Source organism: Phlebotomus papatasi, chromosome 2 (assembly GCF_024763615.1).
Source record: "Phlebotomus papatasi isolate M1 chromosome 2, Ppap_2.1, whole genome shotgun sequence".
In the NCBI taxonomy this organism is placed as follows: domain Eukaryota; kingdom Metazoa; phylum Arthropoda; class Insecta; order Diptera; family Psychodidae; genus Phlebotomus; species Phlebotomus papatasi.
Genome location: NC_077223.1, coordinates 27,091,485 through 27,204,289, shown reverse-complemented (window position 1 = coordinate 27,204,289; position 112,805 = coordinate 27,091,485). Strand labels below are relative to the sequence as shown.

At 33.5% G+C, this 112,805-nt stretch overlaps 4 protein-coding genes across 7 annotated transcripts; 2 read left to right on the top strand and 2 right to left on the bottom strand.

The window, feature by feature from the left end:
- Positions 1-1,272: 1,272 nt before the first annotated feature.
- On the top strand, positions 1,273-7,067 carry LOC129803299 (alpha-ketoglutarate-dependent dioxygenase alkB homolog 6). The gene is made up of 2 exons (XM_055849750.1): positions 1,273-1,332; positions 6,091-7,067. The coding sequence occupies exons 1-2, from the start codon at positions 1,303-1,305 to the stop codon at positions 6,721-6,723; spliced, it is 663 nt and encodes a 220-aa protein (XP_055705725.1). The 5' UTR covers positions 1,273-1,302; the 3' UTR covers positions 6,724-7,067.
- On the top strand, positions 1,273-60,831 carry LOC129803298 (somatostatin receptor type 2-like). Of its 4 annotated transcripts, none has more exons than XR_008751852.1 (6): positions 11,793-12,070; positions 35,450-36,089; positions 46,616-46,838; positions 54,670-55,059; positions 59,132-59,466; positions 59,841-60,344. XR_008751852.1 is itself a non-coding variant. In XM_055849749.1 (5 exons), exons 2-5 carry the CDS (start codon positions 35,520-35,522, stop codon positions 59,209-59,211), a joined length of 1,263 nt encoding a protein of 420 aa, XP_055705724.1. In that variant the 5' UTR covers positions 1,273-1,332; positions 35,450-35,519; the 3' UTR covers positions 59,212-60,344. The 4 variants fall into 4 exon arrangements, 2 of the variants coding, with proteins under 2 accessions (XP_055705724.1, XP_055705723.1); XR_008751851.1 differs by having other exon boundaries at positions 59,537-60,344; XM_055849749.1 differs by lacking the exon at positions 11,793-12,070 and adding an exon at positions 1,273-1,332 and having other exon boundaries at positions 59,132-60,344.
- On the bottom strand, positions 6,985-7,887 carry LOC129803300 (THO complex subunit 7 homolog). The gene is made up of 2 exons (XM_055849751.1): positions 7,759-7,887; positions 6,985-7,693 (listed from the first exon to the last, which is right to left on the bottom strand). Exons 1-2 carry the CDS (start codon positions 7,766-7,768, stop codon positions 7,047-7,049), a joined length of 657 nt encoding a protein of 218 aa, XP_055705726.1. The 5' UTR covers positions 7,769-7,887; the 3' UTR covers positions 6,985-7,046.
- A 14,774-nt stretch (positions 60,832-75,605) lies between the features above and the next one.
- LOC129803297 (ras-related protein Rap-1b) lies at positions 75,606-112,595 on the bottom strand. The gene is made up of 5 exons (XM_055849747.1): positions 111,299-112,595; positions 96,736-96,964; positions 93,456-93,653; positions 76,171-76,263; positions 75,606-76,061 (listed from the first exon to the last, which is right to left on the bottom strand). The coding sequence occupies exons 1-5, from the start codon at positions 111,385-111,387 to the stop codon at positions 75,816-75,818; spliced, it is 855 nt and encodes a 284-aa protein (XP_055705722.1). The 5' UTR covers positions 111,388-112,595; the 3' UTR covers positions 75,606-75,815.
- Positions 112,596-112,805: the final 210 nt, after the last annotated feature.

Below are 112,805 nucleotides of genomic sequence, written 5' to 3'. Positions count from 1 at the left end.
CAGAATCCTATCACAGAGAAATTATTGTTTACCACAGGTAATTCTCCACAGGTACCGTTCCTAAAGAATTTTAACAAAAGGTTCAGATTCAGAGTATAATGACTTAATTAAAACTTTTTTCTCTGAATTTATTAGTCAAAGTATTTAAGTAACGGTATCTTTTAGGATGCCGCGATCTTTAGAGATTTTAACTCTTTTTTTCAAGAAGAATATTACTACACAAGAGACATTTCCCTACATACAATCCTTTTTTATGAATTTTAAGGATGGTAAAAGGTTTATAAGGAAGATCTGGAAAATTGCAGGGAAAATGAAGAGATAAAGACATAGTTTGTACCACGAAAATTTTCCTTGAGTCCTTCTTTACAAATTGTTCTTAGAAACGATCAATGATTAACCGTTATTGTATAAAATGAGTTTTGCAAAAAAAAATCATTACAATTCTTATACATGTTTTATGCTCTAGTGCTTTTCCTACATAGTTTTGGGGTTGGTCCCGGAACAAAAGTTGTTACCTTTGCCAATATCTATTCGGTGGTATGGGTCTCATTTGTGGCGAGGTTGGACCGTTTTGCCCATTGTCCTTTGTATAAAATGAAATATACTCAAATTTGTAGACATTCCACCGTATCAAAACGATTCCAAAAGAAAACTCTAACAAAATTGTAACTGAATTTTCTAACGAAACTGTAAAGAAAACTTTTTGGAACAAACAAATATCTTCTCGAGGTACAAATTGATCCCAAAAAACTTTGTTCCAAAGATTTGTTCCAATATTTTGGTCAATGTCAAAAAGTTTTTACCGTTTATCTACTATCATACGTAGCTAATTCTGCCCCGGTCTCCCCTATAATCATTCGAGGTACTTTAATTACATAATGGGTTGCCCTTTCGTTAAAAATGAAACTTTTAACGATAAATTTATAAAAATTATAACATTTTGCATAATTTAGTCAAAAAATGTCGATCCTCTGGATAGAATTTGATATTTCTGTTTATAAAACAACATTTTTTAATAAAAGAACTTAACAAAATGGATGTAGAAATTATTTTTCACTTCTTTTTCAAGATTGGAAATTTTTCTGTTACAAAAATTCAAATTTTAAAAAGAATGTTTCAGTTGCATGCAGCATAAACTTCGTGTTTCATGTTTCACCATTGCTGGTTTCTCTGGGTTTTTGCAGCAGCACCAATGAAACATTTATTAGTAAACAAAACAAGCGCACAGAAAAAATGTTTTTCAGTGAATTTTGTTGATTTTTCGCAGTTCCCACCCAGAATTCCATTGAAAAGCCTGTGAAAATGGACTACAGCGAATTTATTGTGACGCAGGTGAGCAAATTACATAATTATCTATGCTTTTTACGCTGGGGAATTTGCTGAAGAAATTGTGTCACAAAGTGAGGTTATGCCTGAGATTAAAATTGAAATTCCCGGTGTTTTTTCTGTTCTCATCCTCAATCTTGATCTCCTGGAAAGATATTCCTAAGTGCTTGGGTGATTTCTGGGTCACTGTCACTGAGAATGTCTTTTTTGGAGCTTCTCCGTGGAGGGGATTTTGTGACTTCTGTTCCCTTTTTCTTTCCGGACTTCTCTGTCCTCACAGGGATTTGGGATGATTTCTCTGGTGCCTTGTTAACCTCTGGTTTCTCTAAAGTCACCTTGACCTCTGCAAAGTGTTCTTCTAGGAAAACTTCTCCCTCAAGTCCAGGCATTTCGCAAATTGGGTCTTTTTCGTCAATTTCCGGGTCAATTTTCCTTCCGGAAGATTGTTCTGTGATATTCTGGGTTTGCATGTTAACTGGTGGGATAAGGATCTTCTCAAAGTCCATTGATTTTGCGACTGTAGCTATTTCCGGACGGGATATCAGTATCTGGGTGATTTTGAGAATCTTTCCGGAGTGGACTTTCTCAGATCGATTTAAATATCTGGCCAGGAGAGCCAGAAACTGGCCAGTTCTTGTAAACAGATCCTCATTGAAGGCTTCTGGGTGATTGAGGAGTGACGATAGGAGTTCCAAAGCTTCTCGGATTTGATAATCACTCCCTGAATATTCAATCTCTTCGAGATACTCAATGATCCAGGCCAGAAAACTCCGGGAGAGCATTTCTCTGGCAATGTCTGGTCGTGAACTGAGACGTCTCATGGTAGCCAGAAGCTGTCCAGCTGTATGAGAGTCCACAAATTGTCTATTGAGAGAGATGAGTGCAAATTGTTCCCCGAAAGTCAGAGATTCCACAACAGATGCCTTTCCTAGGTACTCAATACCTTCCGGATAAATGGTCAGGGCATTTAAAAACCTGGCCGTTGAATTCTGAAGATGATGAGTCTCTTTCTTTCGCTCTGATGTCCACAATAAAGTCTCCAGAATCCTCCCTGTAAACTTCCTGACGCCCAGGAAGTCACTTTTGACCACTTCTCGAGCTGTTTTTGCTCCCAATACCTCATTCTCCGTCAAGCGCCATCGAATGGCCTGAAGGAGCTTCCCTCGATATGGAGAATTCTCATCCCTAAGATACTTTTCCATTAGGGTGTAGTTGAGAGCTGCTGGATCTCTTGAAGGGCGCCTTGGGGGCTTTCCAGGAACTTCCTGGACTTTCTGAAACGATACCCGGCGCTGTGTCGGTTCCTCGGCTTTTCTCTCAGTCTCCTTCTGAGTCTCCTCAGCTCCGGAACAGTGGCACTCCACGATGAGATGCAGAATCTCATTGCACTTGTGAAAGTAGCAGGAATGTGTGAACTTCCGAGTCTTTTTACCCTTCTTCTCGGCAGTTTTCATTCTCTGGTGCCACCTTCAACACTGAAGGTACCTTTTCTTCAGGGAAACCCATTACATTTCCACCTCCTTTATCGATCAAACACGGGCCAGACAAATGGTCATGAGTTTCGTGAAGGTGCAACAGGTGCGTAAAAAAAAGAAGATAAAATATTTCTGGGTCAACTTTCTTCGCGTCTACCAATTTTCCGCCTGTTTTTCTTTTCTTCTTTTCACACCAAGGCTACTTACCAATTTTTCACAATGGTTTCTTCATTAAAAGCACAATAATTGCGAATATTTTTTGCCCCAAATCATCCTTCCAGAGTTGATCAGAATCTGAGAATTTAGAATCAGGCTGAAGGAACGTCAGTGATAAAGTTTTCCTCTATCTGATTATTACAAAAGCGACTCTTTCTATCGTCTTCATAATTGAGGACGGAAGAGAATTATTATTTTAGGGGATTATTTCGTGAAAGAAAGAGTTTGGAAAAAGGCTAATGGGCTTCTTAAATCCCCCTGAAACACTTAAAGTATCGCAATAAAACTTTCTTACTTCAAAGATTACTTTCGACTCCTTCTACTTAAAACGAATTGGGAACAATGATAAATTTTAACTTGCGATTTTTAGTAGAGGTCGTTACCCCTATTGAAAAAAGAGGTACCCAAGTAGCACTCCATGACTAGAAGCACGTCATTGGGTCATGAAAGCGTTATTTGAAGGTCTTTACGTCTACTTCAACAGAATGACTAAAATTTCGCCTGGTTAAGACCAATTAAAATGGATGTAAGTTTCAGGACGAAATCCTGACGTCACGATGACCACTAATTATGACGTGCCTTATAATTACTAAAATGGAAAAAAATGGTTTTCTTTGTTTCTGTGAATTCAAGAAAAATCAACGATCTTTTTTATTACAAAAATATAAGGTAAATGTACCAGCGATCGTCACAGAACCAATTTTCTCGTTGAGTTTCAAACAAAATTTGTGTTATTTACCTAATTTATTGAATCATTCTATCAGTCTTAGTAAAAAATCCACCATACATCACTTTCTTAATATTTCACTCGAGGATTTGTCTGCAAGAATACAGTACTCCACAATACTTATAAACAGTTAAAAAATCAAAAATTTTCGATATCCCACGGACTTTGTTTGATATGATTTTTGGCAAAATTCACAAATGCGGTACGAAACACTCTCTTTATCTTCTGTTTTTCTCTGTGATACTCGGCAAATTTTGTTTAATTGAACTCGTCAGAAATTCTGTGAGAACTCCGCGAAAATTCCATGGAAAGCCCTCACGGTGAGATTTCAGTATTTTAATAATGGTTTGCACAAAGTTATAAAAGAAAAAAATCTTTTGGTAATTTGGTCTAATTTAAGGTTTCTCCCTAATGCTAGATGCTACTTAACTTTCAGTCATATGACTTACAAGAGTCGTACTAAATGTCATAAGTTATGTAGCGACATCTACACTACACACAAGGAGTATTTTTTTAAAATTTTTTTTGTAAGATAATTTCTCCTATCATTGTAATGTGTAGAAGACATAAGAAAAAAATGTGATAGAAAGAAAATGGGGTACCTCTGAATTGGGGCAACTTTAAAATAGAGCTTTTTCTCTTATTTTAAATTGAAACTAAGCCCTGCAGCGATATAATTTAACCCCATAATAAATTTGTGAAGATAAAATACATTATGAAAAGGCTCAATTTCATTTATAAATATGTGGAAAAAGCCCAATTTCAAATCTGCTCGATTTAAAAAATGCCTCACTTTTCCCAAATGTCAAGAAGAAAATAAAGTTTTTCGTAAGTAGGGTAGAGTCAGCCCTTTTGGCCATGTCAACTCTTGTGGCCACCTAAAGTCAAATCACATTGTAAGGCATTTATGAGTTTATTTAGAACAGGAAAATGGGTCTTATTTCGTGACCTCTAATCTAACGAATCAGAAAACCATATTTGATTTTGTATCGACTTGATTAATTCTATGTTATTGAAAGAAATTCTCGACAAGGTAAACAATCACTAAAAAAAACATGTGGTTCTTAAGAAACTTGTTAATGTTAAGAGAAATTGTTTTTCATTATTTCATATTTTTGATGAAAATATTTGATGTTATTCAATGAAAGTCCATTTCTTAATTAACTAAATTTTATTGTGATATCATCCTTAATAAGATTTTCTAACAAATTAAATGAAAATCGGATATGGCTAAAGAGCTTACTTTTTCGGCTGTGTAAGTACTTTTGGCCATTCATTTTCCCATACATTTTACACGTGGCGCACCTCGCGGATTTCAGTAAAAACAATCGTGACTTTTGACTGATTTTTACATCAAATAGAAAATGTGCAAAAAGTCGTTTAAAATACTCTAATAATCACATAAAATTGGTGTTAAATATGAATAGGACTTGTGCTATGTATTTGTGAAAGTTTTAGAAAGCTATTTTTTCTGTTATTTTATTAAAATTCTATTGAAAACAAGTGGCCAAAAGTGCTTACACACAATGGCCAAAAATGCTTACAAAGTGGCCAAAAGTACTGAAACATGCGTAGTTGCATTAAATGAATTTTTCACTAAAATATCCAAAAAAAAAATGTTGGGAGTTCTCTTGGAGTATTAGGAAGAAACGGCTTTAAGGTATCTTTGTACAAAATTTTATTTTATTTAAACAAAGATTATAAAAATTACAAGCACATGAAACCTTAAAGTGGCCAAAAGTACTTACTCCACCCTAAACTTACTAAAAACTTACTTAATATTCATTTAAGTGACGAAAATACGTACAGTAAGCTTTTTTCTGGTTAACTCCATTATTAGATACTTTCATTAACAACGTGGCGAATATCAGCGTTTTCCTCTAATTCTTTAACAAAATTAAATAGAAACAAATCATTACAATGAATAATATAAAATATAAAATGAGTGAAAATAAAGTAATTTCTTCAAGAAAAGATATACCTTAAATTCAATTTATTTAAAAATAACCACATCAATAAATCCAATAAATAGGTTTTTTTTACCCCTCTTCTATGACAAAATAAATTACTTACAGTATTGAGTCATTCTGACGTAAAAATTACTAAAATTACTAAGGATTACGTTTTCCTTACATTATGTTTTAAATTTGGTAAGGAAATGTTACTTGGGTCTTTTTTTAAATATTTAGCAAAATCCGAGAATCTCAATAATTCCGATAATTTCAAAAAGAGGCTTTTCTGAGCTTAAGAAGCTCCCAGGAAGTTCTTAAAAAGAAACCAGAGAAATTAGTGTCAGTAATGTAATGACATTTCCTCTGTCTTTGGATTTTTTTTTAAATGGAAAAGTGTCCAGAAACTGTGATTTACATTCCCAACTTCATCACATCGGACGAAGAAAAATTCATCCTGGCTTCAGTGGCTGCAGCCCCCAAGCCGAAGTGGACACAGTTGCTCAACAGGCGATTGATCAACTACGGTGGAGTACCTCATAAGAATGGCATGATAGCCGAGGAAATGCCACGATGGTTGCAGACTTTCGTGGAGAAGATTAATAATTTGGGTGTTTTGGGGGACAAGAAGGCTAATCATGTTCTTGTGAATGAGTATCTTCCTGGTCAGGGAATTATGCCCCATACAGATGGACCACTCTTTCATCCAGTTATCTCGACAATTTCCTGTGGTTCTCACACGATTCTTCGGCTGCAGAAGACAACAGTTGAAGTGCCGGAAGAGTCTGAGATGCAGGACATCCTCGTGGAACCACGGAGTTTGCTTCTGATCAAGGATGATGCCTACCATGATCATATGCATTCAATTGAGGAACGCCTGGAAGATGTGATTGATGATCGGGTGATGAATCTCAGTCTCTGCGAAAATACCCATGAGCCAGGGACTGTTCTCACGAGGAATCGCCGGATTTCTCTGACAATTCGACATGTGCCCAAAACAAGTAAAATGAAAATTAAGCTGGGATTCTAAATGATTTTTCAAAGTTTTATTCTTAAGAATTTAACAAGTTTTTATGTGATCTTTTTTGCATTTTGGCTTACGACATTTGTTGATGAAACCATCGAGGACTAATGCCTTGAAAAAAAAACAATAATTTCTAATTAGGGAAAAGATTTTATTGAGCTTAGAAGGAAGAAAGGCTTCATATAAAAGCAATTCAGTGCCAAATAGGTCTTCAGAATTTTAGTCAATTTCCCTGTTAAATTTGGGATTAGAAAAAAGAAAGAAAAATTGAAAATTTCGTAGAAAAGGAAAAGTTTTATTGTTTATGAAAAATTGCGTCACAATAAAAGTTAAATTGAGCTTCCAGAAAAGACTGGTGAGTATGGTTTGTACATAGGGCTGTTTGGGCTGTATTTTGGTGACATGTCAATGTCATTATCTTCATCGTCGGACGCGTCTTCATCTTCCAGAAGTGTTCCCTGAAGCTCCTTGATAGATCGCATGAGGACAAGGAATTCCTTTCGGCGATTGGCCAGTTTTCGCTGGAGATGTCCTCGGGTTTCCTGAAGTTGATTCAACTCTTCCTTGACAACATCCAATTGCTGCAGTGTCTTTCGTCTGTCCGGCTGCTGATTGATCACTTTTGACAGCACATCGTACTCCATTCGGTTCTTCCGGATCTTCTTGGCCAGCACGAGGTTCTCCTTGCTGTGCTCAATCTGTACCTTGGCCAATTCAATGCCCTTCTCAATGGTCTGTGAGATGGATTCGTAGTTCTTCAGCTCCTGCTGCATCATCCTCATGGCAAAGTCAGATTTGGTCACGGCGAATTCACATTGTGCCAGCTGAGCCTGCATCCTGTCGTAAGTGGCAGCTGTGTTCTCGGGAGTGTCTGTTGTGTTGCACCATTTGATAAAAGTCTTAAGAAGAACGTTGAGTCGACGATCATCTCCGGTTCCGTCTCCGTCAATCAAGAGACGCCTCTTGATGACTTCCTCTGCCAAGAAAAATTATATTCAAATGATCTAACAATTGGAATTTCTCTGGAGAATAATTCCTTACCGTCTGACATGGTCTTTGGGATAATTAGCGTCCTTTAATCCGTAGAAATCAATTAAATTCCTCTAACTCTCCCTTTGTTTACTGTGCCAACTTTCACTTTGTTAGGTTATGTTGCTTACCCGGCTGGAAATGCATACAGCTTGTTCTAATCAATACAGGGTGTTCTCGAATTTTAATATTTTTTGAGTGAGTAGGGGAAAGTCCCCATGCTTGATACTGTGTAAAATGATGTCCAAGGCTTGTGATTTTTTTCTGATTAACACACAAAGCGAAGTGATTCTTCCACTATGACAAAAAAAATGTATCACTTATTAGGTTCATAATACCACCTTAAATAGTTCCTGGAAATCCTTAGATTTTTCTCAAGAAGAAAATGGAAATTCAGTGGCGATTTTTATACAAGTTGGGTCCGGGGCCTTCCTGTATAATAATTGATTCGACAATTCAGAGGCCTATTTTCACTATAAAAATTTCACCGGATACAAAAAAATGCACATCAATATTTGTAGTCTGAAAGAAATAATTTGCAAAAGGGTGTAAAAGGGTGCAAAAATCGATTAATTTTGGAGATGAATTTCGAATTACAGTGCTGTCTCTCTATATGCACAGTTCGGGTACTTTTTTTGACAGTTCTCTCTCTGAATATGCACAACTTTTTTTTGAAATTCCCAACGTTTTTTTCTTTCTTTTAATAAATTATCATTTTTTTTTATCGTTCTAGAATTTCCCGTGTTATTTTAAATATAATATGAGACAGAAAAAATAAAATTAAGAAAATTAAAAACAAGAAAAATTAGTTACCAAGAAAATAATTTTCTTTATTACTTTGTCAAAATGTAAACAAATTGATTTTGAATGCAACCGACACAAAAGCTGTGCATATAGAGAGTGTGCATATAGAGAGACAGCACTGTAAACGAAACATTTGCAATTGGTTGCAAAAATTTGCAATTTAGCAAATATTTGCCAATTATTGCCTTCCTTTGTAAATTTTTGCAAATTTTTGCCTCCGAATGAGCACTATAGTAGCGCCATCTGTGGTGAAACATTACAAGTAGAATTTGGCATTCTTGTCTGCCGCATTAACACAAAATCGACGTACACATACTTTCAATGAAAATGTTAGTTGCACTTTTCAATTTTTACTTCACTACCACCGTAGACACTTTTTTTCAAAAACTAAATACTTTATCTATTATTTACTTAATTTCCTAGCAAATTTTGCCCATTTTTGCGCATTTAAACACTCACATTTGCAAGAATTTTTGTCGTCGGACTATTACTGAATGAACCATCAAACATGTCAAAAATTTTTGCATTGGGATGCAACCTCGCGAACAAACATCTTCCAAACATCTCACTATTTAGGTTTTTTCGTCACAAAATATTTGTCAAACAACACTCTAAAGACCTGAGCAAACTTCTGAACCACAAAATTTCATTTTCCCAAAAAAATGTTTGTCAATTTTCCTGCAAAAAGACTGCTCAATTTTCATCTTATTTCTGTCGGCACCGTGTTTTTGTGTATCACAACACAAATCTCTACCGTAGGAGCTTTTCCTCTCATTTTCCACTATTATAGTTATTGAGAAAACACGCGAAAATTATCACCACTTTGCGAATTAACTGCACTGTGAATTATTATTTTGTCTGCCATTTGACAATTCTGAGCGACACTGGAACTGGAAGCCACCGGAAATTGCTTATTTTGCTGCGTGCAAAGTGGCAAACTTTTGCATCCTTTTGCAAAACAAATTGAATTCGAATTGACCAAACCATCGATTGAAATTAATAGATTTTTGCAAAAAAGTCGATTGGAGCCAGGGTTACTACCCTTTTTGGTTAATTACATGGAGTGGGTGTTCTCCTTTTGCATCCTTTTGCAAAAATTTTTTTTCAGAGTACTGAACTCTAATCTATCTGCTTAAATCGTTTGTACGACTGGGTGGAACTGATGTGGTCATCCTATTTAAATGTTTCTCCAGTCACACTTAAACACTTAATATAACTCGGGAAAATTTGGAGAAATCAGGAATTTTCACGAAATTATTCACCAGATGTTTTATAGTGCCCTAATGTCACAAAAACACGGCATAGAAAAATGACATAAAAGTGATTTTAAAACTAATAACTAGTCGTACGGTTTATATGGAAAATTAAAGCGGAACGTCTGCGGATTTCACTGGAATTTTTCATGGAATATTCGAAAAGTTTTCCTATGGATTTTCCATGGATTTTACCGCAACACGCCCCCTTTTTTGTAGGAAAATTCCCGCTTATTTATTTCCTGGGGAAAATCCAAGGAATAATTCCACGGAAAATTCCACTACCTTTCCATACAGTTTTTTAAGAAAATTTCACACGTTTGTTTTTCGTTTTACCGCTAGAAAATTTTTATGGCGCTACAAAATAGATGAATTATTTTGCTCGCACATTTTTATGCAAAGATCTTAGTGATTTCTGTGTTACATATAATATTAGATGAGCACATATATTCTGTCAGTAGAAGAGGTTGAAAGTTTGGAGTGGTATACCTCTGCTCCTGATGAATATAATTGGATGAGTGAACTATTGTTGGAAAGCTTGGTTCATTAGCAAAAAATGACAGAAATCCTTCTATCTCATTTTGTGGGCAAACTAAATAAGATATCGACTTGGAATGTTTTAAGTACTCCCCCATAAGTTGATCCAAGAAATCCAAATATCACATCAATTTCATTCCCACGTCTATACTTCCCCTTTCCCCTCCAGAAACCACTCTTTTAGGATTTCTGTAATTTTTTCCTTGCGTTTAACACTTCAAACACTTCATTTCAACACTTCATTTTATGACGTTCTGCAGATGTAATTTTCTTGATTGTTAGTGTGTAAAAGCCTTAAAAGAACAAATTGAAAGCGTTTCTGCAAATTATTGAGAAGAATTATGGGGGAAAGTGGCATGCCTTTGAATGCGGCAGCCTTTGAATGCTTCAATTTTTCTCTTATTTCCCAAAGCTAAAGATTCATTTTGTTAAGCGAAGTTAATAAAAAACAGGTAATAGTATTAATTATTGTTCATAAAGTAGAATTTTTGCTTTGAAAAATAAGAGAAAAATTGAAACATTCAAAGGCTGCCGCATTCAAAGGCAGGCCACTTTCCAGTTCTCCATGATTCTGATAAAGATGAAAACATCGAATGGTTTAAAAATCTTTCGATACAGTGACAAAGGAGATGAAATTTCTGATTCAGACACCAGAAAAGAACTGACTAAAGCTCCGAACAAGGCTCCGAATGTTTAAATATAAGTAAAAATACCAAAATATTATGTAAAATTCGATAAATAGCAGCGGCTGCCACTTGGTCCTTCCGTGACACTTTTAGTTAGGGTTCTACGAAGTGTTAACAAAATTGTATTTTTTCTAATATTATAAACTAGTACAAAATTTAACAGTCGCTATTTTTCATTCTAATAGGAAATTAGCATGTTTTGGACTGGTATCTGGCTAATATTAATGCCAAAATACCTAAACGCAAAATTTCTCTTAAGTTGCATTTTTCAACTTGCACTCTTCTCTCTGATAGTCGGTTCTTTGATAGCCGGATGACAGCTGTCAAATACTCGAAAATCAAACAAATTAACATTTTTTTGTGTTTTCTTGCTGGGTGAAATATATATTAAGGAAGAATTTAAAGTAAAACAGTCATCTTCATCTTTATTCTTGATGCTAGTAATTTTATACATTGTTCTTTTCAGCTTTTTCTTAAATTTAAAAACCTCATACCCCATAATGTATTTCATACTGTCCCATTCTCCCCTATTAAATTTCTCTACGTCGTTTGTACTTCTGATTCAGTATCTGTTAGTGGTTTAGTTTTGTCCACTGGGTTATTTTGCTCGCGGCGAAGGCCATCATTTTTATTTGGCGCCAAATTTTCGCTTCCCGCTCTCTATCCATTTGGCTCCGCGTGGCGAAAAATGAAAAATTGCGAGTGGCGAAAATTTTCCATGAGAAAATGCGAAGAAGCGAAGAAAAGTCAGAGTGATAGTGTTTGGCATCAGTTAAATGTCAATTTTCATCCCAAAAGGATGTCCCGGTCTCATTCATTCGTGTATCACATTCTTTGAAGCACCATCAATTTTCCACCCCATTTAGTCGATTTTTCTTTTGTTAACCACTTCCAAATTTACCCAAGGAGCACCAGGGGCACCTTTTTCCTCCATCAGTGTCAATCTTGGAGATTTCTATGAAGTGATTGGTCAGGCATTCGACTTTGGGGGATCAGCAGGAGTCTGGAAATCGCGTACGAATAACATCTTTTTGTGGATTTATGGTGAGATTTTTTACAATATTTCCTTGGGTATTTCAACCCTTTGCTAAATATCCTATAGATATGTAGTCGTCTCATATGCTATTCCATATCCCACCTTTTTTGTGCATTTTACCAGCTTTTCGCACTTCTTTGTCTCTCCTTTCTGTGCACATTTTTCCACTCAGCTGTGGCCTCTTTTGTTTGTTTTGTCGCGGCGGAAACTAACATGACAATTCTGGGTGTGGGTGGAAAATTATTAAAGGCACCCCCTGAAGGCAATGACAATATTTTATCGTGTGAAATTCAATCCACTTTCATCTTGCTTTCCTTTCAAAGCTCAAAATCACGCCACTTTGGAGTCTAAATTTCACTGAAATGTTTCCAGACGCTGGTAATTGCATGAGAAGTTTCATGCAACTAATTAGGGTTTCTTAGGAACTAGCGCCCCAAGTGGTCGTTAGACCAATGTTGCATGTTTAGCAAAGTTAATTTTTTTTTCTAAGGTGCTAAAAATAGTAATAAACATTTAAATATACTTAAAAATACATTCTTTTTTTTACATTTCTCTTTTTCCTATCTAAAACATGTGAGAAAGAGCGAAAAGAGAGTGATTTTCAATAAGTTAGGTAGAAACACCAGTATGAAGGGTATATTTTGGAAATTAGGCCTTAATTCCAAGACCAAGATTAAAATAAAGATCTAGAAAATTTCAAGATTTTGGTATTCAGAAATAGAGATGGTAAAATTTCAGAAATTTCACAGCAGCCGCCATCTACTTTAGGGGGAAATTCATGAAATTTCTTGAAATTTACCAACTCTATTCAGAAATAAAAAAAAATCAAAATCAAGATGTCAAATCTGTCAAATGTCTGGAAATTTTGAAATCCAAGACACAAACCATGTGGTTTTGAAAATTTTTAATTCTAGAACAAAAATTCAAAGATCTCAAGCTGTCAAATTTCTTTCTTATTTTAATAATTCCAAGACCGGAGGGGTCTCGGTACAGTAAACTCTCACTAATTCGGTTCTTTTAAAATGCGATTATGTTTTTTTTTTAGTTTAGACAGCAATTAAATTTTAAAAAAGTTAGTTAACATTTTTCAAGTTTGATTACGATTATCGAATGAGCAAATATGCTTAAATTTGCAATGGCGTTTTTTTTAGTCAGATGTTATTTGCATTATTGAGGGGATTGAGGAGTTTTGGTTTTGCTGAAATTCACTATAATAATGAGTATGGAAAAAGAAAGGAGATGGAACTCATAGGGGGAAGTGGGGCATATTTTAAATTGAGATTTTTCATCTATTTTTAAATAAGGTTAAGGAGGTTAAGCCTTATCGTGATATAATTTATCAGCACAAATAGATTGAGAAAATACACGATATGGCTCAGTTCCACTTAAACATAGGAGAAAAATCCTAATTTTAAAGGTGCCCCACTTTCCACTATGTGAATATGAGTGAGCGAAATGGCTATATGGGTCTAACTGAATCCGACAGCCAAGACGTAAAAAGTAAGAAGAAGAAGAAGACCCTCGCGCAGGTGCTTGGAATGTTCAAAATACTAATACCGTCTCACTAATTCGGCTCTTTTAAGATCCGGCTACTTTTTAATTCGGGCGGCAGTTAAATTTAACACTTTAAGGACGATTGGAACACCGGCCGGTGTCCCATAAAGAAAATAATTTTTCCTGACTATCCAAAGGTATTTTTTTTCTTATGGCTGTAAATAATTGTAAAGTAGAAGATTGAAGGAATCTAGAATATTTTTTGCAAGTCTCTAGTTAGTTGATATGTACTAAATATTTAAGCTCAAAAATAGCGAATTTTTAAATTCTCAAATTCATAATTGATTTTATTTATTTTTTATACTTCCAATTTTTTTAAGCAAAACCCTTTTGGCAATAAAAACTACAATACTCATACGTAATATTTTTCATTAAAGCAAAAAATATTATTCATTGGTATTGTCAGAAAAATTACTTAAATTTTTGGGCTATTTTTGTCCCTATCGTTCATAGAAGCACAAAATACACCGAATCAGACTCTGTTGGACTTTCCAAGGTTGTAAGACTTATCATTGATTATGTTTCTCAGTTTAATTTTTATTGTTGATTTTCAATCCGTAAAAAGTGTCTCGTCGGTAAAGGGTTAAACGAGTTTGTTGACATTTTTCAAGTTTGACTAGGATTATCAAATGAAGCAAATATGTCCAAATTTGCCATGCATTGCCTCAGTTGTGATGTGATTTTGCATTATTAAGGGATTTTCATGCAATTTACAATAAGTATGAGTATCTAAGCTCAATATAAGCACGCAGATGAACAAAAAATCGTTGCATTTCACCCGAATTTCTCTCTAGTTCGGGTAACATTTCGGTCCCAGATGCCCAAATTTGAGAGAGTCTCATGGAAATCGGTTTTGATAATGATTATTTCTAACTATAAGAGATGAGCCAAAAAGCAAATTACTATGAAAAATACTGTGTTTGATTTTGCAATTTAATCAAAATGGTACATATTTCTAGGTATACGTATCAAAGTATAACACTCAGGAGGGTACCTTTAAAAGAATCACATCTTGCAAGCATTTCAGGATTTATCGCAGACAAGGGGTAACTCATATTGAGAAACCCTCGTCAATTGCCCGAGAAATGCTCGCGAAACCCGAGAAACCCAAGAATTGCATCGCGAAATCCGAGAAACCCAATTTCTGCATCACGAAACCCGAGAAACCAGAAACCCTTGTCAGAAAATATGGGAATGAGTTACCCCTTGATCGCAAGTCACAAGTTTTTGTTTGAATTTCCTGTAATCACGTTATTAAACTCTCATATTATTTACTATGACCTATAAAATTAATTTTCGTAATTTAATGACAAATTTTTAACAAATTCAGCAAATTTTAATAAAAATATTTGTCAGAAGTAACGGTTAAGCCTGAAAAATCTTGAAATCTTTGAAATATTTGACAGATTGATCTTGATCTTGGTGTCAGAATTGAGGCCTTATAATATGTAATACTTTTAATACAAAATGATTTTTTTGGTTTACATCTTTTTGAGGAGTGTTGATTGAAATCTTGTAGATCGTTTATCGTCCTTGTTTTCTCTAAAATCATTCTTAATGCATTTTAAAATAAATAAAAATATAGACATACCTTTGGGTAATATTTCGACAAACTTGATTCTCACAGTTCCTTGCCCTTCCAGAATTCTTCCAAAGTCTTTTTTACACCATTTCGTTCGTCGAAGTGACAGTTTTTTTTTAAATTTTTGTTTTGCATTGTATAATTTCTAGGGTATGCAAAAATATGATGGAAATTTCAGGAATAAAAGAATTGGCCGAAATTTGGTACATTTGCCCTAATACCAGGTATTAAAATAAATTACTATACGTGAGATTCATTAAAGGCACGGGAAAAATATGAAATATTTGAAGTCAGAGTGTATGCGAAGTCTGAAAGATTTTCCTTATTTCGTATTTTCTTTTTTTTTTCTAATAAAAAGTAATTCACACATTTTATTTAAGTTTAATTTGTCCGCAAAATCGTCAGTTTTCTTTGCTCATGCACACAGATTGAGAATACTTATTTTATTTACAAATAAAATAACCAATTGTAATAAAATAACCAGCAGTTCTTGAAATATTTCAATGGTGATTGAAGCCTAAAGTGCCAGTTGTACCTTGAGCTTTTTGCATTTTCTTCTTTTTTGTAACATATACTTTATTTCACATACGATTTAGGGGGAATGTTTAGAAGTGATCATAAAAAAATAGAAGTCTGCCGTGAATGGTTGAATGTTTAGAGAACAAAATTTGCCCCAGATATTGCCTTATGCTTTCGTGAGAATGGTGAAGAAGAAATGATTTGCGGATGGTGGGACAAGAATGCAACTTATTTTGTGGCAACAAGGGGAAAATTGTATGTCCCACAAAAGATAAAATAAATTATTGAGGATGATACGTGGTGGAATCCTCTTTTCAATACTGGGATGTTTATACTCCTTCTTGACGGGAATTCGCCTTTGTGGATGAGAAATTCGCAAAGAATTATGTTTGAAAAATAATTTCACAAAGGAAAACCTCTTTAAGGAAAATCTATTAATATTTTATCTTTAAGATTTTCCTTCATTTCCCAGAAAGCCGATAAATAAAACCTACAAAGAGAAGCCTAAGAAATGAAATGTTTAAAGATTATTTGGCTTCTTATTTTAGGGGATCAATAGAAAATTCTACTGTGTTTCATGTTATAATAATTTTATTCACCCACGAAATTGGCAAATACTAATATAAAATTTTCCAATAAAAATTTATTCGTATTTGATTTCCCCGGAACATTTTGTTGGGTGCTTCCGCTCTTTTGCACTGGAACTCAACCAAATAACTTTTATGGGAAAAATTAGAGATAGAATCTGACTTTTATTGCATCAAATAGTGCAAATTCAACTCATTGAAATGTCCCTCGATGGGTAAGTCTCTGGGTAATGAAATATCATCGATTGAGATAAGAAAGAAAATGCCATTTAGATCATTTTACTTGTTAGAAGAAAATATCTTGCCAAGGGTGTGCATGGCTATTATTATCATATTTATTTGAAAGACACCACTTGAATGAAAATTTTACTTGAATCGAGAACATTATTTTCTCACGAAATCCTCGCCCAATATAAATATTATGCAGAACATCATCTGATTATTTGCATTTTATAACCCAATAGCGAGAATATTTCTGTAAAATAATCATTTGAAATATCATAGAGACGTGACATGGCTTTGTTTGCAATAATTTTCACATTAAAAGGCTTCTTCTCATTTCAAAATTATCATCTGTATCGTACTAAAGAGCCACATAATCAATTAAAACATATGTTTATGCAGGAAAACTATGTCACGTGGGAATATGGTTCGTAATTGACTACAACTATATTAATGTGTCACCTCACGTGTTTCAACATGGTGTTACTAAGAGAATTCCAAGTTGATTCATGAGGTGAATATTTAATAAGATTCTGGAGATGAGAGAACACAAAATTGCTGTGTATATATCATTGTCAATTAGGACACGGTAGTAGGTTAAGTCGTAGAGTTCTGATTCTACCTATGTAAGTGTTAAGAGTTCAAATCTTCTGCTTACTATTTTATTTCACTGTAATTCCCTAGACACACTTACGACTAAAGACGAAAGATGGCTTAACGTAATTCGTCTCTTGGCTTAAGCCTTAAAAACGGCTTAGTAAGTGGGAAACTAATAGGTATTTAGCCTAATCATTATTTTGATTATAGAGGTTTGTGCCTCTGTAATAGTAAAATAGAAAGTCTAGCAGGCTTTTTATTTTATTTCGAAACTTTTCGAACTTGGTTTCATTAGTAAAAGCCGTCTCTCGGCTTTGTCGTTAAGGTTGTCTAGGGCATAAAGGTGTTAGAATTCCTTTCAAGGAGTGTAAATGACACTCAAATGACAAATATTCGAGCATTACGCAGGTTTGCTTCCTCTTCGTCTTTTTGTGCATAAAAATAAATTTGACCAAATCAGTTGAGAGTTATAGGCCCTCCATATTGGTTGAACGTTGACTTTCAAAAAGGCTAAAATAAATTAAAAATCTTTAAGTAATAAACAAGAGTGAAACTTTTATAAAAATATGTTTCCAGATTACACTGCTAGCTAGTAAGATAAAAAAGTTTTGATTATAAATAGCTGATATAAAATACAAAGAGGAAAACTGAGACATCAAAAATATACTATCTTTATCAATTTTTAAAAAAGTGTTTATAGAATTTACACAATAAAACTGAGGTTATCAATTCTTTTAGTCAAAATATACATCTTAATGTTACCTACGATTAAGTAGTGGTTAAATCCCATTTATTTCAATAATTAATGGAAAAATCGCCTCGTCCCATACTATCCCTCTGTCCCATACCTCCCCGGTCTCCCCTATTTAGGTCATATGAATATAAGGACGAAATGTTCGCCTCTTCTCAAAACACATTAAAAAATAAAAGATATCGTTCGAACCGTTTTCAAAATAAACCGTAAAATTGGTTTAGTGGGGGGAGGAAAAATTCATCTGGTGATAATGTTTTTCTTGGAGGTCTGAAGACCGGAAATCACTATCTTTTACCATTTAACCCTTTAAGGACTAGTGATATATCGGTGTCCTGGAACAAAAATCACTATTTTATGATTATTTTGAAGACCAACTAACTTTCTATAGTGAAAAACAAAGGTTTTATTTTTGGGACACCGGTGTCCCACTCGCTCTCAATATCAACTCTTAAAGGACGAGTGGGATACGAGTGTCCCAAAAACAAAAACCTTTTTTTTTGACTATAGAAAGTTATTTAATCTTCTAAATAATCAGAAAGAGTTATTTTCGTTTTTGGGACACCGGTAACCCAATCACTTTTAGAGCAGAATCACATTGACAGTCAAATACTCACCGTCACCGTCAAAGCCTCACCGTATTTCGTTAATTTACGCATTTTCATTGCAATTCTTACGCAAATTCTCAATTACCGTGTTATCTTATCTCATAGTCGATGGCACTAGTTGAAAATAATATAAGAAAATTGAAGAAATAAAACAAAAATCCGATAAACGGTGAGCAAAAAAAAATAAGAGAAATTAATCGTACAGCTTTTTTTTGCTCACCGTTTATCGAATTTTCGTTTTATTTCTCTAATTTTCTTATATTATTTTCACCTTGTGCCACCGAGTATGAGATAAGGTAATACGGTAATTGAAAAGTTTTGTAAGAATTGCAATTAAAATGCGTAAATCAACTAAATACGGTGAGCATTTTACTATCAATGTGATTATGCCCTTAATTCTTTAAGACCGGTGATCAAAAAAAAATGTCCTACGCAATTTAAAGTTGTATTTCTCTAATCTAAAGAGTCAGAAAAAATATTTATTCTGACCCCCAATTTTTGACCATCTCGTCCTTAAAGGGTTGAAGGATTAAGCTACAGGCCGGTTATCAGTTGAAAAACGGATGTTTATAATGTTCTTTCTTTAAGTTCGAGCAGTAATAATAAGTAAAGATTCAGGAATAAATAGTCGAATCCCATGAAGAAAAGTCTTGTCAAAATAATAAGACAAGTTTGTCAAAAGGATGTTTTTCCATTTAAAATGTGAGAAACAGTTCTGTAAGATTTTAAATAATATCTTTTTGACAAAATACGAACAAACTCCATTTCTCGAATTTAAAAAAAAAACTTTTTTCAGAGTAGTAATAATTATTTTATTTAAGTCTGTTCTAAATTGTCTGCGGAGCTTTGAAGCAGTATTTATAAGGGAGACTTTTGATTCGAAACTACCCATTTTGAAATAAAAGCATCCCACTGAGCTTTCTCTCAATGTGAATTGCATTTGCCTAATTTCTGGTGTAAAAATAACTCTCTTTGCAAGTTCAATCAATAGAATTGGAATATTTCGAATATATACATTTCTAAAGAATCCCCTAGGCCCTATAACCTGAAGAAGAACGAATTTAATAAAGTGTATGAATTCCCCATCTCCTTCTTTCCCACTTATTTTTATTACTCATTTTTATTTACCTGATATCCATTAACCTTCCATTAAAAATTTTTCTATGCCACTTACCAAAAAACCGAGTTCGAAAATTTTCGATATAAAATAGAAAGTCTGCTAGTCTATCTATTTTAACCGAGCTACAAATGCGAGTGTCATGACAGCTAACTGAGAGATTTTATTCAGACACAAACCTCTAGAGGGTTTTCCAAGCCTAATTGGTGTATGGCCCTCCTTTTGAAGCAGGATAAAGTTTCGTTTAAACGGAGGAGCTTTAATTGGGAGTTTCTTTTTTCAAATAAACATTTCTCTCTGAGCTTCACTACGTCACTAGTGGAATTCTGTAGTTTTAGTGGAATTGTCACATGTGAGTTTGAAATTTGACAATGCCAATCGAGCTTTATTTCCCATATCACTTGAGTTCGAAAATTCGATAAATTTACTTTTTAATGATATCTCTTTACTAAGTAGGGGAGACTGGGGCAAAAAGTCACAAATCGAAAAATTCAAAATTCAATATCTTCCAAGGTAAAAAAGATAGCGGCTCAAAATTCTGTCTACAGATAGCCTTCATAGACATTCTTCAATGTCGTAAGTTTCTTAGAATTCGAACAAGGAATTAAGAAAATAAAAAATATCGAAATTTTTAGTCCTATTTTTGAAATATTTTGCTTGCAGTAGATATCAATTATTACCTACTTATTTTCCAAAATTAATGCACTGGTGAATATTTCCTAAAAAATTTGGATTCTTTGAATATGAATCCGCTATCTATTTTAGAATTTCACAAAGCTTCTTTTCTCCAGAAATCCTTTTATTAAAAATGGCCACATGGGGTAAAAAGTAACAAAAGGTATATACCAAAAAGTAACAAAAAAGCGAAGGAATTTCTGATGTTTCACGGCGAAAAGAAACGTCATTACCATGTGTCGCCGCTTGTTGTTTGCATTGGTAAAACGATTTGCAGTCTTTTGTGTGTTTTTTTCTAAAATAGCATTAAAAATGGTTTTCTCGTTCAGATAGAGAAAACGGTGTTTTACGAAGGTGTAGATGAATAAATTTTCTATGAAAATATGTATGTCCTCTAGGTATTTTTTTTCAAATTTACGGAAGCCTGTGATGAAGCGAATCAAAATGTGATAATACCCCATTACTGGTACTATTTACCCCAGAATTTTTGAGAATGGTCACAAAATCGCCTTTTAGAAAACGGCTCGGTAAATGTATTTCCTTACAAAATAGAAGAAAATTACTTTCACAAAGTTCTAGAGCGGTAAATTTTCTATAAAACTGTGCTATTTAGAAATTTTGGAGGTACTCGGGTAGCCTATAAAAAAATAAAATATCCGTTTTGTGAATTTTTGCCCCAGTCTCCCCTAATATTATGCAAACCCATTCCGTCTTGATTGTTTTTTTTTTTAATAAAATTCATTGTCATTGAGTTGCCAGAAGTCTAAAAAATATGATTTCTAGTAATGCGGCATGCCAATGTCACGGTTACAGACTCACTTTTTCGTCAAAGCTCTCTTGAGATTCCAACAAAATTTGTCAAACGGAATTGCCAGAGTGTTACAGAATTACCGTACAGAGAAGATTTTTAAGAACCGGTACACACTACAAATGAATTTTCATCTGGAATGCTTTTCCACTGTCTCTTAAGATTCATAGCACCTTGCAACAAATATTTAGATGTTTACTTTAGTGATAATTACGAAGATTGATAATGTTTCTTTTGCTAAGGTCATAAATTTTATTATGACAACCGTACCCGAAACCAAATGTTTAAACCAAATGCTTTCCCTATTTTATCTACTGATACTCCACTTGATTTTAGTGAAACAAAATTTAATATTTCTGATTTATTTTTGGCTTTGACACTTGTCAATTCTAGAGATTTTGGGGATATTTTATACGACAAATTTAAAAGGAAAAGCTTCTACACCGGAAATAATGATTCTCTCATAAAGTCTTTGACATGATTGCCATAAATCAAATATTTGACCCTTTTTTCTCAAATAAATCAGACAAGTTGACAGGAACATGGATTATTAATTTCGATATATTATCCATGTCCTAAAAAGCTTCTATGTGTCTTTCTCATATGTGAGAGCGATGATAGACAAAAATCGCTTTCACTTTTGCGATAAAGAAGCAAAAAGAAAGAAGCGCAGAAAAAGGAAATTTTCCCTTCTGAAAGGAAATTTATTGTACCCAGAGAATGTATGGGAGAAGAAGAAAAAAAAGGGAGGAAAGAGAGGCAAAAAGTTCTTTATTCTTTTGGTTAAGTGAGGTCTTACTTTTGGGTGAGGGAAAAAGGGATTCAGTTTGGGGCCAAGTAAAAATGAAGAAAACTAACCCTTTTCAAATATTTGGGGTTGATGCGCGGCATTTTTTGGTCATACTGGAGGAATAAAGCACACAAAAAGGCTAAATCTGAAGGGATGTTTGGGTGAATGATATGAACTTTTTTGCCTTTGGTGAACTCTTTTTGGCACCACCCAACAAATCTATTATTGATTCTAAATGGACTCTTCGTCGGCTATTCTCGATGGTGCAATTTATAAGAATAAATTTCACTTTCCACCCGCCAGTTAAAAAAAAAACAACTGCTATGGTGAAAGGAATGATAGCTAACTCTTTACAACTCACGTTCAAAATTCTTGAAAAGGATAACTCAAGAGTAAAATGATTGGGATGGAACATAAAAGGAAAACAGAAAGTCAGTGGATTTTATCCTCTAAACGCGTTGGTTTATGATATACCTCAAAGAGCTTTCGCGATGGCCATAAAAAGTTCATTCAATTAATTCATATTTTATTATATAAACGCAAACCACGTTTTGTTTGTCCTCCTTACATTCGAAGACAGCCTGAACGGAGAGAGAGAGAAGAGCGAAAGTTTCAGTGCATTGTGCGGCCGGGATAAAGTTTCGTTGAAAGCACACACATAAAACGTAGATGATGAGAAAGCTCTAACAGTTGCTATGGGAACTCTTAAGGTGCTTTTCACACATGTGAGATGAGAGTCGCAGTGGCAGAAAATTGCTCAATGTCCAGCGGCTAATACTTTCATATCTAGAAACACTCATTATAAATTTTCTAAAATACAGGCTATCTATCATAAAATGTAAGGCCTCAGCCCCTTTCATAATGGTGAATTTTGAAATTTTCGACTTGCTACATTTTGCCCCTTATGAAACTTTTTAAACGTACAAAGTTTTAACTGATTCAAGTCGAGAATATAGAAAATAAAAATCTTTCAAATTTTCCCACAAATTGAATCTGCAATGAAACAATCACACTTTTATAAGCTGATCTAGGCTTAACTGAGAAACCTCCACACAAAATTATAATAGCCGGATAGTAAAAAAAAAATCACACAGCAAACGGGATATTAGATCGATCAGTCAAAACTTGTAGAACATACAGTGAGTGTCAATAGTTTGTTGCCTAATGGATGTTTGAGAAATCAAGTGAAAAAAATGATAGAAAAAAATACTTTTCCAAATTTTTCTTTTTGCAGATGAGTTCCTTGTAATCCGTAGATATTATTTATAGTTTTCAAAAAAATAATTAATTTTATTTCATATCAAAAATAATTGTTTTCCAAAAGTTGGTTATTTTTGAAAAATCAAAAGTTTGTTGCCTCATTAAAAAAACTAATTCAAAATGGTGAAAACGTGCAACCAACTTTATGTAAACCGGTTACATTTTGAGCTTATGTCATTTGATAGGCAAATGATGGATTTGTACTTTTTTAAGGCTGTCAATGGTAAATATATAGGTGTAAAAGTGATGATAAATAACAAGAAATAATCAGTTTTTTGATAATTCATAATTTAGGTTATAATAGCAAATTACAAAAAGTTGAAAGGTGGGATATTGTCCAGAGATACTGCTGGAAGGAATCGGCGTCGCTTAATTGCCAAATTTTATGGAAATTCATGAAAAGTTATACATAAAATGGTCAAATATTATAGTTATGAGGCACGAGTACATCTGAAAAACGCTACTGGTAGACCCAGGGTTTCGACTCAGAAAGTCGATAACCGCATTCTAGGTATCTCTGATAGTAACCCCATGATGTTTGCTTCAAAAATTCAAAGTCGGCTGGTTACAGAAGGCATACAGGCTTCAAAACCAACCGCAATTTAATAAAAGTGGTAAGAATAATTACTTGGTTTGCAGGTTTCCATTGGTAAACAAAACCAATCTGGTTAAAAAGTTGTAAATTCACTTGGAGCATGCTAAAAACGTAAAAATACAACCTCTTACGCGGTTTGGTTTTGCTTACCAATGAAATCTTGCGAGCCAAGTACCTATTCTTATATTTTCTTTCATTTTGAGTTTGATTTTCGAAGCATTTGAAGCCTGTATGCCTTCTGTAACCAGCCGACTTTGAATTTTTGAAGCAAACATCATGGGGTTACTATCAGAGATACCTAGAATGTGGTTATCGACTTTCTGAGTCGAAACCCTGGGTCTACCAGTGGACAATATCCCACCTTTCAACTTTTTGTAATTTGCCATTATAACCTAAATTATGAATTATCAAAAAACTGATTATTTCTTGTTATTTATCATCACTCTTACACCTATATATTTAACATTTACAGCCTTAAAAATGTACAAATCCATCATTTGCCTATCAAATGACATAAGCTCAAAATGTAACCGGTTTACATAAAGTTGGTTGCACGTTTTCACCATTTTGAATTAGTTTTTTTAATGAGGCAACAAACTTTTGATTTTTCAAAAATAACCAACTTTTGGAAAACAATTATTTTTGATATGAAATAAAATTAATTATTTTTTTGAAAACTATAAATAATATCTACGGATTACAAGGAACTCATCTGCAAAAAGAAAAATTTGGAAAAGTATTTTTTTCTATCATTTTTTTCACTTGATTTCTCAAACATCCATTAGGCAACAAACTATTGACACTCACTGTACATGCTCGTCTTTGAAAATTCCTCCTACGGATAGTCAATTCTAATTCAACATAAAAGCTGAATAAATTTGGCTTCACCAAGACTTCACAAAGGTTTTCGTTACCCCTACTTTATAAGTCAATGACTTATCCCCAAAGGATTTAAAAACTATTACACTATTTTTAGACACTTTTGCTACTAAGAATGCCCTGCTTCTTTTTAAGGAGCCTTACGACCGAGATCAGATTAATTAGGAATTTTAAAAACTCAGGGAGATAATCTCCTTCCGGGTGCGTCAGTGGTGTTTCTCTTTTCAGGGACACGAAAAATACACAGGATTCTTTGGCAAAGCTTTCGGCGCTCTAATAAAAAAATTACCTCCTTTCTAGCCACTGAGGAAGGCGCACTGCAGCGCCGAAAATTTTGGCAAAGAAACCTGTGTGTTTTTCGTGTCCTTGAAAACAGAAACACCACTGACGCACCCGGAAGGAGGTTATCTCCCTGAGTTTTTAAAATTCTACATAACGTCAGTTAGGGTAAAATGATATAAATTGGAATTAGTGTTACAAGTTGGACAATTCGCCGGTACAAGTTGGATATGGCTTTTTTCTTGATAAATACAGTACAAAATTTGTTTTTAAGCACAAGAAACCAAATTATAAAACTAAAGCATTAAAAATATACAAATAAAAATGAAGTACTAAATTTATCAAGACAAAAAGCCCTGTCCTAATTGTACCATTGTCCAACTTGTACCACTGTCCAACTTGTACTACTTTACCCTACCACTCGAATTATTTAGGAATATTTTTTTTCTTAAGTAAATTTCTGTTGATGAATTTATTCTATAGCGGTTTAGACTAGAGGTATTTATTTGCCGGACTGCAAGATAAGGCAACTTATTTTCTGATCTTCTTTTAAAACTCTTTCGAGACTCTACTGGGTATAGCGTACACAAAGGAGCATTACTGCCTTACGCCCGGTATACTAGCCGTCACTAGAGGCCGTGAAAATAGCCGACAATTTATCCGAATATAGAGACCGATTTTCCAGGAATTTTCAGGAATATTCTTATCAGAGTAAGAAAGTAGTCTGATAGGATTCGTACTAGTTTCTTCGTCTTGTTTTCGCCTCTTCGGCTGAACGAATCCGTAACAGGACAGCTCTGGAGACTACAGCGGAGCCTGTAGTACATCTCAATTCAGCGTTTTGATATTGTCCTCCTAGACCATAAAAGTGGAATAGCACGAAGCGTCGCCGTGGCGCGATACAATTGTTGTTTCATTGACAGTTCCGTTTGATTTCATCAACCCATAATGCATGATTCCCCGTTGGTCCCACTAAACGATGGGCATTGTCTTCCTCCCTAAGAAATTAGGCAGTATTCTTTAAGTCGACTTTGATGCTTCTCCAAATGGAATTTAAGACGTTTTGTATTTGGGACACTTGAACCATATCCATTTCTTATCACCTGTGCCAATTCGATGCTGGAAACCGTGGAAGCCCTTGTCTTCATACCCCAAACGCAAAATTTCGGATGTGGATTTTTTAATTTTTCTCGTTCTTTCAGTAAACTCTTCCTTTCTGAGTCACATTTATTGCTTCCGAATGTTACTCTTATTGTCTTTATTCAATAATACATCCAGATCAGCACCATCAGTTGCTCTTGGTCTCTATATCCTCTACTTCGAAATCGCCAAATTCGAAGCATTTAAACCAATTTTCAAATATTAACGTGCATGGTGTAATTATAATCAATAGTGATGATCCAAGATAAGCTTATCGTGTAAATTCGATTGTGAGTTGAATTTTGGGGGTTGAAAAGAACAAACGATATCCGTGTACGAGCAACACTAGTAACAGGTGTAAATACACACTATTTCCTTCTTAAAGAAAAACAACAATTTTTGACGAAAATTAAATTTTTGATAAACTCCTTTGTGTACTTATGAGTCTATTTGCCTCGATAACTCATTTTGTTCTTAAATTTTCTGTCAGGAGCGTCTAGTGTTTGTTACGTTTTTCAATAACAGTTATTTCTTGCCTTGAACGATTTTTCGGAAACAAATGTGAAAAAATGTCCAAGCTGATACCGAGATCAGAAAAAATGTCTAAATGTCTTAGTAATTTTATCGATTAAGACAAGTATAGATTCATTAGAAAGGTCTTCGAATCCCAAACAAAGTTGAATCGGCAGCAAGTGATTTATTTTAGATATTAAATTCGTAAGTATTGATGCAGTTGACGAAACAATTGACGAAACTTTATAAGTAAAGAATCAGAACTCCGCTACATACTGCTAAAAATAACAGGATCAAATTGATCCAAATTTGATCCTTTTGCAAAGAATGGATCAAATTAACATGTTTTATTATTATAAATATGCATTCAGAGTTGGAAACTTAATCCATCCTTTGCATAAAGGCTCCGGCACACCTTTTAGATCGGGAAAATTTCATGAAATCAAAATTTGCATCCCTTTCTTTCTCACACGCTTTGCATATGATTATCTCATTCTTTCATACTTCAAATTTGATTGAGTTAAATTGAATTTCGAGTGATGTTTAAAGGAAGAAGAAGAGTGCAAAAGAATGAGATAGTCATATGCAAAACCTTTAAGAAGGAAAAAGATTCTAATCTGTTAAGCTCGGATTGGTTGCAACTCATGTCACAAAAAAAAACTTATTGTAAGTTAGCCTTATGCTTAGGAAACATTGTATCCTTTAGGCATGAAATAAACTTCAAATTGAATTAAATTTCGTTTTCAGGAAATTTTCCTGATCGAAAAGGTGTGCCGGAGCCATAAGGATCAAATTTGGATCAATTTGATCCTTTTATTTACACCAATGTATATTTGGAGCATGTTTATCACTAGCTTCTTACATCTCTTTAAGAGAAATGAATTTACTTGAGTTCGCTCGTGTTACTCTTGGAAAATTAGTCGCTCAATTAGATATTTTAAGAGCTCATGTTGCATTTTATATAGCTTCCTTTTTTGTGCACAAGGGTAAGTGCTACAATTTGCATTCCTTAAGATTTACAAGGTCAGATAAAACATTTTTTACAGGTTCCATTGTGAAGAGATTGTCCTACATATCTCTAAAAGTTATTGCGCCAAAAATTTTATAACATAACTCAATGAGGGAGAACTGCTAAAATCTTCTATTATCTTTTTGTCTGCTTTGCAAATTACTTATTAAAATCTGAAGTGCTTTATCTCAGGCCTTTTATGTGTTCGCCTCTTTTCTTCATTCTATTATTATTTGCTGGAATTATTAAAATCCACATCCCATAGATTTTTTAAGTCGTAAAAGAGAGGTAGAGCTTTTCAAGAAGATTTATGTAATATAAAATTTTAGTTACAACCAAGTTAGGCTTTGTTTGTTAGGGGTTCGGTGGTGGTGCCTCTATCGACTCACACCTCTGTCACTTTTTATGACTCTCACACAGCATTCCACATTTTAATACAGCTCCTTCGGTAGCTCCTTTTTCTTATGTGCTGATGCCGTTGCATCTTTCTCATACATAAAAATGTATATTCTGTACATTATCGTTGTGTTTCACATTTTATTGCTGTTTATATCATTTCACTGTGCATTATAATACATTAAATGTTTTCACACCCATTTCACCCCACACTTATCGTGTCCTCGTTCCCACGCTTTTCTAAAGTGGAAAATTGCCTTCCAAGTTTGGCGAAATATTATTATTTGCAGAGGCGAAACCCATTTCTTTGATGGCTCTAAAAGACCCATTCTTGGTCTGGAAAATGAGTGGGAAAGCAAGAAGCCACAGAGAATCCTTAATTATTTGCAACAAATTTAACCATTTAGCGCCTCTCACGTTGGGGGCTCATTATTTAGCCGCGTGCGCGAAAGCTCAGTGGTTTGAGCGTGATGGATCGTCAAGTGGGGTCGCCGGGTGGATCGTTGATAAATTCTCTCTGGGGTCCTTTTTGTACGTTTCCCTCTTCTTTCAATATTATCCACAATGATGTATACAAAAGTCATGGGAAATCTTTCCCTACATTCTCTTTCATTCTCTGTTCAACTGAAAAATCCCCATTTGGCAACTTTTATGGGACAAAGAATGGTTAAGATCCGCAAAAATGGGGAAGAAAAGACCGAAGAGACGCGCTTTTTATGGGATTTAATATAAAAATTGTCCTTTCTTTTTCCCACGACCACCCTTTCAATTGGGATAAACGATTGATGTGACACTCTTTATCTTTTTCTCCTGGAAGCACAGGACGTGAGGGTATATAAGAGAAAATGGAGGAGGATCGAAGGACCAAACAAAAGAAAAAAAGTATGAGAAATTGTTTATGGTTGAGAAATTATAATAATTCCGACAGAGGTCACTCCACCCTCAATTCACATCATGCTCTCTATTGGAAAAAACACTCAATTTATAGCCTCCCTCAAAAATTTGAATAATCCTCCAGAGATATGAAAGTTTTTTTTTTCTTATATGTGGCACAAGGGGAAAAGAAAAAGCTCCGGAAACAACTTGAAAAGCACAACACAAAAAAAAGAACGGAACATAAATTAAGATCTAAAAAAGAGATATCATATTTTTTGCCTGTCGTTTTTTTCTCCTTTGCTGACTTTAGTAACACAGAAAAAAAAATGGAAGGATACGAGATTATTTTCATTGGAATTTATGTTGTCTTAATCTCCTTCTAAAAATCTCTTTCAGTAGAACTATTGAAAAGAAAGTTTATTATCCACTGAAAGTGTTTTCTATCTCTTTACCAAACCAACCCCACAGGCATCAGCATTTAAATAGAAAAGATTCCTATACCCCTTTAATTAAATCAGAAAAGTTTCATTTCGCCGAGATCTGCAAAAGCTTTGAGAGCTTTTTTAATTGGTGTCATTTTGACACTTTTGAGAAGCCATACGCTTTGTCCCCTGTAACACTTTGAAATCGACAAGCAGAGTAAACAGAAGTGCTAATTTTGAAAAAGTGTCACTTATAAGAGAAGGAAAAGTTTTCACAGAAGATTTATGAATGTTGCTCAGAGGCAAAAGTTTTCCCTGTCAGACGACAAAATAATTACAGTCGATTCAGACGAAAATTGACTTTGGGAGAAATTGCGAACTTGATAGAGCAAAGTGTGTTACAAGAAAATCAGTTTTCGAGAAAACTATTTATCAAATTAATGATAAAAGTGCTAATGTCACTCTGCAACTATTTTCTTCCCAAGTGATATATTTCATGAAAGGAATACGTAAATATTTCGTAATTGAAATTACTTCTGGCGCAGGTAACCCTACTTACGTAAACCTTACATGATTATCACGGTATAATACCTTACGTCAGATTTTAATTGACTTAATTATGTTAGTTTTACAAAACCCATAATTTATTTTATAATACTATTTTTCAAATAATTCCTTGGAAAATTTTTATATATCATATTTTTATTATTTTCATAACAATAATCTAAGTTTTACTGCTTAAACTCCTCAGAGAGAGCAGTATATGTAATCCCTCTGACACGCTGTTTGTCTGTCCAGCCGTTACTACGCCTAGAGGCCAAACGGTTAGAGATATTGGGATCTTCGGAGAACTCCCCTCCATATATCGAATCTGGGACCATTAACATACCTCTTATTTTCCCCTCCAAAAGAACATTTTTCTAGGATTGCTCGAAAACGCGGAGTGCGATTTCTTTTCATTTTTGGATATATTTTAGAGGTTGTCCAGGCGAACATTTCGTCCATATAGGCGGTAATGTGACACCTTTGAATTGGGGTACCTTTATAATTGATGTTTTCCCCCATTTTTAAATGAAACTGGGCCTTATCATCACACAATTTATCTTCACAGTTGCTTTGTGGTGCTAAATTATCTGATAATAAGATCCAGTACTATTCAAAAATAGGAGAAACAAGCTCAATTTTAAAGGTACCCCATTTCAAAGGTGCCCCACTTCCCCCTAAGAAAAATACCCAAGCAGCACATCTTGGTTATTTAACTGTTGGATAACGTTTTTATAACTTGCTTGGTTGAAATAACCGTTTTTTAACGTTGGCATAATGATAATTTCTAGTTAAGTTACTTTTTTGCTGCTTGGGTACCGTGGAATCAGTTCTAATGTGGTTTTTCAAGGTCAAAGCTTAAAAATGCACTACAGAGCGTATTTCTCAACCTGGTATCAACCATGATATCATGTTTTTGATCGTTGGAAAGGTCTTGGAACTTGGAATTCCCAACAAGCCTGAACAGATTCTAATCGGTAATGAACCGGTTCATTTGGTTTTCGTTGGACTAGCTTTGATTAGCTACAACCCGTTTCGAGTTGTAGCTAATAAAATTCTCTATCGAACCCATGAAACAGATTTTTAAGAGCAAACTTGGGTCTCAATTCTGAGACCAAGATCAAGATCCAAATCAAGAAAAATTTCAACATTTTGGTATTTTGAAATAAGAAAATCAAAATCAAGATGTCAAGTCTGTAAAATGTCTTGGAATCTTGAAATCTAAGACACAAACCATGTGGATATTAAGATTTGCAATTCTGGAACCAATATTTCAAGATTTCAAAACGTAAAATTTCTTGTTTTCTTGAAGTAATTCCAAGAACCTCTCGGAGGTGCTTGGAATTTTCAAGATACTAAGAATTTGAAGAGTTTCAAACGGAAATGGCTATTGATGAGGAATATTTCTATAAGAGATGGTACAAAAAGAGAATTACTTTGTTTTCAAAGTAATTTAATCGCAATGGTACGTATTTCTAAACATATCGAAGTACACCACCCTGAGGATACCTGCAAAATAATCACATCTTGCATAAGCATTTCTTAGTTTATCACAGGTCACAAGTTTGGTTTACACTTCCTGTACTCCAGTTTATGGTCTTTCATTAATTCTTTAATACGTCCTATAATTAATTTTGCCAATTTATATAACTAAATTTCAACAAATTCAAGATATTTGTCAGATGTGACGTTCTGTTAACTGTGGAAAATCTTGAAATCTTGGTTCTTAGCTAAGACATTTTAAGTACAATAAATACTTCGCATCAGAATACGAAATCTTGATTTTGGAAATATTTGACAGCTTGAAATTTTGATCTTGATCTCGGTCTCAGAATTAAGGCCTTGGTTTTCAAGGAATTTTTGGTAAAAGTTGTTAAAAAATGCAAAATTTCTATGTATTTTGATGGTTCTGACACATATGAGGGTACAGCGCCTCTGGTGTTCATTTTACGAAATTCATCGGTTTTTGAGAATTGTCAAAGGTCTTCAACTTTCTCTAAGCAAAGAACGTAGTTGTTTCTGCAGAATCGGGGATATAGGCGCCAAAGAATCAAGCAATAGAAAACATAGCGTGAGAATATATCGACAAAAAATGTTCAAAATTATTGTTAAAGTATTTTGATCGATGTTTTGAGTGATTTATAAATCGGTTCAAATCGGTTTGTGAACCGGTAAACTTAAGAAGAAACTGCCCAGTCCAGTAGGAAAAACTCTGCGAAAACCTTTAACTCGTGAACACTTCTATTTTCCTCTTGAATACAACCAATATTGATATAGCATCTAATGGCCTCTACACACTAGAGAAATTTATCTCCATATTGAAGAGTTTCTCCTACACAGGCGTAGGAAATTTGCTTCAATATGGACATAAATTGCTCTCGTGTGTAGAGACCATAAGTCACGGGTTCGAGCACTTCGCAAAGCCTAGGACGCTTTGCCACCTCTTTTACTATAAATTAGATTGGGGTCCTTTAATATCTTCATTCATACAATATGACTTAGTTGGTGAAAATAAGAAGAAAACGTGAGGTGAGACACGTGAGAATTTTTTTGCTGACATAAATCTAAAGTAAAATTTTCGTAAAAAATCTTACCATGTGGTAAGGTTTGTTTTATAGGAAATCATACGCTATTACTGCAGCTACTCTATTGTGCAATTAATAACTTTATTATGAAATTATGTATGATAAGGTATATTAACTGCTGTTTAAATAACTTATATTTTGCATATTTTGTTGCTTGGGTTTGGATGAATATTGGGTATTGCATATCCAAAAAGCTTACATGCCTGAACGTTTATATTTTTGGCCTTGTTTTAGGAGCTGTGAAAAAACACAAAATCATGAATTTATTCCTATTTTATATTCTTTTTATCTACCTGTTTATTGTAATATAATGCAAAATCTTCTTCACGTTTTTGACTTGCAAGTAAATCCGATACTTGAGTTCATCCAACAATTTTTAGTATTAATTTAGAAATTGTTGCATTGCTAAAACCAGAGAAAGCTCACAAAATAAACAATGTAGTTCATTGGTTTGAAGATATATGCACTCTTCCACAGTAAATATACATTAGAGAAGTTCTTAAGGGAAGTATCTCTGTCTGTCTTCAGGCCACTTAATTTAATTTCCAGACAATGCCTGACAAAATGCTTCTGGCAAACGACAATGTAATCAGAAACCCCTCCATGAAACTTTTACAATAAATTTACTTTTATTAACTGTTTGATAATTTTATTACTTTTCTTATCTCTTTCGAACACATTTTATTTCTCTGTAAAATGGTGCAGTACGTAAATTTTGTCACTCTTTGTCTTTTTGATTTAATACATTTTAGGGGTGAGAAAAAGTATTGAAATTTCAATCATATTTTATGCATGGTTTGGTTGTCTTGCTGAAATGTTCACAAAGTTTCGATGATAAATGGCCTCAATTTGGCAATTTCTGTTTTTTTATAGCCATATTTGGTAATATTCATTGATGGTAATATAATATTGGTAATATTCATTGATCATATTGTTTACTCGATAGCTTTTAGAAAAATATATATTTTTTTAAATGGTTTGTCGGGAAAACTTACATTGTAGGGTAAGTGTGCCAAATTGCGGCCAGCTCGCAATTTCGACCACCTTTTTTGTTCCTCGAATTTCCATGAAATTTTAGATTTTACATACTCTAGAGATTATACAATGCAAAATAATAACAAAAAATGTAGCTTCGACAAACGAGATGACGTGAAAAAGTCATTGGAAAAATTCCCGAAGGGCAAGGAACTATGAGAATGAAGGTGGCCGAAATAGGGCACCAAAGCTATGTCTATATTTTTATTAATTTTAAAATGTATTAAGAATGATTTTAGAGTAAATAAAGACGATAAACTCTTTAGAAGGTTCCAAGCAACACTCTTTAAGAAGAAAGAATAAAAAAAATCAATTTGCATTTAAAATATTACATTTCAAACTTGAGACTTTGACGCTTGCATGCAACTATGTCGAAATTTGGCACACTTATCCTAGAAAGTTCTACAAGAAAGACAAATTAAAAATTACAATTCACGAAGTATTCGTTTGAATTTTATCCTTAAAAAAGTATAAAATAACATTAAAAAATTATGATATATTTCTACACCTAAAAAGTGTTAAAGTTATGAGGAAAAAATTTTATTGCAGCCTCTTTTTTCTCAGTGTGTGCATGTTTTTCTGACTGTATGTAAATATATTCCCTCTTTTAAAGAGGTCCTGGTCAACATCCCGAGTACCAAAATCGCGTATGACAAAATCCCGAAAGACAAAATCTTGAAAGTTAAAACTTCGAAGAGCCAAAATCCGGAGATCCAAAATCTCGAAAATGCCGAAAATCCCAAAAAGCTAAAATCCCAAAAAGCCAAAATTCCAAAAAGGCAAAATCCCCAAAAAACCAAAATCCCTAAAGGCAAAATCCCAAAAGACAGCTAAAATCCGGAAAAGCCAAAATCCCGAAAAGCTTAAATTTTCAACGTCAAAAATTGTTATAGCTACACTGAGTGAGAGAAATCCGAAAAAGTTAAAATAACATTTAGGTGTATTATGGGTTAAACTTACCCTTTTTCATGTTAATTTTACCCTTAAAAAGGTGTAAAATTAACATTAAAAAATGTTAATATATTTTTACACAAAAAAAAGTGTTAAGGTTATGAGGAAAAAAAGTTAATCGCACCCCCGTTTTTTTCTCAGTGTAGGTATTCCCACGATTGCACCTACGTTTATTCAAACCAAAATGAAAGTTCTGTTTTGGGAAATTATTCTACACATTATCCTCAGTGTAATTTCGTCCCTTTCAGGATTTTGCTCATTCGGGATTTAACCCATTCGGCATTTCATCCCAAATAAAATTATTATTAACTTCATAAAAAATAAGTATTTTATTAAGAAAAAGTAGTCTATTTCTTGTATTTCAAGAACTTGTGTTTTTGAGAAAAAGTAAATCTTTTAAAGTAAATGATGACACGTTGTTTGCGTGGGTATTTTATCCTGCTTAACTACTTTCTATGTTCCATCTGTGTCACTTTGATAAAATATCAGCCTTTCAGAAGAATCTGAAGTTGATGGAGCATTACATTTGACTTTCATTATTTACTAATTTCCTAGATAAGCCATTGTAACCATCAAGAGATGATTTTGAATGTCACCATGAAAGTCTTAATAATGAAGATGAATTCCCGACTTCCCATCCTTTGCTGCTCCTTCAAATGTCTTTTCGCTTGTGTTAATTTAACCCTTGTCTCAATTTTTCTTCCTGGTGCCTTGCGGTGTGGCCCACTTTTTCACTTGAACTTTTTCCGGCTTGGAGAATAGAACATCCCTCTCCATACCGACAATTTTTGTAATTAATTAAATTCCCTCACTTGTTCGCTATTGTGTGTCTGTTATCGCACCACAAGAGTGTTTATATTCCTTCTATATTGTGATATAAGAAGTTTTCCTCCCTATATTTTTTTCTCACTTCATTTTCCCATCATTAGTGTCAGTGGTGTGTTGTCCCGGAACCACCCCTGAATTTTTCCCATCCAATTGCTCCACATAGCATGAGGGTGTGTATGTGGCAGTCAATAACGAATTTGGCACCATTCCTTCCCTCACTTTTGCAATTATCTCTGGACAGTTGATGGATGTGGCACATTTTTCAGGTTGCCACGAGCAGTGCGTGAATCCTCATTGTAAATCTCCGTGGGCTGTGAAATTGACTCCGGGGGGCTCATGGGTGCCGAAGAGACTTGGTCCAATGGAACGGTCGGTGGTGGAATATCCTGGGTTAGTGATGGTGTCAATGATACCATCAGGGCCCACTTTTCTTGCCCATCGCTTCAGAATCCAGCGGGCAATTTTGTCTCGATGCTCCTCTACGCTGTGGTGTGCGTTGTTGGCCTCTGCGGTAATACCCTCGTCATCTACGTTGTCGTTCGTTTCACCAAGATGCAAACCGTCACCAATATGTACATCCTCAATTTGGCCATTGCGGATGAGTGCTTCCTCATCGGAATACCCTTTCTCATCACTACGATGTACGTGGGCGAGTGGAAATTCGGCAGTGCTGCCTGCAAGGGCTACATGATCAGCACATCCATCACCCAGTTCACATCTTCAATCTTCCTGTTTATCATGTCGGCCGATCGATATATCGCCGTGTGTCATCCTATATCGTCACCGCGGTATCGTACACCTTTTGTCTCCAAGATGGTCTCACTTGTGGCTTGGGCAACATCTGCCCTCACAATGGTGCCCATCATGCTCTACGCCAACACTGCCCAAACAAATCGGAATCGAACGGTAAGTTAAATGTTTTACTTGTTTTAAATTTTTAAATCTAGGTTTATTTTTATTCCATCGGTATATCGATCTTGAATTATATCCGGAACCGGAAATAGGGAATATTAAAAAAATCAAGAAAATAATTATTTTTTTAAAAAATTGTAAAGTTCTGGTGGTAATATGCAATATGTAGACTAAAAACGTTTTTCAAATTTGTAAAAGATAATAATTAATCTACTTGAAGAATACCCATACCAGGGAACGAAAGCTCTGGAGACAAACGAATTCTTTTCGAATTCGAAGGGCACTCAGTGGGTCAAGTGGTAGAGCACTCGCTCTATGATGCGTGTGTCCCGGGTTCGAATCCCCTTTAGGTCATCAGGAATTTTTCTGGCGTTAAAGGCATTCAGATTGTATTCAGTGAGCTTCACTGAACTTGATTCCACGGGCATGGGACTGACAACCTCATCCCGTAGAAGAAAAAATAATAATACATGTCTAAAAATCCCCTTGTGGGAAGGCCTAGTTCCTTCATGGAATGTTGTGCCAGCATTATTATTATTATTATTAATTGCTCACACTGAATTTTTAACAAAGGAATTTCAACTCAAATCTTATTCAAAATTTCACGTATTTAGTGTTAAAATCTTCCAAAAAGAACAAATATTAAGATAGAATTCATTATTCATCAAATATTGGAATAAAAATCCATAATTTTAATTAATTTATTTACAGTGTCCAATTTTATCCTCAAAGTGTCCAAAATAAGAAACTGGACAAAATTATGAGCCTTTCCCCTATGTAAACTCAATATGTGTATGCAGATCAATAAAAATCGTTATATATCAAAAAGTTTATCGCCCGAATTTCTCTCAAGTTCGGGTGACATTTCGGTCCCAAATGCCCGAATTTGAGAGAGTCTACTGTTTCAACAGAACTGTTTAAACTTGATATAATTGAGAGAGCAGTTATATATTTTATGAAAAGGTCTTGAAATTTCTAAGCTGATTGTGTCGGTTTCATTCGGTATTGAATCGGTGAAATACCATTGATTGTATTATTTTTGATTTTTTTCCTTAAATTTTATGTTTTTTTGGATCAGGAGGCCACAAATATCAATTTCTGGTCTTCGGTGACCATTCTTCAACTGACATTACCTATAATTTTTCTCTCTCACCTTTCTTCATGATTCCCTACTACCATCAAATCTATCAAAATCAAATTTATCAAGTGATCATCACAAAATCAGGTGAACTTTTCGTCGAAAATTCGCCATTTTGAATTTTCGAAGAGCATAGGTCAACCACTCTAAAAGTCTTAATTTTCAACGAAATTGTTTAAATTTGGATTTTTTGAAAGGTTTTGAAATTCTCAACACGATTACATTATTGGCTTCAATCGGTAATGAATCGGTAAAGTATCGAAAATTGAATAATTTAGATTAGTAATCAATAATTAATAAAAATAATTAGATATTTTTTCTTTGACTTTACGGTTTTTCGAACCTGGAGTCCAAACGGTGATTGATATTGATGTCCGATTTTCAATCACCCCCATAAATTAAACATTATCCCGAACTGGATTTTATTGCAATTTGTCCTATCCCCCAATTTAAACCCTCCAAAATTATATTTTTAGTTTATTTCAAAATTGTTCCTACCGATTTTATTGTTTTAGTTGGTCCAGGTATATATTCTTAGATAGTTTACCTATCGATTTAAGTAATAACAAAAAAGTCAATTTTTCCACCTTTGTAATTCGGGAAATCCCTAATGAAAGCGTCGATATTTTCCTCTTTATGCACACAGTAAAAAATTGTGTGAGAAATAAAGTTTTGTATGGGAAAAGTTGTGTATTGTCACAAGCATTTTGGTTGTAAATTGTAAAATTACTATCATATTTGTAGTACGATACTAACATAATGCTAGTAAAATTAAGTTTGTGTAATGAAATTTGTGTATTGGAAAATTTGTGTGAGAACTGTCAAAATTTCATTGTTTACTATTGCAATTTTTCTAAGATTTTAGTCATTTTTCGCAATTGTAACTGTGTAATTGTCTTCTAGAATTATTCATTGGATTCTTAAAATATGCCTCAGTCGTAAAAAATGAGGAATAATTATGTAATAACAGAAAACAGAGGAAGCATCATGTAAATTAGAAAAATTGGCGATGCAACTCTTGGCCATTTGCTTAAGAGAAGTAAGCAAGTTCGTGGCACAGCCGGAAAACGCGAGACCATCAACGAAAAGGTTAGGGGTTCTAGTCTCACACTCTCTTCCTGTTTTTTTTTTTCTTTTTTTTTGTTCTTATTTTTCTTTTTTTCTTAGTTTAATACGGAGACTTTTCACAGATAATACACATAAACCGAACAAAATTGCTCTACAATCAAAATTATATTCAGGAAGCCATTTTATAAAATTGACGATACACAACTTTGCCAATACACAACATTTCCAATACACAAACCTCACAACGGTAGTGCTCGTGCAAAAATTACCAACGATAGTGGTTGTAAATTTTTTTACTGTGCAGAGTCCGAGCAATATTAAAAAAGAATTTTAAAAATGAATTTACGATTTTGGTTGCTGAAAGGAACAGTTTATTGCGCTCTCACTGAGTTCTCGCAATAAAACGATATTTTTACTGGATATATTTTTTTAGTATTCAAAATGAATTATATACTACACAAAAAGTTTAATACAGTTTTTTATGAGTTTGAGAGCTATATTTGTTGAGCATAACGAAACATGCTTTAAATTAAAAGTTTGCTACACTAAATCCAAATTATACTGTTGTGTGGCAAATCTGAAAGTTTTCAAGGAAGCCAAGTTATTAAGGTAGTTTATTTTAACTCTTGACAGTTTGATCTTTGTAATCTTTTATTAACTGAAAAACAACTAAGTGCTCTTTTGTATAAGCTATACTTTTTGAAATACAATTAAACTTATCTGCGTATAATCTTGAAGATGGAAATTTTTATTTGAATAATCTTTTCCTTCTGGAAAATACTTGATGTAGAAATCACAAGTACGAGTTGTTGAATAATGTTTATCATTTTTTTATGAATATGTTATGAAAATTCCGACTTTCATTTCTCATGAATATTGGATCATCTATTCGGTGAGTCAATCAATTACGCACCTGAGAATTCTATTGACAAACACTCCTGAAATTCCTTTCTCAACCTACAAATTGATCCATCCCCATTTGTCTGATTCCCTCTCGATTGATTACACGAATTCTCTACATCACTCTCAGAATTCCCGGAGCTTGTCATCTTCTGGGGAATTTATGCTGTGGCAAATATGAGTAGATATACAATGCGATGATTCTCCCGGGGGTAAATATTTCATTCGCAACAGGGGTATGAGGATTTAAGTTGAGAATTTTTAAGGAGTTTCCTGGGTATAATACAGAAAAGTATGCGTATCTTTTATGAGAGATCTTTTTTTATTCGCTGGGAGGCCAGATGGTGGAAACTTTAAAACTTTGCCATAGCTGCTTTAGCATCTGACGGATGTCTTTAAGTGCTGGAAAAGTTAGATATAAATGTGGTCAGAAAATGGAAGTGGTTATTCTGGGAAAAGGGCTTGTATTTCCTGTAATTTAATTTAATTCAATGCTAATATTTCACATTGAAAAACATAATTTACTCTCATCTTTCCGTTAGAGGATGTTAAATAACCCTAAGAATGACTCTAAATGGTTTTCATCTTTTTTTTAGTTTGACAAGTGACTTTTTATTCATAGTTAGCTCCATTTTTTAGTTTTAATGATCGTTCAAGATCAAATCAAAGACCCAAAACTTTTTTAAAGTAGGGGAAAGCGCGCTACCTCCGGACGATTTATGCTTCGCACAAATTTTTTTTCAATCCGTTATAAATTAATTTGGCCCATTATAATACTATATTTTAATAACTGGTCTAATGCCTCTAATTTTCAGAGAAAAGCTTAGGATGAAATCTTTAAGGAACATAGAGAAAAAATTGTATTATTCGGAACTTGAGTTGTCCGAAGGTAGCGTGCTTTCCCCTAAGTATGGATTTATTTGAAATACTTTTTCTCAGAAATTCGAAATTATTTTAACCTATAATGGACCGACGATAAGCAGGTTACGAAATGCATAAATAAATTGTCCAGCTTTCCAGCTTTGCAAAATGCTCGAATTCACCATATAAGTAGAGCTCACTGTGTGTTATAATTTCACATAGTTTTGGAGATTTGCTAGTTTACTACATTTTAGATTTTTTAGTTAAAAATAGTTCATTTTTGTATATGTTGACCTTGTAACTTGATGTAACCCTATAGCTACGAAATTTAGCATTTGATACTGAAAAAAATGTGAAAGGATACCAATATCAATTTGATCTGATGTAACCATGATGGAAATTTCAATACATTCCAATGAAATCTAGGTTTGATCATTGTCTTTGGATCTAAATAGTCCCGTAAATACCCAGTTTTCTTTATTGTATCCTTTATGGCGCTGCGACATAGAGACGACCTTTTCCTTAAGCGGACGCCAGCCCACTGACACTTCGTTTGCCGAAGCAATTTACTTAAATTTGCATTCGTACATATCGTTTAAGGCAAAGGGTTAAAACACAATACAATAAAGAAAATTGAGTCTTTACGGGACTATTTAGATCTAAAGGGTTGATCAAATCGCTAAAGGCATAAGCGATAAGGACATAAGGATATTTAACCTTGAAAATGCAATTTTTCGGTCATAGGTACCTAACAAAATGTACATTTCGTAACAAAATAAAATCGTTTGTTTTGAGGAAAACCAAAAAACACAATTTTGAGGATAGGTGGTTGCGAAGTAAAAACTGAAAAACTTAGGAAATGTAAACTTATGGGGGTAACCGAGGATCCAAAGACAGTGTCTTACTGATTGATCTCTAATTCGATAACAACTCTTCTCAATGGGTCCAATTCTATCAGGTTTGCGGTTCCAAGACCTTTCAAAAAAATCCCAATTTAAATAAATCGGTTGAAAAATGTACACTTTAGAACGGTTGAACTTTGCTCTCTATAAATTCAAAATGACGATTTTTTGTCACAATTTTAGAATAGTTATGAAACATCCGAAAATCAATTTAATTACTTCAGCCAATTTCAAGAAAAGCAAAAAAAAAAAGTTAGTGAGGGAAATGGGAATATCCTTATCTCTCGGAAGAATAGACAAATAAAAAACAATTCTTTGTTTAATACTTCATTCCTATTTACTATACAACTTTATTCTCATACTAAACAATTAATATGAAACCTTTCATGCAAGATATGGAATTGAAATTATAATTTAGAGTATTTAATGGAATATTAGTCACACATGACGTTTTACGACTTAGATAAAAAATAGGGTCATCAAAGAGTCCCACGCTTTGCGAAGTGCTCGAACTCGTGTCTTAGATGCTATCCCTCAAAAGTACTTTCGCATCATTTACCGTTTACCGGTTCTCAACCGATTTAAGCCGATTTGTCAATCACTTGAAAGATCCCACAAAATAATTTTAAGAATAATAAAATTCATTTACGGACAAAAATTACTAATCGGTTCATAACAGGTTCATTTCCGGTTCACAACTGATTTGAATGGATTTATTAATCACTCAGAACATTTCCCAAAATAACTTAAGACTAATATAATTGAATTTCGAATTAAAATTAGTTATCAGTTATGAACCGGTTCATTATTGCTTCAAAACCGATTGGAACCGGTTCAGTTTTGTTAGAAATTCCAAGACCTTTCCAACGAGCCCAAATATGACTCCATTCGCCTGATAAATGCGCTCTCTAGAGCCTTTTTTTAACCTTTGTCAATGAAAAATCGTTAGTTGGAATGATTCAACGGTATTTCCACATACAAATTAAACCGGGATTTTGTTTCTGGAACAAATCTTTGCGAACCAAACGATTTCACAAGAAAAAAAAAGACTGTTTTTATTCGTTCGTTTAAACATCTGCCTGTTTGGCTATCTGTATTTTATTAGAAATATAAATCAAACAGTTAACGATAGTAATTTGGGGTTTCCGGAAGACCGTTAAATTAACCATTACATTTTTCCTCTATCTCAGGTTCGACCATTATCACTTCTAAATGTTTTAGATCCTTCAGAAACTCATTGTAGGGGAAAGTACTCTCCCTTCGAACGTTCATGCCTTCGAATAATGTGAATTTTCTTTAAGTCTTCCTAAGAGACTTAAACATTTCTTTTAAATATTATCTAGCTTATTATCAATTATTGATAATTGAATTAAATGGAATTAAATAATTGATAGTCGAATTAAATGGTTTTTCGATATTGAAAACTGTAAAAGCACTCTAGAAAACGTATTGACGTATTGAAAATCGTATTGAAACAAGCATGGACTCATTCGAAAGGCCTTGAAATGTCAAAAATGTATAAGGTGGTTTCAAGCTGAGAATTCGGTTACGTACCGGTTATGAATCGGTATTCAATACTTGAATCTTATTCGGAAATTTCTCTTGGAATATATAGCACTAAGTTATTTTTGGGCATTTTGCAAAGCCAAAAAGCTTTGCTATCATTTTCATTTAAAAGCGCATTTGAAAGGCTTGCAATATAATGCAATCAGTCATGCTGTGCATTAAAGGTTTAATTAAATTTCGACTAATTAATGTCACATGAAATTCACAAAATACATGGGACAGTGATTTTCACATATGAATACATTGTAAATTTTAATATGAATGCAAATTGATATATAATAAAGTTTTAAACCACCATTTATTATAAACAAAGTATAACTTATTCCGAATTTTGTGATACTTAAATTTATATATTTTTTTAATTATATAAGATTTGTTTTCTTGGTTCTCCAACTTTTTGTACAATATAGCAAAATCATTCCCAAAACTTATAATATCATATAATACCGCAGGAAAGTTTGAAGATTTCAGTTGAATTTTTTAGCAATATCCACAATATCTCATCAGATTTAGTGGAAAAATATTCATGAGGATTTAGCTACAGGAGGCTCTTTTATGCCCAAAATCACCAAAACGAATTTTCTTTTTAGAAGATTATCTCTATTATAACTTTATTTTTTTTCCTGAACACGTGTATTTCCCCGATTTTTCCCTAAAGTTTGTTGAAAATCCTTTAAAAACTAAAAACTTAATATACTAATACTAAAAATACTGAGGAAATACAATAAATAATTAAGACGGGAACCTTACACATTAATGGCCGTGCTGCTAAAGTTTTTTTTGACGAAATATTTTATGCATGGTCTTTTTATTGTTCATCCCCAGGGAATTAAAAGAGTGAAATATTACAGCCAATAATTAGCAAGTGTGGAAGCATTTCACAACAGTCATTTGGGTCATTTTGCCCATAAAAATCCTTTTCTCTGGAAACTGGAAGACAAAATTTAAGCATTCTAGACAATCGTAAATTACTCCCTCATTTGAACCACTGCTAGAAGACTTTGAGAGAGAATTCTTAACTCGAATGGGTGGCAAGTTAAAGTCATTTCGTGGTATTTTTACTGTGGTCTATTTCTCGTCGTATTTTATTAGGAAGAAGAGCTAGACGAGCTAGACAGATATTTTCAGTTATGAGATTTTCCGGAAGTCGTAATGTAAATTGCGGTAAGACATTAACCATTCTCTTGAACCTACCTTAGAAATTACAGTTTCTATTACTTGTTTTTCTCACAATTTTTGTAAATTATTATTATTAATTGGTGTTGCTATTGTCCAGCGCCTATTCTATCAACCCCAATGGAATACAAAAATTTAGAATTTGACAAGGACATAAGGAGTGACGATCTTTATTTTTACTTAAGTCCGTAATAAGGTCTAGTGGCCAAACGATAAAAGAACAGGACTTGAGGTTTTCTGCGAGTTTTCGCAAGTTGCCCTTTTTCTATGGCCCCAAGGGTTGACAACAAGGGGTATAAAAGTGACTCTCAGAGTGGCGATCCGTGAGTGGCGATCGTCAAAATAGTACCGATCTGGAGCTAAAAAACGACAGATTGGCATAATATTGCCAGAGATCGGCAGAATGACGCCATTTTTGGAATAAGTCAACAGATCTACCTACTTATTTACCTCTTGGTTTACAATAATATTCGACGTGTTTTATATTATTTTAAAGATAAATAATGAAGTAGATCCCATTAGAATCCTAAACATTGGGAACAACCTATTTTAGTTATTGCTTTACGAAGTTAGTTCCGCGCAATCGTTCTTGCTTAAATTTAGGTTCATTCAGTCAATTTAAGATGGTACCTTGAATTACAAGATCAAAAAATCATTTTTATTTACTGCTTAGACTTAAATAGATAGGTAAACTGTAACTAGTTTTGGCCTTCTAATTTACGCTGCCTGCTTAAACCTTTAAGGACGATCGGGTCACCGGTGATCTAAAATTGAAATTTTTCTTACGATCATCTAAAATTGTTTTTAGCTCTAAAAAGTTAGAAAAATACAGTGGGACCTCGATAGAGTCAACCCCCGATAGAGTCAATCTCCATTAGAGTCAACAGCTATTTTTTTACTCTACGGACTCCGATAGTGTCAAGTTGGACCCAAATTGACTCCGATAGAGTCAACTTTTCTTGTATTATTGAACTAATAATATTATATGATTTTATTATGATTTTTTCGTGTGTATCAACGTAACACTTTGAACACAAGAAAAAATATTTATGTAAGGACTAGTAATTTTGTGATAAAATTCGTAGGTAATTAACCGTGTAATAATTTTCCAACAAAATAATTTTCTTTACGTGATTTTAAGCTTTTTGACCGATAGAAGGATCTTAAGATTTTTTGATTAGGTCTATGATCACAATGTAAAGAATTGTGAGCCATTATTAATTTGTAAGTGAATAATATTATGACAAAAACAAATACTATGAACTCGAATTACAAAAAACGTACAGGATGCTAGATTTTTTGAGTATAACATAGTGAAGAAACTTTTCTAAATTTATTCGAACTTTTTAAAGACCTAACTTCTTTAAAAAAATGTACATGATAAACGATCATAAAAATTACATTTCCAAAGGAAACGTGTATACTTATTTTAACTTATATTTTTAATTTAAAATATCAGTATCTCAAAAGAAAATTTGGATCAAAAACAAAAATAAGCAACAGAAAATTAAAATTTTTAAGCAAAAATCATTTTAAGCAAATTCATTAAAAAGAAATCGCCTGCGAGTATACAAATTTTCTTGATGCAAAATATCATTTCATGCGTTTTTTTCGGTCCCGAAAATGTGCATAATCCCGGGACTAAGTGTATTTACTAATAATAAAAATATTCTAAAAAAAATATTCCTTAATCTCCAACTTTTGCTTTAAAACTCGACTTTTTTGGGCTGGAAGGTATAGAATTTATAGATTAATTTAATAAAATATTCTACTATCGTGTTGAATTTATCAATGATCTGGTAAAAACATAAAATAATATCCCTTTATATCAAAATTTCACATTTTAATTAATTTTTTCGGACTCCGATAGAGTCAACGAATCCAATAGAGACAACAGGCCTGGAAATAATTGACTCTATCGAGGTCCTACTGTAATTTTATTCTGCCCCCAATTTTTGGCTCTCATCCTTAAATGCTTAAGTCAATTTCCATTATCCTGTATGATTTCCAAATGGGAGTGAAAATGTAGTTCGGTTTCTTATTAGAAAGAATTTGCACTAGATAACTGATCATAATTTATATAATCATTATCAAAGCTGCACCATGAACTTTTCACGAAGTGTGTACTTGTCAAGAGATCGGGGCTGGTTCATTTAAGCATTTAGAGATTCGTTGATTCCCTTATGCCGTCTTCAGACTAGAGGTTTAGCCCAGTTTCCGAGGGTCTCAAAACCTTACCCAGCAACCGATTTTATTTATTTTTCAAAATCTTATAGGTAATTTGACCTTAATAATCCATTTATAATTAAAATTTTTCCAAAAAATCATGCCTGATAAGGAATTAGAGGAGTTAAGCCAGATGGCAAGCCTTAGGTCTGAACCGGTTACGAATCAATGATTCCCTTTTTTTTGAATAATGTAAATTTTTTAGTAAAAATTTGGAAATGTCCAAGACATTTAAAATTATCAATATAAGTACATATTTTATATTCGTCTAGTTAATGCAGACTAGGTAGAGATGTAGAGTATATTCTGTATAAAAAATGATTTAGTGAATTTTAAATTTCATGAATTTATTATTTTCTGTACAAGTATACTCTTGTGAAATATTGTTTCCGTTAGTTCTCTTGAAATTCCTTTCGTGATACTACTCCATCTAAAAGGAATATCCTGTAAATCTCTCCTTCTCTCTTCATAATGGCACTACATTTTCAAAGGATACGAAGGTGAGATGGCTCTTATTGGATAATACCATACACAAACACTGAACAAGCACTTTTGAATTTACTACCAGTCTATTGCGTTTCTCGTATGCGTTGTAGAATAGAATTTAAGTGAACTATTGAGGGTAAAAGTTGAGAAAGTTTCAATTGTACAGGAAATGTTTTATTTCATTTATTTCTTTTCAGGTTTCTTGCATAATTGAGTGGCCAGAGGAGGATGAAGCACGCACAGGAACCACATTTACCCTTTATTCATTCATGCTGGGTTTCGCTATCCCACTGTGTTTAATCCTCAGTTTCTACTATCTTGTCATCCGGAAATTGCAGACTGTCGGCCCCAAAAGTAAGTCCAAGGAGAAGAGACGTTCCCACCGCAAAGTGACCAAATTGGTGCTGACCGTCATCACAGGTGAATGAACTGCCATTATTATCTCTGTGGTGTGACATGCGAGAATTAATTCCTCAAACCCCCAATCAGTCTTATTCTCTCTCTCAATTGTATCACCCGAAACCTCTTCACCCTCTTGTACAGCATTTCTCTGACCTCCCTCTAACAGAAAAAAATGGGAATGGAGCTGACATAGAAAGAAGGGAAAAGGCAAGAGAGAAAAATGTGATTTTCCTCGCTCAAAATCGGTTGGAGCGGATGGCTCAGAGGATGATGATGGAATCAGGGTCGAATTCATCTTGAGGGTTTCCCACGAAATCACTCTCAAATATTTCTCTTCAATTTCTGCACAATTTCCTCATGGATTTTCCTATATACTACAATAAGGCACAAATCTCCTGTCAAAATCCTCTGAGCTTTCCGATTGCGGCCAGTAATTAATACAACAATGTGGTTGCTATTGGAGGCTATCAATTCACTTAATTGAGTGCCTCTTGTGAAAAGCATGGCTTTTTTTCCGGGGTATGCTTGACCCGCTTGAACTCTATCTATCCTAAACAATGTAAGAGGCCCTTACCCTTACTTAACCTCGATTTTTCTCGTCCTCTGAATTAATTTTCTTTTATCAAAGACAGTGAAAAAAGTCGAAGCATTTTTTTCTGTTTCTTAATATAAAAAGCGATTTTGTATAAAATCTAAGTTTAAACATTATTGAACGTTATCAAATTGATAAAGTTGGCTCGATTCGGTTCTTCATTCTCACTCACGTCATCAACCTTTGAATATTGCAGTTTTAAATTTAATTCCATTCTATTTTATTCTACATATTACTAAAGTAGAATTTTTGCTTTAAGAAACGAAAGAAAAAAAATTGCGATCAAACAAAAAAAAACATAATTCGCTCGGACATCCCTGTTTCAAGCTGAAAAAGGTCCAAGATGAAAAATTGACCGGCCTAATTTTCTCCATTTCACCCGCCGAGAACAGTTTACTCGACGCGATTCTTTACCCCCAAAATTCAACTCACAATCGAATTTTCACGCATTCCGAGTTGCAAGCAGCCCCGAATTGCACGCATTTCGAGGTCATCTGTAAAGTATCTCAGCTACCATAAGCTTATCTGGGCTTATCACTGGTTTCCTTGTGAAAAAAGTATTTTAAATCCAAAGGTTTAATTAAAAGTGAATTAGCGAAAAGGCGACCCAGTTAGTGCATGCTGACTTTTTTCGGTATTATGATTATTTTATAAATTTTCTTTAAAATTTTTGATAATTTTTTTTTATAGAGAAAGTGTGCCAAATTTCGGCATAGTTGCATGCAAGCGTCAAAGTCTAAAGTTTGAAATGTAATATTTTAAATTCAAATTGATTTTTTTATTCTTTCTTCTTAAAGAGTGTTGCTTGGAACCTTGTAAAGAGTTTATCGTCTTTATTTACTCTAAAATCATTTTTAATACATTTTAAAATGAATAAAAATATAGACATAGCTTTGTGTCCTATTTCGGCCACCTTCATTCTCATAGTTTCCTGCCCTTCGGGAATTCTTCCAATATCTTTTTCACGTCATCTCGTTTGTCGAAGCTACATTTTTTGTTATTCTTTTGAATTGTATAATCTCTAGAGTGCGTAAAATCTAAAAGTCTATGGAAATTTAAAGAACTAAAAGGTGTCCGAAATTGCAAACTGGCCGGAATTTGGCACACTTACTTCAATAATTCAAAATGGCGAATTTTCCGTTCATAGGTATGCTTGGGCGAAATGTTCGCCTGGACTAGCTCTAAGACATATCCAAAAATCATTGAAAAAGCTTAGGCGAATTTTGAGAAAAATCGAAAAAACACGTTTTTAGGGAATTTAACTTATTGAGGATGTCAAATTATTCAAAAATCGGTACTTAACCGATTCATTGCCGATGAAGACCGGTGCAGCCGGGTTCGAAATTTCAATACCTTTTCAAAAAATCCAAATTTAACCAAATCGGTTGAAAAATGAGCCTTCCAAAGTACTTGACCTGTGCCCTTCAATAATTCAAAATGGCGAATTTTCCGGTCATAGGTATGTTTCGGCGAAATGTTCGCCTGGACTATTTCTAAAACATATCCGAAAATCATTGAAAAAGCTTTGGCCAATTTTGAGAAAAACCGGAAACATGTTTTTAAGGGTGGGGAGGGAATAGGGGAAAATGGGGAAAATCGTCTAGAAATAGTTTATTTTATTGGGGGTCATCGAAGACCGGAAGTTGATATCTCTTACCGTTTGACCTCTAGCTCGAGAACAAATTTAAGGTCAAGTAAAGAAAATTTCCGAAAAAATTATTCAAAATCGGTACTTAACCGGTTCATTACCGGTGTGGTCCCCGGGCGGTGGAAAATGGAAATTTTTGGGTGTGAAAAAAATCTAGGGTTTACAATGCTACAAAATTGGATGACATTCACCTTTTTACTAATCAGATATTAACGGAATATCTCTAAAAAGAAAATAAACTATATATTTTTTTGTAACTTGAGAAACAACCCAACTTAATTCACAAAAATGTAATAGTAAATCATATTGCATATTTTTTGCAATACGATTTATGTTATATTTTCTTACTATTAAAATTCTATAATTTACATATTTTATAAAAATAAAGTTCCGTATAGGGATACACAAGTATCCCTATCACAAGTTTAGTTGTAGATAATTTATATGACGCTTAACCCTTTAACGACGAGACACTTTTTACGGGCCGAAAATCAACAATAAAAATTCAACCGATAAACAAAATCAATGAAACATCTTACATCTGACTTTGGAAAATCCAACAGAGTTTGATTCGGTGCAGTTTTTACCTCTACGAACAATAGGGACAAAAATAGCTCAAAACTTTAAGTAATTTTTCTAACAATATCAATGAATAATGATTTTCGATCTAATGAAAAATATTATGTATGACAATTGTAGATTCTTTTTCCAAAATGGTTTTGCTTAAAGAAATTGGAAGTATAAAAAATAATTAAAATTATTTTTCATTATGTGAATTTAGAAAATCGTCATTTTTGAGCATTTACTATATAATAAATAGTTCGAGACTTCCAAAAAATATCGTAGATTATGCCCAGCGCACAATAACTTTTGTTTGTAAATATGTTTTCAAAATTTTCTATGAGAGTGAGCGAGATGACTAGATCTAGATCTCACTCACTCTCATTGAAATGTCAAAAACATGTTTACAAAACAAAAGTTATTGTGCGTTGGCCATTACTTCAATCTTCTACTTTGCAATTACATACAAACATAAGAAAAAAAATAACTTTAGATATTGTCAGGAAAAATTATTTTCTTTATGGAACACCGGTGTTCCAATCGTCCTTAAAGGGTTAAAATAAAAGAACGCTTTATTCCTTTATGCGGTCTACGCAATAATGTACCGCGTTATTATTACTAAGGATTTTGTAAATTTAATACACCTCGTATTGTTTGCATTAAACTAATGAATTTCAGGATTATGCGAAGCCTTTTGCTTTTTAGTTATGCTTCCTTATTGTTGCCAGAGCCGCAATTACGTTCCTCTTTGATTTGTAAATCCTTCTATGTACTCATTGTAGTTATCTTCAGATTAACATAAATTAGCAGAATCGATCAACAATCACGTTTCGCATTGGCCCAATTAAACGCCCCGTGAATTTTCCGCTGATGTTGCGTTGATATAGTTTGTGTTGGGGTCTTTGGGGGGGTTGAAAAAAATTCAATGCTGCTTGTTTATTCTCGAAAGTCAAATAAAAGTTGCTCCAACAGATGAAATTCAATATAAGAGCATGGTGAATATGGTTAGAATAGCAAATGTTATTCTTGTTAAAGTTGCAAATTTTCCTTTAATATTTAAAATAGACTGCGAAGTTCCATTTTGCGGTGGGTTAAAGGGCCCTTTCTTTCCTATAAATTCTAATCTGCAAAAGCTATATATACAGTTTTTTGACTATTCAGGTTTTTACGCCCAGGGGAAAGGTATTCGGTAAAAGGTGTTTGTTTGCATATGATAATATCAAATGCGAGAATGAACCTTTTAACTTTCCTACACCTACGGGAATTTTCCTTCGCCATGGTGAATTGATTATGCAGAGTTGAATCTCTTTCAGTCGTTTTGCGTGAATTTATTGCGTATAATTAATTTTTCCAGGCCATTATGGGGGCCAATGACTAGAAGAAGAAACATTTAAATTCACAATATGGGAATGGAAATTGAAATGAGTAATTTGCAGAATTTTTAAGTGCAAAGTTCTGTCTGCAAAAAAAGCTGAATCAATTGCGAGTGCATGAGACTTAATACGCTGATGTACAATTTCTGTATCACTGAGAACTTTCACATAAATATACCATTTCAACGAGAACACCATTAACTATTTTTTTGTTTTTATCAAAGAGAAAATGTGTATAAATTCACAGACAATTTCATTAAATAAATTTTATATTGAATTTTCCTCAACATTTTGCCACTATTTGAATCATTTGAGTTAATGGAAAAAATTTAAGCTAAAAATATAAATATTTTAAATTGAACAATATGAAAACTTTAGTAAATTAATTTATTCGCTTGTTTAATCGTATGAAATTATTCTCTCGGATATTTTATTGCCCAGCTTTATACTTATTAGTAGCTTCTAGAATATTTATATAAAGTTCTAACGACGATAACTTTTGACCTTTAAAAATCATTCTAACGAACGGATGTTGACGAAATTTAATTTATTTTCTCTTATAAAATACAAGGAATAGAATAAGTACTAAATTCCATACACATACATATCATATGCTTTAGCCATAGGATATGTGCCATTTTTGCTCTGAGCTCCACAATTATGAAACAGATATGAACATTTTATGAGGTTTTATGAATATATAAAATTTTTCTATGGTTTTCTTTATTTAAAACCATATTTCTCGGTTTATGTTAATTTAACATTTTTAGTAGATGTTGTGGAATACAACAAATATATTAGAAATTGTGCTGAATAAAATTTCACTCGTCAAGTGTTGCAATTACCCTAGTAAACATTTTGCATAAATCTGCAGTTAAATTAAAATTCGCTAGTACTTTCAGAAAGATAGAATTAGGGAATTTTTTTTTTAATTATACTCTTTTTATAAGCCAATCTTATATATGAAGTATAATTTAATTTTTAATGGGAAAACGTGGGGAATCAGACTTAAACCGATTCATAAATCTTTAAAGATGTTCAGAATCTGTAGCTTAATTCATAACAACTTCTAATGGGAATACAGAATAACATGAATTATAGCATTATAACCTGGGTTCGGATTTATTCCTTAAACTTCACACTACGTTTCGGGGATTTTTTGGGGATACCATGATCGTCAAATACATTTTCCATTTACTTGCATACCTGAAGAAGGGGACAGTCATTCCCAAATTATATTGTGAAGCCCGTAAAGAAATAAATCTGAACCTAGACCTATAGGTATTAATCCGTATTTAAATCTTCATCATGTAAAACTGATCAAACAAAGATCGAACAGGAATATAGAATTTTTCACTTAGAAAATCCATTTCTATTGATAAGTTTTAATAGAAAAATCTCATTTGGAGCAGTATCTGAAATAATAAGCTATTGAAAGATTCAAACTCATCATAAATTGAATTTTGATTAAATCAGGAGATAGAGCTGTCGCTGAATTAGTTATTCGCAAGATCTTTTTGGTGCTTACTGGTCTACTAGAGATCAAATTGATTCATAAATCACAATAGCATTCGAAAATTAAAAAAAAATCGGTACTTAACCAATTCCTTGCCGATAAAGACCGATGCAGCCGAGTTCGAAGTTGATCTTTGACATTAAATAATTCAAAATTATGAATTTTTCGGTAATAGGTATGTTTGAGAGAAATGTGAACTACCACTAAAACATATCCGAAAATTATTCAAAAAACTTGGGCCAATTTTGAGAAAAACCAAAAAAAACATAGTTTTTAGGGAATGTTAATAATAAGGGATCTAAAATTATTCAAAAATCGTTACTTAACCGGTTCATTATCAATTAAAATCAATGCATCCGGGTTCAAAATTACAATACCTTTCCAAAAAATCTAAATTGAACCAAATCGGTTGAAAAATGAGCCCTCCAACGTGGTTGATCTTCGACATCAATAATTCAAAATGGCGAATTTTCCGATCATAGATATGTTTGGGCGAAATGTTCGCCTACAATAGCTCTAAAACATATCCGAAAATCATTCGAAAAGCTTTAGCCAATAATGAGAAAAACCGAAAAAACAATTTTTTAGGGGATTTTAATTATAGGGGATGTCAAATTATTCAAAAATTGGTACTTAACCGGTTTATCACTGATGACGACCGATGCAGCCGGGTGCAAAATTACAATACCTTTCCAAATAATTCATATTAAACAAAATCGGTTGAAAAATGAACCCTCCAAAGTGGTTGACCAATATAACCTTCAATAATTCAAAATGGCGAATTTTCTGGTCATGGGTATGTTTGGGCGAAATGTTCTCCTGGACTATCTTAAAAACGTATCGTAAAATCATTAAAAAAAATCTTAAATCAATTTTGAGAAAAATCAGAAACACATGGTTTCGGAGATGTTGGAGGTAGATGGGGGTGGAAAAAATACGTCTAGAGATATTGTTTTTTTATTGGGGGTCATAGAAGACTGGAAGTCGATATCTCTTACCGTTTAAGCTCCAAGATGCTGACAAGTTGAAAAACACTTGGTTTGTGAAAACTGCTCTCTCTTGGAGTTCGAGGAGCAATAAGGACGTTACAAGTTGTTAAGTTTAGGTGGTTAAAATGAGAATCACATCAATCACAATCAAATTCTCTCAACGATGAAGTGGCGCAATTGACTTTAGAGGGATGTCTCCGGTGATTGCCAGTGAAAATGTTAGTCACCTTAAGATGAAAACACTTTTTTGGTTTTGCCCAGAGCTTTCGATCCTGATGAGGATCTTCTTCAGTGGTCAACTAAATTGTGTTTTCAGAGTCTTTCTTCACACGATCCCTAAGAAAGACTCTGGAAACACAATTTAGTTGACCACTGAAGAAGATCTCCATCAGGATCGAAAGCTCTGGGCAAAACCAAAAAAGTGTTTTCATCTTAGGGTGACTAACATTTCTACTGGCAATTACCGGAGACATCCCTTTAAAATCACACTGGATATTTGAGAATCACAAAATTTATGCTTTATTGTCAATTCATCAACCTTTTCTATTCATAAAGCAAAGATCAAGGAGAATAATTATTATTGCCATATAAATACTTAATTTTGGAAAATGTTCTAGTGTAATTAACGATATCTAATTTTCTTCTACAAGATACATGTAATTCAAACTCCAGAGAGTTTACACAACAGTTTTCTCGTTGGTAAAATTCAATCAAAACAAAGCGTTAACGTTATAAACACAATGATTGAATATAATAAATTAATTTAATTTGCTAATCACCAAAAATTTCAATTGAGTTTAACTGTAGGAAGAAATACTTTGATTAAAGTCAATAAGGAAATTGTATTTAATTTAATATCATCCTAAATTGCTGCGTATTCTCAGAATCTAGATAGAAATATAAAGTTCAAGTGTGTGGGAATGGCCCTTAGAAAGGTAAATCGTGGCTGAGAGGAAACGAGGACTTGGAAAACAAATACGGGAAAAAAACCTGAAGAAAGAGTCCAATTGTGTGATTTATCTGCCATCAATTTAGCTGGAAAATTGTATTTGTCAGTCAAATGTCGGATTTAGCGAGAATGGACTGATGGGGTTTTGCGGGAAATGAAAGTATTAAACTTTCGCGTTTGCAAACGTTTTTTTTTTATCATCTTATTTCTTTTCTGAGCAGCTTATGTTGGTTGCTGGCTACCCTACTGGGTGCTTCAAATCTCTATGATTTACTCCCCACCGGTTGTCTGCAAGTCTCGTTTGGAAATCACAATTTTTGTCCTCGTGGGATGTCTGGGATACTCAAATTCCGCCATGAATCCCATCCTGTACGCCTTTCTCAGTGACAACTTCAAGAAAAGCTTCTTAAAGGCGTGCACCTGTGCGGCAGCTAAAACTGCCAACGCCCAGCTTCAAATTGAAAACAGCTTTTTTGCCAAATTCGGAAGGAGTCGCAATAGCGTTCTGGAGCGTCTGGGATCAACATCTCGTGGAGCTGCCACAACACAGACTCATCAAGCACCCCATAAAAAGGACAACAGAGCTGGAAGTATTCAACAGTCACCGCCAGGTAATTTTGGAAATATTTTGGACTTTGGAATAATAATACCAAATTAGATTTTGCTCTAACAGATCTTTTTTTATGAATTTACTAAAGTTTTTAAGTTGCTATCTTTCAATAATTAGGGGAAAGTGCTCTCCCTTCGAACGTTCATGCCTTCGAATAATGTGAATTTCTTTTGTTTTTCGTAAGAGATTTACACAAAATTATCACGGAATTATCAACAATTGATGATAATCCAACTAATATTTAATAGAAATGTGTAAGTCTGTTAGAAAAACTAAAAGAAAATTCACATTATTCGAAGGCAAGAACGTTCGAAAGGACAGTACTTTCCCCTATTCACATTAATTTAATTCTAAGTTTTTTTTTAATTTCGTAAAGTTAAGTTCCTAATATCGATAAGACCAATATTACCACTACTCTTCCTTTCGTGATATAGAAAACCTTCCTTTTCTATTTTCTCAATTATTCTTCCTCTATTTCATCGATCGAGCTCAAATTTTAGCATGTTATAGATGGGCCTCAGAGTTTACGATAAAAAAAACCTTAAGCTCATCAAGCCCGCCCCCTTCCGAATCTCCTAATCCGAGCTAAAAGGGGTCCAATTTTTTTCCTTAAAGGAGTTCTAACTTTAAAAATTCGTAAAATCACTGTTAGCGGTCCTATTTATTAGAAAGAAAATTTGACAATTTTCTAAGTTAATTTACTCCGGCCCTATGACATGGATCAGGCTGAAATTTTAGTATGTTACAGTAGACTCTCTCTCAATCGGGAATATGGGGCAAAATGTCATCCAGTTTAGCGATAGAATTGAGCGTCAAAGCCTTTGTAAATTCCACAAAAATTATAAAGAATCACGATAAAATAGGAAGAACTACAGCGAATTTGAGCGAATTATCTTCATAATTCAACGTGAAAATTGTCAACAAAATTTGTCACCCGATTGAAAAAGAGCCGATTGAGTGAGAGTCTACTGTATATACCTGCACATCATATCTATCAAACGAAAAAAATAGGTGCTCTGACACCACAGACCTAAGCTTTAAGGGGTCAAGGTTTAAAATTCACAGCCCTATATCTTCGATTCTATAATTGAACATTTAGCCCTAATTTTTAAATCCCTACTTTAATCCGATTTTGATGATTTTAAGTAGTATCGGTAGGTTATAAACTGTTTTCTTGTTTTCTTTATTTTTCAAAGAATAACATTAATCTTGGCTTCTAGGACTTGGCATAGTTCACAATTGCTGTGCCATTAAGGTGCAATGGTTCAACCAGCAATGGACTATATTCCTGAATGAATCAGAAGTATTTCGGGCCTTCTGGATCCCGTTTCAACGCTGAAGTATCAGACCACCCTTTTCAAAGAATAAATATTAGCTTTATTTTTTTTTAAAGAAAAACCGATAAAAAGTAAGTTCAAATTTCCTTTGAAATTTTGGAACTCTTCCAAACGCTTTCTCTGTTTAAAATTCATCTTTAATACATTTCTACAACAAGTTCTTCAGAGACATATTCAAACGAACTTGCTTGGTGGGGACATTAGGTGAAAATACGAATTTAAAATCGTAAAAAAATGTTCTGTTTTTATATGTTTAAAAATCTAATTTATATCCAATCTTGGTATAAAAACCTAGCGTAATTTCTTAAGCTGAAAGTTCGCTAGAGCCAACCGAGAAGACTTTTCTATGAAGAAAATCCACGAAAATTTATGAGACATTCTGTAAAAGAAGCTCTTTAGAGTTTCAGCAGCTTTTTAAACACAAAATTTCACTAAAAGCTCCTCTAAAACTACATAGTTTTCTTTTAGGAATGGATCAAAACTTTCCACAAAATCCTTAAAAAATCTATTTTAGGCTTTTTTATATTAGATTTTGTGCAGGTTCTTTAGAAAAAATCACCATATATATACATATATTAATTTTTAAGCCAAATTGTATACAAGGGGTTATTCATTCATTCATTTTCAACCGCTTATCCCTATTGTGGTCGCGGGCCCATGACATGCAAATGGCGGAGGATCGACGATCCTCCGCCACTTCAGGAAGGTGTTTGGGTTCGATCAAAAGGCGTTCAAAGGCAAGATCCTGAATTTGATTCAGCCACCTTGTCCTAGGTCTACCTCTATGTCGACGCCTTCTCTCAATGGATTGCAGCTTTTTTGGGGAATCTTTTTCTATCCATGCGCTGAACATGTCCATATCATCGAAGTTGTGATCTCTCAACCCGAAGAAGCAGCTCCTCGACTCTTAGTTCCTCACGAACGGCCACATACATTCCTCACTCGATCTCGGAGAGTGATTCCCTTAACCGCCCGAAGGTACCTTATCTCGGCAGCTTGTAATTCATTCGGGGTTATTCATAAACAATTAAAATGGTTTAAGTTCCCGGTTGCCCGCAAAAATAATGTATATGGGTTTCCTGAAGCCCCGTGAGTTTCCTGCAAAATATATGGATTCCCCGGATTCGCCGTGAGTTCCCTAAAAATGTATGAATTCCCCGGATTCCCCGAGAGTCCCCTGAAAAATGTATGGCTCCTCGGGTTCCTCATGAGTTTCCTGAAAAATGCATAGGTTCCCTGGATTTCTCGAGAGTTCCCTAAAAAATGTATGGGTTCCCCAAGAGTTTCCTAAAAAATTTATGTGTACCCCGGGTTCCCATGAATTCTCTGAAAAAAAAAAATGTATGGGTTCCCCGTGAATTCCCTAAAAAATGTATTGATTCCCTGGATTTCACGAAAGTTCACTGAAAACTATATGGATTCCCCGGATTTCTCGACCCAGAAAGCACATGAGTTCCCTGGGTTCACTGTGAGTTCCCTGACAAATGTATTGGTTTCCCGGATTCCCCGAGAGTTCCCTGAAAAGTGTATGGGTTCTTCAGTTTCCTCGAAAGTTTTCTGACAAATGTATGGGTTCCCCGAGAGTTCCCTTAAAAATGTTATGTGTTTCCCGGGTTCCTCAAGAGTTTCCTGAAAAATTTATAAGTTCCACGGTTACCCCAAGAGTTCCCTGAAAAATGTTTGGGTTCCCGGGTTCCTCGAGAGTTCCCTAAAAAGTGTATGGATTCCCCGAGAGTTCCCTGAAAAATATATGGGTTCCTCGAGAGTCCCCTGAAAAATGCATGGGTTCCCCGTGAATTCCCTAAAAAATGTATTGATTCCCTGGATTTCACGAGAGTTCACTGAAAACTGTATGGATTCCCCGGATTCCCCGTGAGTTCACTAAAAAATGTATGAGTTTCACAGATTCTCCTTTTGACATGCGCAATTATTGTAACGCGTACCCTGCGCACTTAATGTGTTGCTCCTGGCTTACACAACCTGTGAAAGAGATTTTCCACCGTTTTGCTCTGGAGGTTGGTCACCAACACTAAGACGGCGGTGGACGCTTGTTGTTACTCTCTTTTTCTTATACTACCACACTTTGCTTTCAAGAGATTTGTGTCTCAAAGGTCAAATGTTATAATAAATAAAATAAATAAATTAAAAAAAAAAAAAATTTTCCTGAAAAATGTATGGGTTCCCAGGGTTGTTAAGAAAGTTCCCTAAAAAATGCATGGATTCTCCGGGTTCCCCGTGAATTCCTTAAAAAATGTATAGATTCCCTGGATTTCCCGAGAGTTCCTTGAAAAATGAATGGGTTCCCCGGATTCCCAGGGTTCCCAAGAGAATTCCCTGAAAAAAAAATGCATGAGCTCCCCGGGTTACCCGGGAATTCTCAGGGTTCTCCGGGAGTTCCCCGGTTCCCCTTGTGTTTTCTGAGTTTCCCGTGGGTTCCCTGGCAAGATTGGCTTGAGTTCCCCAAAATGAGTTACCCCTTGAAATACAATGATTTTGGGCTCTACAAAAAATTCTTAAAATTCAACAGATTCAACAAAAGACTTTTCAAGTCAGTAAAGGCCCCTTTTTGAATTAAAATCCTAGAGGTCTTTAAATTATTTTTAGTTTAGTTTTTTTCTATTTAATCAATATCGTGGGGAGGGACAACGGCTCCTCCTTTCGTCTCACTGGCCATGCCCTTGGTTGTAACATGGTTACATGCATTCCTTGATCTGCATTATATCCCTCTTCTTGCAGGGTACGAAGAGGCGTGCGAAGAGCTACAGACATCGAGCACAGTGCCGAGAGTCACGCCAGTTCTGAACACAGATCTCTAAGGAGGACTCTCGAGTTCCCACCGATTTATTCAGCCAGACACTGTCCACAGACCACATCAAAAGTATTCAATTGACTTCCTTTTTTTCTGTCCAGAAGGAGGGAGTCATCATTTTTGCTACTGATAGATTTCGCAGGAACTTTCATAAATTATATAGGAATTCTCTGCCAGGAGAAATTTTTTGATGGTGAAGTAAAAAGGCGTACACGTTAGCTCATAAGGATTTCTAATAGTCAGTTTTTATTTGTTACACAACGTAAGTCTAAATATTCATTAGTAACTATCTAACATACCAATTTCAAGTAAACATATTATTGTGTATAAAGTCGCTCTGGGATTTGACAGAGAAATTGAGGTGATTTTGGGAATGGAATGGAAGTGACTGCGGAAAGGGACAAGGTGTAACTTGAGGTAATCCTGTGAGTTGGGGGACGCACAAAACTAAAGGCCAAAGTGTCAGAATCAGAACTATACAAATAGAGATGATGAAACTAATTAATCAGAGGGAATTTTCACATGACATTCAAATATTTCTTGCTCTTCCTTTATTCAGTCTCTCAAGATTATTCAATTTTTCTCCTTTTAGTTTTTCCTTTTCAAATTGAATCTTTTGGAATTTTTTTTCTGCAGAAACACGCTGAATTACAACGAATAGCATTACTATTCATTTTTTCTTCTCTCTTGTCTTCAATTGAATCATCTCTATTGCTGCAAAAAAATTATCTGGTGGTAAGAAGAGGAGGAATGTCTAGAAAGAAAAATTGCGGGGTTTTTTGTAATGAGGAAAAAAATTGCATTATTTACTATCTTCTGCAATATTCTTAGACCTCTATAAATTATGAACATCATTGCCCTTTCTAAATTGATTACATTTGTCAATGTACATGTTTGAAAAACAATTATACAGAGTATTATTATTAAAACAAAAAAAGAAAAAAAAGTGACGAAGTCTCTTGGAGAGCATGTGAATAGAGTTTTCTCTATTCTCATTTAACTTATTAAAATAATATATATTTTAAGGATGGATAATTTTAAGGATGTTGACAGAGAATGAAATAAAATATCAAATTTTTTCCTTTATGTCAACGTTTAATCTATGGATGGAAGAAAAGAATAATGATGATTTTAGAGAAAGATAAAGTTGTTCTTTCTGTCTATTCTACCCCATTTTATTCTTATTTTGCCATACTCCAAAAGTCCCTAAAGTACACTGACTTTAAACCCGTATTTATTATTTCTTTTTTAAACTCTTTTTCTCTATAATAGTATTTTCCTCATTTCTAACTTTGTTGGGCACATCGAGGGTAAAGAAGTCTGAAGAAAAGCTTGCCAAATTTGCATTTTGCAACTGCATTGGAATACTTAATGCTTTTGTAATGAAAAATTTTAAGTGACATGAAATAAGTCGTTATGCTTCAATCAAATGAAGACATGGAGACTGTTTCTTTAATGCCTTTTCAGATCGATGTCAGACAAAAATCTTCAAATAAGCCTTAAAATTGAAAAAAAAAATTAAAAACAACTTTCCTTTTATAAGAAATTTAAGGAATAAAGCGTGTCCACGATAAGATTGTTCCCAAGAATAATGCTTTAAAAATGAAGTCTACATAATATTTAAAAAGAGAAAAATATTTTTATTGTGGATTTATTAGATATATTAGATTTTTTATTCAAGTATTTCATTGGTAAAATCTGGAATCTTCTTCTTGAGTCCTCCCATCAGGGTCTGTACAAGATCATCATCGCGGTTCTTGGTTGTTTCATTCCATTTTTTTTGAAGTCCTCGATGTTCTCGACGCGTTTAGCCTTCTTCTTCAGATTGTATTTGATAATAGTCTAATATGTTTCAATGAGTCCCGGTCAAAATCCCGAAAGCCAAAATCCTGAAAGCCAAAATCCCGAACGCCAAAATCCTGAAAGCCAAAATTCCGAATGAGCCAAAATCCCGAATTCTTAAAAGTGTTATAGCTATTCCCACGATTGCGCCCGCGCTCGCCGGAGGCAAATGAAAATCTTTAGTGTCTTGGGAAATTATTCAAAACATTTTCTTCCGTATTATTTCATCCCTTTCAGGATTTTGAACATTCGGAATTTTGGCTTTCGGTATTTTGGCCTTTTCGGGATATTGGCGTTCGGGATTTTGGCTTTCTAGTACTTAAAAGTCTTCAGTCCATTCCTCTGTTTGATTTTGTGCAAAAGACGGGGGAATATTTAAGTTTTTTAGACATATCCCTCACAGATGACGAAGGATTGTTCTTGTAGCGCATGATCACCTTTTTTCCCAAATCTCGATCTTCAATACCCCAATTTTTTCCACATCCAGATTTCTGGGCAGTGGTTTTACCGTCGAAGAATCACCCTCCGGACGGTCTCTGGCGTGAGATATTTGTGAGTTTTCCAAGGTCCGGGTAAGTGATTCCAGGATTTTTTAGATACGTGTACACGATCAGTTCCCTTCTCTGTTCCATTATTATTTCGTTTCACAGTGAAAAATGAACAGAATTTGATGAGAGTTTTATCAAAAGAAAGGTAAAAACACGTGTTACAATGTTTACATGCAACGAAAATGCGGAGCTAGTGACATTTGTCATAAAAATATAAAATCATTTGGAACAATCTTATCGTGGACATGCTTTATTCGAACTCCAAACTCAAACTTTTATGCTATGCCTCGCAAGAGATTAAGATTTCAGCAGTTTTTTTTGTCATTTCGAATTTTTATGTCTATCCGATGAAACGATTTGTAAATAACTTCAAAATCGATAAATATTCAGTTTGGCTGAGTTTTGTTTAGAATTCCAATACTTTTCAAATCAATTCATACTTGTCTAAACAAACGATAAATCCTTATCCTTAGATTCGTGGCTGCCACGCATTCCTCGTGTTCCACATGAGCTGTTCTTGATTGTCCTATGAAATATTAATAAATTGAATTGAATAAATAAGCTCGTTAGATGATAAATTTTAGATCTTGAGGAGACTCTATCAGACGAATTTATTAAAGGTCGTTCTCGCTTATGAACGATAAGAATGTTTATCGATCTCAAAAGAGCGAGAAAAATAATTATTTTGGGTTTGATTAACGGGTCTTATCAGTTTATAATTAGACCGAAATTGCCTATTCGTTTCAAAGACTCAATCTAATGATAAAAATCTCAGCTGAAAATATAAGAAAGAAGCTAAAAAAACATACTTATTTCTGCTAAATTTTACGTGATTCACGCGATCGCGGCGGAGATTAGTTAAAATCTATACAATCTTTTGTTGAAGGTTTTTAAAGTTGCAAAAATCCTAAAAATCTCAGTTTAATTTACAATGTAACTTAAAATGGTGTCACATAATTTTTTACTGATATTTTTGTCTACATCGAGAAATTAAAATTTGAATTTGCTTAATGTTCAAGAAGGCTCAAGTTTGTCTATTGTCCGCCTCAAAAAACGATCATTGATCATATTAAATTTTGGTTTAGTCCTTATTCTTCCAGTAGAGGAATTCTGTAATTTTCGTGGTATTGTCACGCGTGAGTTTGAAAAGTGACAATATCAATCGAGCTTTTTTTGTCATATCATATGAGTTCGGAAATGCAATTCGTTTATTATATCGTTATTACTGAGCAGAGCCATTTTCTCTGAATCGATTGATAAATATGCTTTGGTCAGCCTTTTATAGCTTTTAACTTGTATAATAAATGAATTATTGAAAATTGAAATTGAAATTTAAAGTGCGAAATGAAATTGAAATATCAATTTTCATTTAGTTTTGATTTTAGTTTGGTAAATTTTCAATCGATTGAATTTTACTAAAATGAAAAGGTGTGCCAGGGCGGCCATAACTTTTCCCAATCTTGTGCGAAAATATTCGATCATTCGATCATTAACGGTATTTTATGAAAATTTAAGTTTCCTTTGGGTTCTGGTCAAAATCGTGGAACCCCAAATGCAGAACGCTAAGATTCTGAAAGGGCCAGAACTACGTGTAATTTCGTCCAGGATTTTGACTAATCGGGATTTTAACTTTCGGGATTTTGACATTTAAGATTTTGGCTCTTTCGGAATTTTGGCTGCCACCGGTTCCATTTACCTTTTACCCCTTCTTTTATCCAAGGCACTATTGAAGAATCAAACTACAGCTGTGAATGAGAGATTTTAGGTAAGTTCTTTCAGATACACCGTCAAATAGGTAAATAATGAACTTCAGCCAGAGAAAACTTTCAAATTGAGAAGTTTATTATACTCATTATACTGAACGTAAGAATTAATTCTTTCTCCTGAGCCATCTTATTTTTTTAAATTGTAAATGTGTTTTCGACTTGACGTGCTATATATGATAAGACATTTTTGTGAAGTTTTCTTAAAAAGTTTTGTAAAATTTACCACTTGTATTGTTAACGGTTCTCTTAGCAATTCTTCCAAAAGCGTATGCTCAAAAGCATTATTATCTATCTATAAATAAATAAATAAAAAATAAAAATCTTCGAATTCGCCGAATTCGCAAATACTATGTTATGAGAACACCATGAGTTGAACCTCTAAAGAACTTTATGAATATACAACAGGGTAAATATCCTAATTCAAAACCATTTCCAGACACTTTAACTTTGACAGAAGATTCAACACATTAAGTTCATATTTTTTCTGAAGAGAATTACATAAATTTGCTCCTTGACTCTTCTGGAATCTAACTGTTTAGTGAAAATTCTTTAGATAATAATTTGAAAACTTCTTAAATACAAGAAAAATACGCGAGTGTAAAATGCTTCTATTGGAAACATATTAATCCAAATGGAGACAAGGGAAAGTTTCTAATTGGAGACAAACAGTGTAAGTGAAACCGCGACTTCCAAAACCTTTTTGAGTTGCTCTTGAGTGCAGGATTTGTTCTTGTTCCTGGTCTTTTCTTCTTTCCCATCTAAAACAATAAGAAAATCTCTCCAAAAAATCATATTTCCGGGATTTCCTATAGAAGTATTTGCAGACACTGCAGAAAAACCCTTATTGTTCCCGAAATAGGTAATTATTTCATTTGAAAACTTCACGTACCGTTAACAATAAAGATTAGCACTTAATTTAACCAAAATTATCCAGAAATATGACATAAATGTTAAACAAAACGAGTAAAGAACAGTCACCTCATTGTGTTTCCCACTGGAAAACATGGTCGATCGATGAAAAATTCCATGGTGAAAAGGTACAGTTTTAATTTTTCTGAGAAATTAACAAATTAAAATTTGCGAATATGAATGGATTTTCGCTCTATTTGGAGCAAAATTAACTATATAATGAAACTGAGGTATAGAAAATATATAAATATAATAATTTAGTACTGTATTTATCATGAAAACAATAACGTTTCCATTTGGAACAGGTTTTGAATTAGCTTAATTTACCCTAAAGTAATAAAAACTACTTTTGGGGTATAGTATCTAATAAGTTTTAAGTTCGAGCGTTTCGAACGTTTTTTAGCATGTTTTCAGCATTGTAGGGGAAAGTGACCATGCTTGATACGATCCAAGCTTGATAATAACTATGTTTTTCCTATGTTAATCAATAGTTATGACTCATCGCAATATATTTCAATAGCTGGTGCTAAGCCTCACATTTCCTAAAAAATTAGGATCCTAGCTCTTTTTTCCTAGTTTCAGGAAGCAAAAATCAAAAATAGGCCCAAAACTGCAATTTCGATACATGATATTTCATAAGTATTTCTTAATTAATGTCGCTGTTCACGAAAACTACTATCATAGGCACATAGAGGGGTCATCAGTACTAATATTTATGTAAAAATATTTTTACTTGGTGGACACTGTTTTTGTGAGTGGTGACAAATTCATAAATTCTACCTGTGTCCATCCTATATTTTAACAAGGGTCCATGAATGATAATTTAATTGTGGCAACTCTATCATTAGATGTGATTCTTTCATAATTACACCTATTATAATCCGCCAATTTTATCGACAATTGGCATAGCCTTCAACCCTGTTGCCTGAATTTTAAGGTTGCAGAGTGACATTTTCATGGACTCAAAGTGAAAAAATGGTTTTCGCTAGTGCCCTAATGTCATAAAAACACGGTTTAGAAAAATTACACAAGAGTTATTTTAAAACTAATAGCCAGTTGTACAAACGATTTAAGCAGATAGATTAGAGTTCCGTCTAAATATTGATGTGCATTTTTTTGTATCCGATGAATTTTTTGCAGTGAAAATGGGCCTCCGAATTGTCGAATCAATTATTATACAAGAAGGCCCCGGACCCAACTTGTATAAAAATCGCTACTGAATTTCCATTTTCTTCTTGAGGAAAATCTAAGGATTTCCAGGAACTATTTGAGGTTGGATTATGAACCTAATAAGTGAGACATTTTTTTGTCATAGTGGAAGAATCGCTTCGGTTTGTGTGTTAATCAGAAAATAATCACAAACCTTGGACATCATTTTACAGTATCAAGCATGGTCACTTTCCCCTATGCATTTTATTGTGCTGAATTTAATCAAAACTACGCATATCCAGGAGGGTGACATTAGCTCTGCAAAATGCGACCGGTTGTAGTGTATTTTTTTTAGCCCCACCTCCCCCTACCTAGATTTCTAATCTCTTATATTTTCCTTGGCAAGCTTCGTCCCACCATTTCTGAAACATTTATATTTGTCTCTAATAAAAGTATTCGGTTATCTTCTTGTTTGTTTTCTTGTTTCTTCAGGCTGCATTTCTCATTGTTATATTGAAAACAAATGTGACAAACAATCTTTGCAGAATAAGACAAAGGATTGTAGTCCGCAATATCTCGTTCTCCACCAGGGTATAATATATCGAAAGCCAGATGTTCTAAATCGTTCCTTCATAAATTATATGTATTGCAAGTCTACTTGCAGTAAAGTTTTAGTTTAGAAGATGGTAACACTGGATGCAGAAACTTTAAATCTTAAATATTTTCGGCACATTTATCGAGTTGTTTACCCACAATTTATACTGTATAAAGTTAAAAACAGCGTTGACCATAAGATTATCAATCAAATTATCAAATTTTTATATTGCTCTCCGTCCTTAGAATTTACATTGTAGAGACGTACAATACTCTTGTGTGGGCGATGTAATGTTTATGTGTTTTATTTGTTGGTTAGAAAATATCGTCCATAAAGGGAAGATTAAAAATATCTCTGGGATTCATCATCTGGTTTAATTTCTTTTATATTTTTTATCATTTTTTGACTGTTCGAACTCCATGAGAGAACAGATCCATAATCGTTTTCAGTAGAAACAGAAATTTGGAACTGTAAAATTTACAATTAGGGTAAAGTGCTCCTTATTTGGGACAGCTTGTAATTCTGGACACTTGGCGTCTTCTATACGAAAGAATTTCGAAATGTACCCTACTGTGTTACGTACCGGTTAATCTCGGGCAATCTTCCTTTATTTCTTATCCACTGTCCATTGTAAGTTCCCCAAGTATGCCCTGACTAAAAGAGAAAATTTGGTGGAAAATCGTGATTGCCAGAATTTTTGTCTCAGAATAGGGTTTTGGCATTACTTATCGCCTTGTATAAATTTTTGTCACAAAGCTATTTCGAAAAACCATATAATGATGGTCAGTAGGGGAATTCTGTAATTTTTGTGGCATTGTCACACGTAAGTTTGAAATCTGACAATGCCAATCAAGCTTTTTTTCATGTCACATGAGTTTGAAAATGTGGTTAATTAATTTTTTAATGAAATCTCTTGACTTAATGATATTACTCAAATACAGTCCGTCTGGATTGATTTGTTTTATAGAATGCCTTGTCATTTAAATTGCCATAAATCTCAAATTATGTGACTTTTGACAATACCAGCTGACACGGCAATGTCACGGTTACAGAATCGCAATTTCAAAAAAGCTCTCCTGAGATTCGTACACAATTTGTCATATGGCATTGCCATGCTGTTGCAGAATTCCCCCATAGCTATCATAATATCATACATCAAATGTTCTCAATTCTGTGGTTCTTCGAAGTTATTTTACGACAAAAAATGAAGATTTGTACGAGTAGGCCAGAAGTATGAACAAGCCAGAAGTAATGCAGCAACCCTATGTCCATAAATCGAAATGAAATGGTATAACTAAACAATTATATTAATCATCGAAAAATAACTGAATGTGACACTATGCATTTTCCAAGTAATATCAAGAACATTTTGCGAGAGGAAGAAATGTCTCTTGGAAAAAAAGTAATTTTAGATCGCGTAATTGTTAAAATATTCGAACATAAGCAAACGGAGCTTTCGAAAAAGATGTTCTGATCCGTAAGATAGTCAAAAATGTACCGGGCTATTGCTCAGTGGGAAACTTTTCGGAATGACGTTGGAATGGAAATTTTGAATCAATATCCCATCGTTTTAGTGCTCCCTTTGCGCCTAAATGGCCTCTACACACTATAAGAAATTTATTTAAAAAAAATCCTTTTTAAAGAAAATTTCCCCTATGCTTGTAGACAGTAACGTCAGAATTTTTTAAAAAAGGCAATTTTTTGACGAAAATTCCTTCTATAGTGTGTAGACACCATTAAGTTGGAAGTAATAAATAAATTTATTAAAATTGTGGACTTTTCCTAAAATATTTAATTAAATATTTTTTAAGAGATATTAGGGGGAAGTCCCCATGCTTTGCATGGTCCCAAGCTTCCTAATGACTAAATTTTTCCTATATTTTTCAATAAATGTGACTCATCGCATCCATATTTTAAAAACTACGGGACAGTGTCCTGTTTTTAAAATATATTGCGGAGTTGCATTTATTCAGAAACATAGGAAAAATTTAGTCATTACAAAGTTTGAGATCGTGCAAAGCATGGGCACTTTCTCCTACGAAGATAAAATTTTTTTCGTAAAATTGTTCGTAAATGTTTGTGAATTCTCAAGAACTTACAAAATGCTCGTAAATTGTATGACCCACTAAAAGTTGGTAAAAGTTTGTACTTCTTTACAAACATTGTTCGTAACATGAACTTTTGACGAGCAAGTTTTGTTCTTTTCCAAACATTTGTTTGTTAATGTTCGTAAACACGTAGAAAATTGCTTGTCAAACTTTGTAATTTGTTCGTAAATTTTTACCTGACAAAAATGTACGAACAAATGTTTGTAAAAGAACAAAACATAGTCGTAAAATGATTATGTTAGGAGCAATGTCTGTGAAAAAGTACAAACTTTTATGAGCTTTTTTGTGGGTTGTACGCTTTACACGCATTATGTAAGTGGGAATTTACAAACATTTACTAACAGTTTAACGAAATATTTCTTTCTAAGTAGGGTAAAGTGGTACAATTTAGACCATCATTGAGAAAAAAAGAGGGTGCGATTAACATTTTTTCCTCAGAAATTTAACACTTTTTAGGTGTAAAAATATATCAACATTTTTTAATGTTAATTTTACACCTTATTAAAGGTAAAATTAACATGAAACAGGGTACCTTTAACCCCTAACATACCTAAAGAGGGTAATATTTACACCGATTTTGGATCAAAACTACAGGGTAAAATTAACATTTCCGGAATCTTATTTTAACTTTTTCGGATTTCTCTCAGTGATGGTACAAGTTGGACAATGCGGTACAAGTTGGACAGGGTTTTTTTCTTGATAAATATAGTACTTCATTTTTATTTGTATATTTTTAATGCTTTAGTTTTATAATTTGATTCTTTGTGCTTAAAAAAAATTTGTACTGTATTTATCAAGAAAAAATCCCTGTCCAACTTGTACCTGCGAATTGCCCAACTTGTGACACTATGTCTAACTTGTATCACTTTACCCTACTAACATAAACAGAAGGAGGATCGGGCGTTCTTGAAAATGGGAGTACCATTAAAAACCATTAGTCGTCCGAAATTACAAGCAAAGTGTCCTGAATTACAAGCAAAGGGTTCAAAATTTCACTTAAACCTTGTCTATGTTTTTATTCATTGTCAAACGTATATATCAATATTAATTTGAGAGAAAACAAAGCTGATAATAGTATTTGAGGTTATAAATAAAATTTTTGATAAGAAAGTAACAAGAAAACTTCATTTTGTATTTCAAAATTTGGATATTGGTGCTTATACGTACCCTGTTCCAAATATTGAGCATTTACCCTAGGGGAAAGTGCCCATGGTTTCCACGGTCTCAAACTTCGTAATGACTCAATTTTTCCTATGTTTCTGAATAAATGTGACTCCGCAATATATTTTAAAAACTGGACAATTTCTCCTAGTTTTTAAAATTTTTGTGCGATTAGTCACATTTATTGAAAAACATAGGAAAAAATCAGTCATTATAAAGCTTGGGACCTTGTAAAGCATGGGCACTTTCCCTTACACATTTTTGTTTTAAAATCAAAAATTTGGATCATGAAATTCTGGTTTTTTAAATTCTTAAGGGCTTCACATGAACGACAAAATACGTTTTTAAGCAAGCTTTTCTTCATATCTTTTTAATTCATTTTCTTATATGACTTCACATTTCACATCTTATTGTTAGTTTTATATTTTTTACATCATATTAATTCACTACACACTTTACAAGTATATATATATATATATATACGTCCTATGCACAAAAATATTTCTCGAAAAAGGAAAAATACGTCATATCTTTTCATCAGTAGAATATTGATATTGATTGTCACATATTAAAAATCCTCTTTTTTATTTTAAACATTTAAGGTATTTCATATTATTTTTCTCTTATCAACCACATGATACATTTACTATTTTATTTATTTTTTTTTATTTCATCAGATTGTTGGTTAGTGTTTATTTTAGAATTCATGTCATTCACATTCTATTGAGCAGTTGATGTAGAGTTCTTTTTAAATTTATTTGTTCACAAAAAGTTTTGTTTACTCAGGGTAGTAGGGTAGTTTTTCCTCTATTGAGATTCGCTGGGAGAGTGGTTTATTTGTCTTTCAAAATGGATATCATATCAATGGCCCTTGAAATTTTCAACGAAAAAAATAGTTTTCCTTCTTTTACAATTTTTAGGAGAAATATCAATAATTTTATTATCCTTTTTTCATCATTGCGTCCTATAACCTTCTTTTATAATTTTTTACATATTTTTCACCTTGCAATATTGTATAATTTTTTTTTTGAATACTTAATGAAGAAAAGCAGTCCAATTGACACCAATTAAGTTTTACATAACTTTAACCTACCACTTTGTCTACAATAATTTTGTATTAATTTTATTTTCTTCACCAGGCTTTTGTTCTCCCAAAATTTCAAAGCGTTTTTTTTTTCTAAATTTGTTTTATGTTAATGGGATCCCGACTAACTCCGCCAGCGGAAGCTTTGCACAGAGAAAGTGAAGTTGTGGAAAAGTCTGGAAAGTCGTGGTTTCGCCAAAGAATTCATAATGACGAGGTAAGAATATTAATTTCATAATTACATCCTAAATTTTTCAGAGGTTCTCTTCAGTTTGCGATTAAGTCATGCATTTCATTTTGCTAAAATTTCACTTAAAGGCTTTTAAAGTGTAGAGCTTTTCTTGTAATAATTCTCCATACATTTTAAAAATATATTTTTGTAAACTGATCAATCATTTTATCTGGTTTAATTGTTCAATTTCAGTTAATCAATCAATTTATTTTGTATTGAAATTATTGAAGATATAAACTTTTGAGCACTTTTATTAAAATAAGTCAGCAGTTCATCCCGAAATACACTAAATTTTCAGTTTTGTAAACAAAAATTTAGTGAAAAATTGAAACTGTGGCGTTTGAAAAATTCAGAGGCAGTTTAACTTTTAATTGAAATAAGGGTTTTTTCATTAGCAGAATGGTTATAGTAAACAATAATCCACACGAATTAAATATAAATCCCATAAAATACTTCTTTCCATCTCATCGTGTTATCAGATTGCCTGACTTTTGACAGCATTCACAGTTTTTAAAGTTTTAATTATTCAGAGTTCACGATAGGATTTAAATATTTTATGGACATTAAATAATAAAATTTCAGAGTAACCCACTTAATGTGGTTAGTAAAGCATTAATTTTTGATGAGTAAAACATAAATGTTTTCAGAAATTAGTCTGATTTATAAAAAATTCAAATTGAATTGTTATATCCATTTATATTGAGCATCGATCAGACTTTAACTTTTTCATTTCAACATAAAGTAAATATCAAGTATGAACATTCTTGGTCAGTCAATAAAAAAAGAAATAAAAAGGGATCAAAAACCTTTTAAAGTCTAACCGATAATACCAAGACATTAATTAGACTTCTTTGATTTCCAATTGCCAAAATTACTTAATTATTTTTATTGGAAATCAATTTCTGTATTCACTGAACAATAATTCACTCCAATACTCAGCATTTACCAAGCGTTTTCAAGAATAATTTACATGAAGAATGTCTCCACTAATCATAAAAGTCTGTACTTTTTTAAAAACATTATTCGTAATATCTTGACGAGCATTTTTTGTTCTTTTACGAACATTTGTTTGTAGACTTTGAACGCACAAAAAATGTTTGTAAAATATTGTCAGTTCGAACAAATGTTTGTAAAAGTACAAAAAATGCTCGTAAAGATATTATGTTACAAGCAATGTTTGTAAAATGTACAAACTTTTACGAACTTTTCTTGTGAGTTATACGCTTTACAAACATTTCGTAAGTTCGCGGTAAGAATTCACAAATGTTTACGAACAATAGTAATGTAAGATGTAGAGGGGAAGTAGGGCACATTTAAATTCAGGTACCTTTGAAAATAAAGTTTTTCTCCTACACAGAAAAAATTTTTTTTGTAAAAATGTTCGTATTTGTTTGTGAATTCCAATGGGGGAGTTAAGTAATGCTCGTAAATCGACGCTCGTAATGCTCGTACTTCGGACTGGTACGAGTACCAGTCCGTTCGCTGTGCCAAAAGGAAAGAAGAAAATTAGCTCCTAACCAAATTCAAAACTGATGCATAAGAAAATAGAGGAATTAGTGACAAAAATCCTAAAGAAAAGACCAACCAATAACCACTGAGGAAAACACGATAAGTGTCGAAAGCTCTGGTAAAATTTTATGTTTGTTTCATAGGATTTGATCAACAAATTCCTATGCTCACCGGAAGGACAGGTTGTCCTGAAAAACCTCCCAAAGAGCATTTTCTGACCAATTCGAAAATTTGACAAAATATTGTCGAAATACGCTCGACAGACTCAGAGATTTCGATTTAATTTCGTCGATTTGGCCAAGTTTTGCTTATTGGGCTAGCTCATACTAAGAGTGATACCAAAATAATCGACTCACACTTATAATTTATAATTTTTTAAAATTCGTTTTAACGCTAACTTTTCACTCTGCATGAAATTTGGGTAAGAAAACGTCAACCAAATTTGAAATACTCGTTTTAAACACTATAATCATAAAGGGGAAAGTACCCTCCCTTCGAATGTTCATGCCTTCGAATAATGTTAATTTTCTTTTAGTTTTCCTAAGAGACTTACACATTTCTAATAAATATTAGTTAGCTTATCATCAATTTATTTATGATCATGTGATAATTATTTGTAAGTCTCTTAGGAAAAATAAAAGAAAAAGCACGCTATTCGAAGGCATAAACGTTCGAAGGGAGAGTACTTTCCCCTAGGTCAAAGTTTTCAAAACCAGAAAGTGAAACGATATCAAAAACTAAAATCAAATCAAGTTTCCTCGATTCATATTTTTTTAATTATTTTTGAATGTGCCAATAAAATTTTGATAAAAGCTCTTAAGGCCAGGTGAACTTTTTGGTCGGAAACTGGAGTGGATAGTGTTCAGTGAAGGGGAAGGGGAAAGTTCTCACCCTTGGAACGTTTATGCCTTCGAATAATGTGAAATTCTGTTATTTTTCCTAAGAGACTTGCACATAAATACCACGTAATTATCAAAATTGATGATAAGCTAACTAATATAGAAATGTGTAAATCTCTTAGGAAAAATGAAAGAAAATTCACTCGAAGGTATGAACGTTCGAAGGGAGAGTACTTTCTCCTAGTTTTAGTGAATCCAAAAATAAATTTCTATGATAACTTCTTAAAAACTGAAAACTGAGACATTCTTTTAGAAAGTATCTCTTGAATTTTCTTTTTTGAACCACTCAAAAATCACTGAGGCTCACCAGAAAAATGTTCTTCCACAAAAAGAAAAGAATCCTTTATGTTTTGGTGGATTTCACGCACCGCACGAAATTATACATCAATTTAACAACGTGCGAGTGATTAATTGAAAAAAAGCGTGAAGTGGTTCAGTGTTGTAGCTACTGAATTATAAAAATTCGTACATTTTTCAGGAAACCACTGCCGCTCACACTCTTCTTATTTTAATTTGAAAAGTAGCACGGATTTTTTTATTCGGATGTTTTTTCTGTGTTATTCTTTCAAGCTCTAATTACGATATTTTTTCATTAATAAATAATGTTAGGGGAAGTGTGCCAAATTCGGCTAGCTTCTAATTTCGGCCAATTTGAGTGTAATTTCGGTCATGTAAATAAATGAATTAAAATTATGTATGTAATCTTTAAATGGTCAATGAATTCATTTTGGTTTTAAATATTTATTCATTTTTGAAATGTATTAACACAAAGACCGTTAAATTTTAGGTTTAATTTGAATTTAAATTGCGTTGTCTCAGTGTGGAAAGAGTCTCACAAAAAATGTGACAGATCGATTGTGTTTCTAGCAGTCTTACGATTTGTGGTGAAGTGCAAAAGGTTTTCCTTCGGTGTTTTTCATGAAAATTGATTAGTTTTCATTAAAGATTGTTTCTGTTTATATTAATAGTGAATCAATCTTTAAATTTCGGGTAAAATTTCCCAGCTGGATCCTGTATTTCAAGTAAAAAACAACTTTGTGAGCGTCTGTCCGGTGAGGTAGTGTTGCCTATTCCGGCAACATCTTTTGTTTTCCTAAATTTCTTATTCATTTTGTGTTTTTTTTTCAATTTCTGAGTTCTACAATGGCCAGAGAAAAAAACCATCGCTTCTATGAAAATGATTATGTGGAAAAGGCCTTGGAAGAGTTCAGGAAGGGCAAATTTCTACGGGAATCTGCGCGTAAATTTGAGATGTTACTCTTCAGGTCTTCAGGACAAATTACACGGAAGATCTCAGGGCTTGTGGATCATATAAACGTATTAAACTAAATATTAAACTCGTTCCGTTTGACGTTTTGAAGTTTTCTATCCGTTGCGTCACAAAAGGTGGCCAGAAAAAAGGTGGTCGGAATTTCACTCAAAGTGGCCGGAATACTACCCAAAGCAATGTCCATATTATTATTAATTTTTCAATATTTTAGGAAGTGATTTAAGGAAAACAAAGATGATAAACTAGTTTTCAAGATTCCCCACAACCCTCCCAAAAAGGAAGTAACAAAAAATATCAATATGAATTAAAATTATTGCATTTCAAACTTAGGACTTCGGTGCTTATATACAACTATGCCGAAAATTGGCACACTTACCCTAAATAATAATAACACAGATGTAATATCCGAATAGTAAAAATTTCTAGCAATTTGACTGCTTATTAAATTTTGTCTTTAAATTATCAAATTTTAATTGGATATTTAATAACATATAACATTTTTGCGTATGAGTTCAATCAATATTTTAATCCAATCGCTTTGATGTACTTCCAATATCAATACTTTTATCGCTTTGAAGACTTATAATACCTGTGTCGAAACATAATACGATAAAACTATAATATTTCATGGGACTACTAAATATTTAATTAAGTGTTGAACACGTAGGGGGAGGTGGGGCTACTTTGAGCTGTGGGGCTACATTGTTATACGATTTTTTCGCATATTTCTAATGGGAACTGGGTTTTAACATGAAGTAATTTGGATAGACAAAATAATTGTGGATCTAAATAAAATAATTGTAAGGACCAGCTTCATTTAGAAATAGGCGAAAAGGCCGTATAACAATCTAGCCCCACAGCTCAATATAGCCCCACCTCCCCCTATAAAGACTCAAAAGTATTTCAATGTTCCTATTTTTTGTGTTCTTTCATTTTTTTTAAATGATTTAATCCAATTGAAAAAATATCAACATTGCAAAATTGCGTTGATTTGGGAAATTTCATGTCTCTTAATATTAAAAAAAAACTTGTCCGTTAAATTTAAATGTTTCAATTGAAAACCTCTGAATTAAATTTTATAATCGTAATTTCTGGAAATCGTGCTGATATTGTGAAAAAAATCTGGAATTTTCCAGATGAGAAAATTTCCAATTAATTGAATAGTACATTATTTGGGACAGTATTGGAAATGCAAGTTCAATTTCTCGTTATCAACCTAAATGTTTAAATTTTAAATTATTATTATTATTATAATATTATTCATGTTGAGGTGGTCCTAGGAACAGGCCCGGGCACTGCGACTGATCAGTCTATTGTACCCAAAAATTTTAAATTAACAAATTTAATTATATGAATTCAAAAGAAACGGCACATCAGAGTGTGAAGGCGGAAATCAATATATTAATTTGTTCAACAAAATTTCCCGCATCGACATCTACTGCTCACCAGACTTTTCCATATCTTCGTCAATTTTTCTTTAGGATTTTGTTCAAAAGGAATTCTCGTGTGGGTTGTGCTGATGCTTTTTGCAGAAATGGATTAAGATAAGATGCAGGAATTTCTCTTGCCACCTAAGGACCGTTGCTGAATCTGCTGGAGATGCTGCAATTGAGCCGGTGACGGCACATGGGATGTGGATGGGGGGAGACTCTGGGGAGTTCCTGGAGGACCACCGGAAGAAGATGCCCCACTCTGATTTGGAGGCAGTGACTGTCGACGTCTTCGACGGAGAGCCGGACTGAGATTGTACGTGATTTTGGCCTGTACCAGCAGCTCCTTGAAGATCTTTTGCAATGAAAAGAAAATCAGGTAAAATTTTACTTTTAATTTTCTCAATGGAGTATTTTCTAAACCCCAAAAACCAATTCCCCATGCTGGAGAGATTTGTGTTTACCTCCGTGACATTCTCATTGTCTTTCGCTGAGCATTCTACATAACCATTTTCCCAATCCATTGTGACCACATTTTCTGTATTTTCCCGATTCATCTGAAATAGTAAAGAGAAATGGGAAAATGAGGATTAATTATATACTTTACCAATACACATACACACCCCCACACCTGTCACACAAAATGCTAACTAATGCAAATTGGGAGCTTTTTCGCAAAAGTTCATGCCTCGCCTGGAGCTTTGCAGCATTTTTTTTTGTCTTTTGTGAAATTTCACGCTCATTTACTCTCCCAGGATTGTGGATAAAAGAGAAAACTTTTTTATCAGCGCTCTAACTGAGATTCTTTTCTATCTTCTGACACACGCCAAGGGAAATTAAAAATTATTCCTTGTTTTTTTTTTTTTAATTCTCCCATATACGAAGCTGAACTTCTCAGAATTCATATGCTGCACAAATTGTTATAAATGAAGAATTTATTATAAGAATTTTATGTAGAAAAAAAATATCATAAAAATGTTCTAAAGAAAGGTTCCTTATTAAAGGTTGTATGAATGATGTTACTTCAAAAACTGAAAATAGGACACTTTCTTTGAAATTTAATTTAAAAGATTCTTATCCTTTATTATGAATATTTTATTCTGATAATATCTTACTTTTTCCACTAAGGTTTATTAACTGGTACAAATTCAGTGGTCACATGATGCTTCGGTAAAGAAATATTCACTTACAGAAAAAGGAAGAAAATGAATAAATAATACACTATATTGTGAAATTTATTTATTTTTTTATATTTCTCTTTAATATTGATCTAAACTGATTCTCAAACAAAGCGTCCTAGGTTTTGAGAAATTTTTGAATTCGTTACATAAGATGCTATACCTCAGAAGTACTTTTACAACATTTACTGATGCATATCCTATTTATCACTCGAAAGGTTTCCCAAAATAGCTTAGGATTAATACAATTGATTTTCTGATTATAACCGATTTATACTTGTCAGGAATTCCAAGACCTTTCCAACGAGCCCAAACATGATACCATTCGGATTATAAGTACGCTCTCTAGAACATTTTATAACCCTTGATCTTGAAAAACCAATAATATGAATAATTAAACGGTATTTTCGTATAAGATGAAAAATTCCGTCTGGGTAGTTCCTAAAACATATCCAAAAATGAAAATAATCGCAGACGACACGTTTTCCAGAATTCACGAAAAACATGATTTTGGAGGGTCGGGAGTGGGTTGGTATAAAGATGGATGGAATCCATCCTTAGAAAGATCTCAATCTCAGAAACAAAATATACTAAAATTTCATCGAAATCGCTTCATAAACACAGAAAATATAGTTCATTCAAGACATTTTTGATTCTAGCTCAGGTCAGGGAACATCGAGGGAGGTGTATAACCCATCGTTGGAAAGGTCTCGACCTCAGCTAAAACATATTTAAATTTAAAGAAAAAGCATATTCTAGTTTTCGAAATATTCGAAATCCAAATTTCGAAAATCGATTTTTTGGTTAATTAGACCTTCCATTAAATAGGATGAAATTAGCGTGTCAAAGTACTCCACACGGGTTTTCCAAAACACCAAATTTTTTCGAATTCTGATAATTAGAACTGGAGATATGGCCATTCGAAAATTGATTTTTTGACCCCTTTTGGCTTTGGTTTTAGTCAGGGGGTCGAGGGGGGCTTAAATATTTTTTGATCGAAAACTCTTAGGTCCAACTATAACATACTAAAATTTGAGATTGATCGATGCCAGGGGCTGAGTTAGTGAAAAATGGGGATCTCAGTGGTGGGATAGGCAAGACAATTGGTCTTAGGCGGATGAGATCTCTGGCTCGACTCTCACAGTTGTGAGTTCGAGTCCCGCCCGGTGCAAACAACTGAATGTCAGAAAAATACATTTTCACTGTGATAAAACGTACTATAATACACCGCCTCTGCCTACAAAAACTCTGGGAGCATGGAAGAAGCATCCACACTACGGGAAAGGCGCTCCTGGGCGGTCTACACATGAACTTAGCGGATTCTTCCACCACGGAATGCAACAGCAATATAACATGATTACATTGTAACAAAGTATTCCGATACGATTAATAATAATAGTGAAAAATCACAATTTAAGGGTATTCCAAAATAGTGGAAGTGATGGGGGGGTGGATCTGACATCACCTACGTCTAGCTGACCATCACCATTTCAACTCTGTCGGATACCAAGTCGGAAACAGCTTGTCGATATTTATTTTCGTTCTCTCGCCAGAAGTGCTTTTCGGATTTTCGTGATCTATGAGTGTCAAAACGGGTAAATCCAAAATTTAGGACCGAACTGACAAGGTCACGTTTCACCTAGGACCACAAAAGATGGAGATTCTAAAAAATCAGCTAAAATCTACATTTTCGAACTCATCTGATATGATAAAAAAAGCTCGATTGCCATTGTCAAGTTTCGAACTCACCTCTGTGACAATGCCACATAAAACGAGTGATAAGCCCAGATAAGCTTATGGTAGCTGAGATTCTTTACAGGTCGATAAAATTGACTCGAGTGTATATTTTCAGTTTCAAATATATCTGGAACAATATTAGCTCGAACGGTTCGAATATTTAATCAATCCCTGTGCGACAATTAAAATATTAATATGCACAAATTTTAATACCTAAACAAAGTATTCTTTTTTTATTTTTATTTTATTTTTTAGTATTGTATTTATTTATATTTTCCCTTAATTTTAAGCCACACCATTTTATACAACATTTTTAGATTTATTGTGATGTTCATTTTCGAATATTGAAATTTCTCTAATGATGGGTCAAAAGCGATGAACTTATAATTAAAATATTTTAAAATATACCACAAAGTTTTTTTTTATTAAGTGACTAAAATATTCAAATGAAGTGTAATTCTAATTTTATTTTGATTTGAACAACATAGTCTTTGTCTTTTGTGTGGAATAATAAATCTCAAAGCTGTCTGCATGTTATTCTGTCTTGACAGGAAATGTCGACAGTTGAAACAGTCATTTGCCTAGACTTTTCATGGATACTAGCCCTTGTAGCCTTTCTTTTTATTTTAAATCCCTTATTCTTTTGAATAGTTATTGTATGTGTATCATACATTCATTATGGAGAACAAAATAATATTCTTTTCTCTGACAATTTCCAAGATAGTAAATACTGTCTCATAGTAAAAAGTTTAAAATAATTTTACTCTAAAAAATTTAGTATTCGTGCATGAAGGGAAAAATAGGAGATAATTCCTCGGTAAAGTTCATTAATATTCAATTTTGATTGAATTGTAAATCTGTCACGGAATCAATTTGCAGCAATACAATTTCTCAATTTCCCGCCACAAAAAAATAACATGCCCAAGGAGAGAGAGAGATGTGTTGAAATCATATTTCAGTGATTTCAAATCAATTTTCCGCCTTGGTAGCATTCTAATATGTTTTTTTTTCTTCTATTTTGCTAAAAAATTCCAAAAGCAAGATCCTATTTGGCATCTTTTCCTCTCTTCATATTTTTACATTAAATTTATCTGATAAGAATGGGTGGCTTTCTGTGAGAGGCTTTTGTGGTGAAGGGCCCCAAAAAGCGGAAATGGGGAGAAAATTGTACTTTGTGTGGTTTTCTAATTATTCCCTCATGCTGGCTAATTTCATTATAACCCAAGCAAAATTTTGCACAAATTCAAACCTTTGTCTCGGAGGTGTCCTCAAATGATTTCCATTCACTCTTGAATGCTGGGGGGGAGGAAGGATGATTTTATGGGATATCTAAAGGAGGTTGTATTGCAAAAGGCATTATCCCACAATCAATTTGTCGAAACCGCCCCAATAGTTCTGAATTGTAAGTTAAAATCTCCAATAGAGAAGAATTGATTTATACAATTTATATAGTTACATCGATGGGAGATATACTGAATAAATTTACAAACGTTTTTCAAATCATCCACAATTCTCCCTAACCCCTTTGCATCTGTGCAATATTTTCCCAGCTACAAATTCAATTGAACTTCAACCTCATGGATCCCCCCAAAACCCATACTATTCCAATTGTCTCTCCCACATTTCACCACGACAATTTTGTTCCTGTTGATTGTTTACATTCCACCCACCGAGTTGTGCTGTAAATGACACAGTAAAGGCTAAATAATGCTACACAAAAGACAACCTACCAGCATCATTTTAATGCAGTGAATTTTTAATTGAATTATGTTTGTCCCTTGTTCTTTTGTCAACAAAGTACACAGTATTCTCCTCTTTTTTTTATTATTAATTCTCTCAACGAGATCACAGAATACATTTATAGGAAAACTTTTTCATGTGGATGATTGAGGATGGAACCTGGTTCAAAGAGACTACCTAACTCTGATGTGCAAATGAATGACAGAAACGTATTACACAATTTTCAATTAAAATTTATGAGAGATTCACATTTCATTCATTTATTTTTTGTATATGAAACATTTGTCCCATTTGTCCATCAAAGTGGTTTAGAAAAGCTCCATACGGTCATATGACATTTAAGGGGTTAGGTGGATCAAAAAGACATGAAAACATCATATATTCTCTATTCTTTTTCAATATAGAGGGAGGTGGGGCTACATTGATATACGTTTTTTCGCATATTTCTAATGGAAACTGGGTTTTAACATGATGCAATTTGGACAGATAAAATAATTGTGGATCTAAATAAAATAATTGTAAGAACCAGCTTGATTTAGAAATAGGCGAAAAAGTCGTATAACAATCTAGCCCCACAGCTCAATGTAGCCCCACCTCCCCCTACCTGTTGAGTAATAGTCGTATTTGAGTAGAACATTTATTTTTAAAGTGAAATTTGAATTTTTGGCAGGATTTTATATAGAAAAATATTCTTTTTGACATATTCACAGTGAACAGACTGGGCTTTTCTACATGGTTATTGCTTTTTTACGCCTTCATTGCATTTTTACACGTGGTAAAAGTATTCAAAAAAAATTACAGCCCAAAACCAATTTTTATCGCAATTTTTTGATTATGTTTCGCACGTTCAAAAAAGCAATGAAAGCGTAAAAAACAATGACCATGTAGAAAAGCCCAGTCTGTTCGTTGTGATTTTATACCACGTTTTGTCTTGTACAATAAGTTGCGATCAAAATGGAAAGAAAATTCTACAGTTCAAGTACGAGTTTGACTTGTCAGATAACAGAAAATATTTAGTTTTTGACATCAAACGTTCATAAAGCGTGTCCACGATAAAATTGTTCCAAATGATTTGATATTTTTATGACAGATGTCACTAGCTTCGCATTTTCGTTGTAAGTAAACATTGTAACACGTGTTTTTACCTTTCTTTTGATGAAACTTTTATCAAATTCTGTTCACTTTTCACTGATATACGAAATAATAATGGAAAAGAGAAAAGAACTGATCGTGTACACGTATCTAAAAAATCCTGGTATCAATTACGCGGACCTTGGAAAACTCATAAAAAATACATCACATCAGACCGTCCAGAGGGTGATTCCTCGACAGTAAAACCATTGCCCAGAAACCTGAATGTGGAAAAAATCTGGGTATTGTAGATTGAGATTTGGGAAAAAAGGTGATCATGCGCTACAAGAACAATCCCTCGACATCTGTGAGGGATATGGCTAAAAAACTTAAATGTTCTCCCAGTCTTGTATACAAAATCAAACAGAGGATTGAACTGAAGACTTTTAAGGCGTAAGCATAAGCATAGCCCCTAATCACACGGATGCACAAAGTCAGTCAGCTAAAACACGAGCTAGAAGACTGCACGATAAGATGATGTCTGGCTTTAGTGGGTGCATCTTGATGGATGATGAAACATACGTAAAAGGAAACTGCAAACAATTACCAGGACACTAATATTACACTGCAAAGTCTCGCACAGGATGTAAGAAAAAGTACAGGTACAAAAATTGTGAAAAGTTTCCAAAAAAAAATACATGGTTTGGATGGCGATCTGCTCATGTAGACGTCAGAGCAAGGAGTTCTTCATGCAGGGCAACATGAACTCGTCAATTTACATCACGGAGTGCCTCCAAAAACCCCTGTTGCCTCTGTACAAATGCCATGACATACCCCCGATCTTCTTACCAGATTTGGCGTCGTGCCATTACTCAAAAACAACCAAAGAATGGTACGAGGAGAACGACGTTCGTTATGTACCCAAAGGAGATGAATCCCCCAAACACTCCAAATCTCCGTCCAGTTGAAACATATTGGGCTATTATAAAATACAATCTGAAGAAGAAGACTAAACGCGTCGAGAACATTTTTTCGAAAAATCGTCTCAAAAACTCAGGTCCCAATGGCTGAATTTTTAAAGTTTTGAAATGAAAATTTCAGAACATATAATTAAAGTATGCTTGAGAGCTCGAATTAGATATTTTTTTTATTTTGTCGAAGAAGATATTTAGAAAATATGCTTGTTTTTTAGTCTGCTCGACCCACATAACCCCTTAATTTCTTTTTGTGGCATTATTCTCTTGCTTTTCCAAATTCCGTATTATCTATTCTTTATTTTTTTTATAAATTAGTTTATAACATCTTTGTTCTCTTTTTTGCCTTGATTTTAGACTATACTCAAGTGGCAACAATACGTGCTCTTCAAGATCCCGTTGTCCCTCTAATCCAAATCTGTTACTTCGGTGTCTGTCTTGCTATTTCCTTTCCGGTACAAAATTTTTATCTCAGGCTTAATAATTCGTAAAAATTAAATAGCATTAATTTTATGATCAGCAAGCTGCTTAGTTGTATGAGTATGACATATACACTGAGAAAGAATAGAGGATGCGATTAACTTTTTTTCCTCGTAACTTTAACGCTTTTTAAGTGTAAAAATATATCAACATTTTTTAATGTCAATTTTACACCTTTTTAAGGGTAAAATTAGCATAAAAAAGGGTTAATTTAACCCCTAATACACCTAAAAAGGGTAATATTTACACTGATTTCGGATCAATAATGCAGGGTAAAATTAACATTTACGGAATGTTATTTTAACTTTTTTCGGATTTTTCTCAGTGTATGGACTATGATCAAGGGTTTCTGCCCTTTTTGCTGATGAGGCTGTTAATGGTAAGACGACGGCAGACGCAACCAGAAATAGTGTAGCTATCTATTCTATACTCTCGGTTTGGTAAAATTTTCTTGGATCTGTAATGCAGTCCAAAAGTAGCACAAAGAACAGAGGAACAAATTGAGAATTGGGAGTATTTTATCAAGTCCATCGATATTTCCGTCAGTTTTTGTGCACTAGTTCGCAATTGCAATTTCAAACTCTGCACCATTGAACTGGGAAACCTTTGAAAATGGAGTTTTTCCTCCTATTTTTGAAAGGAATCAAGGCTTATCATAATATAATTTACCTCCAAAATGGATTTGTAACACTAAATTATATCACGGAAAGGCTCGGTTCACTGAGAAAAAAACGGGGGTACCATTAACTTTTTTTCCTCATAACTTTAATACTTTTTAGGTGTAAAAATATATCACCATTTTTTAATGTTAATTTTACACCTTTTTAAGGGTAAAATTAACACGAGAAAGGGTAACACTAACCCCTACAACACCTAAAAAGCATAATATTACAGGGTAAAATAAACATTTCCGGAATGTTATTTTAACTTTTTCGGATTTCTCTCAGTGTTTTATTTAAAAATAAGAGAAAGAAGTCCATTTTTAAAGCTGCCCCAATGCAAAAGTGCCACACTTCCGCTTACGCATTATTTATTTGGCCGAATAAAGTTGTCTCAAGCTTTGAAAAATCGAGAAAACTAATAATATCCTTTGAAAATTCATAACCAAGTAAAATTAATTTTATTTACAAGATTATAAATTTATTAGAAAATGATAGCATGTTTTTTTTAAAAACTTTTAAATGCAACATACTTAAATGATATATATTTCAGGACAAAAAATGTCTTCAATGTTTTGAACTAATGTATTCCATGTAGCTCTTCTCACGAGTTACTCCAGGGAGCTTGTTTTGTGTTATAAGTCACTGAAGTGATAAAGCAAAAGGGGAAAGTTCTATCCAAAAAAAGAGGAGATGCTCATCGAAAAAGTTATGCTTGAAGTGAAGTATTTATAGGCAAGAGCACCCATACAAGAAGATAAACGAACCTTGTGAAAATTCACTTGTCTTTTAGAACAATTGTGATTTCATTGGGTTTCTTTTGAGAACGACAAATATGAAGATGCGTAGGGAATCTTAAAACAATATTAAAAGTATGTCCCTACCAAGGGAGAATAAAAACTTCGATGATTTATGTAAAACTCATTTGTATGAATTGCTCGCTTCGAGGGGCAAATAACTCATGCATTGAGCATAAAATGCATGAGGGTTTCTTTTTAAGGTAAATTTGCATTGCAAAGTGAATCTGAAATTCCATTTGAAATTGTTTCCTTACACATTTCTCCTTTTGTAAGTTTGTCTTTTCCATACGTGATTTCTGTTATTGATTTTCTTTTGGAAAAAGGTTTTTATTTGAATCTCAATCGATTTATTTGATAGAAACCGTTGAAGCAATAAAAATCACTAAGTTTTATCTTTTGTTAAAATTTAATACAAATGTAATGCCCTAGACACACTTACGACTTAAACCGAGAGACGGTTTAGTGGAAAATGTCATAAATGCGGTTTAATCATTATTTCGAATAAAATTACGTTAAATCGTCTTTCGGGTAACCCTCAAGTCTGTCAAGGCCTTACCCTAACTCTCCTGATTTCAGAGTTTTTTTTTTCAAAATTACGTTTTATACGTCTATACCAGTATAAAAGAAAGCTTTAATTTAAAAACGAAATTTAAACTTAAATTTCTAATTTTCAGGGGGAAGATGAAAATTAACAATTATAATAAAAACCTTCTAAAATCCATTAAAAATACGTAATTCCACCTGATCACACTCAGTTTTTCGCCAGTTTTTCAGTTAGTGTGCTCTCAACCAAAATTTGATAAGTATCTCACCCAAAAGGTAGAGGTCGTAGAGGTAAAAAGCTTTCTTATTTAATCAAAATGTCGTTGATATTTGAAAAATTTTAATAGTATTAGAGCAATTTCAATACTAAAAGTCGTTGATAATTTTAAAAAATTACATGGACTATTACAATTACAATTACTATTACATGGACTACCCAAGTGTCAAATCTGGAACCAAATATGGACTATAGCGAGACTCTACTGTAATAGTTCTGAAGCTGAACTCATTTTGACCTTTCGTTTGCTTGCCATCTACCATCTTCAGTTTTGTGTGACAGATCAAAGAAAAAAAACATAATGTCGTTCGCAACATTTTTCGTTTTCAAGTGCAAAAAAAATGTTTTAAAGTAATCTAACTACTGCAGTAAGAATGTTATTATCTGAAATATATGCTATTCTAGTTTGTACATTTCGATTGATAAATGTGAAAAAACTAAAAGTATGACGAGTTTAAGAAGAAAAAAAGGAAGACCGCCTGTAGGCGGTGTTATCGGTTCATGTGTAAAATTTTCAAAAATTACCGATTTTTTTATTTAATTGTTTTGGTTGTTCTAGTAAAATATATTATAAGTATTTTGCATCATTGAAAACAATATTAACTGTAATGAGAAAAGTGGTCAATTTTTCAACAGATGATACACGAAGATCTGTCCAGAAGATGAGAATGAGTAAAATGGTGACGTTTTTTAGCCTGCGACCTATTATTAAGCGAAATTGAGATAACGTCTAGAATAAGCAGACTTCAACAGTGATGATGCCTTAAGCCGATTCCCTAATTGGCGCCCAAATGGAAAGAGATAATGAAGAAGGGAGAGTTCAGTGGACCAGTAATTATTACCCTAGACAAAATTATTTAACTACTTTTTTTGCATATTAAAGAAAACACTGTTAGAGTTAAACGAAAAGGATAATATTTTTTATTGAGTGATTTTGGCGTAGTCTCAGTATGGAAAGTTGTACCTGAGTTCGACGGGGACTGAAGATGAAGATTTGAGACGATGCTAAAATAGAGAAATTCTTAAAATTTGTATTTCGTACTCGCATTGCCTAAAAGGCGAAAAACAAGCTTGTTAGTAATGACGAGCCAAAGACCGTAGCACAATTTAGGGATTTGATCCTTAATAATTTTAAATTTGGGCACACAGTTCAAAAAATAAGTTCAAATATTAATAAATTGAAGCAGAGGAATCGTTCGCTAGCAAAGTATAGTGAAGAGATGGAAGCTTTAGCAGCCGAGCTTAACGATGTTCAAATTTGTAATTGCGGTATGAATAATTCATCAGTTAGGGGAAACTTGGACACCACCAAACGCGGGGTAACACCAAATACTAATTTTTATTTCTTAACTACTTGGACTATCGCAACCATTTCTTCAGTAAACAAGCATCCCTAGTGCCTAACACTGAGAAAAAAACGGGGGTGCGATTAACTTTTTTTCCTCATAATTTTAACACTTTTTAGGTGTAAAAATATATCAACATTTTTTAATGTTAATTTTACACCATTTTAAAGGTTAAAATTAACATGATAAAGGGTAACTTTAACCCCTAATACACCTAAAAAGCATAATATTTACACTGATTTCGGATCAATACTGTAGGGTAAAATAAACATTTCCGGAATGCTATTTTAACTTTTTCGAATTTCTCTCAGTGTATAAATTCCTATAGGTCTTGTCCTAAGAAGTCGAATAGCTGATTAAAAAATCGCAGTGTTTGGTGCTACCCCGTGTTTGATGGTGCCCCAGTTTCCCCTATTTGATCAAGAAATGATGAATTGGGCTTAATTGCGTTTACAGCTGGTCTAAATGAACCAATACGAACTGTTGTTAGAGCTGCCCGACCTAAAACATTATACTGCACCTCATCTATTGCATTAGAATCAGAAGATTCCAGGTTCGACTCCTGGCATGATCGCCATAATATCGAACAACTCGGTGTGGGCAGTAATAACTACTCATCGCTGAGAAAGTTGCCAAAAGACTGAATATAATTTGCAACAGTATTTACAGATCAGATAATACATCACAGAGTACAATATGGAATGCTGATCGAGTAGGGGGAAGCGCGCTACTTTCGCACGATTTATGTTTCGCACAAATCATTTTTTTCAATGTGTTATAAATGAATGTGGCCCATTATAATATTATATTTCAATAGATAGTCCAATGCCTCAAATTTTCTGAAAAAATCTATGGGCGAAATCCATAAGGAACATAGAGATGAATTATCCGAAGCTTGTAGTGTGCGAAGGTAGCGCGCTTCCCCTATACCACTATAGAACGCTTCACCACCCCTGTTTCACAGAGTTAAATTTTGGAATAATTCATTGTTAAATTAAAATTGGTGTCAGTGACTCTTCATCATCCTCATCACCAGGGATGCAACATCGGGGCCACAGATATTTTTTTGTTATTGGCACTGGATTCCAAAAATAGAATTTCATTTCACGGGCATTTGTGATAAGAATAATGTATAAAAAAGGTAAGAAAAAGGGGCTATTCGCACTTTTTCTTGTGTTTTTATTTGAGATACTTCCAAATATTGTGAAAATGAATAAGATTATACTTCTCACTTGTGTGGCTGCTATGGCTTTTGGAAAAGGTATAAAATTTGCATATTGAGAATTAATTGAAAGATTTTTATGGATTTATTTTTAAAATTATTATCACAAGATCTTCCAACTGTCCATCACTTTAACGGCAATATGGGAAACATTCAGCGATCAAAGTACTTTGGAAGCCAAATTGTAGGCGGAGATACACCAGATTCAGACGACTATCCATACATTGTATCTCTGAGACTCTTTGCACAGCATTTTTGCGGAGGCTTCATAGTTAGCAGTAATAAGGTTGTAACTGCAGCTCAGTGCACATTTGGAAGAATTCCATCAAGCATTACTGTTGTAGTGGGAAGTAATTATCTAACATCTGGTGGCCTGGTATATACCCCCATGAGAATTGCCATTCATGATAGATATATTCCTGTCGCATCAGACTATGATGTCTCTGTGCTGGAAATACCCTCAATTAGTTTCAATAGACACGTTTTCCCCATTAGACTCAGATCGAACTTTATTGGAGCTGGAGTAGCGGCAATTGTGGCAGGTTGGGGATCAACAGGATATCCCAGTGCTGCCTTATCTGATAGTCTTCAGGTTCTCGAGGTAGAGACCTGGAATAATCCCAATTGTGAAACTGCCCTAGGAGTTACCGGGCTTTTGATCTCTGAACGTAATATTTGTGCTGGAGGTCTATCCGATGAAGGTGTATGCGGAGGTGATACTGGAGGGCCATTGGTTGTAGCAGGAGAAGCAATTGGTATCGTTAGTTGGGGAATTCCATGTGGTCGAGGATATCCCGATGTATACGCAAGAGTATCATTTTATCGTGACTGGATATTGAACCAATTCGAGGATTCATAAAATAAATATCATCTCAAATAATTCAATTGATATATTCAATTAGATATATTAGATAGACAAATGTTATCGAAAATAATTTTGGGGTGCAATAAAAATGTGGTTTATATGTAGAATCTGCTATATATTGATCACCTTAAAAACACTCAATTTATTATTCGCGTATTTTATTTTTGGCCTTATCCGTTATCTTTCATAACCTGTGGCCTTATTCCGTTATACTGCAGCCTTTCGGGAACTTCTTTCTTATTTATTTCCATTGTCTTTGGATCTACAGACATGCAAAGACGATGCTATTTCTTAAAATGTGTGATTTAATGACCACTGTCTGGCGTCTACACACTAGTAGATTTTTTTTAAAAAAAAGGCCATTTTTGACGAAAATTGCTTCTAGTGTGTAGACACTAGAAGCAATTTTTTCACACTAGAAGCAAAATGGTGAACTTTTAGAGCAAAATAGTAAAAACCAGTGATGAGCCCAGAAAGGCTTATGGTAAGCTGAGACTCTTTACAGGCGACCTCAAAATTCGTAGAACTCGCGGTGTTTGCATTTGCAACTCGAAATATGTGAAAATTCGATTGTGAGTTGAATTTTGGGGGTAAAGAATCGCATTGAGCAAAGTGTTCTTGCCGGTCGAAATGGATAAAATTGGCTCGCGCGTATACGTTAAACGTAAAACGTTTATAATTTTTATAACTAGACGTTAATGAAGCTCAAGGTGTTTCAATGAGACAGATTTTAAACTATTAGGTCCCAGGCTAGGTATGAAAACGTCACTTTATTGTATAATTTGAAGGTCCTTTGAAATACATTGCTCATCTTCTGGTTTTATTTCACGATCTGGGGCATTAAAGAACGAATTAGGGAATTCATCATCACTGTTGAAGTCTGATCTTTATCAATTTTGCTTAATTCCCAAAAATCCACCATTTTACTCATTCTGGACAGTCTTCGTGTAATCTCAATTGTTTTCCGTGATTATTAAATTGCAAAATAATAATATATATTACTAGAACAACCAAAACAATTAAATAAAAAAATCGGTAATTTTTGAAAATTTCACGTATAAACCGATAACACCGCCCACAGGCGGTCTTCCCTTTTTTCTTCTAAAACTCATACTTTTAGTTTTTTCACATTTATCAATCAAAATATACAAACTAGAATAGCATTTCTTTCAGAAAATAACATTCTTAGTACAGTTAGACTACTTTAAAAGATTTTTTTTTTGCACTTGAAACTTCACTTCACTTTTTCTTTGACCTGTCACACAAAACTGAAGATGGTAACCAAGCGAAAGGTAAAAATGATTTCAGCTTCAGAAAATATGTTAGTAAGACTATAACTGAGGACACCGTAGATATTTTAACTTCAAATAAGTAGTATTACCGCAGTAAATGCGATTTATAGAATGACCGCTTTGAGGCGGTCTTACCTGTTAGAGGGTTAATTAAAATCTTACGTAATTTATGGGTTTATAGTCCCTCAATTTTTTCCCACCCAAAATTTCCATTTTCCACTCCCCTGAGACTTATTTTCTCAACAAGTCTTCGAGTTTCAGACAAAATAAGACCAGGAGGGGAATTCTGTAACGCTCTGGCAATGGCATATGACAAATCGATCCCTCAGAATATAAACCGAACAACTCGCGAATGGCCAACTTTTCAGGAGAGCGATTTAAAGCTGAGATTTTACATGCTGATCATAGGATTTTTAAGATTTGAAACCCATATAACTTTGGAAATAATTAACTTTTCGGTATAATATTCACCGGAAAGGAAGCAAAAAAAAACGAATTTTGCAAAAAATCGAGTTGTTCGGATTATGTTCTGAGGGATCAAAATTGGGTTCGAATCTTAGGAGAGCTTTTTCGAAAATGCGATTCTGTAGCCATGACATTGCCACTACAGCTCACGTGGCATTGTCAGAAGTCACATATTTGAGATTTCTGGCAATTCAAGTGACAATGTATTTTGTTAAACAAATCAACCAAGACGTACTGTATTTTCATGAAATCATCAAGTAAAGGGATTTCATTAGAAAATCAATGATTTGCATTTTCGAACTCATATGATATGACAAAAAAAAGCTCGAATGGCATTGTCAGGTTTCGAATTCACGCGTGACAATGCCACGAAAATTACAGAATTCCCCTACAGATCAGATAAATAATTTTAATCCGATTATTCATTTTATTACTTATCAAACAATTTGGCGAATTTTTTGAAAGATTTATGAATCGGTTCCAATCGGTTGATAAATCCGGTAAACGGTGAATGATGCGAAAGTACTTGTAAGGGATAGCGTCTATGACACGAGATCGAACGCTTCTCAAAGCCAGGGAAGCATTGCCACCCCTTTAATTCTCTCATCATCTTAAAATTTTTGTATTAAGGAATAGAAATAATTTAATTGACTTCTGGATTTTGAGCCTTTATAAGTGTACAATGTAAAAGAAATCAAGGAAAGAATTCGGTCTGGCTATGACTTTCCTTCTATACTTATTCAACCAACAACGTTTCGATCTTGTATGGGATCTTCTTCAGAAACATTCTCTCTCACCACTACAAGTGTGGGAGTTTTCCAGTATAGTGGTCTGTGACAATTGTCCTCCTAGACTCTTTGTTTTACTGAAGAAGGTCCCATCTAGGATCAAAATGTAGAGTTTTTAAAAACTCATCGCACGATTTCTTTTATTTTTGAGTAAATATTTTAGAAGTTATCCACTAACATTAGACGTTTCATTAATACATCTGCACTAAATGACCTCGAAATATTCATTCCATAGGACTTTCAAGGTCAAAAGATAATAATAACATTAAATAAGTCAATTCTCAACCGATTGAGTTCAATTTGGATTGACTTGAAAGATCTTTGATTTCACAGCCATGTTGAAAAGGTTTTTGATTAATTCTAATATCAATAAATCGATAATTTTTTATTTTTATTCTTTTTTAATAGAATTCGGACAGATTTTGAGATGGTTTATGAATTGATTTACATCAATGATGTTCAAAAAACCCACGACTTTTGTTCCTAATACGCTATATTAACTGGTAGAATCATGTCTGAAAAAAATTAGGAGAACGTGGGCATGATTTGCACATAATGAACCTTCAGACAATGCGAATTTTCTCTTTGTTTGCAAAGAGCTGATTTACCATTTCTCATCTCGTTTCGTGGGGATAAACTATCTATCTTGTGACTAATAAATGATGAACTAGGGTAAATGTGCCAAATTTCGGCATAGTTGCATGCAATCGTCATAGTCTTAAGTTTGAAATGTAATATTACAGTGCTGTCTCTCTATATGCACACTCTCTATATGCACAGCTTTTGTGTCGGTTGCATTTAAAATCAATTTGTTTACATTTTAACAAAGTAATAAAGAAAATTATTTTCTTGGTAACTAATTTTTCTTGTTTTTAATTTTCTTAATTTTATTTTTTCTGTCTCATATTATATTTAAAATAACACGGGAAATTCTAGAACAATAAAAAATATAATTTATTAAAAGAAAGAAAAAAACCGTTGGGAATTTCAAAAAAAGTTGTGCATATTCAGAGAGAGAACTGTCAAAAAAAGTACCCAAACTGTGCATATAACGAGACAGCACTGTAAAAATTCAAATTGATTTTTTTTACTCTTTCTTCTGAAAGAGTGTTGTTTGTAACCTTGTAAAGAGTTTACCGTCTTTATTTACTCTAAAATCATTCTTAATACATTTTAAAATGAATAAAAATATCGACATAGCTTTGGTGCCCTATTTCGGCCACCTTCATTCTCATAGTTCCTTGCCCTTCGGGAATTCTTCCAATACCTTTTTCATGTCATCTCGTTTGTCAAAGCTACATTTTTTTGTTATTCTTTTGCATTGTATAATCTCTAGAGTACGTAAAATCTAAAAGTTCATGGAAATTCGAGGAACAAAAAAGATGGCCGAAATTGCAAGCTGGCCGGAATTTGGCACACTTACCCTAGCTCTTTTCAAATTAAGTGCAAATCGAAAATTCGCATCGTTTGAAGGTTGACTGCGTGCGAACCATGCCTACATTAACTACTTGGCCATTTAGCCGCCCCTTTTGTATTGCATTTTAGTCAAAGTATTATATGAAGAAGAGGAGGCAGAGTGTGAAAATTCTCTTAATTAAAAAATTAAATATAAAATTACATTGACAATAAATCAATGTGTTATAAATATTTTTTGCGGGTATTTAACTTTAAATTACATTAAATTAATCAGTTTTCAGAATGCAGCTATTAAGCTTTCAATGGAATTCATATATGAGCTTAATGGAAGCTTTTAAAGTTGCGTAGTTAAAAATAAAATAAATTTTCTGCATGCTATCCCCATCGGATTTTTAAAATAATGCTCCATTGTTCTGATTCTCAATTGAAAATTGTTGACAAAATTGTTTGTTGTTTTTTTTTCGTTAAGAAAAAAACAGATTCACTGAAGCTACGAGGAATTTTATTTACTGTATCGAATCACAATGGAGTGTTGTTTTAGGATAGAAAAAGCTCATGGAATGGAATCAATAATCTCAGAGATTTTCCCAGTACATTTGACGTGCAAGTGAATAAATTACAGACCTTTTCCATTTACCGTGTTATTGCAGGAATTTTCTCATCTCAGGTTGTATTTTATCGACAATATTATTGGGAGACAAATTTGGTAGGAGAAAAAAGGGCTGACAAGGCAATATATATGATAGAAAAGCTTAAGCCTATTGGATATTTTTCTTTTTTTGACAAATAACACCACACAAGTTAGTAAAGTTGTTCATAACCTTGCGTGAACTTTTAATCAAAGGTGTTTAGACCTTGGTTTAGGTGTTGTGTGTTAAAATGAAATTTTATCTTACCTCACGTCGATCGCTGTCCTCAATCAGGAGGTCTGTTTTGTTGCCAACTACGACAATTGGAACGGAAGACGTCGCCTTTGTCTCGTGAATTTGGTCCCGCAGGAGTTTCAGTTCGCAAAAGCTATTTGCATCCGTAACGTCGTACACGAGTATGAAGGCGTCGGCTGATTGAATGGAGAGAGCTCTCATGGCCGGAAACTGTTCAAATTGAACGACAAACGTGTTAATGAGACGATTCAGTGCCAAGGTATTCACAGTGAATTCCCAAAGGGCTCCTTTAATACATAAATTTATATTTTAAGAAATGCCTTAAGAGTTATGACAAATTTTATGACTATTTTGTACGTGAGGACGTGAGGATGGTGTTTTCTTTTAAAGGTGTATGAAAATTCAGAACATGAATAAAAAAAATTGTTAAAGTGAAAACTTAAAGCTCTTTTTATGCCTCGTATTTCTAAATTCTGAAAAAAAAAGATTGTAAAATGTTCCTCTTTGGAGAATGTTCAAACTCGAGAGATCGATCTCTACGTGAAAAAAACACTTCCCAGTTTTTCTGTCCCTACCAAAATCGAAAATTGATTATGAATTGAGCCAATTTAGCAGTTCTGAATATTTTGACATACATTCATGTAACCCTAATTTATTTATATTTCTGAAATAATTTTAGAGGACATAAACATTTGACGTTAATAAACCGATAGAAGAGATAAATTGAAGGTACTCAGATATATTGACCAAACAATCGTTTAATAAAAATAATCTAAATAGTTTTCGAAGTAAAAACCTTTCGAAGTAAAAACCCTTCTTGATAATAGGCAGATCATCCGTAACCGGAAATTGATATCTCAAACCACTTGACTCCTAGGCAAAAAAAATCCAAAAGTTAAAATCTCGAACGCCAAAACTTCGAAAAGCCAAAATCCCGAATGGCTCCGTTCAGTAATAACCTTTCGAAGAGACAAAGCCACTCCAAAGCCAAGCCAAACCTATTCGAAAATCTACCGGAAACCTAAAGAGTAAGTTCATTTACCCGCCGCTTTAGCGCTAATTGTTCTGCCATTTCGAATTTCGATATTCTTGACACTTCAATCGTCAACATTGTCAACAACCGTGTGCAAAAGTTTGCTGCAAAAAGTGAATTTTGTGTAGTTTTGTGGAATTTCAGGATGAGAGCACATTTTAATTGCAATTCTATTAAGATAAATGTCCATTTCATGAACTTATTCACTTTTGTGTAACTCGTCCGTTTAAACGTTCGAACTTCCAACGGTTTTTAGGTAAGTTTTCTCTGATATACCTTCAAATCGGTAAAGGAAAAACCTCAACCGGAGAGAGTCCTAAAATCGGGAAGGTTATTACTGAACGAGAGGTATGGGTTCGAAATCCCAATTGCCGAAATCCTGAAAGTCAAGAGTCCCGAACGCATAAATCTCGAAAGATCAAAATCCTGAATGGGATGAAATTATATAGATACAGAGGATAGTAGGGGGAGGAGGGGCTACTTTGAGCTGTGGGGCTACATTGTTATACGACTTTTTCGCATATTTTTAATGGAAACTGGGTTTTAACATGCTGTAATTTGTATAGACAAAATAATTGTGGATTTAAATAAAATTATTATAAGGATCAGCTTTATCTAGAAATTGGCGAAAAAGTCGTGTAACAATCTAGCCCCACATCTCAAAATAGCCCCACCTCCCCCTATGTGGAATAATTTCCCAAAATATTCGGAGCCCGTTGGAGAGGTCTTGAAACTCCTTATCGAACAAGTCTGGCCTGAACCGGTTCCAATAACTAATTATTATCCAAAATTCAATTAAATTACGCCTGAGCTATTTTGGGCAATGTTTTAAATGATTTATAAATCGGTTTAAATCGGTTGAGACCCGGTAAACAGTAAAAGATGCGAAAGTACTTTTGAGGAATGGCATCTAAGGTAGGAGTTCGAGCACTTTGCAAAGCCTTGGATCCTTTGCCACCTCTTTTTCATATGGAATTTATACGAATTCGGACCATAATTTCATTGTAGTGAATTAACTTCTTTAAATTTGCAATATGTAAAATTTTTTGACGAAAAAATTTCATTGGTATTTAAGCATTAGTCTGAAAGTCGTTTAAGAATATGATTACGGATAACTCTACTATGGATAGCAAGTGGAAAATTTCGAATTCCATACTAGTGCAAAGCGATTAGAACGCCGAGAAATAATGCGATCTGATGTTCCGAAATTAAGTGCAGGAGATAGTGGACCATAGTGGACGGAAAAATAGACATCTCTTGATTTTTCACAGTGATTTTTCACATTTTTTCACAGTAAAGAATTAAAGAGTAAAAATCAAGAGAGGTCTATTTTTCCGTCGACTATCTGCTACATCTAATCAGACCGAAAATTCATTCAGAACATTAAAGTGCAGGAATTGCAAGACCTAAAGTCTCGAGAGTATCAAGAAGGAGAGAGGTGGGACGGCATTGGGATACAATGGGTGAGATGTCCTCTAGGATAGTCTCTAAAATATATTAAGGACTAGAGGGAATCGAGGATTTAAGTACTTGAGATATGTTTCTATGATATCGTCACTCTTTAGACGTGTTTTAAAGACTATCCTAACGGACATTTCATCCATACATTAAGAAAAAAGGAGGTGCGATTAACCTTTTTTCCTCGTAACTTTAACACTTTTTAGGTGTAAAAATATATCAGAATTTTTTAATTGTCATTTTACACCCTTTTAAGTGTAAAGTTAACATTAAAAGGAGTAACTTTAACCCATAATACACCTAAAACACATAATATTTACACCGATTTCGGATCAATAATGCAGGGTAAAACTAACATTTCCGAAATGTTATTTTAACTTTTTTGGATTTCTGTCAGTGTACATACCAAAGACGCCACCTTATACCTACTTCTCGATACCTTTTAGACTGAAAAACTCGAAAATCCCGCGCTTAATTTCTGAACATTAAATTATCCGTGACATAAATTTATTAATCAATAATATCCGAGGTTAAATTAAAGCTAAATTCTGATTTTTCTTTAATTTAGGATTGAGACTTATTGAGTGATAGTTTGTATATTTTTAAAGTTCACAAAAAATCTACCAAAAAGTTCCTATAAGGGTTGACCTGACCCTATTTGAAAATTTTTAGAAACCCAAATCGTTATAATCCAACATTGAAAGTGCGGTCCAATCGGTCTAATCGAATTCAATTCGAAATTTTTGTCCTGAATATTTGATTAGTAAGCAGCCCCTCTATATATCTGTTGTGCCTTTTTACCTCATTGGCGCCGGATGTGTCGAGAATATCCAGGGTAAGTCCCACTCCAGCTACTGAAAAATTCCCCTGATGCATCTCCTCTACCGTTCTCTTGTACTTTGGTGTGTATTTGTTGTAGAGAAATTGGTTGATGAGGGAACTCTTGCCCACTTTTGCCGCACCCATCACAACGATCTTGTGGCGGACACTTGATGTGGCAATTGAATCTTCCGTATCGTGTCGATGGACTCTGAAAAGAGTTTTAAGGGAAAAGAAAGATCATCAAATCAATTTCCGTCAGGTCAAAAGTCACCCTTTTCACTCCTTGTAGATAGAACCGAATCACTAACTCTTCTTCCAATAACTTCAACATTCAAGAATGTATACTGAAGGGATTGCGCTTTGGGCATAAAAATTGCCGATGTGGTGCTTTTAAATTACACGAAAGCTTTCTAGACCACTTCTTAAATGAATGAGTACTCTTTGAGAAATCATCTTGAAGTCCTTCACTTTTTTATTGGCTAATAAGTGATAATTTACTATAATTTTTATGCAAGAATTATATAAATTATTATATAAATTAATTAAACACGAAATATTCTACTTCTCTTAAACGGTTGTTGTTGTTGTTCTATATTCATTATATTTAGTGTTGCATATGAATAGCTCATGTGAATGGAAATTGCTCGGAGCTTATTGATTGCATTGATGATGAAAATAGAAAAATTTTGATGGGATATCAATTGATGTTGAGTTTGGGGAGATAAACGACCTTGGCAAGTTGATTGGATGGAGTATGATATACATAGAACCCATAGAGCAGAGTGTTTTTAAGTGATTCTACAAAAGTATGACAGATGAAATCACTACACAATGAAAAATATTATTAATTCACGTAAAAGATGAGTTAATACTTGTTAAAGTCTTTTTATAAAGAGTATGATAATGATATTTAGACTCTACACTGAGAAAAAACGGGGGTGCGATTAACATTTTTTCCTCATAACTTTAACACTTTTTAGGTGTAAAAATATATTAACATTTTTTAATGTTAATTTTACATATTTTTATGGCTAAAATTAGCATGAAAAAGGGTAACTTTAACCCCTAATACACCTGAAAAGCGTAATATTTACACCGATTTCGGATCAATACTGCAGGGTAAAATTAACATTTCCGGAATGTTATTTTAACTTTTTCGGATTTCTCTCAGCGTACGAGTTTAATATATTGTACAGAATGATAGGGGGATGTGGGGCACCTTTGAAAGTTGGGCAGCTTTGAAATTAGGATTTTTCTCCTATGTTTATATGGAACTGAGCCATATCATAATGTAATTTAGCTTCTCAATCTGTTTGTGCAGCTAAATTATGTCATGATAAAGCTAAATTTTATTTGAAAATAGGTGAAAAATCCTAATTTCAAAGCTGCTTAACTTTCAAAGGTGACCCACTTCCCCCTATCATATGTTTGTCAATGGCCTTGAATTATTTCTTTTACCTATTTCTCAAGGTTGATGATGTTATTTTCAGTCACTCGATTGGGAGACCCATTTATATAAAAAAAATGCAATTCCAGACGAAACTGAACAATTTTTAGCCGATTATGAATTATTTTAAAATTAAATAATCAAAGAATGTGTTTTTTATTATTTTAAACTTTGTGATAAAAATTGAAAATTTCTAAAAGGTGGCCCGAAGTATGAACAGCCCATAAGCCATACCGCAACCCTATGAGTGAATTAATCAGAGGAAAATCTCAGTTGATATATCTGAGTAACGCTTACACTCCTAAAGGTTTAATTGCTGAATGTTTCTATTTAATTATACAAATCGGACGTTTCTTTTATTTCTCAGAATTCTTTAAATTTCGTCACTTTTTTCAAATTTTCTAGAGTTAGTACAAGGCCGAAATAAAGAATATTGCCTCCCCGAACAAAATTATGTAAGAAAATCCTTGGAAGAATTTCGGAATATAACTCACAGGACAAAGTCTATTTTTATAATTTTATTCTATTCTTTATTGTATTAAAAATTATTATTGAAGAAACTAATGACAAACATTTTTTTAAGGTTTCTAATAAAACTCCTGAAAAAATACAAAATAATCCCATTTCTTTACATTACTTTTTAAACTTAGAAATTTGAGGTATATAAGCAACATGTCCGTAGTGCGACAGCGTTCCCGTCTCTGCAAATTTTATTAGTTTTACAAAAATTCTAAAATTTTCAATATTCTGAAATATCTATTTTAAACAGCCCTAATGAATTTTAGTGTACTTTTACCTTACCTTTTACAAACTTTATTACCCCAGATTTGCAATCGATTTAGGGCAAAATACTTATATTTAAAAAAAAATAATAAATTCAGTATTGCTTTTGTAGACTTATTAATTAAATTCAGTTAAAATTTAATAATTTAAGAAGTATAAAAGAAATCAATAAATTGTTAAAACCACTTTAACTAAATGTTCTAGTAAACAGTTTTCAAAGTAATAAACAAAATTATATTTTAAAAGGATTTTTCTCAGATACAAATATGAAACCTTGTAATATACTAGCTTTTTTGATATTCTCAGAAAAAAAGGTAAAGTTATCTTTATAGTTTTCAATATGAAAGAATCTGTATAATGAAAAATAAAATATTTGAAAGTTATTCCTTGGAACACCCAAACAAACAGAAGCTTAGGGAAATAAAAGCAGTTTTCGGTACATAGGGGAAAGTATACTCTCCTTTCGAACATTCAAGCCTTCGAATAATGTGAATTTTCCTTTATTTTTCCTAAGAGATTTACACATTTTTATAAAATATTAGGTAGCTTATCATCTATTATTGATAATTATGTGATAATTGTGTATAAGTCCTTAGGAAAAATAAAAAAAAAATCACATTATTCGAAGGCATGAACGGTCGAAGTGGGAGTACTTTCCCCAATGACTGTGAACGTGAGAGTTAAAAAAAAGTCGGAACAGCTTTGCTAGCACAATTCATAACAGAAAAAATTACATTTATGCAAAGCAAAAGTTTTCCAAGGTTTTTTTTTCGTGAATAGAAATCATTAAGGTATTTTAATTTGGAAATCTTAAGATATGGTGGACAATGCTTAAAGCGGTCTTCAGGCTAGATGTTTAGCATAATTCTCAAAAGTAGTCCTAATGGCTCCGGCACACCTTTTAGATCAGGAAAATTTCATAAAGTCGATATTCGCATCCCTTTCTTTCTCAAGACTATTGCATATGCCTATCTCATTTTTTTGTACTCTTCTTCTTATTTTAAATATCACAACAAATTTAATTAAGCTCAAACGAATTTGAAGTGCGAGAGAATAAGATAGACATATGCAAAACTTTTAAGAAAGAAAGGGATGTAAATTTTTGATTTCATGAAATTTTACTGATATAAAAGGTGTGCCGGAGCCATAAATAACAAAATTATATTAGATTTTCGCAGTCTGATAGTTGATTTTCTCTTGATATTAAATTTTTGGTAAAAATTTTCTAAAAACTCTCAGCTTATAAGAAATTAAAGAAGTTTAGCCATATTGGCAAAACTTTAGGTTTCAGTCCGGTCTAGGGGAAAATCGAGCACCTTTAAAATGGGACTTTGTTTTCGTATTTTTTTAACACTCGAACGATACCCCTTTTGCATCGATTGATACGAATTTGATGCCTGAAACTTTTTCTTTCATATTGTAAAGGCAAAATTTCAGAAGTCGATTTTACTGCTCGAACTCTATGGAGAGAGCACTATATAAATATAATCCCTCCACCTTCCACCCGCCACACTAAAAAGCGCATTTATTAAGCAAATGGAAAGGTTATCGAATTTCCTATAAAACTGAATCGGTTCTAATCGGTTATGAAAAAAAAATTATCTGAAAATCAATCATATTACTTTTAAAACTATTTTGGGGATCTTTTGAGAGATTTATGAATTGGTTCAAATCGGTTGAGAACCGGTAAAGAGTAAATGATGCGAAAGTACTTTTGCGATATAGCATCTAAGTCACAAATTCGAGTATTTCGCAAAGTCTGGGACGCTTTGCCACCCCTTTTGAATTCTAGTTGATTTTTCAGTCAATTCGTTAAACACTAATTTTTCTCTATTTTGACTTTTCCTACGGCATGTAAACGTAAACTCTTTGGCAAATCATATTTAATGTTGCCTTAAAAATAATTGAGGACATAGGGGAGACAGGAGCAAAATTAGCCAGCAAATGAAATTTGCCTTAGCCTTTACTTTGTGGAGAACTTGTTTGAATCTAATACTGAACCTGATAAATATCTCAATGAATAGGGATGGAGTCAATTACTCTGAATAAAGTAATTAGCTCAATATTCTTTGAAAAGAAAAGTATGTAACCTCACTATCTAATACTATCCATATGGTTAATTTTGCCCCGGTCTCCCTTAATAATATTTAAAAAAAATAATTGCTTAGAGATTCTCAAAAACAAAAATCAATAAGATAATTATATTTTATTTATTTGATAAAAGAGCTTAACAGCCAGCTTTACTTTCAAAAATAAAAAATAAGAATATTGAAATTTTGTCTCCAGGCACTACATATCAGCAATAAAAAATAAAATTTAATTAATAAATAGGAGAAAGCGCGCTACCTTCGAACGATTTATGCTTCGAAAAATTATTTTTTTAGTATGTAAATGAATTTGGCCGATTATAATATTATATTTTGATAGCTAGTTTAATGCCCTAAATTTTCAGAAAAGAGCTGTGGGTGAAATCTATAAGGAACTTGGAGAGAAAATTGAATTATCCGGAGCTTGAGTTGTCCGAAAGTAGCGCGCTTTCCCCTAAATCAAATTTTGCACAGTTCATAATGATTATGAACTTTAAAAGCCGTAAATTTTCCATGAAAGCTTTGTGACAGGGAAGTTAAATAAGTTTTCAATTTGAATTTTACTTCGATTTAAACTGTTTTAGATGTAAATTTATATAAATTAGAATTTAAACCCATTAGGCCATTTCTATAAAGATTTAAAATTTTTGACCAAAATTAAATTTTTGCTCATTTGCTTTTTGTTTTACGTAAATGGGCAACAAAATGTATGCACTAGGACAAACTAGGGTACCACGGAACATGGGGTAGCACCGAACACTGAATTTTATTTCTAAACTTACTTGGAGTATGACAATAATTTCTTCAGTGGATAAGCATCCTTATCTATGAATCCATACAGGTCTCGTTCTCTGAAGTCTAATATATAATTAAAGAAAGTTCGGTGTTACCCCGTGTTTGGTGGTGCACCAGTTTCCCTTATATTCCAAAAGTTTTAATACTGAATTTTGTTTTAAATGATTTTGTATTTTTTTAGGAATATATTAAAACTTTATGAAAACAGTTACCTAAAAGCATTTGAAAAGGGAAAAAATATACTGATTTAAACTATTTATGGGACTTTGAGATGTAATCAACAATATCTAACAATATCTCTTAAAAATTTTTAATTAAAAATAGCTTTCAGTGTTCCTAGTGCTGTTCCGTCCTTTCAATGGAGCTTTTTCTCTCTTTTCATTTTTACAGACAAACTGAATCCTCAAACTTCAATAGGGGTAATGCACTTTCCTCAATCTTTCTGCTCCAGTTTCTTGTCTTATCGGAACTATTATTAGCCGAGAAAGTTCACACTTGTCCTACAAAACATTTCCTTTATTTGAGGTTGCGATCTCTTTGTAGTAAAATTGTTTACAATGTGTATCTATCTAGTGCTTTACTGTAACATATCTCGAAATTGCAAAGGGATTAAGGACAAGTGCACTTTGAGGGTATTTTGCAGCAATTTTCATGTCGAAGTTTCCAGAGAAGATCAAAAGTTTTGCATGCAAACCATCTTGTAGTTTTGTTTGCATTCGATAGTTCACTCTGCACAAATATAATTTAATTTTCTTGCTTAAAACCCATGGAAAATTTGTCTTAAAACTCATATTTTCAGCACAAAGAGATAAAGAAGTTAAGAATTGGGAATTTAAACCAATTCAAATGACAAAGTGGAGTATTTCTGGTGAAACAAGGGTCTAAATTGGTATACTTAATTTTGATTTGCACAAGGTTGAAGGCAATAAATATCCTCTTTTGCTATTCGCAATGTCGAAATAAAAGTCAATTTCCACTGATAAATGGCAATGACTTCCTCCAAGTTATTTCCCATGCAAATTTCCTCCAGTGTCCCACGAGAGATTCCTCTAACTCCATTGTGTTTCACAAAGGGGAGAATTTAGGGGAAGTATGCCCAAAATATATAGACTTGTGAATATTTTAATTATTTTAATTAATTTCAGTATCCGTTTTTTTTCGTCTAAATGAAAGGCCTCTTGTGGATTATACTACGTGACCCTCAATGGAAGTGTCATTAATTCAGATATATACACGTATCCCTCAGATTGTTCTTGAACAGAAAATTCCCGCTTTTTCTACGCTTTTACTGTATATCTTCAAATCTCTTGGGCAGGGGTGAGGGTGGAGTTTCCAATCACAAGAAAAAGTTTTTTTTGCCAAAAAGGATCCACAAATTCAAATGTACTATGGGCGGCTTCCACTTTTTCTTTTTGCCTTTTCGGATAAAAGGCTTGGAGCTATGATTTTATAATCTGCCTATAGTGAGAGAAAGACAACTTAAGCATTCAATTTGGTTTAAGGCTCGTCCTCACTATTCTCATTCAAGAACAAAACTATAAACCATTGATTGTTTTCCCAGCAGAGTGTTTTATGGCAGGCAATTTTTTGCTGATACTTTCGATAAATATATAGTCAGCTTGACTATATGTGGCATATCAGCAAAAGCAGGATGTGCTCTATTTTTGATTCAAACCCCAAACCGAAGACTAGAAACCATAAAGTAATTTATTGTTTCCATGTTATACTATTAATCTTTAACTTTTTCTTTTCAATATACGTTTCTTATGAGAATTATCATGATATACGAAAAATACACATCTCACGTGACTTATTGTGGAGGCTATAGCACATTTCTCATAATGTACGAACTCGCTATTTTTTTTTTAGTTCTAAGCTAATTGTCAGTTGCATAATTAATTTTCTTATAGAAACTAGTAATAAGCCTAGATCAAATTAGTAGGTGTGATTCTCAACGTGGGTTTGTTTGCTCTGAATCGGGGGCAGGCAAAATCCAGAAAGCCAAAATTCCGAATGTTCAAAATCCTGAAAAGGATGAAATTATATGGAGGGTAATGTGTAGAATAATTTCCCAAGCCACAGAAAATTTTCCTTTGCCTCCAGCAAGCGCGGGTGCAATTGTGGGAGTAGCTATGAGGCTTAGATATTCAGGATTTTGGCCTATTCGGGATTTTGGCGTTCGGGATTTTGGTTTTCAGGATTTTGATTTTCGGGATTTTGAGCGGGACCCGCTCTGAATATCTAGGCTTTGGAGAAACTGACAAAAGGATGCTATATGTGTAAAATGTTGATTAGAATTTCTTCTATACAAAGGAATATCTGTTAACATTTTAATGTATTTTCAAATTGTGCATTAAAATCTATCTAGAAATTCATAATTCATAATTCTCGTCTAACTAATAATGAAAATAACGAGTAAATTTGAATTTCAATTAAGAAATTTATAGGTTAAGTGTACCAAATTTCAGCATAGTGGCATGCAAGTGCCAAAGTCCTAATTTTGAAATGTAATATTTTCAATACAAATTGATTTTTTTTTGTTACCTCTTTTCAAGGAGCGCTGCTTAGAACTGATGCTCACTTACTTAAGTACTGATGTTAATTACCATGGTAGGGGTGGGCGTACGAAAAGAATAAAGGATTTGGATTGTTGGAATATAGCCGTTTACAGGGTTGACATGTGTCAAATAGGCCGTACGATCTACAAGACATAGTTTTGGGTAATATTTCAGCCACCTTAACTCTTTCGCGTCTTTAGGGTCATATATGACTCGGGGAAAAAGTTTCTTTTTGGCTATTTGCATTAATTGAAATCTAACTGGAGTCTTGAGAAAATGAGCCAAGAATCTTACATCCTTCTATTTATGATGTCGTGCACGAACAGATAGATTTCAATTAATGTAAATACCCAAAAAAAACTTTTTTCCCCGAGTCATGACATTACCCTAAAGACGCGAAAGAGTTAATGCTTATAGTTTCTTGCTCTTTCGAAATTCTTTCAAAAAATTTTCACACCATCACACTCATCGAGCGGCATTTCTGTTTTTTTTACTTTGTAATCTCTAGTACAGTCATGTAAATTTGAGGAACAAAAGAAGTGGCCGAAATTACAAGCTGGCCGAAGTTTGGTACACTTACTCTAACTGCATTGTAAAGTCCTATGTGACTATGGGGTAATCCAAACCACCCCCCACTTGCGTGTTTGTTATTTGTCTCCTGCCTCATGTGAAGTATGGGATTTAATGATGGCAAATCTGCTTACCATTGACGTGGCCCGTTTTTGGGTAAGACATACGAGGTGTGTTCAAAAAATAAGGTGACTAAACATTTCTCGGTTATACGGGCTTCAGACCTAAGACTTAGCCATATTGTCAGTTGGATCAGCATTTGTCGTAACTTCCTCATCGCCTCATCAGCACTTCTTCTAACACCAGGGAAATACTCACACTATACAAGAACTGCTGATGAGGTGACAAGGAAGTTACGACAATTGCTGATCTCGTCAGTTGGATAGCGAACAATTTTATTGTTTTTTGACGACCTAGGTCAATTACCTTTAATAATCTAATCCTAAGTTAAATTTTTTGCAAAAAATCGTAATGGACAAGAAATTAGAGTAGTTAAGTCAATGACTTAGTCATTGACTTAACTACTCTAAACCTAAACTCTGTGTCAAAAAGTTTTTATCTCTCTCAGGTCCCAAATGGACTTAGGCTGATCCTCGAGATTGTTCTAGTCTGAAAAAAGATGTATCTCAGTTTAGATTAGAGGTCCTTTGCAAACATTTCTTTTAGCTTTTTTCTTCCTTTATTGCCAAATTTTATAGGCTAAATATTTTCGAGGATCAGCCTGAGTTTATTTGGGCCTTTAGATTGGGAGTTATTCAACTTGGAAAAGCGATCGGACAGCTGGGAATGTTCTTTGATCCCCATTTATTCATAATAAGGATGTGGTAAATAAAAATTTTAGCAAAGTAGTTAAGTAAAGTGGATTAGTAAATGAGATTGTTAAAAATCTCACCCAATACAGTTAAGTATGCTAATTCGGGCGCTTCGCTATCTGGATCGTTTATGACTAATCCACTAAAATAATCTTTTTATTTTTATTTCTGTAATATAGTCACTACAGTAACATAATATAACTATTAACGTTTGAGAAAAAGCAAAAATAATATTTTTATCCATTAAATAGTGAGTGTAATCGACTCATTTCAATCTTGTGCCAGCTGGGTGCTTCACTAAAAATTTTCTTTCAAAGGTATTTTCGCTAATTCCAGCTGGTTGATTGAAAACATTTATTGTTTTTTCCTTGTGAAAAAAGTATTTTAAATCCAAAGGTTTAATTAACTCTTTCGTCTCTTTTGGGACTCTGAGTACCCAAAGCAGCATATAAATATTCTGTGAAAAACGATGTTTTTTACTTATTCTTTATTCAGAACTCATAAAAATCCTATTCTTGTAGATGATTACAAACTATAAGAATGTCCAAATGTAAGATATTTTTTGTAAGACCTCAATTAATTCCTAAGCTTAGATATTTTTGATTAAAAATGGTGAAATTGACTAGCAGCATAAGCTACGGTCCGGAAAGAGTTAAAAGTGAATTAGCGAAAAGGCGACCCAGTTAGTGCATGCTGACTTATTTCAGTATTATTATTATTTTATAAATTTTCTTTAATATTTTTGATATTTCTTATATATTATGTTTCTGAATGAAACAGTGAATAATACTATGGATTTAAAAGAAGTAAAAAAGAATTTCATATCAGTTCCAAAGCAAGCGTTTAAGTAGCACTCTTCGGAAAACGATCCAATTACCCCACCTCACTATACAGATTTTTAGGGGCATAACATTTCCTGATTATCATAGGGTAAAGTGGTACAAGTTGGACAGTGGTACAAGTTAGACAATGGTACAATTTGGACAGGGCTTTTTGTCTTGATAAATTTAGTACTTCATTTTTATTTGTATATTTTTAATACTTTAGTTTTATAATTTGGTTCCTTGTGCTTAAAAACAAATTTTGTAATGTATTTATCAAGAAAAAAGCCATGTTCAACTTGTACCGGCGAATTGTCCAACTTGTAATACTAATTCCAAATTATATCACTTTACCCTATGTATTTCATTATGCCAAAAAACTTTTGAGTTCTGAACAGATGATATTTGTTATTGTTGGATTTTACCAAAAACCCTAATTTGCCCATAATGTGATTTATTATAACGTGAAATGGGTACGAAACTAAATCACATTTACACTATAAAAAATGCTCACTTGCTCACACTTTTCAGAGCTCATTCATGTCACGCCCGTAGCTTTTCTATAAAAAAAAATGCTTCATAACATTACTAACCAAATTTTACTTTCATATTAAAATAATTTCACCATTTACAAATAATTGTGTATAAAAGTTTAAAGTGACCAATATTGCTTGCTCCATCCTGTTATTTCCCCATCAAAGATGCACTTGTTGCACATTAATGGATAGTTTGCATGGTTGCAACTTTTATGTTTCAATTAATGCTAAATAACTACAATTACAATCGGTTATTATGTAACAAAGGCGATGAATTAGAGTTGCTATATTTTCAGAAATTATCACTTCATAGAACAATTGATGGCTTATCATATTGTGTGTTTTGTCTTCAGAGGTTAATGTTATCTATTTAAATTAATGTTTGTAACGCTTGTAATATGAAGTACGATCTCTTATGAACACGATAAAGCTTTTCACACGTTTTGACTTTATAAACTTTATTTTATGTGCTTTTCAAAGTCATTTCTAATTTTCGAAATCCACAGAGAACAATGTTATGCAACATATAAATTTTTCGACATGCAGAAAATTTTATCCTTATTTCCCATTTGGGAGTTCATATTTTTACACATTACTTTGACGAATCTGACGATTTTTGCGATTTTCTCAAAAAAAGACAACAGTTTGTCGACGTGTATAAAACGATTTAACATTGACTATAATCCTTTAGATAGATTTTTATTTACTATTGGAACTGAACTGAAACCCCAACAACCTATAGTACATTGTTCTACAATACTCTATCGTTAAATCATTCATGTAAGTTAATTCTTTAAAAGCTTCCTCTCATTCAAAAAAAAAAAAAAACGAGGATATGGTAAGCCCAGCGGCTGTATTACTTTAAATGTTTGAAATGTTGAATGTAGCTTGGAAGTATACTACTACCATTTCATCCTCCGCATAAGATTACAAGCAATACGGTAATATTGGCTAATATCGCTCACCACGTGAAAAGAAAATCTATAAATCTCAATCGTTTTGGGATTATTCATACACGGGTGATTACATTTTTTTATACCTGAAACTTTAGGGAGGAAAATGTAATAATATCTTGATTGCGAGAGAAATCCTAAATACCTCAAGACCCATCAGACCCTCGTTTCTCTATATAATTTAGTATATAGAGAAATACTTATTATAATGGTAATGTACGGTTTAGCAATTTAAGCAGTGGTCATCAAAATATAATATTAAGGTATTTCTAATGAATTTTGGGCCTTTGAGGTTTTTTTATGGTGTTTTAATTCAAGTAGTTGTTTGAATTGAATTGTTTACTTTCATTTAAAATAATCATAAATTTATGAGAATTCAAAAATATTAATAATAAAAAGAAAATGTTTGTAAAAAAAAACAAAAAATGCTCGTCAATATTTATAAAACAATACAACCTCTTGCGAACTTTTTAGTTTATGCACTTTACGAGCATTCCGTAAGTTCCTAGTATGAATGTACAAACTTTCACGAGCAATTTTACGAAATACTTCTAGAATAGATGACACAGATTTCCAAAATTTGTTATACGATTGAACTCCTTAATAATCCTATCCCTATGTAACGTGTATTGGCCGTATCACAAAAGATATTATTTCATTAACAAAAAAGGTGAGACAAAGCGTCTCATGCTTTGCGAAATACTAAACTCGTGACTTGGATGCTTTTATATTATATCAAAAGTACTTTCTCAAGATTCACCGTTTATCGCATTTCACAACAGATTTAAACCGATTTATAAACCACTAAGGAATGTCCAAAATACTTTAAAAGTCATAAAGTTGAATTTCAGATAAAAATCACTTATCACCGATTTTTTATCGGTTCAATCGATTGGAACTGGTTTAGAACAGTCAGAAAATCCAAGACCTTTTCAATGAACCCAAATCTTTTCTAAATCCTACCTTGTGAAACCATTGTTGGAAATGATTAAGCGATATGATCGTATATATAAACGAAATATTGCCCAGGGTAATCTCTAAAACATATCCAAAAATGAAAAAAAATCGCACGACGCCTTTTCGAGCAATCCCAAAAAAAAACATGGTTTTGGAGGGGAAGAAAAGGAGTGAGAGGAAAATGAAGGACATATTAATGGTCCTAGTCTCGACTTATGGGTGGGAGGCGTCCTACGAAGGATCCAAGTCGCTATTTCTACCTGTCTGGCCTCTAGACATGGTAACAGCTGGACATACAGACGCACAGACGGATGGACGGAGAATTTAATTTCTACTGAACCGGTTCCAATTAGTTATGATCCGGTACTGCACTGAAAAGCAATTTTTGTCCAAATATCAATTCCATTACTCTTGAGCTATTTTGGAGTATTTTTTGAGTGATGAGAAATCGATGAGAAATAAGTTGTGAATTATGTGAACGGTGGAAAGAATTTTTGAGGTGAAGCAATAACATCTAATTTTCAAATTCGAGAATTCTGCAAAGCCTTGGACGCTTTGCCATTCCTTTTTAACAAACAATCGATTAATTGCAAACAAAAAATCAACCAATTTTTTGAGTACTTTGAGTAAAAGAATAAATATAAATTGTTATCTATAAGTATTTTGAGAAGTTTAAAATATATAAATTTACATATGTATAGGTAGACAAGTATTTTAGGTACAACTTTTCGAGCTTAAATCTTATTGAAAAATATTAATACAATGATATTTTTTATATTTATCACCTAGAAAACCCTTGAAAATAAAAGATTTTTTTTTAATTAACTTAAGACTGAAAATTGTCTCTAAAGAAATATGACTTTTGAAATATTTTAACTTTATTAATAGATATCTGAGAAAAGTTAGAATTATTAAAAATTGAAAAGATGAAAGTACTCCATTAAGGATTAAGGTTTGAGACTACTCCGTTGTTATGAGGAATTGAGTAATTACAATATTAATAATAATGGTGGCACCAGTGGCCTCTCGACATTTCATTTTTCCATACGTTTTTGCATAGAGGAACTGAAGAGTATTGGCAAGTTTTTTTCTAAAGAGAATTGACTTATCAGTCTGATATATTTCGAAATTGTGCATTAAAAGCTATCTAAAAATACATATTTCATAATACTCGCCGAAATAATACAAGAACTATGAGGAAATATGTTTAAGTCGCGGTGCAATATCTGCAAAATTTTTACAAGGAAAAGTGAAAAATATCTTCACTTTTTATCAGGCTTGATGGGCCCCTGGGTGGCACAACGTTCCATAGAGGAACTAGGCCTTCCCGCAAAAGGATTTCTAGACATGCATTATTATTTTTTGTACGAGATGAGATTGTCAGGCCTACGCCTGTGGAATCAAGTGCAGTGAAGCTCACAAGATGCAATTCGAACCCCTTTAAGGCCAGAAAAAATCCTAGTGACCTAAAGGGGATTCGAACTCAGGACACTTGCATCATAGAGCGAGTGCTCTACCATTTGACCCATTGAGTGCCCTTGTGGACTTAAAATTATTCAGAAGCGTCTTATACATAAAGTGTTACACACCCAACTATAACTATAAGTAAAAAAAATAAAAAAACTATTAAGTTTCGAGATAAAATTATTAGTTTTTAAATTGGTAAAAATTAAGAATTCTGGAAGGTTCCTTTTTCAAGCAGTTTAATAATTTAAATTGGTGAGGAATTATGAAAAATAAAATTAATAATTTTACTTTACAAATTGAAAATTGGAATCATTAGAATAGTCTAAGGAAGAGGATCAACTGCAGATGATGTCTGGTCTTACAATAAACTTCTTATGAGAATTGGGAAATTTATGAACTAGTCTAGAAGAATTTGAATAAACTATCTAAAGTAGTCAGTATCTAATTACTCAGAAATACTTCTCAATTCTTTTTAATTTTCAAAAGATTAGTGAAGAGTACCCTTATAAGGATATTTGCAGAGAACATGAATTAAACTTGATTACATCGAGCATTCTGCCAAGCTTTAAGTCTCAAAAATTCCACCCCCTGAGCTGAAACGTGCTTCATGTAGATGTTTCTTTTCTTTTCCACTTACGAGTACTGAGAAATGGGAATTATTTTTATTAAAATACGATGAGATTTTTTTCTACTTATCCCGTCACCCTGGATGTGTTTATATAGGGGGTACAAAAATAGGGGAAGGGCTCATCTTACTTGTCTCTCCTGTGTTTGCTGTCTTCACAGTCGTCCTTCATGAAAGACGGCTGGAGACTGAACCGACGTCTCAGGTGTCGTCCTTTCATTTTCACTCTTGTCTTTATACTCCTGTGCTGCGATTGCACGTTTTTAATTCTGGTCTTTTATCTGTCTCAAAATCACCTTTCTAGACACCGAATAAAAAAAAACTCAATAAAACACTGCAAATTAAAGCAAATGGAATGATATCAAGAGAATGGAATGGGAAATATTGTGCCATCCCCAGTGAATGTTACACAGAAGAGGATGAGGAAATAAAATCGTTTTGGCAAAAGTTTTCCCCGTTTTCCCAGCATCACTTTATCGTTAATTATTTCCACTTTTGTATGTAATTCTGTCGTTTAGCTGAGTTTAAGAGTAGTCAGGATAGGGGTGATGTACGTTACAACAATTCTCTTGTTTTCCATATAAAATTGATATCAAATTACACCCAAAATCATTTCAAAAGGTAATTTCCCAATTGAGCGTGACTTTGTCTCATTCTCTATCAGACCACAAAGTAACAAAAAATATAAATAAATAAATAATTCAATTGGAAAGAGAAATTAAAAAAATACCATTCGTCATCGGATCTTTTTTTTGTTCATCTTAAAAACGCAAAATAAAAAAAAATGAAAAAAATAAATCATTCTCTGTTTTTGACTTTGTAAAAGACACACAGAAAATATAATGTAGGATCATGGCTAGAAAATTAATTTCGCATTCACTGCGTAAAATAGCACAGTGATGCCCACAAAAAAAAATGTTGGAGTTACAAAAAACGACGAGTCATGAAAGTAATTCAATAGGATTTTCGTCTTGTTGAATTTGGTTTTGCTTATACAAAAGTTCTGGATGTTTAGCATGAGGATGACTTGGTCTTGTGCTATTTTTTCTACGCTGTTAACACGGTCAAAATCCCTGAGATTTTCTCCATGGGAAAACATTTGGGTATGTGGACAGAGTACACACGGAAATTCCATTGGTAAATCACAAGGGTAGAAAAAAAATATTACACTTTTTGGTAGAGAGAGCAAAAAAAAAAGTGTTGAGCTAAAGGCGCTGAAGGAAAAATCTCTGCACGGCACAGACACACACAAATGGTGCTGTGGAAGGCCCGGGGAAAACTGTTGGAGCCTGAAATTTAAAGCTGGAAAACATTGCTGAAGAATCACCATTTTCAGGGGAAATTACTCTCACTCTCCATTCTCAATTTTCCCTACTCTTTCTCGTATTTTTTCTCTGGTGCTTGTTGCTCTTGAAGAGAACCATACACCGATACTCTCAAAATTGTCTTCCAAGGGTGGAAAATACAATATGAGACTCACTGGCGCCTAGAGAGAATAGATTTTCCTGAGAATGCGAGAGAACATCACTTTCTCTCTTGTTTTCCCAGAAAATTTCACTCGTTGTGTCTATTAGATATACCACTTTGTTTACGTAGTCTGGAGTTGGGTACACTTACCACGAATTACCTAACAATCAC

Excerpts from the sequence above, each read along its gene's own strand:
- LOC129803297 (XM_055849747.1), bottom strand. The coding sequence starts at position 111,387 with ATGAAAGGACGACACCTGAGACGTCGGTTCAGTCTCCAGCCGTCTTTC. Across the intron at positions 96,965-111,298 it reads AGCAAACACAGGAGAGACAA|AGTCCATCGACACGATACGG; the intron begins GTAAGATGAGCC and ends AACTCTTTTCAG. Across the intron at positions 76,264-93,455 it reads AGGACAGCGATCGACGTGAG|ATGAATCGGGAAAATACAGA; the intron begins GTAAGATAAAAT and ends TTACTATTTCAG.
- LOC129803299 (XM_055849750.1), top strand. The coding sequence starts at position 1,303 with ATGGACTACAGCGAATTTATTGTGACGCAG. Across the intron at positions 1,333-6,090 it reads GCGAATTTATTGTGACGCAG|TGTCCAGAAACTGTGATTTA; the intron begins GTGAGCAAATTA and ends TAAATGGAAAAG.
- LOC129803298 (XM_055849748.1), top strand. The coding sequence starts at position 35,520 with ATGGGTGCCGAAGAGACTTGGTCCAATGGAACGGTCGGTGGTGGAATA. Across the intron at positions 36,090-46,615 it reads AAACAAATCGGAATCGAACG|GTTTCTTGCATAATTGAGTG; the intron begins GTAAGTTAAATG and ends ATTTCTTTTCAG. Across the intron at positions 46,839-54,669 it reads GGTGCTGACCGTCATCACAG|CTTATGTTGGTTGCTGGCTA; the intron begins GTGAATGAACTG and ends TTTTCTGAGCAG.